The 132,326-nt window shown below is 46.1% G+C and overlaps 1 protein-coding gene across 1 annotated transcript; it reads right to left on the bottom strand.

Annotated features, from left to right (window-relative positions):
• Window positions 1-34,939: 34,939 nt before the first annotated feature.
• On the bottom strand, window positions 34,940-118,548 carry LOC137526011 (transmembrane protease serine 9-like). Its single transcript, XM_068247221.1, has 10 exons — window positions 118,493-118,548; window positions 116,635-116,871; window positions 93,820-94,030; window positions 87,657-87,928; window positions 79,434-79,603; window positions 75,139-75,349; window positions 50,821-51,010; window positions 48,707-48,978; window positions 38,195-38,364; window positions 34,940-35,158 (listed from the first exon to the last, which is right to left on the bottom strand). The coding sequence occupies exons 2-10, from the start codon at window positions 116,684-116,686 to the stop codon at window positions 34,940-34,942; spliced, it is 1,767 nt and encodes a 588-aa protein (XP_068103322.1). The 5' UTR covers window positions 116,687-116,871; window positions 118,493-118,548.
• Between the last annotated feature and the right edge of the window lie 13,778 nt (window positions 118,549-132,326).

The following is a 132,326-nucleotide window of genomic DNA, read 5'->3' as shown; positions in this document are numbered from 1 at the left end:
CATATTGGGGTCATATCTGCTAACGATTTGTGCATATTGGGGTCATATCTGCTAACGATTTGTGCATATTGGGGTCATATCTGCTAACGATTTGTGCATATTGGGGTCATATCTGCTAACGATTTGTGCATATTGGGGTCATATCTGTTTTATAATGGTTTTGCGGCTCCCAGTTTTTTTTCTCTTTTAGGAAATGGGCCCAAGTGGCTCTTTAATTCTTAAAGGTTGCAGACCCCTGGCATATAGCATCATGCCTGCTGCGTGTGGGTTTGGGCAGTCTCAGAGTCAGAGGGACTCAGCAGGGGCGCCGCGAGGCATAAAGCGAACCAAGCGGTCGCTTGGGGCCTCACAATCTTAGGGGCCTCGGCGGCTCCGTGACGTCGGCGTGACGTCACTTTTTCCCCGCAGCCCCGCCGGGCTGGCAGAGCAGAGCAGGGCTACAGGAAGATGGCCGCCGCCGAAGCCCTGCTCTGGAGACTATGTCTCCAGTACAGGGCTTCGGGTGGCCATCTTCCCGACCCGTAGCCCTGCATGAATCAGCGCGGGAGATTGGAGGAGGAAGCCAGGGAGGGAGCTCCGTGGGAACTGCGCGCCTGAGAAGCCGGCCGGGAGAGGAGACCAGGGAGAGAAGACTTCTGCCAGTGCCAGCCTGCCAGGTGAGTAAATTCTTTTCTTTTTGCAGCCGCAGCCCTAATTGCGAATTTGCGATTGATTTCTGCTGAACTGTGCCCTAATTGCATTTGATATCTGCTGAAAATGTGGCCCTAATTGCGATTGATTTCTGCTGAACTGTGCCCTAATTGCGTTTGATATCTGCTGAAAATGTGGCCCTAATTGCGATTGATTTCTGCTGAACTGTGCCCTAATTGCGTTTGATATCTGCTGAAAATGTGGCCCTAATTGCGATTGATTTCTGCTGAACTGTGCCCTAAATGCGTTTGATATCTGCTGAAAATGTGGCCCTAATTGCGATTGATTTCTGCTGAACTGTGCCCTAAATGCGTTTGATATCTGCTGAAAATGTGGCCCTAATTGCGATTGATTTCTGCTGAACTGTGCCCTAAATGCGTTTGATATCTGCTGAAAATGTGGCCCTAATTGCGATTGATTTCTGCTGAACTGTGCCCTAAATGCGTTTGATATCTGCTGAAAATGTGGCCCTAATTGCGATTGATTTCTGCTGAACTGTGCCCTAAATGCGTTTGATATCTGCTGAAAATGTGGCCCTAATTGCGATTGATTTCTGCTGAACTGTGCCCTAAATGCGTTTGATATCTGCTGAAAATGTGGCCCTAATTGCGATTGATTTCTGCTGAACTGTGCCCTAAATGCGTTTGATATCTGCTGAAAATGTGGCCCTAATTGCGATTGATTTCTGCTGAACTGTGCCCTAAATGCGTTTGATATCTGCTGAAAATGTGGCCCTAATTGCGATTGATTTCTGCTGAACTGTGCCCTAAATGCGTTTGATATCTGCTGAAAATGTGGCCCTAATTGCGATTGATTTCTGCTGAACTGTGCCCTAATTGCGTTTGATATCTGCTGAAAATGTGGCCCTAATTGCGATTGATTTCTGCTGAACTGTGCCCTAAATGCGTTTGATTTCTGCTGAAAATGTGCCCTAATTGCGTTTGATTTCTGCTGAAAATGTGCCCTAACTGCGTTTGATTTCTGCTGAAATGTGGCCCAAATTGCGTTTTTATTTTCTGGTGTCTGGGGTAACTGTTGCTGCATTTATTATTTAATGGTCATAGTTGGCTATATTTGCTTTGCTGTGCTACGGTTAAGCTTCGCCCATACAATGTCATGGCCGCGCCAATCTTTCGGCGCGCTACGCGCGCCTCAATCACCCCAACATCCATTTTTTCCCCGCAAACAGCCCCGCCCCAATCCGCCCTCCTGCTCCACCCACATGTCATGGCCACGCCCACTTATGCGGGATAGCCACACCCATTTTTCGCCGCGGCGCGCTTCGCGCGCCGCAGGATAGTGCCTCTTGCTACAGTCCGCTTGGGGCCACAAAAACCTTAGCTGCACCCCTGAGAGGGAGGGAGACATACATGCTGCACAGTGCACAGAGTGTGCGCACACAGTCTGCAGAGGGGAGACAGACCCTCATAGTGAGTGGCGAATGGCGTGCCCCCTCTTAATATTATATGCCCCCCTCTCCCCTGGCTGGCCCTGAGATTTCGGGGGGGGGGGGCGCCACAGGTTTTCTTGCCTGGAGTGACAAAGTGGCTAGAAACACCCCTGACATTACCCCCTGCTGGGCAGGAAGTACACCAGGGTGGCAAGAGGGGGCAGCGCCCACTAAAATAAATGTCTTGCCCCCTCAATCATCCGGGGGCACGCATGGCAAGATGCAGTGAATCTCGCTTAATTTATGTCTCCCAAGTCCCTCCACCCTGCTGGCGGTTTCGGTTTGGAACGCAATGGCGCATGGCAGGCACAGAGAGAGAGAGAGAGAGACGTCAGGCTGGGGTCAGCTGACTGCACACAGCAGTCACATGACTGCTAAGCTGTTTCCACCTCCTCCTTCATACTTAGGGGACACGAACAGAGAGGCTGAGCTCAGAGCACTGCCACTGCTGTGCTCATTGTGCATTTGTGTCAGTTTGGCCACAAATTCCGCTGCCCCCTCCTTTGACAACACTGCAGAGTGCAGACAAATACCACCGCCTCTGGTCTGCCACTCTGCCTGCCCTGATATAATATACTAGTGACTGGATAGTGTACTGGTTAAGGGCACTGCCTCTAATGCGGGCAACCAGGGTTCGAATCTTGGCTCCTCCTGTTCAGTATACCAGTACCTATTAAGTAGGAGACCTTGGGCAAGACTCCCTAACACTGCTACTGCCTATAGAGTGCACCCTAGTGGCTGCAGCTCTGGTGCTTTGAGTCTGCCAGGAGAAAAGTGTGATATGAATGTTCTGTGTTACTAGAGAGTACAGCACAACTTAGTCTCCATAAATCATCATGGAGTCTGTTCCCCGACCCCAGTGACACCCTGGCTGGTTTAAGTGGACCTGTTGTCCTGTCCTGAATCAGAACTTCCTCTGTGGCTCAGTGGCTCTGCTCTAAAAGATGAGCAACAGCATAATAACCTTTAAAGAAAACCATTTCTGCGTAACAGCTGATAGAAATCTTGCAAGAAATATGCAGTGTTTCTACTTCCTGCTTTCATGGAAGCAGACATATTGTTAATATCCTGTGCTTTCAAATGAGCTTATCTGTCATGGCAGTCAGCTGACAACGGGAGTGATCAAATTACAACTTGTGATTAGACACAGATGAGGGGGAATTAGACAGATTAAACTCTCTAAATAAATACAGGGTGCATTTGTAAACACCACGGCCTCTGCCCTTTGGTCTGCCACTCTGCATGAAATAGACAGGCTACACATATCAGTATTGGACCGGACAAAACTTACTCCATTCATCGCAGTGCTTGAACATGATGTGTACACAAGATGCCCCCGTCATACAGTATTTCTGACTGCCCCCTTTTATGTTCCTGTCTAGATCCGGCCTTGAAGTACACCACTAATTTTCGGCCAATCAGTGCACTGCTCCGCCACCGCAACAATGTAAAGAGGTTGTTGCGGGTGCCATTGACTCCAATGCACATGTGTGCCGCGCGATACCACTTAACAACACACTGCAGAGTTTGTGTCGCCTCTGCGTCCTCGGAAGCACTTCTGCCGCATTAGTCTCATCGTGGGTAGTGTGGCCAGTCTCATAGAAACTAATGGCCATGGCCACTGTGATGGGAGAAGGAGCAGCGACATAGAGCAATGCAACACCCTAGTGTGAAAGGAGCAGAGCCGTATAAACGCCAAATGGGGCCCTAAGCAAAGTAGCACATTCCCTGCCCCCATAGCCAAGTATAGTTGCCCCCAGTATAGATAGCCAGCTATAGGTGCTACCAGTATAGGTAACCAGCTATAGGTGCCCCAGTATAGGTAGCCAGGTAGAGGTGCCCCCAGTATAGGTAACAAGTTATAGGTGCCCCAGTATAGGTAGCCAGCTATAGGTCCCCCCCAGTTTAGTTAGCCAGCTATAGGTGCCCCCAGTATAGGTAGCCAGGTATAGGTTCCTCCAGTATAGGTAGCCAGGTATAGGTGCTCCCAGTATAGGTAGCCAGGTATAGGTGCCCCCAGTATAAGTAACAAGTTATAGGTGCCCCAGTATAGGTAGCCAGCTATCGGTCCCCCCAGTTTAGTTAGCCAGCTATAGGTGCCCCCAGTATAGGTAGCCAGGTATAGGTTCCTCCAGTATAGGTAGCCAGGTATAGGTACCCCCAGTATAGGTAGCCAGGTATAGGTGCTCCAAGTATAGCTAGCAAGTTAAAGGAGTGCCCCCCTCCCCACTTCTCTGTGTCCCCAAGTGTCCCCCCGCTTCCTGAGCTGTGCCCCCTCCTGTTCATGGCCCAAAGGCCAGTTCTGCAGTGCTGTTGGGGCCCCTCAAACTCCAAATGGGGCCACAAGCAACTGCTTTTGAGGCTTGGTGGATAATCCGTCCCTGGAAAGGGGCCTTACTAAATGACAGATAGTCTTTTATTGAATACATATTAGAACAAAACTTTGTTGTAGCAAGACAGTCTAATGCACACATGTCAAACTCCAGTCTGCGGGCGAAATCAGGCCCTCAGCCCCATTAAATTTGGTCCCCAAATGTTTTCCCCACTTTGCATTATGTTTGGCCCACTCTAGACCACCAGAGAAGTTATATTGGAGGTGAAGCCCTAGAACACCAGGGAAGCCATATGGGGGAGGTAGAGGGAAAGCACTAAACACTAGGGAAATCTATAGGGGAGGGTGGGGGGTAACTAGACACCAGGGAACTGTATAGGGGAGGGAGGGAGAACCACTTGACACCAGGGAACTGTATAGGCATTTAGGGGGAGCCATTAGACACCAGGCAACTTTATAAAGGAAGGAAGGTAGCTACTAGTCATTGAGATTTGCCCACGACTTGGTCTGAGTGTTCAATTTCGGCCCACTTTGTATTTGAGTTTGACACCCCTGGTCTAATGCCTAATACACATATTTTAACTAGGGACGGTCGGAAATGCCCATTTCCAATGCCACGGAATTTCCGCCAAGGCAATTTTGCGTTTTTCCAATTTTTGCTATCTGATTTTAATTTTTATTTAGATTACAGATTTTTGAGTATTCCACAAGTCATTTTTTTGTATCTGAGAATGCAAAAAATGAAAAAAACAAAACAAAACAAAAATACGAAAAACGGAAACTGGAAATACAGAAATTTAGACTTGTGAATGGTCTTAAATGGCCGCGGTGATTCGAGTTTTGCAGAAACATTCTGCTTTCTCTGATTGGCCCAATGCTTCCGAGTTTTGTGATTGGGCTAAAATTACCCAGTTGCGGCAAATTGGATTTCCGGGGAATTCCGGTTTCAGAGGTCCGATTGGAAATGTTGACATTTCAATTCCAGAGAATCCGAATGAGCACCCCTAAGTAATTTTAAAGAGACTCTGTAGCCTCGCTAAAATCATGTTTTTATTTTAAGAAACCTCTTAAGCATGTTTGCACCATCTACAACGCCACATCCCCGTGGCTGAAAACTAAATGAATCACCCCAAACTCCCTGGGGCTGATTGCGGTGATCCTTCTGTGAGTGGCAGAGCTTTAGGCTGTAGCTCTGCCTCTACAAGCTTCCATCTGGGGCGGATCTCCACCTCTCCCCGCCCCTCTCGTGATTGATGCGCATGGAGGCAGAGCTGCAGCAGAAAGCTCTGCCTCCCCGGGCAGCAAAATCCACGACCAAGAAAGTCACGGATTTTGCCTGGGGTGTTAGGGGTGATTCATTTCGTTTCCAGCCGTGGGGATGTGGCGTTCTAGGTTAGCCAAGCATGCTTAAGAGGTTTTTAAAATAAAAACATGATTTTAGCGGGGCTTCAGAGTCTCTTTAACATAACTGTAAAAAAATATAATTACATTTTGAAAACATATATCTATATTATACTATCTGACACTGTAGGCCACCCTGAGATCCTTTATTTGTGTTCATAATAGTAGGGGGAAAAGGGTAGCCAGAAAAAAGGACGCCAGCTGAGGGTGGATGAAAAGAGCGCTGCCATAGACTCTAATGCAATTATCATTAATACGGCGAAAAAAGCAGAAAAAAGGGCGCCCGATAAATATCGTTAACAACATTAGAACATTACAGTTTTTGAAGTATGTTATTGTTTTAGAAGCTTGCAACGTTATAGTTTTTGTCATATTATTTTGTTTGTATGTACAGATTTTACGTTATCAAAGATATTATCGTTTCTATGTGTAAAAGCGTGTTCCTACAGAGGGAGTGGTTGGGGTTAGGCACCACCAGGGGGAGTGGTTAGGCACCACCTGGGCAGCGGTTAGTTTTAGACAACACCAGGGGGGGTGGTTAGGGCTAGGCACGTACAGGGGGGTGGTTAGGCACCACTGGGGAGTGGTTAGGGTTAGGCACCAATGGGGGGGTTAGGGTTAGGCACCACCAGGGGAGTGGTTAGTTTTAGGCACCACCAGGGGAGGGTTCTGTGTGAGAGTAGGGTTGGGTTAAGCTGTATTGTTGAATTACATAACAATTTTTAATGTTAACCAAGCTCAACAACGATGTTCATCGTTATTAAGAGTTCGTCATCCACCGGCACCATTTCGTTATCCAGCCGGGCCCTTCTTTCCTGGCGCCCTTTTTTCATGCACGTGGAAAAAGGATATTCAGAGCCTCAGAGTGGCCAATAACACAAATCTTTTAAATTGTGTTTTTAAACATACATAAATATGATAACATTTTAAAAATGATGTGAAATCTATATAAAAATATATTTGTAAAACAAATATGACCTGTGGGAAGGAACACTTGAGCAAGGCCCAGAGCTCTGTGTGCAAACCACTGTCCAGTGCAGCCTCAGTGGCTTATATTTCAAAATAATTTTCAAAAATAAATACATGTACAATTGTGTTCAAAATTATTCAACCCCCAATGCTGTAAGGGGTTTTAGGGAATTTAGTGTACATTTGTAATTGTGTTCAGAATGAAATCTTACAAGGACTTTTTAAAGAACCAAATGCAACTAAAATGACATCAATTGATTTTGTAATACAATATTTTCTTGATTTCTTCATTGACACAATTATTCAACCCCTTAAAGAATACTACTCTTAAAGAGACTCCGTAACAAAAATTGCATCCTGTTTTTTATCATCCTACAAGTTCCAAAAGCTATTCTAATGTGTTCTGGCTTACTGCAGCACTTTGTACTATCACAGTCTCTGTAATAAATCAACTTATCTCTCACTTGTCAGACTTGTCAGCCTGTGTCTGGAAGGCTGCCAAGTTCTTCAGTGTTGTGGTTATGTGATGCATCTCCCCCCTCCAGGCCCCTCTCTGCACACTGCCTGTGTATTATTTAGATTAGTGCAGCTTCTCTCTGCTCTCTTATCTTTTACAAGCTGGATAAATCCTCCTCTGAGCTGGCTGGGCTTTCACATACTGAGGAATTACATACAGGCAGAGCTGTCTGCACTCTGCAGGAAGAAACAGCATAACACTTCAGTGGAAGATAGCTGCAGGGGGAAAGAAACACACAAATGATCTCTTGAGATTCAAAAGGAATGCTGTATACAGCCTGCTTGTGTATGAATGTATTTTCTATGTGTGGACATACTGTACATCAACCTACTTCCTGTTTTGGTGGCCATTTTGTTTGTTTATAAACAAACTTTTTAAAACTGTTTTTAACCACTTTTAATGCGGCGAGGAGCGGCGAAATTGTGACAGAGGGTAATAGGAGATGTCCCCTAACGCACTGGTATGTTTACTTTTGTGCAATTTTAACAATACAGATTCTCTTTAAGAACATAGGTTCATTCAAATGTTTTCGATCAGGTATTGAAAACACCTGTGGATGTTAATGAGCAGCAATCAAGCATAATAAGCACCAATTAGGCAGATTTAAAATGACTGTGATACTCAGCTCCTTCTAGACATTTACTGGTGTGTTTACAAACATGGTAAAGTCAAAAGAATGGTCCAGGAAGACAAGAGAAGAGGTGATTTCTCTTCACAGGAAGGGCAATGGCTATAAGAAGATTGCAAAGATGTTAATCATACGAAGAGAGACACTATAGGAAGCATCATTCACAAATTCATGGCAACGGGCACTGTTGAAACGCTTCCTGGTCGTGGCAGAAAGAAGATGCTGACTTTGACTGCCGTGCGCTACCTGAAGCGCAAAGTGGAGAAAAGTCCCCGTGTGACTGCTGAAGAACTGAAAAAAGATTTGTCAGATGCGGGTACTGAAGTTTCAGCTCAGACAATAAGGCGCACACTGCGTAATGAAGGCGTCCATGCCAGAACTCCCAGGCACACACTCTTGCTGTCTCCAAAGAATAAGAAGAGTTGACTGCAGTATGCCAAAAGTCATGTGGACAAACCACAAAAGTTTTGGGATAGTGTTCTGTGGACTGATGAAACAAAATTAGAACTGTTTGGGCCCATGGATCAACGCTATGTTTGGAGGAGGAAGAACAAGGCCTATGAAGAAAAGAACACCTTGCCTGCTGTGAAGGGGGGTCAATCATGCTTTGGCTCTGTTTTGCTCTGTTTTGCTTCTGCAGGCACAGGGAAGCTTCAGCGTGTGCAAGGTACCATGAATTCTCTTCAGTACCAGGAGATATTGGAAGAAAATGTGATGCAGTCCGTCACAAACCTGAGGCTTGGGAGACATTGGACCTTTTCAACAGGACAATGATCCCAAGCATAACTCCAAGTCCACTAGAGCATGGTTGCAGATAAAGGCTGGAACATTTTGGAGTGGCCATCTCACTCACCAGACTTAAAGAAAGCAGTTGCAGCATGAATGTGACAGAACTGGAGGCTTTTGCTCATGAAGAATGGGCCAAGATACCCGTAGATCGCTGCTAGACACTAGTGTCAAGCTATGCTTCACGTTTAAAATCTGTTATAACTGGAAAAGGATGTTGTACTAAGTACTAAGAATGAATGTCACTTGGGGGATGATTAAAACTGATAATGATGTGATAATGATGTGAGCACAGAAAATACATTTGTGGTTATTTCATTATAAATGTTACAGGAGACCAGGGTTCGAATCTCGGCTCTGCCTGTTCAGTAAGCCAGCACCTATTCAGTAGGAGACCTTGGGCCAGTCTCCCTAACACTGTTACTGCCTATAGAGCGCGCCCTAGTGGCTGCAGCTCTGGCGCTTTGAGTCCGCCAGGAGAAAAGCGCGATATAAGTGTTCTGTGTTTGTTTGTTTGTTTGGTATATTTGTCTGACTTACAAGTGCCTCTTTGATTTAATTGTAAACAAGATGACTGAAATGATCAAAATCAATGTGAAACTGGTCAAAACACTCAATTTCAGTGGAGGTTGAATAATTTTGAACACAACTGTATAAGAAAATTTTGGAAAACACAGCAGGCGCTCAACTGCAGAACATGGTAATGGTGTGGACTATATGTTGGAGTTTGCAGAACGTGGTAATGGTGTGGACTATATGTTGGAGTTTGCAGAACGTGGTAATGGTGTGGACTATATGTTGGAGTTTGCAGAACGTGGTAATGGTGTGGACTATATGTTGGAGTTTGCAGAACGTGGTAATGGTGTGGACTATATGTTGGAGTTTGCAGAACGTGGTAATGGTGTGGACTATATGTTGGAGTTGCACGCTTGGTTACATTGGCATATTGCACTCCAGGATGTGAAACCTGTGTTTTGAACAAGACAAATGGCATCACATTCTATCACTTGTAACGTATTTCCTAAACCCAACCAAGATGTGTGGGCCAGGTAGGGCTAGATTTACCATAAGGCACTGTAGGTACGTGCCTACAGGCGCCTGATGATTGAAAGGGGGCTCACTCCCCTCCCCAAGTGCCTCCCTCCCTTCTTCCCTATGCAGAGTACTGATGAGAGCGTAAATGAGAGGTTACTCACCCAGCTCTCAGCATTCCACTGACCAGATCTCACTTCAGTCAGCGGAACCTCTAGCTACGTGATACTGAGGTTCCTCTAGCTACCTAATACTTGTGGGAACCTCTAGCTACCTAATCTTGACATTATTCTAGCTGCTTAATAGTTGGGGGCACCTCTAGCTACTTAATACTGAGGATAGCTCTGGCTACTTAATACTAAGGAGCACCTGTAGCTACCTATGACGGGCAAGGAAACTAAGGGGAGAAGTGACAGTTGGGCCAATGATGTAAATCTGGACTTTGGACCAGGTGAACCACCTTGGGGCCCTCTGTTTCTACTATGTGGCCAGTGCATCTCTTGAAAAGGAGCTGTGAAACCTGGTGGCTAATTTCTAGATCAGAGGTATCTCCTCAGAGCCCTGTCTGCCTTTACTCAGAGGCCTGTATAAGATCTGGCATGTTCCCATGTTAACCACCCTATAACATGGCCTTGCCAGCTGTATAAAAAAGCTTCCCTTCCTTGTTCTTTATTGGGTAGTACAGTGTTGTCCAGAGCTGTGGGAGTCTAGAGGCTGAACAAGCTCTACAGACTCCAGATAACTAACCCAAATCCCGCCTCTCCCCCCATTGACTTCAATGGTGTTTGAATTTGATGCTCAATTGACTTGAAAATATCAGCCTGTTTGATCTCCAGCAACTTTGATCAACACTACACTCTATGTTATACTAAAACTTTCTTCCATTACAACATGCAGCAAGTTCTGTTGGGGACCTTCTGTAATGCAGGACCTTACAGGGTGATAATATTTCCCATCAGGCCCGTTTCTAGGGCCGTGCGGCCCGTGCAGGCGCACTGGGCGCTGAAGGAGTGTGGGCGCTGTAATCAGTGTCGGACTGGGCCACCGGGAGGGCAGGGTTTTCCCCAGGGGGCCACGCCCCCACCCCAAAGTCCCGACATGTGTGTGTGTGTGTGTGGTGCCAGGCTGCTCTCCGGCAAGGGAGGGTCTGGGAGGAGGAGCTGCAGGCAGCATGCGGAGGATGGAGGACCTCACTGACATGATGGGGTCCGCCCACCCAGCCCGATCTCAAGAAGAGAAGAAGGGTATCTGCTCTCAGGTGTTCCTGTGTGCAAGTTCGCCTGTGCAAGTACTTAGTACCGGTAAGTATGAAGGAGGGGGCACGGGGCTAGCCATCCCTTTTTTCTATTTTCAGTAACGATCCCCTACAGCCACGGGAAGAAGCTCCGCCCACCACTTGCGGGAAGCCCCGCCCACCACTCTCGGTAAGCTCCGCCCCCACCCACAATACTTTGGACTAAATCCTAGTCTCTTGTTCCCTAGCACCTGCACTGACCTCCCAGAACAGACACTGACCTGACCTCTCCCTATTCCCACACTGACCTCCCAGCACTCACACTGACCTCTCCCTATTCCCACACTGACCTCCCAGCACTGACCTGACCCCTCCCTATTCCCACACTGACCTCCCAGCACTGACACTGACCTCTCCCTATTCCCACACTGACCTCCCTGCACTCACACTGACCTCTCCCTATTCCCACACTGACCTCCCAGCACTCACACTGACCTCTCCCTATTCCCACACTGACCTCCCAGCACTGACACTGACCTCTCCCTATTCCCTGCAGTCACACTCGGAGGGGGGAGCACAGAGGGCGGCCCGCGGAGAGGAAGGGAGGGAGAGGTTGGGCTGCCCTCTCTGCGACTGACTTCCCCCTCCATACTGGGGGGCAGCTACCTATCTAACCTATACTGGGGGGCACCTACCTAATCTAACCACACTAGGGGGCACCTACCTAATCTAACCACACTGGGGGCACCCACCTAATCTAACCTATACTGGGGGCACCTACCTAATCTGACCACACTGGGGGGCACCTACCTAATCTAACCACACTGGGGATCACCTACCTAACCTATACTGGGGGGCCCCTACCTATCTAACCTGTATTGGGGGCACCTACCTACCTAGCCTATACAGGTGGCAACTATACTGGCTACCTATATTGGAGGCACCTACCTAACTAACCTATACTGGGGGCACCTACCTATCTAACCTATGCTGGGGGCAACTATTCTGATTCCTTATATTAGAGGCACCCGCCTAGCTAACCTGTACTGGGGGCACCCACCTATCTAACCTATACTGGGGGCACCTGCCTATCTAACCTATACTGGGGGCACCTGCCTATCTAACCTATGCTGGGGGCAACTATTCTGACTCCCTATATTAGAGGCACCCACCTAGCTAACCTGCACTGGGGGCACCTACCTATCTAACCTATACCGGGGGCACCTGCCTATCTAACCTATACTGGGGGCACCTACCTGGCTAACCTATACTGGGGCAACTATACTGGGGCACCTATGCCTGGCTACCTATACTATGCCTGGCTACCTATACTGAGTGCAACTAGACCTGGCTAACCTATACTTCGGGCATATATACCTGGCTCCACGGGGGGGGGGGCGCAATTTTAACACCCTCGCCCTGGGTGCATTTTAGCCTAGAAACTGCCCTGTTTCCCATCATGCAATGAGTTGAAGGGATTCTTATTTCCTCAACAAAGGTGTAAATTCCCTTTAAAGTGGACCTGAACTCTTGCACAGGACAGATGGAAAACAGAGAGAAATTTACCCTGTATGTACTTAGAGAGTTTAGCCTGTTTAATTCCCCCTCATTTGTGTCTAATCACAAGTTGTAATTTGATCCTCCCTTGTGTCACATGACTGCCTTTGGCAGATAAGCCCATTTGAAAGTGCAGGCTGTAAACAATATGTCTGCTTCCATGAATCAGGAAGTAGAAACTGTGCAGATTTATTTTAGAATTTGTATCAGCTGCAACAAAGAAATGTTTTTTGTTTAAAGGTTATTATGCTGTTGTGTATCGTTTAGAGCAGAGAGGACGTTCTGAGTTCAGGTCCACTTTAAACATGTTGTCTGGACACAGAATAACATATCATAGTTTTTCCTCCATGTATTATGGAACAAGGAAATTTCTGCATCGCTCTACTTTGAATATATGAAAACCGGAGGAGCTACGAGATCTCTCCTGATCAGAGTGTAATTTATATCCAGCAATAAAGAGCACACAGTGACATCACTGCACACATTCTGCTGGGCAAACACTGATCAAGATAACAAAGGTCACGGCCGGAATATCTGAGCTCTATTTCTGGAAATTGTAAAGAAAAGTATCACCTACCCATGGATGCCGAGAAAATCGCTTTTATTTTTGTCATGACTTTTGGGACAATTCTTGGCATGTTCAGCACTTTATTCATCATGTTTGTGATTTTTGTAAACAGTTATAAAAAACAGAACCTGAGCTCTGCAGATAAACTGATGTTTTCCTTGAGCTTCTCCAACTTGTGCTTCTGCATTTTTCGGTTCATCACGTACATTCTTCGTATTGTAACCTCACACCAAGTGCTGTCCAATGTTATGAAAGCATTGTTTTTATACGGAATGACCTCTTCTGTATGGCTGACCACCTGTCTCTGCCTCTTCCACCTCATTAAAATTGTGCAGTTCAGGTACAGGATTTTCTCCTGGCTGAAGATGAAGATTGATGCTTTGGTCCCATGGCTGATCATGGTGGTGGAGTTGGTGACCCTTGGCATTAGCCTGGTAAGAGGCATAGCGAGTAGCCAGCATTATTTAAGGTCCATCAGTATATCTTCATCAAATATTCCAGGAAACTACTCTCATTCAGAGCATTGGTCCTTTACACTGGTCAAAGTGATGGAACTCTCTTCCCGTGTTTCATTTGGGTTGGTGATTCTCATTACTGCCTGGACCTCAGTGTCCCTCACTCTGCACATTTGTAGGATGGAAAGAACCATCAGTTCTTCCAGCAATGCCAATGATAAGGCCAAGAGAGCTGTGCGCACTATGGTGTGTCTCCTGGTCTACTATATTTTTTATATCTCAGCATTAGCACTTGAAGATTTTTACGATGTTCGGTCATATTTTTTACATTTTTTCCCGTGGATAGTTGTCGTATTCTCCTTCAGCCCCGTTCAGTCCATTCTTCTGATTCTTGGCAATCCCACATATAAGAGGAGGCTTTGCTCCGTATGTTTGCCTAGTATGGTATGTGAAAACTGAAAAGTGAGGTCAGCCACACATGTTGTGAATAAGTTTGCAAATTTTGGTACAGAACATTGTGAGTGATACCAAAACCCTGGGCAGCTGGGAGTAATAAGCACTCTGTGTATATACAGTAAGTTGTTTATAATGTTTTTTAGCTTCTCTCCCCTACACTAACGGTACACTCACACTGTACTGTCACCAGGGCCGGTTCTAGACTTTTTGCCACCTGAAGCAAACTTGTGGGGATGCTGCCCCCCAGCCTGGAGAGGGTAGCAGCCAGGAAGGGGGAGCAGTGAGCACAGTAGTGAGGAGGGGGGTCAAACTCCCCCCTCACCTGGGGCTCCCCGTCCGTGCTCCCCTTCCAGCTATTAGTGCTAAATTTAGAGCTGACAGTGAACAGGGAAGCAATTACTCACTTACTTCCTTTTGTTCCACCACTCACCACCTCACTTCCTGCAATGCCGTCCACTGTACTTTAGCGGGCGGCATTGCAGGAAGTGACGCAGCGAGCGGTGGAACGCAAGGAAGTAAGTGAGTAATTGATTCCCCGCCCACTGCCGGCTCTAAATTTAGCTAAAATAGCTGTAGGGGGAGCACAGATGGGGAGCCACCACTGTGCCCACCTCACCCTGCCTCATGGGCGGCCCGGTACTGACTCTAACACTCTGCACACACACACACACACACACACACACACACACACACACACACACACGCACGCACACACACACTGTACACACACACACACACACACACACACTCACACACACACACACACACACCAAAAACTATTGCTGTGCATAATGGCCAGACATCCCCTTTGGTCTTGTCAAACCTATGCTCTTCTGCCAAGTTCTTTATGGAGTGGAGAAGCTTTCTCCTGGCAGCCCTTCCATACAAGCTGTACTTCCTTGTTTAGTCTTGTTCTAATTGCAATGGCATGAACCTTAATATTTCATATTTAACTAAGGTCTGAAATTGACATCTTGAGGTGTTTTTTTGCCATTTCTCTGAGCATTGCACAGGATGACCTTGGGGTGAATTGGCAAAGACAACCACTCCCGGAAAGACTGGCCAATGACTTAAATTTTTTCCACTTGTGAATTAATCCCTCTTTCTGTAGAATGATGGAATGCAAATTGTGAAATTGTGTGAATATAGCCTTATAACAGTTCCCAGATGGGAAATCATTGCTGATGTCTTTCCTCTTTGACATTGCGTTAATGCACTCCTAAATGTTCCAGAACAATCAACTGCCAAAACATCAGCTTTTATTGAGGTGCTCAGTGATCCACCAGGCTGATCAACTCAGCAGAACAATGGCCAATACCTTTGTTGGCGATGCTCCCCATGCACCGCGTGACGGCATATCAGCATCGATCTGTTGGGCATCCAAGGTATAGGTGCCTCAGTATAGGATTGCCAGATATAGTTGTCCCCAGTATAGGTAGCCAGGTGTCCCCAGTGTATAGGTAGCCTGGTATAGATGCCCCCAGTGTATAGGTAGCCAGATATTGGTTCCCCCAGTATAGGTAGCCAGGTGTCCCCAGTGTATAGGTAGCCTGGTATAGATGCCACCAGTGTATAGGTAGCCAGATATAGATGCACCCAGTTTAGGTAGCTCAGTATAGGTGCCCCCAGTGTATAGGTAACCAGGTATAGGTGCCCCCAGTATAGGAAGCCAGGTATAGGTGCCCCCAGTATAGTAAGCCAGGTATAGGTGCTCCCAGTATAGGTGATCACTTACCTCCCCACCATGGTGCATCCCGGATTGGTCTCCACTCCTTCAGCCACGGCTCCTCCTTCTTCATGACTGGTGGACGGGTGGATGAGTGAGTGGGCAGGTGGGTATTCAGATGAATGAGCATAAGAGCAGGCGAGCGGGCGCACAAGCGAGTGGGCAGGCATGTGGCCGAAGGAGCATTAGAGCAAGCAGGCGAGCGGTAGGTGGTGGCTTCACTTGTTTTGGCAGAAGTCACAGCTATCACACTGCCTGAATGACCAGTATTAGGCCGTGTCATGGCAGAACTGCCCCTGACCAACAGTTTAAAAAAAGACTTCCTTTTTTTTATTGAGTTGTACAGTGTTGTTCAGAGCTGTAGAAGTCTGTGCATGTCCTGAAAAAGTATTTGGAGGCTGAACAAGTTCTACACACTCCTGACAACTGATCCAAATGTTTCCCCAATTGACTGTTCGAAGTTCATTGGTGTTTGAATTTGACGGTGGATGGACGTGAAAATACCAGCCTGTTGGGGCGTGGCCACGACGGAGTCCAGGACGGCTGTGTGAAGCCTGAGCTCCAGGTCTCGGCACTAAATAAAGCAACCCAAAGCGAAGCTATCCACCCGATTACCCGGCCGGAATGCAGGAGGAGATGGACACCGAAGGGAGTTCCTCAAACAAGAGGAAACAACAAACATTGAAGCCGAAGAAACTCACAGATTTCTTCAGCGAGAAGGCACAGCGCAACACGAGGCGGAACCAAGATGGCGCTCCGGCGCCGGCACAGACTGCAGCCCGACAAGACCCTGAGGCAGACAGCAACTACGGGGCGACAGGAGGAGAGGATTCGGCCACACGCGCTCTCTCACCCCCGGGGCAGGACACAGACAGTTCGCCGCTGAACAGCCCAGCCAGATCGCGGCCTCGCTGGGATCACAGCAATAACAGCAGCTGCATTAAGGTAGGCCCAGACACACAGCCTAGCATCAGCGCATCCGCGTGCAGTGCGGACATAACAGAATTCCCGGCCACTGACCAAACAGTCTCCCAGGAATACCTCAAAGAAATGATACTATCATTCAGAACATCACTAGTGGCAGAATTTACAGCTATTAACACTACTGTACAGAGGGAGATGGCGGAATTGGGCCAGAGAGTGGACATGGCAGAGAACAAGATTGCAGACATAGTAAAGCAGCACAATTTAATGGTGGACACATCAGAGCAAAATACCAAAGATATAGCATGGCTTAAATCAAAAGCATCAGACATGGAGGATCGCTCCAGGAGAAATAATTTGAAACTAAGGGGCATACCAGAAACAGTCACTTCTGGAGAGCTAAGAGACTTTGTAACCTCACTCACTAAAGCGACGCTGCCTGCTGCAACATCAATAGAACTCACCATTGATAGAGTGCACCGTCTGCAAAAACCTGCTCACCTTCCAGATCACATTCCTAGAGACGTTATCGTCCGCTTCCTTTTTTATCAAATAAAGGAAAACCTTCTATTGGCAATAAGGAAAAATGGCACATTACCAGATCCCTTTGCTAAGATCTTACTATATTCAGATCTATCCCAAGCGACCCTACAGTCCAGAAAAGCCCTGCAACCTCTGGCCAAGGCATTAAGGAATGCACAAATTGTTTATAAATGGGGCTTCCCAACCAAGCTACTCTTCTCAATACACAACAAGCAATACGCAGTAGCATCATTAGACTCAGGAGTCAAGCTCCTTAAAGAGAATCTGTATTGTTAAAATCGCTCAAAAGTAAACATACCAGTGCGTTAGGGGGCATCTCCTATCCCCCTCTGTCACAATTTCGCCGCTCCTCGTCGCATTAAAAGTAGTTAAAAACAGTTTTTAAAAGTTTGTTTGTAAACAAACAAAATGGCCACCAAAACAGGAAGTAGGTTGATGTACAGTATGTCCACACATAGAAAATACATCCATACACAAGCAGGCTGTATACAGCCTTCCTTTTGAATCTCAAGAGATCATTTGTGTGTTTCTTTCCCCCTGCATCTCTCATGCACTGAAGTTTCAGGCTGCTCTTTTCTTCCTGCAAACAGCTTTGCCCTTGTTTGTAATTCCTCAGTATGTGAAAGCCCAGCCAGCTCAGAGGATGATTTATCCAGCTTGTAAAAGATAAGAGAGTAGAGAGAAGCTGCCCTAATCTGAATAATACACAGGCAGTGTGCATAGAGGGGCCTGGAAGGGGGAGTTCATAGCAGAACCACAACACTGAAGAACTTGGCAGCCTTCCAGACACAGGCTGACAAGTCTGACAAGGGAAAGATACATTGATTTATTACAGAGATGGTGATAGTAGAACGTGCTGCAGTAAGCCAGAACACATTAGAATAGCTTTTGGAACTTGTAGGATGATAAAAAAACAGGATGCAATTTTTGTTACGGCGTCTCTTTAAAGAGTAACTGTTAGCCCCCAAATTGAAATTTAAAACACTATTGCAATGTTTTATTTATTATATAAGTGAGCCAAAAAGCCAATGTACAAGTTAAAAATCAATCTAATTTTGTTACTATGTAACCTTTTCCCCCAGCTCCGGACGCAAGCCGCATATCAGATACTGTAGCATGCAGAGCATGCCTATGTCTGGCCGACCCCCCTCTCCCCCCCAGGACCAGGTGCCAATATATTCTCCCCACCGCAGCTGACCGCTCTGACACGGAGAGAGCGGCAGCACTTCCAGAGCAGCACCGCAGAGCAGCCGCCGCCGAGTCACATGTGAGAGAATCACATGTGAGAGAGATGCACGGCGCTGGCTGCTCGGCGGCGGCTGCTCTGGAAGTGCTGCCGCTCTCTCTCCGTGTCAGAGCGGTCAGCTGCGGTGGGGAGAATATATTGGCACCTGGTCCTGGGGGGGAGAGGGGGGTCGGCCAGACATAGGCATGCTCTGCATGCTACAGTATCTGATATGCGGCTTGCGTCAGGAGCTGGGGAAAAAGGTTACATAGTAACAAAATTAGATTGATTTTTAACTTGTACATTGGCTTTTTGGCTCACTTATATAATAAATAAAACATTGCAATAGTGTTTTAAATTTCAATTTGGGGGCTAACAGTTACTCTTTAAACAATTGAAAATCCAAATGCAAGAGGACTCCACTTCTAACACCAAGACCTAAGATGATCAGTGTAAGTTTCCCAACAACCTACAAGGATAGAGATAGCACAAGTTTAGAGGCAGCCGGACCAGGCCAAGTGTGTTTAAGATTGACAAGTGCATAAGCACGGAGCAATTGTTGGAATTGCTTTTCCCCACGTTACAGTGTAGAAGTTGAACTTGTTTCTACATTATTTAGTGTGAACCTATGTGTGAACTCTTGTTATATATGTTTTTTCTTTTGAGGTACCTTATCTACCAGTCTCCTCAGCTTCTGACATGTGTCAAACTTATGCTCCACCTGTTTAATCGGCTATACATACCACTAGATATGAACATCTACACCATACAAGCATACAAATGGCTTATGACTATAACTTAAAATTCCACTCAATTAACACCCGGGGCCTGAACTCTGCTTTTAAAAGAAGAATGCTATGGAAGGACGCCCAGGAACAAAAGGTTCATGTTCTCATGGCACAAGAAACACATCTGCTATCGAAAGACGTTAAACTATGCTCTTCTAGCAATTACCCGACTGTATATCACAGTGTTTTTTCTAAAAAGAAAAGAGGGGTACTCTTGGCGTTCCATAAGGACCTCAAGGTTAACCCTTTGTCAATAACTTTAGATGATGAAGGCAGATATGTAATTTATGTAGGTCAAATCAACGACCAATTATACACTATTGTTGCACTATATGCCCTCAACTCTTCACAAAAGCACTTCCTTCAGAAACTTCTCCGCAAAATTGATAAAATAAAACAGGGTCATCTTCTGATAGGAGGCGACTTTAATGCATGCCTAACAAAGGCTGACACCTCAACTAAACATACAGGCCATACCATACTGTTAGGAAAAGTAGCCAAATGGAATGATCTACCCTATCCATGGAGAATCCTCCATACAACCGAAAAAGATTTCTCCTACTACTCCTCGGTGCACCGCACATACTCACGCATAGATTATTTCCTAGTTGACAGAAATCTCCTACAATCAGTCACTGATACCTCCATTGGAAGTATTGTATGGTCAGACCACGCTCCGGTACAACTCACTATCAGAAATCCAGCCTATACCCAAAAACCTAAAATATGGAGAATGAACCACTCCATCCTGGCCAACCCAAGCCTTATCCCAACTTTTAAAAGCCACTTAGAAGAATATTTCTCCATTAATAATACCCCTGATGTTAACAAAACCACTGTATGGTCAGCCCATAAAGCGGTTATGAGAGGATTATACCTACAACAGAGTGCTAAATTAAATAGGGAAAGGAAACAAACCTACACAAATCTATTAGCTAAAATACAAGAACTAAAAAAGCCCACAAAGCAACTTTAGACCCCACCGTAAATAAACAATTACATTCCCTCAGGCAGGATTTAAGAAATTTTCTCTTATATAAGTACGAGGCTGATATGAAAAAAACAAATGCCACAAGGTATTCTAGTAATAACAAAGCAGGAAAATACTTAGCTAATCTCATCAGACATAGGACATCCAAATCAATGATTCACTCAATAATTCACCCAAACACAAAATATAAACTTATGCATCCCAAACAAATAGCTAATGCATTTGCAGATTACTATACTCAACTATATAATCTGCAAGAGGACTCTACCACTACACAACCCTCTCCTAATGTAATCAACGACTTTCTATCCTCAATTGATTTACCTATGATCAAACCAGACCAACTTGCAGATATAAATATCCCATTCTCCCAACCCGAAGTGCTTAAAACCATTAAATCCCTAAAGAAAAACAAAGCCCCAGGCCCTGACGGCTTCCTCAATGAATACTATATGACGTTCTCCCACACATTAACCCCGTTCTTAACAGACCTATTCAATACCTTTATGGCTGGAACACAAATACCCAAAGAATATTTACAAGCCACAATTACAGTTATCCCTAAACCTGGAAAGGACACACAACACACCAACAATTATAGACCTATCTCCCTGTTAAACTCGGACACAAAAATATATGCCAAACTAATCGCCAACAGATTAATGCATATAACACCGGAACTTCTTCTATCGGACCAAGTGGGGTTCACGAAAGGAAGACAGGCACCGGATGGTACAAGGCGCATGCTAAATATATTAAGACATTTGGAGCTCTGTCGGATGCCTTCTCTGCTCCTCACCTTGGATGCGGAGAAGGCATTCGACAGAGTACACTGGGGTTTCTTGCAAGCTACCCTTTCCAAATTTGGATTTAAGGGACCAATATTACATGCCATCATGTCACTGTACACTAAGCCGTCAGCTAAAGTCAATGCAGCTGGTTTCCTATCTGATGCCTTTCACATAACAAATGGCACCCGACAAGGGTGCCCGCTGTCTCCCATCATATTTTTCCTCTTGATGGAAACGCTAGCTCAAAAGATAAGATCAACACCTGAAATAAAGGGAATAAACATAGGAGGGAACTCCCATACTATCAGTCTCTTTGCAGATGACGTCGCCCTAGTGCTTTCAGATCCTTTAGAATCACTACACCATCTGATTAAAGTGATAACCTCTTTTTCAGAAGCTTCATATTATAAGCTTAATCAAACTAAATCATATATACTAGGACTAAATATACCTCTAGACCTTAAAATTTCTATTACTCAAAAATTCAATTTTCCTTGGGCAGACACAGGAGTGCAGTACTTGGGGGTACATTTGACAGCAAAGGCATCAGATATTTTTAAGTATAATTTTATCCCTCTCTTAGAAAGTCTCAAAACGGAATCGCAATCCCTCAACAAATTCTCACTTACATGGTCAGGAAGACTGGCTTCCTTTAAAATGTTCTTGCTACCGAAAATCCTCTATCTATTTCATACGTTACCAATCCCTATTAAAGCCTCTTACTTTCAAGAATTACGGAAAGTCATTAATACCCTTATATGGGCAGGGAAAAAAATCCAGAATAACGCATAACATAATGACATGGCCCAAAAAAAAGGGAGGTATAGGGTTCCCAAGCATGGAAACATATTACCATGCATGCAATTTAGACTTTGCCAAAGCTTGGTGGTCTCAAACAATGGTTAATTTGCATATATTCAGCAGTGGTGCCTGGGAGACATCTCGAGCTCACTCCAGCCTGAATTATCGCAAATTCTTTCTGTTTTAGGAAAGCAAACTTTTGTTTTTCCCAAAGATAAAAAATGGGTATTCTTAGAACAAGATGTTCTCAAAACAAACACAAGAGATCTCCTATCCAGCATGCTATTAGGACATAAACCGCCCAAACATTCCTTCCCGTCTATTACCACTACACTTTTGACATGGGAAGTGTTTTTAAACCCCCCCCCCCCCCCCTCACAAAGGCATTCTTATCCTTCCTAGAATCCCAATGACAGCAATACAAGTAATGATCCCAGATATAAATGTAATACCTATGATAACAATGGGACTTAGACACCTCAACGATATGTATGTTGGCAACACTATCAAAACATTCACGGAATTAATAAAAGAATTTGGAATCTCTGAAAACACGTTATTTACATATCAAAGAATTGCCAGTTTTCTAAGAACTAAGAAGATAACCATCCCTGAAATTCACAGCCAAACACTCACAATGCTTAATGCGCTCAAACCAATCCAGGGTGCAATATCAAGCTGTTATAATGAACTTCTAACATACAGGCAGGGCCGGCCCGCTCATGAGGCGGGGTGAAACTTTTGCCTCAGGCGGCAAATTTCTAGGGGCGGCATCCGCCCATCGGTGGGTGCGGGGAGCCGGCCTCCCAGCTGGAGGAGTAGCGGACAGGACGGGGGTATTGGGCCTAGCGGCGGGGAGGGGGGTCGAACCCCCCCTCCCTCGCCTGGGTCCCCCGTCCTCCGCTCCCCTCCAGCCTTAAATAGATAAGAAGCGCAACTCGTAAGAGGCAGTGGGCGGGGAGGACTCACCTCTTCCTCGTTCGATCCAGCGTGCGCTCCACTGATGTCACTTCCTGCAACGCCGCCCACTGTATTGTAAGTGGACGGTGCTGCAGGAAGGGACGTCAGTGGAGCGCATGCTGGATCGAGCGAGGAAGAGGTGAGTCCTCCCCGTCCACTGCCTCTTACGAGTTGCGCTTCTTATCTATTTAAGGCTGGAGGGGAGCGGAGGACGGGGGACCCAGGCGAGGGAGGGGGGGTCTGACCCCCCTCCCCGCCGCTAGGCCCAATACCCCCGCCCTGCCCGCTACCCCTCCAGCTCGGTGGCGGTGGTCCCCCCCCACGGGGGGGGGGGGGGGGGGGGGCGGGCGGTGGCGGCAGCAATCATTTTTTCCTCAGGCGGCAAAAAGTCTAGGGCCGGCCCTGCATACAGGGAGTCACCCATAGAAAAATACACCAAGATATGGTCATATGATCTAAAGACCGATATTTCAATTGACCAAATAATCTTAGCACAAAAAAAAATATCTCAATTATCTAAATGCATCTCCCACTGGGAACAGCATATAAAAATACTAACCAGATGGTACATCACTCCTAGAAAGCTGGCAACCTTTTCTACTAACTCTTCACCAACATGCTGGAAGTGCTCAGGTTCCATAGGTACTATGATACATATGCTATGGGAGTGTCCAATTGTTGCAGAACTCTGGAAGGCAGCAGAAGGTCACATACAAGACCAGGGCCGGGCCGAGGCATAGGCTGGAGAGGCTCCAGCCTCAGGGCGCAGTGTAGGAGGGGGAGCACAATTCATTCAGCTGTCATTCCTAATTGTGTTTGAAGCAGAAAGAAATAAGAAAAGGGGAAACATAGCAGTGACTGCAAGCCAGATAACTAGATTTTAAGGTGTTGGGGAGGTTGTGGGCCCTGTGGCGCCTCTTAGTCGCCTCTTAGTCTAATAGCAATCAGTGTGTGACGGCTGGGGTGGCAGGAATGGAGGGGCGCACTTTGGTGTCTCAGCCTTGGGTGCTGGAGGACCTTGTCCCGCCTCTGTACAAGACTACTTAGAACCAAACTTTCAGCTATCGCCACAAATGGCTCTCCTAGGTATTGGTCTAGATACAATAAACATAAAAAATCGTATACATATATGTCATATAATTCTAGCAGCACAAGGTATGATAACTAGTAGTTGGAAGTCCACAGAGAAACTAGACTTTGACTCTCTAATAGCAATATACAAGAAAAACATCACAATGGAAAATTACCTTAGACCCGGATGTCCTCTCTCCCAACAATAAGACATAAATAAACAGCAGAATTTTGAACAATAATACATAGTGGTATAATCTGTTACATCTTAGCTAATACATCTTATAAACCCAGCAAGTTTGTGGAACAGTAATACAAAAGCGACACCAAGCTCTGTAAACTTTGGAAAAGGCCAATACCATAAAACAAGACCCAGGATGGGCTTACCTAAACCAAAAGAATACAAAAGAATTTGATTGATAGGTCTAGACACCACTGCGTCAATCAAACACCACAGTCAGACCTGAGCCTACTTATCAGTCAGCCAAATATTGGTTAGAAATTGATTAGATAGGAGGCCATAGAATCTGACAAAAGCCAATCCAGGGCAACAAGAGTACGAAAAAATAAAACCTGTGTTCGCGAGTTCGGATTTCAATGTTTACCTGTACAAATGTATGATGTTCTGAGTACAATGTCTGTAGAAATTTCTCATATAACATGTTACAGTTCCTATGTTATCTGCTTACCATATCTTTCAATAAAAATTAGAATTGAAAAAAAAAAAAATACCAGCCTGTTAGTTCAAATGTCCAGCAAATTCGATCAACACTACACTCTACGTTATGATAAAACTATCTTCCATTATAACATACAGCAAGTTCTGCTGAAGACCTTCTGTAATGCTGGTCCCTACAGGGTGATAATATTTCCCATCATGCAATGAGTTTCTTTGAGGGATTCATATTTCCTCAACAAAGGTGGACTTTCCCAGCTGGGCGGTATGGACGAGCTCAGCTCGTCCATCACCGCCGGAGGCTGCCGCTCAGGCCCTGCTGGGCCGATTTGCACCAAATAAAGAGCAGCACACGCAGCCGGCACTTTGCCAGCCGCGTGTGCTGCCCGATCGCCGCCGCTCTGCGGCGATCCGCCGCGAGCAGCGGCGAAAGAGGGTCCCCCCAGCCACCTGAGCCCAGCGTAGCCGGAACGAAAAGTTCCGGCCAGCGCTAAGGGCTGGATCGGAGGCGTCTGACATCAGGACGTCGGCTGACGTCCATGACGTCACTCCGCTCGTCGCTATGGCGATGGTGTAAGCAAAACAAGGAAGGCCGCTCATTGCGGCCTTCCTTGTTTATTCTGGGCGCCGGAGGCGATCGGAAGAACGCCTCCGGAGCGCCCTCTAGTGGGCTTTCATGCAGCCAACTTTCAGTTGGCTGCATGAAATAGTTTTTTTTTAATTTAAAAAAAACCCTCCCGCAGCCTCCCTGGCGATCTTATCAGAACGCCAGGGTGGTTAAACATGTTGTCTGGACACAGAATAACATATCTTAGTTTTTCCTCCATGTATTATGGAACAAGCAAATCTCTGCATCTCTCTACTTTGAATATATGGAAACTGGAGAAGCTACGAGATCTCTCCTGATCAGAGTGTAATTTATATGCAGCAATAAAAAGCACACAGTGACATCACTGCACACAGTCTGCTGGGCAAACACTGATCAGGGCAACACAACTCACGACCAGAATATCTGAGCTCCATCTCTGGAAATTGTAAAGAAAAGTATCACCTACCCATGGATGCTGAGAAAATCGCTTTTATTTTTGTCACGACTTTTGGGACAATTCTTGGCATGTTCAGCACTTCATTCATCATGTTTGTGATTTTTGTAGACAGTTTTAAAAAACAGAACCTGAGCTCTGCAGATAAACTGATGTTTTCCTTGAGCTTCTCCAACTTGTGCTTCTGCATTTTTCGGTTCAACTCATACATTCTTTATAATGTAACGTCACAGGAAGTGCTGTCCAATGTTATGAAAGCATTGTATTTATATGGAATGACCTCTTCTGTATGGCTGACCACCTGTCTCTGCCTCTTCCACTTCATTAAAATTGTGCAGTTCAGATCCAGGATCCTCTCCTGGCTGAAGATGAAGATTGATGTTTTGGTCCCATGGCTGATCATGCTGGTGGAGTTGGTGACTCTTGGGATTAGCCTGATAAGAGGCATAGCGAGTACTAGTCAGCATTTTTTAAGGTCCATCAGTATATCTTCATCAAATATTACAGGAATTTCCCCACGTCCTAAGCATTGGTCCTATACACTGGTTGAATTTATGGAACGCTCTGCCCTTGTTTCATTTGGGTTGGTGATCCTTATTACTGCCTGGACCTCAGTGTCCCTTACTCTGCACATTTGTAAAATGGAAAGAACCATCGGTTCCTCTAGCACTGCCAATGATAGGGCTACAAGAGTTGTACAAACCATGGTTCGTCTCCTGGTCTGCTATATTTTTTATTTTTCAGCATTAGCACTTGAAGATTTTTACAATGTTCGGTCATATTTTTTACATTATTTCCTGTGGTTAGTTGTTGTATTCTCCTTCAGCCCTGTTCAGTTCATAATTCTGATTCTCGGCAATCCCACATATAAGAGGAGGCTTTGCTCCATGTGTTTGCTTAGTATGCTGTGTGAAAAGTGAGGTCAGCACCAGTGGCGTAGCTAAGGAGCTGTGGGCCCCGGTGCAAGTTTTACATAGGGCCCCCCCAACCACTCTATACATAACAATTGATATGGTGCACCAAAACCTACTAGGACAACCACAGTGTCAGAGGTGCAAGAAGGGGATAGGGAACAGTGTGTTAGTGATTACTACTATTCAAAGCATCTATAGAAGTGAATATTACCAGCACAGGACCAACAGAGAGCTAAACTGTGATGGAGGGTGGAGTCTTTGGGGCCCCTCTGGCCCAAGGGCCCCGATGCGGTCGCTACCTCTGCACCCCCTATTGCTACGCCCCTGGTCAGCACCACACGTTGTGGATAAGATCGATTTTACATATTTTGTGCAGAAAACTGTAGAGTGATACCAAACCCTGGGCAGCTGGGAGTAATAAGCACACCATGTACAATGAATCAGGAAAAAAGGGCGCAAGAGCCTAAAGGGCACCACAATGCCGCCTATGATAAAAGCCGCGATTAGCTGCAGAAAAGGGAATTTTGTGTAGATGGCTGCGGCGCCAAAATATACCCTTTGTGCCGCTAATCGCATCTTTTACTTTGCTACTAAAATGTTTCAGCACCCAATAAGTGGCAATCATTCAACATTTTTGCATCTGCAGGCCCCCAATAAAATTGCGGGCGCCGGGGGTTTTTGGAAATGCAAATTGCGGCATTGCATAGCGGGCGCGTAGAAAAGAAACTTTCTGATCCAACCACAAAAGTAGGCTTTAAACATATGCACATAGGTATCAAATATAGATCTGAAATATATTACATGTGGAGAGCATGTTTTAGGTACTCACTAGAGTTGGGCCGAACGGTTCGCCTGCGAACGGTTCCATGCAAACTTCCGTGGTTCGCGTCCCGCAGGCGAACCTTTGCGGAAGTTCGGTTCGCCCCATAATGCACCATGGAGGGTCAACTTTGACCCTCTACATCACAGTCAGCAGGCCCAGTGTAGCCAATTAGGCTACACTAGCCCCTGGAGCCACTCCCCCCTACTAAAAGGCAGGCAGCGGCGGCCATTACGGTCACTCGTGTGCCTGCATTAGTGAGAGTAGGGCGAGCTGCTACACACTCTCTCTCATAGGGAAAGATTAGTTAGGCTTAGCTTGTCCCTGACTGCATACCTGTTCTGGGAACCCACCACTGCATACCTGTTCTGTGAACCCACCACTGCATACCTGTTCTGTGAACCCACCACTGCATACCTGTTCTGTGAACCCACCACTGCATACCTGTACTGTGAACCCACCACTGCATACCTGTTCTGTGAACCCACCACTGCATACCTGTTCTGTGAACCCACCACTGCATACCTGTTCTGTGAACCCACCACTGCATACCTGTTCTGTTCTGTGAACCCACCACTGCATACCTGTTCTGTGAACCCACCACTGCATACCTGTACTGTGAACCCACCACTGCATACCTGTTCTGTGAACCCACCACTGCATACCTGTACTGTGAACCCACCACTGCATACCTGTACTGTGAACCCACCACTGCATACCTGTTCTGTGAACCCACCACTGCATACCTGTTCTGTGAACCCACCACTGCATACCTGTTCTGTGAACCCACCACTGCATACCTGTTCTGTGAACCCACCACTGCATACCTGTTCTGTGAACCCACCACTGCATACCTGTTCTGTGAACCCACCACTGCATACCTGTACTGTGAACTCACCACTGCATACCTGTTCAGTGAACCAACCACTGCATACCTGTTCAGTGAACCCACCACTGCATACCTGTTCTGTGAACCCACCACTGCATACCTGTTCTGTGAACCCACCACTGCATACCTGTTCTGTGAACCCACCACTGCATACCTGTTCTGTGAACCCACCACTGCATACCTGTTCTGTGAACCCACCACTGCATACCTGTTCTGTTCAGTGAACCCGGCACTGCATACCTGTTCTGTTCAGTGAACCCGCCACTGCATACCTGTTTTGTTCAGTGAACCCGCCACTGCATACCTGTTCTGTTCAGTGAACCCGCCACTGTATACCTGTTCTGTTCAGTGAACCCGCCACTGCATACCTGTTCTGTTCAGTGAACCCGCCACTGCATACCTGTTCTGTTCAGTGAACCCGGCACTGCATACCTGTTCTGTTCAGTGAACCCTGCACTGCATACCTGTTCTGTTCAGTGAACCCGCCACTGCATACCTGTTCTGTTTAGTGAACCCGCCACTGCATACCTGTTCTGTTCAGTGAACCCGGCACTGCATACCTGTTCTGTTCAGTGAACCTGCCACTGCATACCTGTTCTGTTCAGTGAACAGTTTGGTGTGTCAGTGTGAAGCAGTACCTTAATTACACTACCTGATTAATGTATACACATGCAAGATGTTTTAAAGCACTGTAGGCCTGTCATTTAGCATTCAATATGATTTCTGCCCTTAAAACGCTGCTTTGCGTCAAATCCAGATTTTTCCCGGGGACTTTTGGCGTGTATCCCACTCCGCCATGCCCCCCTCCAGGTGTTAGACCCCTTGAAACATCTTTTCCATCACTTTTGTGGCCAGCATAATTTTTTTTTTCTTCAAAGTTCGCATCCCCATTGAAGTCTATTGCGGTTCGCAAACTTTATTTACGGTTCGGCCCAACTCTAGTACTCACTGTAATGATCTGAAGGCGATTTCCACAGTCAGCACACACCAAGTGCGCTGAAGCAGATGGAAATCCCCACAATCACAGAAACCCAGTATGTATTTGTAGAGGAGAATTCCAACCAGCAGGTGGAGCTGTGGAGTACAGAGGAACAAGTCCTCTGCACATCCACAGATGCCAGATTGAAATTGCACGAAAAAGCAACACTGGGAAATAAACAAAGTAGCAACCCAATAGAGAGTAAGAACAGAGACAGACTGTATGAATGTCCACCAATCTAGTCGCCACCCGGCGACGATAGACATATCACAACTGAACAGACCAGAGTAAGAAAGCCAACTGCAAGAGAGGCGATTGCTGTCAGAAACATAAGATTGAACAAAGATAAAGCATGAAATGAGAAATGAAAGACACAGCAAACAACCACAATCCGAAAGCCAAGGAAAATAACAAATGAACTAACTAAACGCGGTCACCGCACGTTATGCGCAACAGCGACAAGCGCGTTAATAGCATGGTCACTGCACGTTAAGCGCAACAGTAACAAAAGCGTACCAACCCTAACTAACAAATGAACACGGAAAACAAAGACACACAGATAGCGAGAACGCTTGCTAATCGGTTGCCTAACACCAGACAACAGCACGCGTTTACTCTAGACAAAACAAACTAAACGATTCACTATCAGCCACCACTGGAGACAGTGTAATCGCAAGGACAGGACAAGACAGAACTAGACAGTACTAATAATACACAAATCTGACAGCACTAGTAGGAGTGCAAAGTGCGCTCCCCAATAATTAGCTACACTAGAATATTCCGCAATAAGATACAAAGAGGCTGAGGCTCTAAAGTCAGTCTTCACCAAACAGAACCTATGATGAGCAAGGAATTCTGGGAGGAAGTGACATTTATACTGAAAACCAAAGGAAGCAGACAAGCAGATTGCAAGATAAGTGAATGCAAATCAGTCAGCCTTTCAAACTGACAAAAAGGCCTCTTTTCCCTGGACTGAACTATGCAACCTGCATAGGAAACCAACAAACTGTCCAGGGAATCAAGGCCAGCAGAGCGGATTCTGACACTCACGTGGTACACATGTTTTGTATTGCAATCATCTTTCTTATTGTATTTTTTGGGGGAGTCTTTTGTATTTTATCTTGTGTATTTTATCAGTCATTAACATCATGTTGTTACATTTGTTTACTATGGATTTGTCCTCCTGTAGAAATTTTCTGAGCTGCTCTTAACATGTAATATGTTTCAGATCTATATGTGCAAACGTTAAAGGAAACATCCAAGCTGTACAAAAAAAAAACAACAACTCCACTTACCTTGGGCTTCCTCCAGCCCCTGGCAGTTGTTCTGTGCCCTCGCCGCAGCTGCTCTCACTCCCGGTGAAAAGGAGTTCTGCCAAATGCATTTCCAATCGACAATGCAACCAATATTCTGAAATTGGTCGCTTGAATCGGTCAGACATTCTACAAGATTTAGAGCCGACTTGCTTGATCCGGTGCATGGTTGTAATGGTGAGCGATTTTGGGACGATTAACAAATGTGATGAAAACCCTGATGCTGCTCTCCTAGAGTTCAATGTGCCCTTTCCCCACTGGTGCGCAGAGCACTATACATTACCTGTACCAGTGAGGTGACGGATACATTACATGGCCAATTCCGGACTGATTTCAGGATGAAATTGATCTGGAATCGGCCTGCCGTGTATGGGCAGCTGACAGATCTCTCTCTAATCAGATTGATTTAGAGAGAGATTTGCCTCTTGATTGAATCTGCCCATCATTACTAAATATATAGTTACCTTTACTGTATAATGATGGAATGCAAATTGTGAAATTGTGTGGACATAGCCTTATAACAGTTCCCAGGTGGGAGATCATTGCTGATGTCTTTCCTCTTTGGCATTGTGTTAATACACTCCTGAATGCTCCCGACCAACCAAGTGCTGAAACATCTGCTTTTATTGAGGCGCTCAGAAATCCACCAGGCGGATCAACTCAGCTGAGCAACGGCCCTCTAACCCTAACCCCACGCATAGCAACAGAATGTGTCATCAGCTGTACAGCTGACTCTGTATCTATATAGCCTCGGTCCAGTGGCATCGCCCAAGGGATCATGTCCCGATTACCATTGGGCGACATCAATCAAGCATGCATACCGGTCTTAAGATGCTCACACTATAATAATGATGATAATAATATTAATAGTAACGACATGGAAGGACCTCGGACAATAGCATATCTGCAGGTATAAGTAACCAGTTGGTTCTTGGATGTGATTCTCACATCCTAATTTGCCCTCCTAAAGATTCCAGGATGTGAGAGCCACGTCTTGCACTTAATGCCGCCGGGGCACAATCCCATCCGTAAACCTGCACGCCTCCGTTGTTCCTGCTTGTGCACGTGTGTGCACTGGTTTAAGAGTAAATGATTGCTCAATAGCAGCATTTATTAATTAAAAGTAAAAAAAAAAGTTTGAAGTAACAGTGTCAACTGTGGTGACAAGCTCTTATGTTGCTGTACAAGGCGACCTAAGAACATGTCATGGCGAAATGTCGGCTGTACAGTACAAAGAGGTGCTGTTAACAATGCAAATGGAATGGATTGGAGGAGGAAGAAGATATGCAGCGTGTTGATCTCAGAGAGGTGAGTTACTTCTGCAGAAAGGTGGAGGAAGAGAGAGGGCTACCTATACGGATAGAATATTGTGCAAAAGTCCATTTATTTCAGTAATTCAACTTAAAAGCATTGATGGGCAGATATTTTCCATGATCACTGATTATCCGTGATTCACAAGCAGTTTTTCACTATTCGGTTTCAGTATTCGACGTCGTGAATGATTTTAGATCACAGAAATCGGCCATGGGATTTCCGTGATTACAAATATTCGGAATGCAATCACGGTCGTGACCACGGGGATCACAGTAAAAATCTGTGACTATCTCCCGCGGACTTCAGCAGTTAATAGCAAAGCCCCTTACATGGTAGGAACACCAAATTTGCAGGATATGTTAAGAAGAACAGTGGGAACAAGAAGAAACAAAAAGACCTTCTAGTTTTTGAGAAAATTGATTTTAAATTTTCAAAGGAAAATAGTATACATTTAAATGCGGTAATGACAGTTCTTAGGGAAACAATTCCTACCGACTTTAGCAGTTAATAGCAAAGGCCCCTTACATCCTAGCAACACCAAATTTGCAGGATATGTTAAAAAGATAGTGGGAAACATATATATTTTTTATAATAATAATTTCTGATCCCCATTGGTCTGTTAATAGACCAATGGGGAGCCTCGGAGCCAAAATTCAAAGATTTTCTTTGGCTCTAGCTATACTAAGTATAGCTAGAGTTGTGCACGCGCTGGGACCGGCGGTGTGGAGGCAGTTGCGTGGATCATCGAAGATCTTCAATCAAGTTTGCAACTTAGAGGATATTGGCGTGGGAACATTTTCTTAAAGGTACAGGAAAGTATTTCTGAAGATCGCAAGATAGTACAAAAAAGTACCTGCGGGATACTCACCTTAATAGGGGGAAGCCTTTGAATCCTAATGAGGCTTCCCCTGTCCTCCTGTGTCCCACGGCGGTCTCGCTGCAGCCCACAGAACGCACAGCTGACAATTTTTCAGGCTGTGCAATATTTACACGCCCTGATGAAGCTTCATGTGATGCGAAACTGGTCGGTGGGAGGAGCCTGACCCCACACCACGCTGTACTAGCGTCCCCCGCCACCTTATGCTGACACAGCCAGCCGGCAGGAGTAAGCACTGATCGCAAGGTCTGACAGGGTGATGGCAGCCGAGTGCAAACAACCCATAAACAGGGAGATACTGCATGCAGTGGCACTGGGGTGAAATATTGGGAAGCACTAGGAGAAAATCGAGCTCCCATAGAAGGAATACATCTGATATGCGACTGCCTTTTAACAGTGACAGCTACAGACTATCTGATGAAAAGAGCGCTCTGGCATCCAATTGGGAGAAGCTATACCCTGTGGACTAACGCAAGTATGATGATTTATGATTAACGCTGGAGGAAAGATGTCTGGGCAGCATTGTCTCTACGTGGCTTGCTAAGTCTACTAACCTGCTTTTCTGTGCTTAAGCCGGCTAATACAATTTTGCTGCAGCATTGTGCTTCACATCCTGAAAGGACTTATCCCCATAAGGGGGAGGCAGCTGCTGTGTGCTTGGTGGTGCGCTGTTGGATGACAGTTAGGTGGTCTGGGCTTGAGTGCATGGAGCACAGAAGTCTGAGGACAGACTCCATGCACGCAAGCCTAGTATCTATTGAGGGGTAATGTGAGCAGGCTCTGGTGGTTTTTAATGTAAAAACTTTCTGCGCAGAAAAAAGTTTTTTAATTAACACAATATTGTGCATTGGTTCCTTAAAGGAGCCTTCTTGTGACTTGATCAATGTTTGTGCAATAAAGTTATCATTGTTTGAACCAAGATAAAATGGAGCTTGAGGCCATCTAATATTTGCTGTGCTACTGTGCAATATTTACCTTTTCTGGCTCCAGTAGGGGCGCTGTTGCGGCTCTCCGCTCGGGAATAGGTGGAAATAGCTGATCTCTGTCAAGCCCGCTCTACTACGCAGGCACAGGAGACTTGCATCTGCGCAGTAGAGCGGACCGACAGCGATCGACTATTTTCCCCCATCTCCGAGCAGAGAGCCGATACTGCCGAAACTGCGCCACCTACTGGAGCCAGGGAAGGTAAATATTTACATCCCCACTGTTCGGAGGGGCACAGTGAGACCACAGTGGGACACAAGAGGACGGGGGAAGCCTAGATAGGATCCGGAGGCTCTCCCACCTGAGGTGAGCACCCCCCAAGGGAACTTTTTTTTTGTTATAGAGTTTCTTTGAGCTTAATTACTGAAATAAATGGACATTTGTGCAATATTCTAACTTTTTCGAGTTTTACCTCTTCAGGGAGGAGGGGTAGTCACTGGCTACCTATAACTTTTAAATAGGGGTGTAGGGAGCTCAGTGGCTACCTATACTGTGGTGGTGGGGGGCTCCCTGGCTACCTATACAGAGGAGTGGGGTGGGGGGCTCACTGACTACCTGTACTGTGGGAGGGTAAGGAGTTCTCTGGCTGCCTATACAAATGGAGGGGGGCTTGCTGGTTACCTATGCAGAGGGGAGGGGGGCTCTCTGGCTATCTATACTGAAAGAGGGGTGAGCTCTCTGGCTACCTAAATGGGTGGGGCTATATATGGGGGGGCTATCTGGCTACCTATATGGGGGGGAGCTCTCTGGCTACCTTTATGCCGGATGGCATATGCATCTTGGTACCTAAAACTGTGGCTACCTATCCTGGGGGTTGCATCTACCACAGCACAGCAGTGTACTTGAGTCTACAGTGGGGAGGGGGTGGGGGGGCTACGTAGCCTAGGAACTGCCTTGCCAAGCTGCCATGGAGACAGCAAGCTTCCCGCCTCTGACAAAGTATCTTGTCTACAGGCTGCAGCAGTGCCCCAGTGGGAGGAGACAACCCGGGAGGAAAGGGACACATATCTTGGCAGCAGAAAGGGGGGTGCTTGAGCCTGGTTCTATCTTTTCTCCATTTTGCATTGTCTGTCCAGTTGAAAACATTTACCCACCCCCTCCTCAGACAAGAAATTAAGGAAATCCCCTCAGACTGGAAAACAAAGATCAATAAAACAAAATGTAGTTATTATTTCCACAAATTTGGGTTTTAATGATATCTGGGACAAATGTCTTCACAGGCCATGGTTGCATTATCATGAAACTAACAGCAAAAATAGTTTTGAGAGCAGAACCAAACCAAGGCTGGGCAGAAGAGCTGACACTCTGTTTTTGTCAATCCAGGCTTTGTGGAGAGGCACGTAGGTGTAGACGCCTGGCCGGTACGCCAGAGCGCAGCCACTTCCCCAGCTGACGATACCAGCCTGATACCAGGTCCCGTTTACATTACACACCAGAGGTCCTCCAGAGTCCCCCTGCAAAAACAGAAGCCAATGTGATGTAGGATTTTATGTATGAAAAGATATTACACTACTAAGAGAAGACAAATAACATTTATATTGCACTTTTCTCCTGGCGGACTCAAAGTGCTTAAAGGACCACTGTCGAGGAAATCTTAAAATGTAAAATATATGTAAACATATACAATTAAGAAGTACGTTTCTTACAGAGTAAAATGAGCCATAAATTACTTTTCTCTTATGTTGCTATCACTTACAGTAAGTAGTAGAAATCTGACAGAACCAACAGGTTTTGGACTAGCCCATCTCCTTATGGGGGGTTCACAGGGATTTCTTTATCTTCAAAATGCACTTAGAGTATGACAGTTGCACAGTCCAACAGCCAAAAAAGTGTACGGTGAACGGTGAGCAGGGAGCAGGGAGGCTGGCTAGCATCTTTGTATAAATGTTTTTCAGGGAGTGTCTTTATAAAGAATAAAAGCCTTGTTGAGAATGTCCTATGAAGAGATGGACTAGCCTAAAACTGTTAATGTCAGATTTCTACTACCTGCTGTAGGTGACAGCAACATAGGAGAAAAGTAAATTATGGCTCATTTTACTCAGGAAGAAACATACCTCTTATTTGTATGTATTTTAAATTTTTAAGATTTTCGCAACAGTTCCTCTTTAAGCTGCAGCCACAAGGGTGAACTGAGTAGGCAGTGGCAGTGTTAGGGAGACTAGCCCAAGGCCTCCTTACTGAATAGGTGCTGGCTTACTGAACAGGAAGAACAAATAACACTGAAATCAAACTGAAGAGGATGCAAATAAAACAATGAGATAATAAAAAGACCTGTTATTGCTACTGGCAACAAATCTTAATGGGGATCAGTAATGAAATTAATATTTCCCTCAGGTGTTTTTAGGGCTCTTTCAACTAGGAAACACAGTCAGATTTGTGCTGCGATCACATATCTTCCTATTTTGCAGTACTGCGATTAAGTGGTAGGATTACTATTGCAGTACGGAGAAAATCGCGTTGCAAAAAGAAATGGAAACAGTCACTGCTGTTTCCATCCGTTTAACTGTGTCCTGTATTTTGCGATCCGTTAGCGATCGGAATCAGATTGCAAATGACAACGTAGTGGAAAACAGTCCTAAGTGGTTGGCTGCAGTACACCTCACTACTGCTATGTCTACACTCTACTGTTAATTCTACACTAACTTCACAGCCGCTAAACCTGCTAATGGAAGGAATCACACTAATGTCCAAAGAAAATGTCTGCTGTTTTCTTTGGATGATTTTTCCATTTCAATTTGCATTTTCCACGCACGTCAGCAGATAGTCAGTTGACTGTTGGCAATGGGATTCACATGAGTTGTGTGGTAAAGTAGTGCAAGCAACAAGTTTTTTTTCGGCCAGCACTAAATGTAACCCAGCAGACGCAACACTGGGCCCCCCTGTGAAACTTTGGATGCCCACCCTCTCCCTCTCTGGTAGCCAGCCATATGTCCCCCAGTATAGGTAGCCAGGCATAGGTGCACCCAGTATAGGTAGCCAGGCATAGGTGCCCCCAGTATAGGTAGCCACATATAGGTGCCCTAGTATAGGTTAGCCAGCTATAGGTGCTCCAGTATAAGTTAGCCAGCTATAGGTGCCCCTAGCATTGGTTAGTCAGGTCTATAGGTGCCCCAATATAGGTAGCCTAGAGGGGGAGCAGCGGGCACACAGTGGCAGCAACTCCCACCCCCTCACCTCGTGCCTCAGGCACTCCCGGCTCCCGCCTCCAGAAATACTAGCAGTGGCAGCGGGCGAGGAACACACCTCTTTCTGGTTCCAGGTGGCAAGAGAAGCTCTGCATGCCGCCGTCTTGTACATCTCCAACGCCACTGACAGGAAGTGAAGTCAGCGGAATTGCAGACATAGAAGACGGTGACACGCAGAGCTCAGTCGCTGCCTGGAACGCAGAAAAGGTGAGTTCCCCACCCATTGCCACTGCTTACATTTCTGGAGGGGAGAGCCAGCAGCACTGAAGGGGAGGCCCGAGGGGAGGGAGAGGGGAGTTGGGCCCCCCTCGCTGCTGTGTACCCACTACCCCCCTTCCTGAGATGCACCCCCTCCCTCCCTTAATATGGCACTGGACAGGCCCCTTACGAGTTTTCGCCCACATGGGATCCCCTGCGCCTGCATCCCATGCAGTTGTGATTGTTACGCCCCTGAGCCCATTGATTGACATGGCCTGTCAAATCTTGTGCAATTCTGCATGTGGGCATGTGATTCCATCAAGTGTCTGGCATAGACTACCTTTTCTGCTCATCCATCTAACACAAACCTCACTTACCGGTGTCTTCTGTATGCTTGCTGATCATCATACCCTCACCTGGCTCTTCCCATTCGTAATATTGATGTGCCGCCGGTTGCTGAGTCACAACAAATGTATTGCTAACTGGTGCCAAATCTAACCAACCCAATGCACAACAGTGAACTAACATTGCAGGCTATGATACAGGCAAGGACGCCGCTTGCCGACTGCGCCAAATGTAATTGCTTTGTTTGCTGTTTTCCCAATTTATAAATAGAATCCTTAGTAATCATATTTTATTGCCTTTTATCAGTCACCAATAGTGATGAGATAAAGTGGCAATAACCTTTTAGCATTAATTTTCACAAAAATAATGTTAAATTCGATTTTGCGAGTGAAAATGCCATCAGAAATAGCTTTTGTTGTTTTTTTGTGATAAAAAAAATATAGGGGTTATCTTTTGTGTTTTTGCTGTAATATCTTTCACATAACAATATAGTTTTTCTGTATTTTGCGCTTTTCACGGTAAAATAAAGATTTTTTGGGGGGGGGGGGCGAAAACGTGAAAATACAAATCATTTTCGCAAAATTTTTCTCGAAATTGGAAAAAGTATTTTTGATGTGAAAATGTTTTTGGCAAACATTTACAAGCAGCACTGGCCACCAGTATGAACTGCTGTGTTAAACCTGTTCTAATGATCACCCACCACCCTAAACAAAGGTGAGAAAGGCAGGACATTATCTGTGACATCATATTGTGGAGACCCACCTGGCAGGAGTCTTTCTGTCCAGTCTTGTACCCCGCACAGATCTGGTCCTGGGCGATGATGGATACATTGTTGCTGGTTCCTGAGCCATAATGGTACCATAGATCACATGTGCTTCTGTCAATGATTGGGGTCATCACTTGCTGGAGGGTCATTGGGTACGGTAAGTCCACTGTGGAGCGATTAGAGAAAGCTCACTTTATTACTTTTTTTGGGGCACTTCCACTTACAACTCATGTTGGCACCATGGAGGGGTTGAAGTGACCCTGACGTGGTACTGTCCTAATCCTACACAACACACACAAAGGGGTAAGAGGCGCCCAAGAGTTAAAAACAAATAGGTGGCTTACCTCGATAACAAAAAATTCATATACATAAATATATTTAATTTTCAATAAACACAGGCAACATGTTTTGTGGGTCTCTGCCCACTTTCTCAGGCCAAATAAAGTGCCAACAGGTTTCAAAAGCCAGGTGAGGGCTTAGTCTGGTTACCACATGGCTGATACCACATGTCCGGACCTTACTGCTGCTTTTCAGTAGTGCACCCATCACTACCCTCTCTGGGTAACTGAGCGGAGTCAGGGTTGTGCATCTCAACCTGCTTCCAGTGGTTGGTTGCTTCCTATGCAACCTCCCCATTCGAATATTCATGTTGCCTACTTTTGCCTATATCCTTTGTGACATACTGCACCATTTGGGCTTCCGTTTTTCTTTGTGTTTTCTTCTTAGGGTACTTTGCTCATCCTTCCACACAGTACATAGCACACATCTTTGTTCATTTTTTTTCTTTTTCTCACTCTAAAGCCACATACACACGCAAAACAAAAGACTTTTACTATAAACAACTTTACAAACAACTACAATTAAAAAAGTTGGAAAGATATGTCTTGGCGTGCAAACAACTATTATACACACAGAACAACTTGAAGGACAACTTGACGAACAACTACAAATGTACATATTGTTACTAGTGTTGGGCGAACAGTGTTCGCCACTGTTCGGGTTCTGCAGAACATCACCCTGTTCGGGTGATGTTCGAGTTCGGCCGAACACCTGACGGTGCTCGGCCAAACCGTTCGGCCATATGGCCGAACTAAGAGCGCATGGCCGAACGTTCCCCGAACGTTCGGCTAGCGCTGTGATTGGCCGAACGGGTCACGTGGTTCGGACCCGAACGCGCTCTGATTGGCCGAACTGTCACGTGGTTCGGGTAAATAAATACCCGAACCACGTCATATCTCCGCCATTTGTCTGTGGGTTTAGCTTTGGGTAGGCAGGCAGGGTAGTTCGCGCTCCAGCCACGCTAGCCAGGGTCCCCCCCAGTCATTGTGTGTCACTGCTGGGAACAGTAGTACACCGCTCGTTCAGCCACACTATATAGCATTCTGTGTACTGTTCTGTGTCTGCTGGGAACAGTAGTACACCGCTCGTTCAGCCACACTATATAGCATTCTGTGTACTGTTCTGTGTCTGCTGGGAACAGTAGTACACCGCTCGTTCAGCCACACTATATAGCATTCTGTGTACTGTTCTGTGTCTGCTGGGAACAGTAGTACACCGCTCGTTCAGCCACACTATATAGCATTCTGTGTACTGTTCTGTGTCTGCTGGGAACAGTAGTACACCGCTCGTTCAGCCACACTATATAGCATTCTGTGTACTGTTCTGTGTCTGCTGGGAACAGTGGTACACCGCTCGTTCAGCCACACTATATAGCATTCTGTGTACTGTTCTGTGTCTGCTGGGAACAGTAGTACACCGCTCGTTCAGCCACACTATATAGCATTCTGTGTACTGTTCTGTGTCTGCTGGGAACAGTAGTACACCGCTCGTTCAGCCACACTATATAGCATTCTGTGTACTGTTCTGTGTCTGCTGGGAACAGTAGTACACCGCTCGTTCAGCCACACTATATAGCATTCTGTGTACTGTTCTGTGTCTGCTGGGAACAGTAGTACACCGCTCGTTCAGCCACACTATATAGCATTCTGTGTACTGTTCTGTGTCTGCTGGGAACAGTAGTACACCGCTCGTTCAGCCACACTATATAGCATTCTGTGTACTGTTCTGTGTCTGCTGGGAATAGTGGTACACCGCTCGTTCAGCCACACTATATAGCATTCTGTGTACTGTTCTGTGTCTGCTGGGAACAGTAGTACACCGCTCGTTCAGCCACACTATATAGCATTCTGTGTACTGTTCTGTGTCTGCTGGGAATAGTGGTACACCGCTCGTTCAGCCACACTATATAGCATTCTGTGTACTGTTCTGTGTCTGCTGGGAACAGTGGTACACCGCTCGTTCAGCCACACTATATAGCATTCTGTGTACTGTTCTGTGTCTGCTGGGAACAGTAGTACACCGCTCGTTCAGCCACACTATATAGCATTCTGTGTACTGTTCTGTGTCTGCTGGGAACAGTAGTACACCGCTCGTTCAGCCACACTATATAGCATTCTGTGTACTGTTCTGTGTCTGCTGGGAATAGTGGTACACCGCTCGTTCAGCCACACTATATAGCATTCTGTGTACTGTTCTGTGTCTGCTGGGAACAGTAGTACACCGCTCGTTCAGCCACACTATATAGCATTCTGTGTACTGTTCTGTGTCTGCTGGGAACAGTAGTACACCGCTCGTTCAGCCACACTATATAGCATTCTGTGTACTGTTCTGTGTCTGCTGGGAACAGTAGTACACCGCTCGTTCAGCCACACTATATAGCATTCTGTGTACTGTTCTGTGTCTGCTGGGAACAGTAGTACACCGCTCGTTCAGCCACACTATATAGCATTCTGTGTACTGTTCTGTGTCTGCTGGGAATAGTGGTACACCGCTCGTTCAGCCACACTATATAGCATTCTGTGTACTGTTCTGTGTCTGCTGGGAACAGTAGTACACCGCTCGTTCAGCCACACTATATAGCATTCTGTGTACTGTTCTGTGTCTGCTGGGAACAGTAGTACACCGCTCGTTCAGCCACACTATATAGCATTCTGTGTACTGTTCTGTGTCTGCTGGGAATAGTGGTACACCGCTCGTTCAGCCACACTATATAGCATTCTGTGTACTGTTCTGTGTCTGCTGGGAACAGTGGTACACCGCTCGTTCAGCCACACTATATAGCATTCTGTGTACTGTTCTGTGTCTGCTGGGAACAGTAGTACACCGCTCGTTCAGCCACACTATATAGCATTCTGTGTACTGTTCTGTGTCTGCTGGGAACAGTAGTACACCGCTCGTTCAGCCACACTATATAGCATTCTGTGTACTGTTCTGTGTCTGCTGGGAACAGTAGTACACCGCTCGTTCAGCCACACTATATAGCATTCTGTGTACTGTTCTGTGTCTGCTGGGAATAGTGGTACACCGCTCGTTCAGCCACACTATATAGCATTCTGTGTACTGTTCTGTGTCTGCTGGGAATAGTGGTACACCGCTCGTTCGCCACTGTATAGCATTGTGCTCTGTGTCGCTGCTGGGAATAGTGGTACACCGCTCACCCGTCACTGTATAGCATTGTGCTCTGTGTCGCTGCTGGGAATAGTGGTACACCGCTCACCCGTCACTGTATAGCATTGTGCTCTGTGTCGCTGCTGGGAATAGTGGTACACCGCTCACCCGTCACTGTATAGCATTGTGCTCTGTGTCGCTGCTGGGAATAGTGGTACTGTATAGCATTTCTGTACTGCCACTGTACTGCTGCCAGTCAGCGTGTACTGTAAGGATAAGTGAAATGAGGAAGAAATCCGGTGAAAGAGGGAGGGGCAAGGGAAGAGGTGTTTCCCCTGACGGTTCACGTACAGGCCACAGGGGAGCACCCAAGAAAACCCACTCAATACCGCCCATGTTGTCCAGGACAACAACCCTCACAAATCCAAAAGAACAGGACCAGATAATTACTTGGATGACCTCTCAAGCGTCCAGCAGTGGGTTAAGCAGCACCAGCACATCACGCACGAGGTCCGAGTCCTCAGCCAGTTACAAGGAGCCAGTGGGCACAAAGCTGACACAACCGGCAGCGACACCACGCACACAACTGCCAGATAACCAGTCCGATGAATTACCTCAGGACACAATGGGGTATTCGCAGGAGCTATTCCCAGCCCAACAAACTTCCACCTTTCAAAGGTCAATGGAGGAACAGCCAGAAATGTTGTGCCTGGATTCACAACCGTTAACTGTGGGAAATGCACCGCGCACTGAAATACAAGGCGAGTCCGAAGAGGACTCGGAAACCCAAATCCCAGAGCAATTTGGGCAGGAGGGGTTGCAATTGCAGGAGGTCGGCCGACAAGATCTGGAAGACGACGTTGGAGTGTGCTGCGCAGAGGTTGTTGTGGGGAGCTCTACTCCACGGCGGTGGCCCACAATGACATATGACGAGTTTGAGGAGATGGAAGAGGAGGGTATGGACAATGTGGACAGAGACCCAGATTTTGTTTGTGAACGAGAACATCGCCGTCGTAGCAGCAGCACAGATGAGTCTGTTGAATAACACACTGCTGCACGAGTTCGCCTTGTGCCACAAGGTAGGCGGCGCGCAATTTCAGGCACCACAAGCATGGAAGTTCAAGTGAGAGGCAAAAGAGGAGCAAACAGAAATCGCCAGCAAGGAGGCAGGTGCTCCAAAGTCTGGGCTTTCTTTGAAGACTGCACTGAGGATGTTACCATGGCGATTTGCAAGGTGTGCAAGACCCGCCTGAGCAGGGGGAAAAATATTAACAACCTCTCCACCACCAGCATGAGCCGTCACATGCTATCCAAACATCCCACTCTTTGGGCAAACGCGTCAGGACAGGGTACCAGAAACAACACTGCCTCCCTTGGGTTCACCAGACTCACCACCAGACCCGCCTCAGCAGCAGCAGTAGCCCAGCCATTGCGTGGTTCACAACATTCACAAACATCAGACGACGCTGACACTGTCACTTTCCGGAGTAGTGCTCTTGAGGTCTCCCAGTGTTCATCAAACACAACAACCAACAGCCCTTCCGTGTGCAGCGCTACGGTTCAGTTGTCTGTGTCGGAGATGTTTGAGCGCAAGAGGAAATTGCCAGCAAATGACCCCCGGGCCGTGGCAGTAACAGCCAGCATAGCCAAGCTTCTGGCCTGCGAAATGCTGCCATATCGATTGGTGGAGACAAACAGCTTCAAGGGCATGATGTCAGTGGCCATCCCACGTTACGTGGTTCCCAGCCGCTACCACTTTGCACGCTCTGCAGTGCCTGAGTTGCATGAGCACGTGGTCAGCAAAATAACCCGAAGCTTGAAGAATGCCGTTGCCTGCAAGGTTCACCTCACCACTGACACCTGGACGAGTGCGTTCGGCCAGGGTCGATACATCTCCCTTACCGCGCACTGGGTGAACCTTGTGGAGCCTGGCAGCGATTCCTCACCTGCTACGGCACGGGTGTTGCCCACGCCACAAACAGCTGCACCGCCGTCCCTCCCACTGGATAACAGCAGCACCTACCTCTCTGACTCCTTCTCCTCCAACGCATCTCAAAGCTGTACCTCATCCGGAAACGCTAACCCAGCAGCAGTAGGATCGTGGAAGCAGTGCAGCACAGCTGTTGGCATGCGTCAGCAAGCGTTGCTGAAGCTAATCTGCCTTGGGGATAAGCAGCACACAGGGGAGGAAATTTGGAGGGGAATAAAGGAACAGACGGATTTGTGGCTGGCACCGCTGGACCTGAAACCGGGCATGGTTGTGTGTGATAATGGGAGTAATCTCATTCGCGCTTTAAGGTTGGCTAAGCTGACACACATCCCTTGCCTGGCGCACGTGATGAACCTAGTAGTTCAGCGGTTCCTGAGGACATACCCAGGCGTGCCCGATCTGCTGTTGAAGGTGCGTCGAGTGTCCAAACATTGTAGAAATTCCAGTACTGCTTCGGGGGCACTCGCCAAGATGCAGGAGCGCTTCAATCTCCCCCACCATCGCTTGCTGTGTGATGTCCCTACGCGCTGGAATTCTACGCTGCACATGCTAGCCCGCTTTTGCGAGCAGAAGAGTGCAGTGGTCCAGTACATGACGGCGCAGTACCGAGGCGCATCCGGCCAGCTGCCAAGCTTCTGTGGATCCGATTGGGCCAACATGTTGGACCTCTGCCAAGTCCTCCAAAATTTTGAGCAATCCACGTTGCTTGTGAGCAGTGACAACTCTTCAGTCAGCATTACCATACCACTGCTGTGTTTACTGAAGAGGTCGATGTTAAAAATCAAGGAAACAGCTGTCATGATGCAACTGGGGGAATCTGAAGGAGAAAACGATCAGCGTGATGGTACCAACATCAGGCCATCCGCCTCAGGGAACGCTGGCCCCAGCAGCTATGACGAAGAAGAGGAGGAGGAACAGCTGGAGTTGGAGCAGGAATTTCATGCCACCACTGACGAGGGCCAGAGCGGTGCACGTTGGACTTCCACAATTCAACGCGAATGGTCAGCAGAAGCAGACCAGGAGGAAGGTGACGACTATGATGCATCACAACAACTATCACAACGCTCACAAGAGGATGATGAGGATTCTGGTAGGACTCTGGCACACATGGCTCAATTCATGCTAGACTGCATTGAACGTGACCCACGCATTGTGCGCATTCTGGACAACACCAATTACTGGGTTTATACCCTTCTGGATCCACGGTACAAACACAATGTTCCAAAACTGCTTGAAGAAAGAGTCAGACAGGTCAAAATGGAAGAATACCAGCAGGCCCTTGTGGAGACTTTAGAGAGGAGATTGACATCCTCCCCCTCCTCTAGCCAGTTGTACGCAGACAGACTGACTTCCGCAAACCCAGGACGACCAGGAGGGCAGCAAACAACGCAAGCCGCAGCTAGTACCCAAAAGGGAATGGTATCGGCAGTGTCCTTGGAGTGGGAAAATTTTCTGACACCCATGCAGCCGCAGCCCACTGAACAGCAAGCGTGCAGATCCACCTCCAACACCGATCGCCTGGAGAAGATGGTCAAGGACTACATGTCAGATGGCGTAGCTGTGTATAACCATCCATCTGCACCCTTCAACTATTGGGTATCGAAGCTAGACACCTGGCACGAACTGGCAATGTACGCAATAGAGGTGCTGGCTTGCCCGGCAGCCAGCGTTATGTCGGAACGCTGTTTCAGTGCTGCCGGAGGCATCGTCACAGATCGGCGTATCCGCCTCTCTACAGAAAATGCAGACCGTCTGACTCAAATTAAAATGAATCAATCCTGGATTGGAAATGACTACGCAACACTCCAGGACCCCAACCAAGTAACATGACCAATGAACATCTGGGATGGTGTTGCGTTTCCGGGCCCTGTTTATTGAACCTCTCATCTGTATTACATTTATGACTGCATGGCGGCAAAAAGCATTGCTGCTATATCCGCACGCTTTTTGTCCACATGCAAGGCCTGGGTTGTTGTGTCTCACAAAGCGTGGCCTTCTCCTCCTGCACCTGCTCCTGTTCCATCACGTCTGCTGCTGCTGGGTTAGTGTTGCCGCGTGGTCCCTGTTTATTGAACCACTTATCTTTATTACATTTATGACTGCATGGCAGTACAAAGCATGCTATCCGCACACTTCTTGCCCTCATGCAAGGCCTGGGTTGTTGTGTCTCACAAAGCGTGGCCTTCTCCTCCTGCGCCTGCTCCTGTTCCATCACGTCTGCTGCTGCTGGGTTAGCGTTGCCGCGTGGTCCCTGTTTATTGAACCACTTATCTTTATTACATTTATGACTGCATGGCGGTACAAAGCATGCTATCCGCACGCTTCTTGCCCTCATGCAAGGCCTGGGTTGTTGTGTCTCACAAAGCGTGGCCTTCTCCTCCTGCGCCTCCTCCTGTTCCATCACGTCTGCTGCTGCTGGGTTAGCGTTGCCGCGTGGTCCCTGTTTATTGAACCACTTATCTTTATTACATTTATGACTGCATGGCGGTACAAAGCATGCTATCCGCACGCTTCTTGCCCTCATGCAAGGCCTGGGTTGTTGTGTCTCACAAAGCGTGGCCTTCTCCTCCTGCGCCTGCTCCTGTTCCATCACGTCTGCTGCTGCTGGGTTAGCGTTGCCGCGTGGTCCCTGTTTATTGAACCACTTATCTTTATTACATTTATGACTGCATGGCGGTACAAAGCATGCTATCCGCACGCTTCTTGCCCTCATGCAAGGCCTGGGTTGTTGTGTCTCACAAAGCGTGGCCTTCTCCTCCTGCGCCTCCTCCTGTTCCATCACGTCTGCTGCTGCTGGGTTAGCGTTGCCGCGTGGTCCCTGTTTATTGAACCACTTATCTTTATTACATTTATGACTGCATGGCGGTACAAAGCCTGCTATCCGCACGCTTCTTGCCCTCATGCAAGGCCGGGGTTGTTGTGTCTCACAAAGCGTGGCCTTCTTCTCCTCCTGCGCCACCCTCCTCCTGTTCCATCACGTGTGCTGCTGCTGGGTTAGCGTTACCGGTCCCTTTTCCTGGAACCTCTTATATGTATTACATTTATGACTGCATGCCGACAAAAAACATGTTACCTGTGCAAAGAAAACAGACATTTCCCGCATTTAAAAGACAGTTTTCCCTTTGAAACTTTAAAATCGATTTTCTCAAAAACTATAAGCTCTTTTTGCTAATTTTTTTTCCTCTTGTACCCACTCCCAAGGTGCACATACCCTGTAAATTTGGGGTATGTAGCATGTAAGGAGGCTTTACAAACCACAAAAGTTCGGGTCCCCATTGACTTCCATTATGTTCGGAGTTTGGGTCGAACACCCGAACATCGCGGCCATGTTCGGCCTGTTCGGCCCGAACCCGAACATCTAGATGTTCGCCCAACACTAATTGTTACTCAACTGGTGAACGACTTATGTGTTCTAGTTAGTAAAGGAAGTCATTGAAAAGTCATAGCAGACTTCTGTACACATTGTCATGTTGGACACAACTTCTCTCAGTTGTTTGTCAAGTCAATCCAACAGTTGCATTGACTTGACTTGAGCTGCATCTTATCAGTTCTTGGTCGCCTCTTATCAGTGATAACGCCTTGACAAAAGTTGTCCAACTACTTAAAGTTATTTGATAAATGTGCATTTAAAAGAATTTTGTTGAGCGTGTATATGGGCCTTAAGAGATGTAGTTCCTGCATAGCATAAAACTCACTGATAACTAATCAGAGGTCATAAAATCCCTTTCTCTTTAAGAAAAACACTTTTAAGTGGAGGGAATAGCGATGCAAAGTTCAGTAGGTCATGATTTGTATGAGAGCTGAATAACGCAGGGAAGGGGGCTTGTTCGGGGGTTGTCTGGTGGTACTTACCTCAGGAGGGGTCCTCCTCCATCCCTCCGTACCAGCACTGTCAGCCGCCAAAGATCCTGCCGGGCTCTGGGATCAAAGCATTCCTGTGTGCAGGCACAGTAGAAAGGAACAGATCCAATCAGGGGAAGCCTCATTAGGATCCAGAGGCTTCCCCTCCTGAGACAAGTACATCCAGTACCCCCAGGGTTTTTTTTTCTTCCTACAGATCCTCTTTATGGAAAACCTGAGACATAAAAATGAACAGAAATATTTATACTTACCTGGGGTGTCCTCCAGCCCCCTGTAGGTTGTGGTCTCCCTCGGTGTCTGTCTGGTCCTCTGCTGTGCATAGCCCTGGCCGAGCATTTTCGTGGTCCCAGTACCATGGTCAGGAGCATTTTGTGCCTGCATAGATAGTTAAGGTGTGTAACTGCGCGGGCACAGAACTCTCCCGGCCACAGGTGCGCGACCAAGGAGGCGTGACCATGCGTAGTAGTCCCTAACTCAATTAGGGCTCAGACACACTATAAGCACTTTTCTAAACGCTTTTTGGCCATCAGAGCTTTCTGAGAGCTTTTTAAAAAATGCTCCCATTGAATTACATTAAATTGCGGTAAAATCACAATCAATACCTAATTTTTACCTTGATTTTACAGCAATTTTAATGTAAATCAATGGGAACATTTGTAAACAGCTCTCAGAAAGCTCTGATGGTCAAAAAGTACTCAGAGAAGCTGCGCTTATTTTCTACTACAATGGTGCGATTTCCCTGAAGTAGTTTTGTCTGGGGGGGAGTCCCTGTCACTAAACATGGGGGAGTCCCTGTCACTACCTAAAACATGGGGCACCTGTCACCACCTAAACTAGGGGGGGGGTCCCTGTCACTAAACATGGGGGGGTCACTGTCACTACCTAAAACATGGGGCACCTGTCACCACCTAAACTAGGGGGGTCCCTGTCACTAAACACGGGGGGGTCCCTGTCACTTCCTAAACTGGGGGGCACCTGTGTCGGAGGCGCTCACAATCCAATACCTACCGTATTCCTAGTCTAATGTCCCACCACTGCTAAGTTCATGTACATTTGGTTCCACCCATGGCCACAACAACATCATGGTCCATGGCCACTGCCATTTTTCTCCCCCTCCTCCCATTTTTATCTGCGCTGGACATCTTGTCCCCCATTTTTCGGCGGACTTGCCAGCCCCCCAGGAAAAAATTTTGTGGACGCCGATGCTCACCTCCAGAGGCGATGGTTCCCCATCCGGTTACCCAACAATCCATGCCAGAGGAGATGTTGATGCTTGTAGACGGCACACAGATTGGCCGGATGAAGCTGGTGAAGGTGATGGGACTGGCGAGTTTCAGAATGGCAATATCACCAGGAGATCCTACAGTTGTGTACGTGGAATTAATGATGATCGTCTGCACTGGAGACACAACCTCATCAGGATTGTATACGGAGAAGCTGTAGGAGCCCAGAGCCACTTGATAATCGGATGGGCTCTTTGAGCTGTGAAGGAATCACAAAAATTACCATTATCCCCATACAAGTAATGGAACACTGAACTATCCTGCCCAAGATATCCCCTTAAAGCGAACCAGAGACGAAGAAACCTCATGTATTTTACCATATATATCAGTGTCCCCCCCCCCCCCCACCATTAGAGAAAACTTACCCTGCTCTCTGTTTCATTTTTAACTGTTCAGCTTGCTTCTTATCGGGCATGATAAAATCCCAACTGAGCATTCAGTCTGGCTTTGCTCAGGAATTATTATAGTTGAGTCTGTCTGCTCTGGTTTCTTTTTAAGTCCAAGCCTGCCCCCTTTTGTCTCTGCTCAGGAATCATTATAGCTCAGTCATTATTCAAAGCCAGGCTGAACGCTCAGTCGGGGATTTTTTATCAGGGCTGATAGAAGCAAGCTGAACAGTTAAAAATGAAAAAGACAGCAGGGTAGGTGTTTTCTCTAATGTTCCCACTGATATATATGGTAAAATACATGAGGGTGCATCGTCTCTGGTTCACTTTAAATGTTCAAGCTCATAAGCAAATATTAGTGTTGAGTTAAATTTACAAATAATTGTAATTGTAAGTTCATATTATCCACAATTACGATAATCATAATGCAAACATTTTTTACAAACTTATAATCAATTTCACGTGTAACCGTAATTACGATCCAAAAACATTTCTCAAAAAGACCTTGTAGTTTTTGAGAAATAAGATTTTGATAAATAAAAAAAAAATAAAAAAAATAAAAAAAAAAGTTTTTAACCCATTAGTAGCTTCAATAAAGCTATCTGGTTTGAGATAAGTGCGCTGCTTTTGACCTCAGTCGGCAGAACTCGTTGTGCTGTAAATTCTTGGAATGCTTGGATCTCTCTCCCCTAGATGAAAATATAGAAATTGAAAGCAGAAGTCCTCTGTTATTGTACCACACTGCCTCCTAGTGACAAGTGGCCATAAATATATATTACCGATCCTTGATTGGGTCAATCACCCAGAGTCAGAAACTCATCATTCATGACAATTAGTTCTAATTAGAAGGATGAAAATGTAACGAATAAAGAAATAAAAAAAAGTACAAAAATATAGTGCCACGTGACACGTGCTAAGTGCCAATTGCAACGTGCCACGTCTGGCATGCTCCTGGCACACATTACACCTGCTGCTGCTGCATTGCCCTGCTCCTGCTGCCTGTGCAGCTCCCACCGCCAGGACAGGGTGCCACAGGCCACTGATACCACCTATATTTAACCCAAAACACAATTGCTGCGTAATTTTTTGGAGGTGTCTTGGCTGAAAACTGTCATGTCCCAGTTGTGCGGTTGGACTCTGGACCCAATGTGGGCTGCACGACTGCTGTCTGGAACCTAGGCCTTTTTTGGGGATTTTAAGTCCCCACATCATCAATTAGTGTTCCCCTTTACAAAATAGTGATGCTATATGCCTCATATACCCTAAAAAACGGTTTAAAAGCAATTTAAAGGCCACTTCCGGTTTTTCTATCCGGATATCCGAATTTGCCCGGATATCCCGAATCCTGGTGTCGGATATCCGATTTGGATTCTGATTGGAAAATTTTGAAATCGGATATCATACCCGGATCAGATATCTGGGTATCCGGATCCGAATCGGATCCGGATTTTGAAAAGGGGTATCCGAGCAGCACTGCTCCTATCTAATGATTCCAGTTTGTATCCACATATAATGTATATGTTATTAGTATGTAATAGAATGTGGCTTGGAACTGGGCCAATGAAATACTCCTGGTGCCAGTTTTGATAAGCCCAGTTCTCTAATCTATGTACAATTTGCAGAGCTGATGAGAGTGATGTAAAGTCGGGACATACTTTATGAAGCAGTGTGCCGCCGTGAGGACTGACATGTTGCTGATCAGGGATCCTCCGCATATATGACTCCCTTGGTACCGTAGACTGGCTTGCCATGGCCACGCCCCTTGCACCGAATTTGTGCCGCCTACTATACGAACCGACACCAGTGGAGACCCGCACTGTAGCGACCAGGAAGAGTGCTGCAGAGCTGTGGATGGGAACACAAGAAATATCACATTCACAGGAACATATCAACAAAATGAGTGGAGTCTGATGTAGGCACAGACTCATCTATCATTACTGGGACCCCTGTCCTGGGTTCTGCTAGGGATGGGAGAAGTGCAATTGGGGAGGGAGAGGTCCCTGTGGGTGCTGGGGGAGGTAGAGGTCCCTGTGGGTGCTGGGGGAGGTAGAGGTCCCTGTGGGTGCTGGGGGAGGTAGAGGTCCCTGTGAGTGCTGGGGTAGGGAGAAGTCACTGTGGATGCTGGGTGCTGGAAGAGGTCATTGTGGGTGCAGGCAATGGGAGAGGTCATTAGAGGTACTGCTGGGGGTGGTAGGTCCCTGTGGGTGTTGCTGGGGACAGGAGGGATGCTGCTGGGTGAAGAGAAAAGTCCCAGTGGGTGCTGAGGGAGGGAGAAGTCAGTGTGGGTGCTGGGGGCGGTCACTGTGGCTGCTGAGGGAGGGAGAAGTCAGTGTGGGTGCTGGGGGCGGTCACTGTGGCTGCTGGGGGGGGGGATAGGTCAGTGTGGGTGCTGGTGGTGGTCGATGTGGCTGCTGGGGGAAGGAGAGGTCAGTGTGGGTACTGGGGGCGGTCACTGTGGCTGCTGAGGGAGGGAGAAGTCAGTGTGGGTGCTGGGGGCGGTCACTGTGGCTGCTGGGGGGGGGGGGATAGGTCAGTGTGGGTGCTGGTGGTGGTCGATGTGGCTGCTGGGGGAAGGAGAGGTCAGTGTGGGTACTGGGGGCGGTCACTGTGGCTGCTGAGGGAGGGAGAAGTCAGTGTGGGTGCTGGGGGCGGTCACTGTGGCTGCTGGGGGAGGAATAGGTCAGTGTGGGTGCTGGTGGTGGTGGATGTGGCTGCTGGGGGAGGGAGAGGTCAGTGTGGGTGCTGGGGGAGGCAGGATCACAGCTAGTGCTGGGAAAGGAGAGGTCACTGTGCATGCTTGGTGGAGGGAGAAGTCATTGTGGGTGCCAGCGGAGGGAAAGGTCACTGTGGGTGTTAGGTAGAGTTTGAGGTCACTGTGGGTGCTATGGGAAGTAAGAGGTCTTTGTGGGTGCTGGGGGAGGCAGAGGTCACAGTTGCAGCTGTCAGGAAGACACCATCTTACTTGCTCCCACACAGCTGATGGAATGACCGCCGCCACACTAGGATTCCTATCCAGAGCCTTTTCACTCCAAAAGTGTCCCGGCTGGGGGCAAAGCTTCCCAGGGAGTAAGTGGAGCTTCTCGCATGCTGCAGGCAGAGATTCTTGTGGCCTGGGGTGGAGCTTCCTTTGCGTGGCCAAAGAATACCCTTTATTAAAAATTAAAAGAGAGGTGCCTGGGTACTTAGAGCCCATGCCCCATTTGCCCCCAGCATGTGCCTGATGTTTTCCTTCTGTCCTGTGCAAGAGTTCAGGCTTACTTTAAATATAAGTAGCTCCTTGCCTGAGCACTTAGGTACTCTTGCTAGAAAATGACAACTTCTAGGCAGCTGGTACTGTGAAATTAAAAAATGTTAGGCTTGGCAAAAAAAATACAGTAAGAATTTTTGTTTAGCTCTTTTAATTCATAACTGGCTGCAAATTGAACTGAAAATATAATTTTTAACATGATGAAATGTGTGTGCAGTGCTGATCTATGTTTATAGCAATGTTTATAATAACATAGCAAAGAAATGAACAGCGCTACTTAAAAACAGATGAGTGCTTACCTGCAAAAAAGTGCACACCCCACTCATGGGATTCAAATACACAATGAGCATACACATGACCTGTCTACCACTTGGAGGATGTCAGTTTCCACTAACACTTTGCAATTTGTTAGGTACTCGTCCCTCCCACTGTCGAAGAAGTCTTTCCTCCGTGGGAGGGGACCTAACACTAACTAAATTCTACCTATGCATATGCATAGCCTGGGCGCGCTACCAGTAAAATACGAGAGATGCGCTGAGCCCCCCCAGAGGCGGCCTGGTGATGCGCTGATCCCACTTTTTTTGCGCAATTCTCAATTTTACTGGTAGCGCGCCCAGGCTATGCATATGCATAGGTAGAATTTAGTTAGTGTTAGGTCCCCTCCCATGGAGGAAAGACTTCTTCAACAGTGGGAGGGACAAGTACCTAACAAATTGCAAAGTGTTAGTGGAAACTAACATCCTCCAAGTGGTAGACAGGTCATGTGTATGCTTATTGTGTATTTGAATCCCATGAGTGGGGTGTGCACTTTTTTGCAGGTAAGCACTCATCTGTTTTTAAGTAGCGCTGTTCATTTCTTTGCTATGTTTGATTGATTTATTTCTGGTCAGCTGCTCCCACTTAATAGTTTTCCTTGGTGTATATGCAGAGCCTCTGTTTGGGTTCAAGGTGCGTTTGCAGTTTCTGGGGGGGCTCAGCGCATCTCTGAGCTAAGGCCATTCAGAGGCGGCCTGGTGATGCGCTGATCCCACTTTTTTTTTCTGCGCAATGTTTATAATAAAAGTGGACTTAGTTTAACTGCTTTGCTGCTTACTCATATTTGACCACAAGATGTCACTAGATGTTATGGCATGCTATGTTCTGTAAAATGTATCTGTAATGTTCTGCATAGAGATGCTCAATGACACACATCCAATTTTTATTGGCCAATTTTACCATCTTCCATGTAGTATTAGGGCTTGCCTACACAATCTGTTCAATGATTGGACAATCATAATTGAAAGTGTGTATCAGGTGAAAATATGAGAGCTTACCTACACAATCAGATCATAGTATTCAAAATCTGTTAGCCCTCATACAAAAATGAAAGTGATAAAATTGGCCAATTGTTTGTCAATCACAACTGGACGTGTGTGCCAGGCTTCTAACTTGCATGCAAATTTAAAGGACAACTGAAGTGAGAGATGTATGGAGGCTGCCATAATTATTTCCTTTTAAGCAATACCAGTTGCCTGGCAGCCCTGCTATCTTTAATACTTTCATATGTATTCCCTGAACAAGCATGCAGCAAATCAGGTGTTTATGACATTATTGTCAGATCTGACGAGATTAGCTGCATGCTTGTTTCTGGTGTTATTCAGACACTACTGCAGCCAAATAGATCAGCAGGGCTGCCAGGAAACTGGTATTGTTTAAAAGGGAATACATATGTCAGTCTTCATATTATTCTCACTTCAGTTGCCCATTAAAGGGAACCAGTCGCCCACCACTGCGCCTCCGCGGCCCTGGATGCACGCGTCCTCATTCGTGCACCCATTGCCGGGAGTATCCTGCACTGGCGGAGAAGAGGTTTCTTTTACTGTGATGGAATGCGAGGATGCGCACAGGATGCTATTGCGAACGGGAACACGTGCAAAGATATGCGTGGCAAGGGCTGCGCAGGCGCAGTGGCCCGGCGACTCTGAGACGGTGAAAATTACACAAACCAACGGCGGGGGACCGCAGCATCGGTGAGTGGCTTTGTGGGCACAGGGCACCTGCAGGGGGCTGGGAGAAGTCCCAGGTAAGTCCCACTCAGACATTTCCGGTTGCAGAGGCCGGCCCGGGGTCCCCGCATGAGGTTGACCTCGAGGTTGTCCTTGCTGCACCTGCGTGAAACGCCTCTGTCAATCAAGCCCACGTTGTACGCGGCATACTGCGTGGGTACAATTGTTCTGCGCCTGCGCACTACACCATGGATAACGTGGCCTTGATTGACAGCAGCGCTCATGCAGGCGCAGTAGAGGATGACCTCAAGGTCGTTCTCTGCACCGTGCGGGGACCCCTGGGCCGGCGGGTGAGAGCGGAGCTGTCTGCGTGGGACAGTCGGGTGCAAGGGGCTGGAGAAAGCCCCAGGTAAGTAAATTGGCTTTCATCTTGTTTGGCTGATGATTCTTTTAAGTATCCCTTTAAGTAGTATTAATATCTTAAAGGGAAACACTATGCAATTCTGTATAGCACTGAAAAAAAAATACAACCTGCACTACTTTTCTGCATAACCCATGTGTTTTCTCTTTGAAATGAATGAATGTGTTAAAACGCACCCCAAAATGTACAATTATGCAACAAAACGCTTGTGGGGAATCGTCTGCGATTCTTGCAGATGCAAGAGTGATCCCTCCCCAATACAATATGAAAACATCTGCCTGTTAAAGAAAATCTGTAAGGAAAAAAAAATGTCTCCTGGGGGGTACTCACCTTGGGAGGGGGAAGCCTCTGGATCCTATAGAGGCTTCCCCTGTCCTCCTCCATCCCACGGCGGTCTCACTCTAGCCCACTGAATGCTCAGCCAACAAGTTGTCAGGCTGTGCAATATTTACCTTTCCCTGTTCCAGCGGGGGCGCTGTTGCGGCTCTCGGCTCAGAAATAGGCGGAATTAGCCGATCTCAGGCGGGTCCGCTCTACTGTGCAGGAGCAGGAGACTTGCGCCTACGCAGTAGAGCGCACCCGACTGGGATCGGCTATTTCTTCCTATTTCCGAGCCGAGAGCCGCTACTGTGCCTGCGCTGGAGCCGAGAAGGTAAATATTTACATACCCACTGCAACGAGACCACCGCGGGACGCAGGAGGACGGGGGAAGCCTCAATAGGATCCGGAGGCTTCCCCCACCCGAGGTGAGTACCCCCAGGGGAAGTTTTAACGTTACAGATCCTCTTTAAAGTGGACCTGAACTGTTGCACAGGACACAGGGAAAACTCTGTCTGTTTTTAGAGAGAAGTTCCTGTCTAATTCCCCTGTAAGTAATCACAAGTGTAATTTGATCCATCAGCTACCTCAGCACAGAAATTTGGCAGTCCTTGGCAGACACAGCTAATATGTAAACACGGGATGTTAACCCTTTGTCTACTTCCATGAAAGCAGGAAGTAGACACACTGCATGTTTATAGCAGGATTTGTATCAGCTGCAACAAAAAATGTTTTTCTTTAAAGGTGATTATGCTGTTGTGTATCTTTTAGAGCAGAGATGAAGTTCTGAGTTCAGGTCCACTTTAAATATTCTGTAAGTAGATAACAAATATATAAAAGGCTAATCTGTGTGTTAAAGAAAAAGAATAATGAAAAGCAAAATTGACTAAAAACGTAAATGTGCCGTTTTCTGTCTCAGAATGATGCTGAATCTCTCTGTGGGTGCGGCCGAGCTGAATATTTATCGACAGCATTCAGAACTCCGCCCCAATCAGCGTCAGAGATATAAATAGCTAGAACCATAGATTGATTTTTCTCCATAGCCTGATTACTGCATAATGTGGACAATGGTGGTGACATAACACAAATGCAGATGGGATTTCTACATGGTTTCTATCACATTTTGATTTGTATCTGGCAGATAACCTTTAAGCAATATTCATTAAAATGTACTATTATCTGGAAATAATTAATAATTTATGAGTTATGACTGACTCAGGGTGAAAAAGATTTTGTTCAATATAACAATTCATTTTTTTTCTTTTAAACTATACATGGGAATGGCTATGGGGTATTTGTGTAGTTGTGTACTATACGCTGTATCTGTGGCTGCTTTTGGCTGGCTCTCTGATTCTACCTGCAGATACTGTTACTTAACCACTTAAAGGGAACCTAAACTGAGAAGAATATGTTGTTTTCCTTTTAAAATTATACCAGTTGCCCGACTCTCCTGCTGATCCTGTGTCTCTAATCTTTTAGCCACAGCCCCTGAACAAGCATGCAGATCAGGTGCTCTGACTGAAGTCAGACTGGATTAGCTGCATGCTTGTTTTTAGGTGTGTGATCAGGGCCGGATTTGTGGGAAGGCTCCCAAAGCCAAGGACTAGGGCGACGCAATTTGTTACAGTTTTTGGGGCGGGTGACAGGTTCACTGCACCTGTCACCCTCCTCCATGTGTCAGGCTGTCAGCTGAGCCGCCCACCACAGTCCGCTGTCACCCGCCCCGCTGGCTGCTTTGCTCTGTGCCTGCGTCTGATGTGAGCACTGAGCAGAGCAGGTCAGGTGGAGGCGGCTGCGGTTACTTGGCTACGAGGAGGAGGGAGCCTGGAGGACAGAGGAGGAGATTGGAGGCGTGCGCGGCGGCAGCAGCAATGGAGTGAAGCTTCTAGGACTCGAGTGAGCCTGGCTGCACCAGTGGCAGCCAGCAGGCAGTTCAGGCTCCAGGCTTCCACTTTAGTTTCAGCAGGGACAGCGTGCATAACGTGACTACGACCCACAGCGCAGGCCAGGAGACTGTAGTGAATGAGGAGGTCTCGCGCTGCGCTGGGGCTGATGGATGCATGGGAGCCCCAGTGCACAGGCGTCAAGGAGAACGAGACCCAATTCCATATTTATCTGCTGCTGCTGCACAAATCCCTGGCTCCAGCTATCAGTGACTGCACCCAGCCAGCACCTGTAGAGTTAATTGTAAGTGACCATCACAAGCTGTGCCTGTATATAGTGCCGATGCGATGCTGCCCAGCTTCCTTTCCTCCACAAGACACAGTACAGTGGGCACTATTCTACTTACATCTCCTGTGACTTCAGCCTGAGCTAAAGACCTCTGTCCCCTTTGCTATTTAGCACTCCGCAGCCTATGCGAATGCGACTCTGGCAGCTATCCTCTGCCAGGTCAGATGTCTTGCAGCTGCCGTGCTGCTGGAGCTGACATTCCTGATCAAAGGCAGCGTGAAGGAAAGAGAGATCCCCTCCCCCTCTCGTACCTATATCCATGGGCGTCCGCAGAAAAGTTTCCAGGGGGGGGGGGGGGGAGGAAAAAGTGGGGCGGCGCGCGCAGCTGAAAATATGGGGCGGTGTAAATGGGGCTACGTCATGAACCAGAATGTGGGTGTGGTCGTGGGTGGAGACAAGTTTACATGAACTAAGCAATGGTGGGACATTACATTAGGACAGTGGTGGCGAACCTTTTGGAGGTCGAGTGTCCAAACTGCAAAGTCACTTTACTATCACAAAGTGCCAACAGCAATTTAAACTAAATACAAACGTTTAAACATTATGGAAAATCCAAGTTGAAAATAAACTGTGAAGATAAACAATTTCATCCATCCTACTCCTGAAAAATGTATTCATTTTTTTAGAACCTCCCATTTTCATTTTCTGTTTTAAAAAGCGGAAAAAGTAGGTTTAATGCTATGGTCTCATATGATGATGATTCAGCTTTTCCATAGTCTCACAGTTAGCAATCATGTGACCCTCAACAAGACAAATTCAGCAATCATGAGGCCCCCATCAAGACAAATTCAGCAATCATGAGGCCCTCAACATGACCAACTCAGCAATCATGAGGCCCCCAACAAGACAAATTCAGCAATTATGAGGCCCCCAACAAGACAAATTCAGCAATCATGAGGCAACCAACAAATCATGAGGCCCCCAACAAGACAAAGTCAGTAACCATGAGGCCCCCAACAAGACAAATTCAGCAGTCATGAGGCACATACATAGACAGCATTTCACATAAATAGGCAGACTGCCCCCTTAATATGTAGACACCTCTCACCTGGCAGCAATTCCCCAAAATACACTCAATCTGACAGCAGTGGTTCCCCAAAAATAGGTAGCCCCAGGTCTATAGGTGTCCCCAGAATAGGTGGCCAGCGGTATAGATGTCCCCAGAACTGGTAGCCAGGGGTAGAGATGTCCCCAGAACAGGTAGCCAGGGGTATATGTGCCCAGTATATGTAGTCAGGGGTATATGTGCCCAGTATATGTAGTCAGGGGTATATGTGCCCAGTATATGTAGGCAGGGATATATGTGCCCAGTATATATAGCCAGGGGTATATGTGCCCAATACATGTAGTCAGGGGTATATGTGTCCAGTATATGTAGGCAGCGGTATATGTGCCCAGTATATGTAGGCAGGGGTATATGTGCCCAGCATATGTAGCCAGGGCTATATGTGCCCAGCATATGTAGGCAGGAATATATGTGCCCAGTATATGTAGGCAGGGGTATATGTGCCCAGTATATGTAGGCAGGGGTATATGTGCCCAGTATATGTAGGCAGGGGTATATGTGCCCAGTATATGTAGGCAGGGGTATATGTGCCCAGTATATGTAGCCAGAGGTATATGTCCCCAGTATATGTAGGCAGGGGTATATGTGCCCAGTATATGTAGCCAGGGGTATATGTGCCCAGCATATGTAGGCAGGGCTATATGTGCCCAGTATATGTAGGCAGGGGTATATGTGCCCAGTATACGTAGGCAGGGGTATATGTGCCCAGTATATGTAGGCAGGGGTATATGTGCCCAGTATATGTAGCCAGAGGTATATGTCCCCAGTATATGTAGGCAGGGGTATATGTGCCCAGTATATGTAGCCAGGGGTATATGTGCCCAGCATATGTAGGCAGGGGTATATATCCCCCAAAAAAGTAGCCAGGTGTGCCCCAGCAGGAGGGGAGCAGCACAGAGAAGAGGGAGAGCTATAGGCACTCACCTCAGGGGGCTCTCCCTCCCTCCCTCGCTGTCCCCTCCGGAACGAAGTGTGCAGCGGCTGGGCAGCGGGCGGAACTTACCTCGTCTCGTCGCACGCGCCGGATGGATTAGCCGCTACTCTGGTCTGGTCCAGACCAGAGTGCGGCACAAGAACTTCCGGCGCAGGAGCGAGACGAGGTAAGTTCCGCCCGCTGCCCAGTCGCTGCACACTTCGTTCCGGAGGGGACAGCGAGGGAGAGAGAGCCCCCTAAGGTAAGGGAAGGGGGGGGGAGACGTACGCCCTTCTCCACTGTGCCCATAGCTCTCTCTCTTCTCTGCGCTGCTCCTCTCCTGCTGGCTGCACGGGAACGCGGCCAGGGGGGGGCAGTGGGCGGCCAGGGTCGGGCAGATGCCCGGTTTTGCCGTATGTGTGGACGCCCATGCCTATATCTCTTATCAATCCAATGGCGGACACAGCCAGCAGTGGGCCCCTGTGCAAAATTGAAATTATGAGCCCCTACGATCGCGCGTCGCGTGTGGCTACAACGGCAAAAAATAGGTTTGGATAGAACCTGCGGCGCGGCAAAAAATGGGCGTGGCAATGACCGGATGAGGGCGGAGCTAACTGTAATTTAAAGCGAACCAGGGGTGAGGGTTTATTTCCTTTTAAACAATACTAGTTGCCTGGTGGCCCTGCTGATCTATTTGGCTGCAGTAATAAACTGAATTACACCAGCAACAAGCATGCAGCTAATCTTCTCAGTTCTGGCAATATTGTCAGAAACCCCTGACTTGCTGCATGCTTGTTCAGGGTCTATGGTTGAAAGAATTAGAGGCAGAGGACCAGCACGGCAGCCAGGCAACTGGTATTGCTTAAAAGGAGAGAAATATGGCAGCCTCAAGATTATTCTCACCTCAGGTTCCCTTGAAAAGTGTAACGCAAAGATAGTGGGCCCAAGTATTGGTGACCCTTTCCCCAGAAAATTCACATAATTGTGCAGGTTTTCTCAAGAAAATACACATCATGTCGGCAGATATGCCCAGAAAATACGAGCTATCATGTCGGCAGATATGCCCAGAAAATACGTGCAATCATGTCGGCAGATATGCCCAGAAAATACGTGCAATCATGTCGGCAGATATGCCCAGAAAATACGTGCAATCATGTCGGCAGATATGCCCAGAAAATACGTGCAATCATGTCGGCAGATATGCCCAGAAAATACGTGCAATCATGTCGGCAGATATGCCCAGAAAATACGTGCAATCATGTCGGCAGATATGCCCAGAAAATACGTGCAATCAAGTCGGCAGATATGCCCAGAAAATACGTGCAATCATGTCGGCAGATATGCCCAGAAAATACGTGCAGTCATGTCGGCAGATATGCCCAGAAAATATGTGCAATCATGTCGGCAGATATGCCCAGAAAATACGTGCAATCATGTCGGCAGATATGCCCAGAAAATACGTGCAATAATGTCGGCAGATATGCCCAGAAAATACGTGCAATAATGTCGGCAGATATGCCCAGAAAATACGTGCAATCATGTCGGCAGATATGCCCAGAAAATACGTGCAATCATGTCGGCAGATTTGCCCAGAAAATACGTGCAATCATGTCGGCAGATTTGCGCAGAAAATACATGCAATCATGTGGCAGACCTGCCCAGAAAATACACCTCCTAACATAAATAAAAAAAACAAAAACATTTACTCACCTGCAGCAGCAAACCTCCTGTCGCAGCCTCCATCCGGCGCGCAGCTCCCATGGGTGGTTGGGTGGTAGCATAGGTAGGTAAGCAGCCTGATGGGTGGGTAGGTAGGTAGCCCTTAGCCGGGTGGGTAGGTAGCCTGGTGGGTGGAAGCAACGGAACTTCAGGGGCCCTCGTGCGGCGGCACGGCCGGCACAGCCGTATGTCCGCCACTGTATCAATCACTCTCTCCCCTTTCCCTCTCTCTGCCCACTCTCTCTCTTCCTCCCCATCTCTCTCTGCCCCCTCCCTGTCTCTCTCTCCCCTCTCTTTCACCCCATCTCTCTCTCTCTCTCTCTGCACCCCTCTTTCTCCCCATCTAAATCTGCCCACTCTCTCTTCCCCTCTGCCTCTCTCTTTGCAACCCCCCCCCCCCCTCTCCCCCCCTCTCTTTCTCCCCATCTCTCTCTGCTCCCTCTCACAACACACACATACATTTGTACACATAATACACACATATTCAACACATTTCTAACCACATCCCACAAATACACTCAATGCATATATACAAACGTCACACATATACTGCATATATTTATATGCACACATCAGACACATACCATACATAAACACACATCACTTACACGCACACAATCTTATTTACTGACACACTTTTGGGAGAGTGAATTCTCCTGAGTAAAACAGAATGCCCCCAGGAGACAACATTGAATCATTTTAACAATTTCCAAATCTCACACTGGAGCACTAGAGCTTAATGTGTATGTGCCAATTTTTGACATGTGCTATATGTCTCGCTGGTTGCAGTGGTTCCTGTAAGCCTTTAAAGAAAACCTGTACTGAAAAAAGGTCCCCTGGGGGGTACTCACCTCAGTAGGGGGAAGCCTCTGGACCCTATTGAGGCTTCCCCCATCCTCCTGTGTCCCACGGCGGTCTCGCTGTAGCCTCCGGAACGCACAGGCGACAAATCCGACAGCCTGTGCAATATTTACCTTTCCAGGCTCCAGCGGGGGCGCTGTTGCGGCTCTTCTGACTGAGATAGGCAGAAATAGCCGATCTCCGTCAGGTCTGCTCTACTGCGCAGGTGCAGGAGATTTCCGCCTGCGCAGTAGAGCGGCCCGACGGAGATCGGCTATTTTTGCCTGTCTCCGTGGGAAGGAGCAGATACTGCGCCTGCGCTGGAGCCCGAGAGGTAAATATTTACATCGCTGCCGCTCCGGGAGGATTTTAGCCGCCGCCGTGGGACACAGGAGGATGGGGGAAGCCTCAATAGGATCCGGAGGCTTCCCCCACCCGAGGTGAGTACACCCCAGGGGAAGTTTTTTCATTACAGATTTTCTGTACCTCTATGTACCTCTGGGGTACATAGAGATCTATGCTGCTGTACAGGCAACATAGCTTATAGTAAAGGGTGCTCTGGTGCTCCTGTTAGAAATATACTTTCACAGTCTCCCAGGGGGCATTATATTTTGCTTTTATTGTAGAAAATGTTTCTGTTTGGCAGCTATAGTTGGTGAGGATGTTAATAGTTGGTGAGGGCGGTTGATGACACTGGGCCTTGGGCGGTAACAAGTACAAATCCGGCCCTGGAGATCAGCAGGACTGCCAAGCAACTGGTATAGTTTAAAAGGAAACATCCATATCCCTCTCAGTTAAGGTTCCCTTTAAGTACCAGCGGACATGCCCCCCAACTGTCCCAAATCCTCCTGGACTGTCCCGATTTGGGGGGGCTCTCCCGCTATCCCGGTATGACCCCCCCAATGTCCTGGCTGGCAGTGGGCAGAGAGGGTGAAAAAATTATCCAGGTGCCAGCCGCGCCGATGTGGGATGCGGGATGCCTGCCATCACATTTCAACCTCCCTCGCTCCCTCTGAATCTGCCCCCCTGTTTCCCCCCTGCTAGCAGAGTGCGCAGCAGAGTGGAGCGGGCTGTCAACTTACCTGCGTCCATCCATGCGTACCCGCATCCTACTTCTGATTCGGAGGGATGGAGGAAGCTAGAAATGTGATGCCAGGCATCCTGCATCACACATCGGCGTGGTTGGTGCCTTGATAATTTTTTTTTGCCTCTTACAGTGGCACCCTCCTCCCCACTCACGGCCATCCTCACCCTCCTCGACACCCACGGGCACCCTCACCCTCCTCCCCACCCATGGGCAGTGTATATGAGGGAAATATTTATTAAAAAACATGAGGGGATATGATAATAATTGGATGAGTGGTGGTAGCCGTTTCTCATGCTCCCACTCCGGACCGAAATAGAACCCCGATTCCCCTGCCATTACCCGTGGTCACCATGGTGCAGAAAGTACCAAAAAGAGTTGATCACACAGTTGAATGAATGACAGACTTGCCCTCCATAACAGATTCCCGTTAAAGGATTTCAAGTGTACAATCATTATACAGGGCCTCGAAAGAGTCCTGTATTGTTATTTTTCGTCACTACCTCCCCGAGTCGGGACTTGCGTGCCATGCCTGCTGCCTTCCTTGGATGTGTGGTGGTAGCCATTTCTCAGGCTCCCACTCTGGACCGGAATCGAAACCCTGATTCCCCGGCCGTACCGAATCAGTCAGTCCCCGCACAGCATCTCTGCCTGCTTGCCGGCTGCTGCTGCCTGCCACAAGATTAAGTCAGTCCCCACACAGCATCTTTGCCTGCAGGCCGCTTGACTGCCTCCTCCGCCACCACCAACAGGGTCCAGGACTCCAGGTGGATTCCTGAACAAAAAGAATAATCATTTTTCTGGTGCGTGTACATGCCTGCCTAATGTTTCTGGATGCACTGGGGCTGCAACAACAAAACAAAAGGCATATACATGTATCAATTCCCCTTTGTGATCGTTACCTTGCCACAGTGAAGGGGCTTGTGTATCACAATGAAGCAATGATCGGCTATATGAGTGTGTTGAGGGGCACACCTGACCCAAGATAATAAGGTCATTGCTTCATTGTGGACATACCAAATTCGGTCAGCTGGACACTCAGTCACTGTTGTTCTGTCATTGAGCTACCTCAGCCCGGCAACCATATGCTTGAAAACGGCCATCGCCTGCACTCTCGCCATGGTGCGCACCAGTCCAGAACGACCATCACTACACAAACAGCTGTTTGCGGTGCATTACACAGTGAGTGTGGTCTTTCAGTGTGAAGCAGTACACTAATTACACTACCTGATTGATGTACACACGCAATATGTTTTAAAGCACTTTATGCCTCCAATTTAGCAATGCAATGTGATTTCTGCCCTTAAAACCCCTCAAATCCGTAATCTTCCCTGGGACATTTGGTGCGTATCCAACTCCGCCATGCCCCCCTCCAGGTGTTAGACCCCTTGAAACATCTTTTCCATCACTTTTGTGGCCAGAATGAGTGTTTGTAGCTTTGAAAGTTCACCTGCCCATTGAAGTCTATTGCGGTTTGCGAAGTTCGCATGTTCGCAAACTTTTGCGGAAGTTCGCGTTCGAGGTTCATGAACCTAAAATCAGAGCTTCGAGCCATCTCTACCTCTAACACAGGGGTGTCAAACTCAAATACAAAGTGGGCCAAAATTGTACACTGGGAGCTAGTCGCGGGCCAAGCTTAATGTCACTGGTCACCTTCCTCCCTTATAAAGTTCCCAGGGGTCTAATGGCCCCCCTGCAGCTCCTATACAGTTCCCTGGTGTTTAGCGTTTCCCTCCCTCCCCTATACAGTTCCCTGGTGTCTAGAGGCCCCTACCCTCCCCCTAACAGTCTTATAAGTCTGCCGACAGCCTTTATTCACGTGCAACTGTCGGCAGAACGACCACCCCGTGGGAGGGTCTGACGGGCCCGTCGTTTGTAAAGATACGGTGTGTGTACACATCATTAGGGTGTAAACACATTCGATTCTGATTGACCTATGATTGACCAATCTTACCAGGGTCAAGTAGATTTTAAATACTATGAACAGAATGTGTAAGTAAGGTACTAGTGTTGGGCGAACACCTGGATGTTCGGGTTCGCGAACGTTCGATGAACATGGCCGCGATGTTCGGGTGTTCGCGCCGAACTCCGAACATAATGGAAGTCAATGGGGACCCGAACTTTCGTGCTTTGTAAAGCCTCCTTACATGCTACATACCGCAAATTTACAGGGTATGTGCACCTTGGGAGTGGGTACAAGAGGAAAAAAAAAATTAGCAAAAAGAGCTTATAGTTTTTGAGAAAATCGATTTTAAAGTTTCAAAGGAAAAACTGTCTTTTAAATGCGGGAAATGTCTGTTTTCTTTGCACAGGTAGCATGCATTTTGCCGCCATGCAGTCATAAATGTAATAAAGATAAGAGGTTCCATAAACAGGGACCGGCAACGCTAACCCAGCAGCAGCACACGTGATGGAACAGGAGGAGGCGCAGGAGGAGAAGGCCACGCTTTCAGACACAACAACCCAGGCCTTGCATGAGGACAAGAAGCGTGCGGATAGCATGCATTTTGCCGCCATGCAGTCATAAATGTAATACAGATAAGAGGTTCCATAAACAGGGACCGGCAACGCTAACCCAGCAGCAGCACACGTGATGGAACAGGAGGAGGCGCAGGAGGAGAAGGCCACGCTTTCAGACACAACAACCCAGGCCTTGCATGAGGACAAGAAGCGTGCGGATATATAGTGTGGGTGAGCGGTGTACTACTGTTCCCAGCAGCGACACAGAGCACAATGCTATACAGTGGTGGGTGAGCGGTGTACTACTGTTCCCAGCAGAGACACAGAGTGGCAGTAAACACAATGCTATACAGTGGTGGCTGAGCGGTGTACTACTGTTCCCAGCAGCGACACAGAGCACAATGCTATACAGTGGTGGGTGGGTGAGCGGTGTACTACTGTTCCCAGCAGCGACACAGAGCACAATGCTATACAGTGGTGGGTGAGCGGTGTACTACTGTTCCCAGCAGAGACACAGAGTGGCAGTAAACACAATGCTATACAGTGGTGGCTGAGTGGTGTACTACTGTTCCCAGCAGCGACACAGAGCACAATGCTATACAGTGGTGGGTGGGTGAGCGGTGTACTACTGTTCCCAGCAGCGGCACAGAGCACAATGCTATACAGTGGTGGGTGAGCGGTGTACTACTGTTCCCAGCAGAGACACAGAGTGGCAGTAAACACAATGCTATACAGTGGTGGCTGAGCGGTGTACTACTGTTCCCAGCAGCGACACAGAGCACAATGGTATACAGTGGTGGGTGAGTGGTGTACTACTGTTCCCAGCAGCGATACAGAGCACAATGCTATACAGTGGTGGGTGAGCGGTGTACTACTGTTCCCAGCAGAGACACAGAGTGGCAGTAAACACAATGCTATATAGTGTGGTGAGCGGTGTACTACTGTTCCCAGCAGCGACACAATGACTGGGGGGACCCTGGCTAGCCTGGCTGGAGAGAGAACTACCCTGCCTGCCTACCCAAAGCTAAACCCACAGACAAATGGCGGAGAAATGACGTGGATCGGGTATTTATTTACCCGAGCCACGTGACCCGTTCGGCCAATCAGAGCGCGTTCGGGTCCGAACCACGTGACCCATTCGGCCAATCACAGCGCTAGCCGAACGTTCGGGTAACGTTCGGCCATATGGCCGAACAGTTTGGCCGAACACCATCAGGTGTTCGGCCGAACTCGAACATCACCCGAACAGGGTGATGTTCTGCAGAACCCGAACAGTGGCGAACACTGTTCGCCCAACACTATAAGGTACATACTACATGGAAGCAGTAACATTGGCCAATCAGTGGCCAGTCAAAATGAATGTATGTACTAGTCTTTAAAGGACAACAGTAGTAAGAAGTATTTATTGCAAAGAAGATGTGTTGTGGCGAGTGCACTCAGTGAAAAAAGCCGTGAACCATGTACAACAAAGATGGTGCAACATCCAGAATAAGTTAGAAATTCCATTCAATTGTATCAAAAAGAAGCAAAGCATTCCAGGAGCAACCCATCCAACTGTAAAACTTGAACTTTTAATATACTTCTTTGTAAAAAAAACCACACTGGTAATCAACGACTAAAAATTCAAAAAGATACAAAAATAGTGATACTTAGCAGGTCACTGCAGGTGTAGAGGCACCTCTACACCTGCAGTGACCTGCTAAGTATCACTATTTTTGTATCTTTTTGAATTTTTAGTCGTTGATTACCAGTGTGGTTTTTTTTTTACAAAGAAGTATATTAAAAGTTCAAGTTTTACAGTTGGATGGGTTGCTCCTGGAATGCTTTGCTTCTTTTTGATACAAAAGTAGTGAGAGGTATACGGAGGCTGCCATACTTACTTCCTTTTTAGCAATATTAGTTGCCTGACTGTCCTGCAGATCCTCTGTCTCTAATAGTTTTAGCCATAGACCCGGAACAAGCATGCAGCAGATCAGGTGTTTCTGACATTATTGTCTTGTTTCTGGTGTTATTCAGACACTACTGCTGCCAAATAGATCAGCAGGATTGCCTGGTAACTGTTATTATTTAGTAGGAAATAATTATGGCAGCCTCCATATACCTCTTACTTGAGCCCCAGAGGTTTATACTCCCCTAGTGAGAAGGTCATTTTTTTACAGTTCAGCACTTCACAATTTGAATGGTTCATTGCTCGGTCATACAACTTAGCACCCAAATTAATCTTACCTCCTTTTCTTCTCACTTAGGCCTTGTTCACATTATAAATCATAAGCACTATCACAAGAGCTGAGCGATTTATGGAGCGATTTTTAAAGCGCTTTCAGAGCGATTTGTGCTTAAAGCATTTTTCTAAGCGATGTATAGCAATGTTTTTTTAACTTCCTGACGTTCTATTGAATCACAAATGCTCAGAAATGATGCAGGACTCGCATTTTGCAATTGGATAGAAAGCTCATCGCTCATGTGAGAACATTCACATACAGAAACATTGCAGAAGCACTTCATGGCAATTTATTAAAATCGCCCGCGCTTAAAAAAAACAAAAACGAAATCGCTCCAAGTGTGAACAAGCCCTAATAGAGTATCCTTTTGGTGGTATTTGATTGCTGCTGCTATTATTATTATTATTATTTTTTTTTAAATAAAAAAACAAACATACTAAGAGCTACATTTTTTTTTTTACAGCTATGGGTGCGAGCTCCCGTCTAATCTCATTCCTTGCGAGATGACACCATATGGCATCGTTAAGGAACAACAGATCCACCCTGCGGACACCAATCTGCGTTAAGTGATCGCAGAGTGGTTAAAGCAAGTCTGAAGTCAAAATAAAAAAAGATGCTCATCTAAGGAGAGGAAAGGCTCTGGGTCCTAAAGAGCCTTCCCGTTTTCTTCACACTCCCCATGTATCAGCGCTGGATCCCCAATTCAAATCTTCCACCACAGGAGGCTTCAGAAGTCTTCGGGAGCCGAGTCCTCCTGAAGACAGGCGGCTCCATACTGCTCACGTGCGAGAGAGGGTGCTCTAGCATGCACAATTCGGAGCGGCCTGTGCTTCCAAAAAACCCCAAAGCCCACCCAACGCGGAAGAGAGCAGTCTACAACCCATAGGTTGTAGAATGCTAATGAGGGAGCCTGTGGGGTAATGCGGGGACTGTGAGGAGACTGAGAAGGCTCTATAAGGCCCAGTGCCTTCCCTCTGCTTAGGGGGGGTATCTGTGTTTTTTTAATTATTTATTTTCACTTCAGACTGCCTTTAAGGTTTATCATGAGTGTAGTGAGGCAGGGAAGGATTGAGATAGTAGCCACTTACCTGTCAACACCAGCAAAGTTGGGAGGAGATTCATGATGCCTCAGATGTCCCTACGTCTGTACTCAAAGGTCGTCTTCCACAAGTAAGTCCATACTTTATCTGAGTGGCATGGTGCCGTTACTAGCGGAAGATTATTTCTCAGACTGGTATGAATTCCCTCAGTAACAAAAGACGATTTACGAGAAGTTTGAAGCAGGGTAGACTCGTCTGGTGAGCGGTGCTTCAAGCGTGACAGTTTATAAATGTTTTTGTGTAACATAAATATGGGCAGCTCTGCTAATGTCAGAGGGGCAAAAGTCACCTTGTGAATACTTTCGAGCAGGTAGTAGAGAGTGTCACCTGCTGAGCAATCAATACAGCAGATGTAATAATAATGGGATATTGATTAATAACACCATTATTGGCCACATGACTGCGTTGGGCTGAGGTCTGCTGAGCATACAGTGTAGGTCAGGTTTACATACACTTAAAGTAAAATCTTACACTCACTAACTTACTGTACAACCCCTGCACAGATTTTATACTATAAAATATGTCCCCATTGGGCACACTACAGGTCACATTAAAGGGACCCTGAGCAGAGCATAAATATGGAAATCTGACCGTACCTGGGGCTTCCTCCAGTCTGCAAGGTCCCTTCTGCATCCTCTGGGTCCTCTCAGTGCTCCCACTGCCGGCTCAGCTAGGTGCACCACTTCACACGGAACTTGCGCTACCCATCTGCGCACCTTGCTCGATCATTCCCCCTGTCACATGAGCATTCTGCACAAGCGAAGTTCTCAAAAGACAATCACGCTTGCGCAAAACACTCACGGCAGGCATGCACAGTTGCGCACGACTTTGGGCAAAGTCACACACCTAATGGAGCCACCAGTGGGAGCATGTAGGAGACCCAGAGGATGGCGAGGGATCTCGTGGGCTCTGGGGCTGAAGGAGGCCCTATGTAAGTTCTGATTTACATTTTTATGCTCTGGCCAGGGGCCCTTTAAAGGATACCAGACACAAAACAAAGATAGATTTTCATGATGGGTTTACATAGCTCTGTGCCTCCATTCCGTTCTTTGTTAAAAAAGTCATATTTTTTCTAGCGTTCAAGTCAAATCTTCAGGCAGGCTTGCTGTGATGTTCTCTCCTCTCACTTCCATTTCCTCCTCTTGAAGGAAGCGAATGACTGGGGCAGAGCAGAGGAGGGACTAGGACGGGGATAGGAACAGGTTTTGCCTGTATAATATAATAAGCACATGTTCAGCACTGCACTTCATTTGTTTTCCCTGATGAAGTCTAATTACATAGACGAAACATGTTGGCATTTATGTTTATTACATTATTGGAGTTAAAGGGAAAGACTGTCTTCCCTTGGCTCTTACGGGTCACGAGTCGACAACACTTTTTCAGCCTGAAGGCTTTTTGCTAGCATCTTATGTCCAGTCCGCCCCTCCCTCAGCACTTTCTATTGGCTTGTAACTCCTCTCTTGTGCTCCTCCCACTATCTTCCTAGTTCCAGCACTAAGCTATGTAGGCTTAGTGCTCAGGGACTTGCGGGCCAAACATAATGCATAAGTGGGGAAACAACTTGCGGGCCAAATTTGATGGCGCTGCAGGCCAGAGTTTGACATGTATGGTTTAGCATGAATGACTCATTTTCAACATAGTGATTGCAGTTCCAGTGAACCAGACCTCTGGTGTTGCCCCCCCAAAAATGTCAGGGAGTGCATTCTATTGGCCCAGTTCCAATCTGCATACAATTTTCATGGAAGCTGGAATTATTAACCGCTCATTGGCCATCTCTACGCATAAAATACATTCAAATCAAAAAAAGACAACAATGCAGAACAAAACAATTAAAACTTCGAAAAAAAGAGGAAGTTTATTGAGCAGACACAAAACCTGGCAAATTTAAGACTCCATGTAAAAGATAACAATCCATATAAATTAATTCTAGGCTGTAGATTATGGATTGCACAAGATTCCATACACAGCTTAATCACATAAAAACCTAAAACAAGACATACAATATTTATTTCATAAATTAAGAACAGCAGGTGTATAAAAAAAACAAAAACAAAAAAAAATTCTTGCACATTGCACTTCAAGTCCAGTGATCCCATAAATCCGTAGAAATAAAACTTCATCCCATAGATTTGCGAAAATAGAACTTCAGCCACATAATTTTTTGGATAGCGTTAGAAATGGTGCATACACACATCCAATTTTGATTGGCCAATTTTACTTCTTCCATATAGTATGAGGGATAACAGGTTTTGAAAATCCATGAATTTTGTGTAGGTTCTGGTGGGCTTTCGTACTACATGACGGTGATAAAATTGGCCATCATTCAGATAAAGATCGCCAATGTTTTAAGAGCACAAGAGTCCTTTCTGAAAATGGGTACGAAAATCAGCGTGGTCAGAGTGCCGCAACTCACACTCACAATGCATGTTGCTGTAGCAAGTGCTATGCGCCCCATCCCCACTGGGCCACGGTGGTACTATATCATCATCATCATCATCATCATCATCATCAGTTGCCTTCAGAAAAGATAATAAAAAACTTTGGAAACTCAATTTGAATGATTAATAGTCCTCACAGGAACTTGTTATGCTTGTATCTGGCATGGAGGCCCCTCTACCCAACAGTTAAAGTGTACCCGAGACAAACCTAATGCAAAAAATGGACTTGCTTAGCTAAGAGGGATGCCACTGGATCCTGCAGAGACTCCCCATGTCCTCCTGGCCTGCATAGTCTCCAAGCTCTTCTTTATGCACGAGCATGGCCGTAATGCAATTGCACAAGTATGGTCATACCTGCACAGTAAACCTGAGCAGCCTAGTGCTACTGTGCAGGTATGGCTGCACCATAGCTCCCAACTGTCCCTATTTCGGAGGGACAGTCCCTTTTTGGGAGCCCTGCCCCTCTTTCACACCCATTTGTCCCTCTTTCTATGTAAATATATATATTTCTCTACTAAAAAAATGTGTTTGACTCTAAACATTATTCCCAACCTTTAAATTGATATATTACTCATTTTAAACTGTTACTATGAAGGAAAATGAACCAGGATAGAAAGGACCGGTGTGGTTTGAATTATAAAACAACATATGTTTCTTATGAAATCTTTATGGTATGCGTAACTAGAGGCATGGTGAGGGCTTGGCCAGGGGTGTGGCAGGGGCGTGGCTTAAGTGTCCCTTTTTCTCATCTCAAAAAGTTGAGAGGTATGCTGCACTTGTGCATGAAGGAGGGTGGAAGCAAACTTCTGGAAGGCCCTGGAAAGCTGTGGTGGTCTGGAGGAAGACAGGAGAAGCCTGAGGATTCAGGGGCTTCCTTTTTTTTCTGGCAAGTATCACATTTCTTTGCTTTAGGTTCACTGTACAGGGCCAGCGCTACCATGAGGGCAAAAGGCCCCAGCATCCACATGGTCCCCCAAGTATCTGCCACCACCTCAGTAAATTATCTCCATCATTCTACCCCCTTTCCCCCGCAGCATTATGGAGGCAGAGGTGACAGGCCCACACTCACCTCCTCTGAGTTCCAGGTGTTGCAGATTTACCGGTCTTCTCTTTAGTGTTGGTTCTCTGCACTTCCCCATTTGGGCTCTAGTGCCCGGATCAGTGAAAAACGGTGCCTAGCGCCAGGGGTACAAAAACGGAGCCTCGTAGACTTTTATTATAAAACGATATTTATCGTTTTTATGGTGAAATAATGGCACAGGATGTAATCTTCGTTTGCCATTGTAAAAGTTTTTTTCTATTTAATAACATTGTTATTCCTAATAGCCCTAACTAAACCGCCGCATTCCCGACGCACTAATCTAACTAATTGCCCCCAAACTCCCCGGGGGCAATCCGGGCTTTGTTTCCCAGTGAGGCAGGGCTATGAGCAGCAGCCCTGCCTCACGCGTGTCTGTCAGCGGCGGATCTCCACCTCTCCCCGCCCCTCTCAGTGAAGGAAGACTGAGAGGGGCGGGGAGAGGCAGAGATCCGCCGCTGACAGACACGCGTGAGGCAGAGCTGCTGCTCATAGCCCTGCCTCACTGGGAAACGTAGCTCGGATTGCCCTCGGGGAGTTTGGGGGCAATTAGTTAGATTAGTGCGTCGGGAATGCGGCGGTTTAGCTAGGGCTATTAGGAATAACAAGGCTATTAAATAAAAAAAAAATTTACAATGGCAAACGAAGATGACCATTGCAACTATAAATACGATAAATATCGTTTTACAAAAAATATTGTTCAAAAAATGTCGCCATTATTCGGCCGGCGCCATTTTTAACTGTGCCCCTAGTGCCTGTGAGGAGCAGGAAGTGCAGCATAGCTCCCAACTGATGTACAGATTTGTGTAAATATATGTACTTGTCTACTAAAAAATGTGGGATCAGTGAATAATGGCGCACAGCGCCTATGCATAAAAATGGCGCCGCATTAAAAAGATACGCTTATCGCTATTTATCGTTAGTACTGCATAATAATGGCGCACAGGGAAAAAAGAAGAAAAACGGCACACACTAACGTTATTTATCAATAGTGGCACACACTAACGTTATTTATCAATAGTGGCACACACTAACGTTATTTATCAATAGCGCCCTACGTAAGCCAAACTGCAGACGTTATTTAACTGCAAAACGGGGAATGGATTTAATGTAACACTGTCAAGGTTAGGGTTAGGCACCACTGGGGGGGGGGGGGTCTTTAGGTTAGGCACCACCAGGGGGGGTCTTAGGGTTAGGTACCAATCAGGGGGGGTCTTAGGGTTGGGCACCAATCAGGGGGATCTTAGGGTTAGGCACCAATCGGGGATCTTAGGGTTAGGCACCACCAGGGGGGTCTTAGGGTTAGGCACCACCAGGGGGGGTCTTAGGGTTAGGCACCACCAGGGGGGGTCTTAGGGTTAGGCACCACCAGGGGGGGTCTTAGGGTTAGGCACCACCAGGGGGGGTCTTAGGGTTAGGCAACACCAGGGGGGGTCTTAGGGTTAGGCAACACCAGGGGGGGTCTTAGGGTTAGGCAACACCAGGGGGGTCTTAGGGTTAGGCACCACCAGGGGGGGGTCTAAGGGTTAGGCACCACCAGGGGGGGTCTTAGGGTTAGGCACCACCAGGGGGGTTTAGGGGTTAGGGATAGGTACAGAGAGGGTTCTGTGTGTTAACGGTAAACAACAATAAGGCTTTAACGTTAAATAACAATAAGGCTTTAACGTTAAATAGCGATAAGCGGCAAACGGATTAGCGGCAACACCGTGCGCCATTATTCACAGGCGCCATTTTCAGATGGATGCAAAAAATGTGTTTAATTGATTCTAAACTTTATTCCCATCTTTAAATTGATATATTTCTTATATACAAATGTTAAGAAAAAGTAAAAATGAACAAGGATAGAAAGGACCAGTGTGGTTTAAATTATAAAAACGACAATTTTTTCCTAGGAAGTCTTTATTGTATGCATGATGAGGAGTGTGGTTAGAGGTGTGGCAGGGGTGTGGCTTAAGTGTCCCTCTTTCTTATATCAAAAAGTTGGGAGGTATTAGTGCAGAGCAGCAACACTACAGAGAAGACAGATGGGACTTCCAGCACCTGGAACTCTGAGAAGGGAAGTGTCTGCCTGTCTTCTCTGCCTCCGTAATGCTCTGGGGGGACGGAGTTGTTAGGTGCCTGACTATTATAATACAGGGAGGGGGGTGAGTGTCGGGGGGCCCCAGGTTATGTTTTTCTTGGGGCCCCCATTGTAGCTAGAACCAGCCCCGGCTAACATACCATACCTTTCCATTTACAACCCATGGACCAGATGTCCCAAATTTACTGATCGCATGAAGTTAGAGAATCTGATACACAAGCAGTAGGTGACACTGTGGGGGTCCTATTGTAGAGTGTATGAAACCCCATCAGGTTTTTTTCATCATTCTCCTCTATCATCAACAATGTTGCCTCCAAAAAATGGGCAGAAGCTCTCCCATATATACTCTTTTCTATCCAAAACTGAGAATAGGCTGGAGTCCCACCTCAATCCATGTACAAACATGTGTTCACAGGGTTGGAAACCTGCTTTGCATTCTGAATCTCCATAGGTAAGGTCATTGTAGGTACTCATTTGAAAAGGTTATGCCAACCTTTGGTCCCAAGTCATTGATTTTTGAAGCAACTCTCATTCAGAGGCAAAAATAGAGTTTGGATTTCTTCCTTTTTAGTTCTAAATCCAGCTTCTTTAAGATAGTGAAGACTGACATGGTCGTAGAACTTGATGTGTTCTTAATTCAAGGTTGGCTTCAGTTATTTGAGTTATTACTCTTTAATTAATTACCTCAAACTACTGGGACATTAGCAGCAAAATACACTTGTAAACCATCATGCATGTATATGGACCAGCGTCTGGCCAGAATCAGCTGCACAGGACTAGAGAGACCACCAGGAGCAGCAGTGAGACGCTCATACTTTGAGAAGAGCCTGAAGAGTTATAGCGGATGAAGGCTTCATACGCAGAAACACGTGTGTACACCCCTGGCCTGTTTGGGAGGGCACAGTCATCTCCCCAACTCACAATGCCAACCTGGTACCACAATCCATTTTTGTTACAAACAAGGGGTCCGCCAGAGTCTCCCTGAAAGAAAAGAAAAAGAAAAGAGAAAATGGTTAATTCACTGATGCAACTAAAGCTTATTGCTAAAGTTAAGGCAGTAAAAATAACTTCAAATTTGGTTCTCCAAGAAAAGTGGAGTAAGGGATAAGTGGAGTTGACCTTCCACAAAGAAACCCACAATCCTCTATATGTTGCAAAATCTTTTAGCAAACTTTGCAAAGATTGCAAAGCTTACATGCCAATGTCAGCAGATGATATCTGAGCGTTATGTGCTGTGAAAAGCACAAGCTGTGGGCACATCTCTGCCCGACCCCTAAAGCACAGACTATATATAGGTAGGTCTCCCTTCCCCACAAAGCACAAGCTATAGGCGGCATGCTCCCCCCCCCAGCACAGGCTTTTGGCCTAGAGGCACACCTTTGCCTGACCCCTAAAGGATTACCCCCCCCCCCCTTCCCAGCACAGGTTGGAGATTGGGGCTCTGGGAAGCCTCTTAGTCCAATAGTAATCAGTGTGTGACAGCTGGGGTGGGAGAGCTGAAGGGGCGCACTTTGGTGTCTCAGTCTTGGATCCTGGAGGACCTTGTTCCGGCTCTGGCACAGGGTAAAGCCAAAAAACAGCTCACCCTGCTCATGCAAAAGTCCCGGCGGTGATAACTACTATTCCCCCTCCAGGTCCCCATGGACTGTGGGGTAAGATGTAATTCAGCTGCCAGCTATTGCTGTTTTTATTGTAATTTGCCCATCGTGTCTTGACAGCACCCAAATTACTACCTAAGCCAGTGCTGGTCGTAATGGAAAAAGCTACGCTTACGGATCATTACGCGTAATTTTACGCTATTACGCAATACGAAATTACGCTTACGGCTTAGACATTCAATTTCGGTACTTATCTGTAATTACGCATTGCCCTTACGCAATTACGCGTAAGAATACCGTAATTCAGGCTGTTACGTTATAGGCTTATGCGTAAATTCCTACTTGCAATTAATGCGTAAGGTCATGCTGCCAAGCGGAAAAGTTGACGCATGGATCAATGTTAGGTAGCCGCCGACTTTAAGGGTTAATAGCAAAGCCCCCTTAAGTGCTAAGAGCCTCAAATTTGGAGAATATATTAAGGAGATCAGAAGGAATAAGAGGAAAATTTTTTTTTCAAAAAGACCTTATAGTTTTTGAGAAAATCGATGTTAAAGTTTCAAAGGAAAAATAGATACATTTAAAAACCCGCCGACTTTAACGGTTAATAGAAAAGCCTGCTTAAAATTTAGAAACACCAAATTCACAGGGTATATTAAGGGGATCAGTGGGAATAAGAGGAAAAATTTTTTTTTCAAAAAGACCTTATAGTTTTTGAGAAAATCGATTTTTAAGTTTCAAGGGCAAAAATGTCTTTTAAATGCGGAAAATGTCCGTTTTTTTTGCACAGGTAACAATAGTGTTTTATTTTCATAGATTCCCCCAAGTGGGAAGAGTTTTACTTACTTCGTTCTGAGTGTGGGAAATATTAAAAAAAAAACCGACGTGGGGTCCCCCCTCCCAGACCTCTTTAACCCCTTGTCCCCCATGCAGACTGGGATAGCCAGAATGCGGAGCACCGGCCGCGTGGGGCTCCGCACCCTGACTATACCAGCCCGCATGGTCCATGGATTGGGGGGTCTCGGAAGGGGAGGGGCAGCCAAGCTTTCCCCTCCCCCTCCGAGCCTTTGTCCAATCCAAGGACAAGGGGCTCTTCTCCACCTCCGATGGGCGGTGGAGGTGGAGGCCGCGATTTCCTGGGGGGGAGGTTCATGGTGGCATCTGGGAGTCCCCTTTAAAAAGGGGTCCCCCAGATGCCCACCCCCCCTCCCAGGAGAAATGAGTTTAGAGGTACTTGTACCCCTTACCCATTTCCTTTAAGAGTTAAAAGTAAATAAACACACAGACACTTTGAAAAAGTATTTTAATTGAACAAAAAACATAACCACGAAAAAAGTCCTTTAATATTCTTAATTAACCATTAATACTTACCTGTCCCTTTAAAAGCCAGTTCCCACGCAATATCCTCGGAAATATACTAATCAGTTACAATGTAACAAAGTTATTACAATGTAACAACTTTGTTACTTTGTAACACCACCGCACCCGACGTCACTCGCCGCCACCGCCGCACCCGCACGCACCCGACAGAGCTCTGAGCTATATAGCTCAGAGCTCTCTTAGCATCTTTGTATTTGGGCTCCAAGGAGCCCCATTGGTCCTTAGCAGACCAATGGGGTTCCTTCTGATTTAAAGGAACCCCATTGGTCTGCTAAGGACCAATGGGGCTCCTTGGAGCCCAAATACAAAGATGCTAAGAGAGCTCTGAGCTATATAGCTCAGAGCTCTGTCGGGTGCGTGCGGGTGCGGCGGTGGCGGCGAGTGACGTCGGGTGCGGTGGTGTTACAAAGTAACAAAGTTGTTACATTGTAATAACTTTGTTACATTGTAACTGATTAGTATATTTCCGAGGATATTGCGTGGGAACTGGCTTTTAAAGGGACAGGTAAGTATTAATGGTTAATTAAGAATATTAAAGGACTTTTTTCGTGGTTATGTTTTTTGTTCAATTAAAATACTTTTTCAAAGTGTCTGTGTGTTTATTTACTTTTAACTCTTAAAGGAAATGGGTAAGGGGTACAAGTACCTCTATACTCATTTCTCCTGGGAGGGGGGGGTGGGCATCTGGGGGACCCCTTTTTAAAGGGGACTCCCAGATGCCACCATGAACCTCCCCCCCAGGAAATCGCGGCCTCCACCTCCACCGCCCATCGGAGGTGGAGAAGAGCCCCTTGTCCTTGGATTGGACAAGGGCTCGGAGGGGGAGGGGAAAGCTTGGCTGCCCCTCCCCTTCCGAGACCCCCCAATCCATGGACCATGCGGGCTGGTATAGTCAGGGTGCGGAGCCCCACGCGGCCGGTGCTCCGCATTCTGGCTATCCCAGTCTGCATGGGGGACAAGGGGTTAAAGAGGTCTGGGAGGGGGGACCCCACGTCGTTTTTTTTTTAATATTTCCCACACTCAGAACGAAGTAAGTAAAACTCTTCCCACTTGGGGGAATCTATGAAAATAAAACACTATTGTTACCTGTGCAAAAAAAACGGACATTTTCCGCATTTAAAAGACATTTTTGCCCTTGAAACTTAAAAATCGATTTTCTCAAAAACTATAAGGTCTTTTGAAAAAAAAAATTTTCCTCTTATTCCCACTGATCCCCTTAATATACCCTGGGAATTTGGTGTTCCTAAATTTTAAGCAGGCTTTGCTATTAACCGTTAAAGTCGGCGGGTTTTTAAATGTATCTATTTTTCCTTTGAAACTTTAACATCGATTTTCTCAAAAACTATAAGGTCTTTTTGAAAAAATTTTTTTCCTCTTATTCCTTCTGATCTCCTTAATATATTCTCCAAATTTGAGGCTCTTAGCACTTAAGGAGGCTTTGCTATTAACCCTTAAAGTCGGCGGCTTTTTTATATTATACGGGAGCGTAATATTACGCAATTACGGCAGACTGTGTAATTTCAATGGGAGTTTACTGTCTTACGCGTAATTTGTTACGCGTAAAACGTAACCCACGGTCTACGCGTAATTAATTACGCGTAATACCGTAACCTTACACGTAACGCTTACGGTGCATTTGTAGTGAATTACGATGCGTAATTACGCTAATGCGTAATTTCGGCCCAGCACTGACCTAAGCACCGCTATAGCCATATTTTCCATTATGGCCAATTTTTGGGCCTGGTGCGCCCACATTTTCATTGCTGTTTTTGCCTGACTCGCCCACACTACCGTCTTTGAGCTTCCAAAACAAATATGCCAAGCCACCATGTTCAAAAACTTTTCACCATTTTCATAAACTCCCCAGTCATCAGACACATTTGTACAGCTCTCTTCCCAAGTTCTGGCATAATGCAACCTGTGCTGTCCCTGATAAGAATATCAGTGTGTGACTGTGATGGTAACAGTGTAAGCTCTTATGCTGCAGAGCCTGATACGAATGAAGCACTGATCTATGCACAAAAGTGTGGAATGTAAAAGATACGGCTGTCAATGTGGTTGAGATGTGACCAGTCTTGTTAGACACCCACCTGACAGGCATCTTTCTGGCCCGCTTGGTACCCGGCACAGATCTGGTCTTTCTGGACGATAGTTTCGGAGGCACTGACGTCAGAGCCAATATGGTACATCTGGTCACATGCCTCCCGGCTGATCAGTGGTAGCATCACTTGTTGGAGGGTCTTGGGGTAGGTAAGGCTCACTGGGGACAAAGGAGAGTAGACGATAATTAGTGTATTATCAGTTTAAGCAGCTAATGTCTTAAAGAGATACTGAAACAAAATAAAAAATATGATATAATGAATTGGTTGTGTAGTACGGATAATTATAAGAACATTAGTATCAAAGAAAATATTCTCATATTTTTAATTTTTACTTATATAGTTTTTTTTTTATAACTTTGCATCATTCTCTAATATTTGCAGTTTACACACCACTCAGCATTCTAAATGATTTTACAGAGCAGGCCAGTGAACTTTTGAACTGTTCTCTAGAGAGAAAAAGAAAATACTGTGACTGACATGACAAACAAGCTACTTTTAAAGTTGTGGCGCTCAATGGCTCTTTTGCATAGATAACAACTGGAGTTTCTTAACTCTTCCTGTACTGGAAACAATATTGGATTTAGGTCTCTGCTCCTAATGTTTTATTTCTTAGCTGTACTACACATGCAAAAAAAATGTTCCGCTTCAGTGTCTCTTTAAGGTGGCCATTTGATTTGATTATTATAATCAAATGAAAATTGGTGCCTCCAAGTGCATGCCCAATCGACAATGCAACCAATTTTGGGGTGAGCCTGTTGATTGGACATGCTGCAAGGTGCATGGCGGTAAAGGTGAGCCACAAATGCGACAAAACCCCTGGCGCTGTTCACCTAGTGTATACATATGCATGTATGTGTGCATTTATACATTACCTGTCCTGTGACGCGGTGTCGATCTGCCTTCCGAATCTGACACTCTTCCATTAGCGGTATGAATGCCCCCGGGGCATAGCAAGTGGCGCGTGCATGACATCACACATGCGCCACGCCAGAGGTGTGTATAGCTGATGGCTAATGGAAGAGCGGCGGATTCAGAAGATGGACGAGCAACACAGGACAGTATAAATGCACACATGTACATGCATGCACAGTTATACGCTAGGACTTGTAGTTCCTTAAGGGCCCATTTCCACTATCGTGAATTCGCATGCGATTTTTGCATGCAAATTCGCATAGCAATACAAGTGAATGGGACTGTTTCCACTTGTCAGGATTCCTTTGCGTTTTTTTGTGCAGAAAAAATTCGCATGAAAGAGCCATCAGAATTCGCATACCGCATACCGCTATGCGAATCGGATACAATGTATTTAATAGGAAATTCACATGCAGTTTGGGTATGCGAATTTGAATGCGAATTCGCATAGAAACAATGGTAAATTACACCAGCACTGCCAAGGTTAATTTCGCATACATCGTCATCCATGCGAATTTGCATGAAAATTTGCATAAACCCGCATGCGAAATTTGCATCCACATGCGAATTTTTACCGCGGCGATTCGCACCGCACAAGTGGAAATGCAGCCTAACAGCTGGAGAGCCAAGTTTGCAGATTACTGCGCTAGGGGAACAGTGGTGAGGCGGCCAAATCCTGAGAGATTTCATGATGCGGTGTATGGGCAGCTGACAGCCCTCTCTCCAATCGGAGAAAGATTTGTCTCTTGGTCGAATCTGCCCATCATCGCTAGATGTACGGCCACCTTTAAATGTTTTTCACATCTAATGCTTACGGCTAAGCTACAAACAGTGGAACCTGCACAGCACGACAGGAAAGAATGACATAATTGGGTGCACCCTCTGTTTACTGACAAGGGTGATGACTAATGCTTGTCTAGGTTTCAGGAGATTTATCTGAACAATAAAAAACATGATAGCACAACACAGATTTGTCAGGGCTCTGGCTACAGTTCATTTCACAAATGGAAACCTTGCCAGGACACAGTCACACACGCCAGGACAGTCACACACGAAAACAAGTGCGCGCACGCTCACACACGCACGCTCACACACAGAGTTACAACCTGGCTCAATGCCTGGAAAAAAATTCTCTGAACAGATGCCACCTGAGTCTATATACCCAATGCCATCCTCAGACCAGGCACAGGTAATTAAACGGATTAAGACATATCCAGTACAAAACACAACAGGGGATTAGCCTAAGAGAAAGGATTAGAAGGATTACCTTTAATGGAGTGCTTAAATATTTAGAAAGCGTAATTAAACAGCAGAGTGCACAATCAGTATTATTATCAGTGTAATCAGGGCGTCTGTCACCAAGCAATCCACTGCTTGAATCAATACAGGAGAAAGATACTCAAGACTGGGAAGAGTTCAAGATCTGACCAACCGTGCTTTGGTGGAATTTCAGATGATAAAAATGAGAATCAGCTAGAAGAGTACAGTACAGTAAAGGTGGCCATACACTGGTCGATGTGCCATTAGATCGACCAGCTGACAGATCCCTATCTGATCGAATCTGATCAGATAGGGATCGTATGGCTGCCTTTACTGCAAACAGATTGTGAATCGATTTCAGCCTGAAACCGATCACAATCTGTTCAGCTGCTCCTGCCGCCTGTCCCCCCCCCCCCCCGTATACATTACCTGAGGCTGGCTCCCGGGCGTCTTCTCCGCACTGCACCGCACCGCTGTTCTTGCTCCATCCCGGCGCTTCCTGTGTTACTCCGTGACCAGGAAGTTCAAATAGAGCGCCCTCTATTTCAACTTCCTGGTCACCGGAGTGACACAGGAAGTATAAGCGTACACTGGGACATGCGGAAATGCGGTGCAGCGAGGAGAAGAGGACCCCGGAGCCAGCTTCAGGTAATGTATACATGCTCGGATCGGGCCCGAATCGTACGCCGCAAGCGACGCGCTCCTACCGCCGGGCGATCGAGGGTAATTTCCCGCACGGCGCGATCGACGGACCGATCCGATTTCGGGAGGGAATCGGATCGGCGGGTGCGTTTAGCGCAAGCGATTGGCAGCAGATTCGATCCCAGGATCGGATCTGCTGTCGAAACGGCCGTGAATCGAGCCAGTGTATGGCCTGCTTAACCATCATTGCTGAATCTGGGAAAAAAAGGGCACAGGAGCCCTTACCGGAGCCCATAGGCGCTTACAGGAAACTTGGGTGCATGGCAGACACTGAAATTTACCTTCTAGCCTGCAAATTCCGACTTTTATAATGGACACGATTTGCAGTAAAGAAGTGAAATTTCGGCGCCTGATACAACCGGCACTGGCGATTGTGTCGGACTGTCTCTGGATGCCAAAATTTACTTTCTTCGTCACAAATTACAGTTTTGCAGCATTGCCTTCTGGCCCCCAATTTACATTCTTTGTCACAAATCACGTGTGTATGTGTGTGTGTGTCATTTTTCTGCACACAACAAGCATTGCAACAAATGTAAAAGGACCCTCAAAGGCAATTCCTACTAATATTATAAATGGGAAAGTTCGGATGTTTAGATGTTTGTTACTCGATCACGCTAAAATGACTGAACGAATTTGAATGAAATTTGGCGCACACATTAGTACATTACCTGGAATAACATATAGGATCATTTTTATTCCCTTAACCAAAAAGGGGGCAAAGACAAATACAAATTTTACTTAAACTGCAGCCATTCTTACACTGTTAATGACAGGGTTCTCAAACTTTGCACAGTTGGTCACTGGGTGACTGAGATTAATATTGAGAAAAGTGGGTGGAGCCTACAAAAGCCAATCAAAATTCACCTATTGAGGGGAATATTTCATTGCTGCCATTCTTGCATTGTTAATAGCACAAGCCCCAAACCAGGTACAGTTGGTCATTGGGTAATTGGGTTTCAAATTCAGAAAAGGGGGTGGGGCCACAAACAGCCAATCAGATTTGTTTCATTTTAATGCAAATTATTGATGCCAAAGACCGCAAAGCTCACAAACTTGGTCATTGAGTAATTAAATAATTGTCTGTTACTGTTAGAAAAAGTGGGTACAGCCAACACCAGCCAAATACATACCCGGGCAATGCCGGTTCATCAGTGGGCTGAGACAAATACAATTTCACTGGGAAAATATAAACTGGAGCCATTCTTACACTGTTAATTGCAGGGTTCTCAAACTTCACACAGTTGGTCACTGGGTGACTGGGATTAATATCCATAAAAGAGGGTGGAGCCTACAAAAGCCAATACAAATTCATTTATTGCTTTTCAGGGGGAATATTCAATTGCAGCCATTCTTCAACAAGCTTCAAACCTGGTACAGTTGGTCATTGGGTGACTGGGTTTTAAAATTCAGAAAAGAGGGTGGAGCCACAAACAGCCAATCAGATTTGTTTCATTTCAATGCAAATTATTGATGCCAAACACTGCAAAGCTCACAAACTAGATCATTGAATAATTAAGTAATTGTGTGTTAGGGTTAGAAAAGTGGGCGGAGCCGGAGCCAACACCAGCCAAATACATATCCTGGCAACGCCGGGGCATCTGACTGCTAGTATATACTACATACCAGCCTCCATATTCTTTACACTTCAGGTGTCCTTTAACCCCCTTGCCGTTACAATTCTGTCGGCAAGAGGGCGGCGCAGCACTTTTTTTTTATTTTTATTAAATTTATGTAGCTAGCCTAGTGCTAGCTACATGATAGCCGCTGACAAGCGACATCTTCCTATATACTTCGATCGCCGTCGGCGATCTTTGCAAGCAGGAAATCCCATTCAGAATGGGATTTCCTGCAGGGCTTCCCCCGTCGCCATGGCGATGGGGCGGGATGAGGAATCCCGATCCACCCCTTAGCGCTGCCTGGCACTGATTGGCCAGGCTGCGCAATGGGTCTGGAGGGGGAGGGGCGGTGCGGCAGGGCAGGTAGCGGCGCATCGGGATATGCACGCAGCTAGCAAAGTGCTAGCTGCGTGCAATAAAAAAAAAAATTGTGAAAATCGGCCCTGCGGGGCCGGAGAAATCCTACTGCGCAGGTTACCCTGAGCTGAGCTCGGGATAACCGGCAAGGAGGTTAAAGCCCATTTTGTCTAGCAGCTTAGTAATCAGAGTGGTCAGCTGTTTTAGCTGCAGAAGCCTCATTTCACACAGCAAAAATGCATTCACTTATAAATTTAAAGAAGTTTTTACATTTTTTATGTAGAATAATGATAATAAAAAGGAAAAATCCTGCATCAATTCATCTTGTAGCCAGTGAGCTACAGCTGCCTGCTCTATGACACTCCATTAGAGAACCTTCCTGCTTAGGGTACATACACACATCAGACTAAAATGAAAGATCACAGACCAATCTTACCACCCTTCATGTAGTATGAGAGCCATACTCTACACAGTCTTTTCTATGGAGCTGCACTCCACATCAGAAAAAAATCTTTGCAAGATGCTGCACACACAGATGCTGTACAGACACAAAAGATCAGTATCTGCAAAAGATCTGTTCCTGCCAAAAATCCATTCCTGCAAATTGCAATGATAGTCTATGAGATCTGCAGATCATCATACACACATGATTTAACTGACATTCATCTGCAGATCAGATCCACCAGGATGCATTTTCAGATTGCTTGATCTGCAGATGAATGTCAGTTAAATCATGTGTGTATGATGATCTGCAGATCTCATAGACTATCATTGCAATTTGCAGGAATGGATTTTTGGCAGGAACAGATCTTTTGCAGATACTGATCTTTTGTGTCTGTACAGCATCTGTGTGTGCAGCATCTTGCAAAGATTTTTCTCTGATGTTGAGTTCAGCTCCATAGAAAAGACTGAGTAGAGTATGGCTCTCATACTACATGAAGGGTGGTAAGATTGGTCTGTGATCTTTCATTTTAGTCTGATGTGTGTATGTACCCTAAGTCACATGGACATGCACACAGTGGAGACTCTCAGCTGAAACCACACCTTCTTCTTACAGGGAAGGTCTGAGCAAATTAAAAATAAATAAATAGATCTACTTACCTGCGGCTTCCTCCAGCCCCTGGCAGCCGTCCTGTGCCTTCACTGCAGCTCCAGTGTCCCGGGATCCCCTCTGGTGCAGATGCCAACCTCGCTAGTTTGGCATCTACTGCGCCTGCACGAGAGCTGCTTTCAGTTGTGCTCACGTGGACTGGAGGGTACTGCGCAGGCGCTATAGTTCTGTGCCTGCTCTGAACAGTCCAGACCACATGCATGCGACCACGAGCGGCTCTTGCGCAGTAGACGCCAACCTGACAAGGTCGGCATCTGCAACAGAGGGGACTCGGGCTACAGACAAAGCAGAGCCTTGGCGAGGGCACAGGACGGCTGCCAGGGGCTGGAGGATGCCCCGGGTAGGTAGATCCTTTAATTGTCAGATTGCATCTTTCCTTTAATAAAGACCATCAGGTACATGGCTTTAACATGGCCGGTGAAGGGTAGGAGCAGGTATTTCTAGATCTATTAAAGCAATAGAGCTAGCTTTTTATTGAGGGCTCGTTTACACTAGAGGCATTTTTGGATTTCTTCAAGCGCCTGCGATTTTTTAAAATTGCCCTGAAAGCGCTTACACCATGCTATCCTATACGCTAGTTCAGATTAGAGTGATCTGTCTGCTTTCTGGTCCCATGGCGGTCATTTTGGCACAGCAGGAGGTGTCGCTTATGCCATGGGACCTAGCGGTGGTCCCATGGCGGTCATTTTGGCGCTCCAGGAGGTGTCGCTTACACCATGGGACCTAGCGGTGGTATCATGGCAGTCATTTTGGAGCTGCAAAAGGTGTCGCTTACACCATGGGACCTAGCGGTGGTCCCATGGCGGTCATTTTGGCACAGCAGGAGGTGTCACTTATGCCATGGGACCTAGCGGTGGTCCCATGGCAGTCATTTTGGTGCTGCAAGAGGTGTCGCTTACACCATGGGACCTAGCGGTGGTCCCATGGCGGTCATTTTGGCGCTGCAAGAGGTGTCGCTTACACCATGGGACCTAGCGGTGGTCCCATAGCGGTCATTTTGGCACAGCAGGAGGTGTCGCGTACACCATGAGACCTAGCGGTGGTTCCACACCGGTCATTTTGGCACAGCAGGAGGTGTCGCTTAAGCCATGGGACCTAGCGGTTGTCCCATGGCGGTCGGGTAAGCTTTGGGGCCTGGCAGTGGTCCCATGGTGGTCGTTTTAGCACAGCAGGAGGTGTTGCTTACGCCATGGGACCTAGCGGTGGTCCCATGGCGGTCATTTTGGCGCCGCAGGAGGTGTCACGTAAGCTTTGGGACCTGGCAGTGGTTCCATGGCGGTGGTTTTGGCGCCGCAGGAGGTATCGCGTAAGCTATGGGACCTGGCAGTGGTTCCATGGCGGTCATTTTGGCGCCGCAGGAGGTATCACGTAAGCTTTGGGACCTGGCAGTGGTTCCATGGCGGTGGTTTTGGCACTGCAGGAGGTGTTGCGTAAGCTATGGGACCTGGAGGTAGTTCCATGGCGGTGGTTTTGGCGCCGCAGGAGGTGTCGCATAAGCTATGGGACCTGGCGGTGGTTCCATGGCGGTGGTTTTGGCACCGCAGGATGTGTCACTTAAGCCATGGGACCTAGTGGTGGTCACATGGCGGTCATTTTGGCACCGCAGGAGGTGTCGCTCAAGCCATGGGACCTAGCGGTGGTCCCATGGCGGTCGTTTTGGCACCGCAGGAGGTGTTGCGTAAGCTTTGGGACCTGGCGGTGGTTCCATGGCGGTGGTTTTGGCACCGCAGAAAGTGTCGCGTAAGCTATGGGACCTGGTGGTGGTTCCATGGCGGTGGTTTGGGCTGCGCAGGAGGTGTTGCGGAAGCTTTGGGACCTATACAAAATAATTGGGATAGGTGAGATAGCTAGGGAGCTGATTGCTAACATAGGATTGATTGTTTTTTGTTAACACTGTAATTGCTGCTGAAATAATTCCAATTTTCATGCAGAAATCCGTTTGGCTGGTTTTTGTAAGCCTCCGATTGGTGCCGCAATTTTTATTTTCATGAAGAAATCCTGTTTTCACTTTAAAAACTTCTTCTAGGGGCTTCCTTGTGATTGGCTTACAAAATTCCGCATTCCGCATCGTTCCGCGGAATTTCCGCTATATCGCTATGGCAATTCCGTTACGATGCGATGGAACAGAACCACCATCGCGGAAAAATGAATTCCGCGGAATGCGGTGAGTATCCCTAATCCTGATCAAGGAACATTTTGGTCTGGGTAGAAGCATCAGTATCCTTACAGAGAATAGTCATGTTCACAATTTACCTCCATACTGCACATGGCCCCATCCGGTTACCCAACATTCCGTGCCTGGAGGGAAGTCCATGGATTCAGGAGGGGTACAGACGGGGAGAATGAAGTTTGTGAAGGTGACGGGGCTGGTCAGCCTCAGCAGACCGATATCTCCACTGCTTCCTGGACCACTGAACAGCGGATTAGTCACAATCTTGCTTACACGTGCTGAAACCACATTGGGGCCGGAGAGATCCAGTTTGTATGCACCTAGGTACACTGTGTACAGTGTGACATCAGAGGATCTGCAATGTAGACAAAAACAGGAGATTACTATCTTCTCTATTCAAACATGCATATAGAAACTTAGAATGTAATGCTGGGAATACACGTTTTGCCTTCGTTTTAGCCTTCGATTCATTTGGTAAACGAATCGAGTGTTGAAAACGTATGTAAAAATAGTCATAATCTCATTATAGTTTCGATTAATAGACCCCAAAAACGAACGACTAGTGATCGAACATGTTTGATATTATCTCTCTTTATCCATCTAATCGAACCATTGGTAGGCTTGATGGCTGTTCAGATCGATTATATATTCGTTTATGCCGTCCGTCCCTGTACTACGTTTCGTTTCTTTGCAGCCTTCGATCATTGGAAAAACGAAACCATCAGAATCGAAAAAAAAAAACCAAACCGTGGGTGGTGATATTAACCGTACGATCGATTATTTCGGGATCGAAAAGGACAAAAGGCACAATCGAAACGAAGGCTAAAACGAAGGCAAAAACGAAACGTGTATTCCCAGCATAACACCTACAGTGGGGGTGATAGTAAATCATACCTCCCAACCTTTCGAGACAAGAGGGACGCCTCAAAGACACGCCCATGCCACACCTGCAGTCATGCATCCCACAAAGAATTTATAAGTAGTAAAGCTATAGTTTTTATCATTCAAACCACATGACTGTTTAATCACTCAAACTAACACGCTGGCACCACTCCAATCTGTACTGAACTCGGCTGCTCAATTCATTTACCTTTCTTCTAGCACTTCCTCTGCGGCTCCCCTCTGTCATTGGCTACCAATTAACCAGAGGATCCAGTTCAAACTCTTAACCCTAACCGACAAAGCTCTCCACGATCTCTCCCCCCGGTACATAGCCTCACCATTTTCCAGATACCAACCCAATCACAATGTTAAAAAAAAAACATATATATCCAGGCACATCGCCTCTAGTTAGGACATTAAATACGTTATCAAGGAAAGGGAGGTGCTGAAGGGGGTGTGGCCAGAAAATTAGCAAAAATCAGTAACCCTTCGCACACTCGCATGCAAATGTTCAAAAATGCATTCACAGATTCAGGGCTCGTTTCCACTATAGCGAATCCGCATGCGGGCACTGCATGCGGATTCGCATAGTCAATGTAAGTGGATGGGGCTGTTTCCACTTGTGCGGCGGCGGGAGAGTTTTTCGGTGCGGCAGAAATCTGCACGGCAGAGTCGTCAGATTTCGCGTGCGGGAGGAATGCGGGCAAATCGCCGCTAATGCATTTAATAGGGAAATCGCATGCGGCTTTGTCATGCGGATTTCCCCGCGATTTCGCGTGCGATTTCGCATGGTTTGCTATGGAGCTTTACTCAGGCAGTGACATGGTTAAATTCGCCTGGCTCCTTGCCATGCGAAATCGCATGCGAAATCGCGGCTAAATCCGCATGCGGAAACGCAGCCGCATGCGATTTCTTCTGCGGTGGAATCCAGGCGATTCCGCACCGCAACAGTGGAAACGAGCCCTCACTCATCCAGGCACCACTGTTATCCCTACAGCTGAGTTAAAAGCCGGGGTTTTAGTTCACAGAAGAATGCATTCTTATGCTTAGTCACCTATACTGCGTAGAAGTACCCAGGTAAACATAGGTGTCCTAACTCTGGCCCTGTAACATGCATAGTGCAGACATGCAAACACATTCATTGCATCAAACCTATCAATGGATTAGGAGCACGCATCCTGACGTCCTCTCCTGGGACAGACAGTGCATCTTACCAATCGCACAAGGGAGCTAACGTAATGTATCCATGTGCACCATGTGCATACACCAGCATAAGCTGTGTGCATGCTGACAAACACATACAGGGGATGGAGGGAGTGCACTGAATTAGACCCTAGCCACAGGGGTCAGTAACAAGAAAAAAATACATATATCCAGGCACATCGCCTCTAGTTAGGACATTAAATAAGTTATTAAGGAAAGGGAGGTGCTGAAGGGGGTGTGGCTAGAAAACAGCAAAAATCTATTAACCCTTCGCACTCTCGCATGCAAATGTTCAAACAAATGCATTCACAAATTCACTCATCCAGGCACCACTTTTATCTCTTACTGATTTTTGCCAATCACAATCTTACATCTGTACATTACCTTCTTTTGCCCTCCTCTAGAATTACCTCCTCACATTCACATATACAAGACTTCTCATGTGCTTCACCATCCCCTGCCACATCACATTTGTCACTCTCCAACCTTTGACATCTTTAACCTCTTGAGGACCATGGTGTTAAACCCCCCTAGTGACCAGGCTAATTTATGCTTAATAGGCCACTGCAGCTTTAAGGCTTCTGCCTATGAGAGCCGATCGCTCTCTTGTCCCCCAGGGGGACAGCCGTGTCACACGGCTGTCCCCAGTACAGCGCTGCTGCTGATCGCAGCGCTGTACATGTAAATACACGTGGTTTCGCCGTGTAACAGTCTTCGCCGCTCGGAGACTGAAGCGGGAGATGGGCGCGCAACCTGCGCAGCCTGCGCCCGATCTCCTGCAAACTGCGGCCCCAGGACTTTACGCTAATCGGCGTTAGCTGGTCACGGGGCTGCCGCCACGGCCACGCCCAACGGCATGACGCGGTCGGCCAGCAGTTAAACATGCCCTTTAAACTCACTTTTTCAGTCAACCTAAAGGTCCGTACGGATCGCTCAGAAGCAGCCGTATCAGTCCGCCGACAGTGCATACACACGCCGGACTGTTGTTGGAACGCCCACCCAGCGGGAGGTGACGACGGACCCGTCGTTGCCTCCAGTCCGGCGTGTGTACGCACCTATAGACTCTTACCTTACGCCACTTCCTCTTTGACCTCTGGCCAAGTTGTACTCCTACTAGATAACCTAAAACACACTGCATCTAGGTATAAATATTGTATACTACCCCACCTCTTGTTCCCCCCCCCTATTCCTTTAAATTGTAAGCTTGAAAGGGCCGGGCTCTCTCATCCTTTTGTGTCTTTGAATTTGTTACACATTTTCTTCATATTACTTTTGTCACCAATTACCAAATTGGTACTTGTTCCAACTTGCCGGCGCGAGTCCCTGGGTCCGTGCTGTCCCTTTCTCTGGCTGGCCTTCTTCTCAGTCTCCTCTTCACTTCCTGTCCCATCCTGTGACAAGCGGATGTTCAAACAGTAGAGGACACTCTACTGTATAAACTTCACCTTCTCACGGGACAGGATAGGAAGTGAAGGGGAGAAAAAGAAGAAGGCCAGCCAGAGAAAGGGACAGTATGGACTTGCACCGGCGGACAAGTGAGATTATCGCTACTTCGGTCGTCGTCAAATCGAATGCCGCTAACAACAAGCTCCCAACCTGCCGGCGATCACGCAAAATTTTCCGCCTGGACAGATCAACTGAATCAATTTCGGATGGAAATCGGTCAATGTTGGCGTTAACGATTTCACAGCAGATTCGGTCACAGTGATTGAATATGCTGTATATCCACGGGAAATCGATGTAGTGTATGGGTACCTTTAATCAAGGTTTTCTTCCCTCAAAGCATGTAGCAGCCAGAAGGTGTCACAAGCTGTAGCCAGAGCCAGAAGTGTAACATCACAAACAGGAGTGGTGTATAATTGTTTATATATACCGTAGATCCCGCGTATAAGACGACTGGGTGTACAGGTTGTCTCCGACTTACGAACGCCCGACTTACGAATGACCCGCCGGTACGAACGGCATATATTCTGTGTATCCATGGGAACAAGCCAAAAAATATTTTTTTTCAAATTGGACTTGTAGTTTTTGAGAAAATCGATTTTGAAAAATTCAAAGAAAAATGGCATTTAAACTTGTAGAAGCAGGTACAGAGGGCAGAGGTGACACAGAGGAGGACATTGGAGGCACAGGGGGGTACAGGGGACGGAGATGGCGCAGTGTTCCGACTTAACAGATTCCGTGTTAAGAATGAACCTACAAGTCCCTATCTCATTCGTTAACCGGGACTACCTGTATAAGACGACCTCCCCAAACTTTTCCAGTTAAAATATAGAGTTTGGGATATACTCGCCATATAATACTACCCCTCTTCCAACGCATACCAAATAAAAATTAAAAAAAAAAATCATATACTGGTACTATGTATGAACATTTACTGGTGCTGTACTGTATGTGGTACCCAGTATATAGGTGATTGACTGGTTGGATTGGTCAGCTCTCTGTTTATCAGAGTGGTATGGAAGAATAGATTGCGATGTGCCCATAAAACACGCCTCTTTCACCCTTCTGGCCCACTCTTGTATCATATTTACCTCCTTCTCTGCCTCTCAGTGCCTGCGCCGCTTCACTACAGTCCTCAGCAGCGAGATCTGAGAGGCGGTAACAGGATAGGGCATATCACCCGGCATCAATGACACCCGGCGTACAAGACGACCCCTAACTTTTCCGAAGATTTTCAAGGGTTAAAACTTAGTCTTATACACCAGAATATACAGTATTTATTTTATATAACAAGGTGAAACATTTGCGTCAGGCACAGAGATTTCAGGGGCAGCACTTTTGTACTGTGTGTACCGTCCTGAGGAGAAATGGAGTGGCTGAGGATGAGCAGTTAGTTTATCACAGTCTAACAGCCAGCCAGTGTGCTATTGTGCTGAGCTGCAGCATGTCATGTGAGAACATTCAATAAAGCTGACAGAGTAAATGGTCAGGTGCTGTGCGATCATTCCAACTCAGGGAGTAGGGGCACATCCTCACAAGTTTGCCTCAGGCAGCAAAAAGTCTATAACCAGCCTTGTATATATCTATCGCTGACTGCTAGTAATATTCTATCAATATTACAGCACATCTAGCCCTGTTGCCCCCTCTGATCAGCTTTTCTTCTCAGCCTCTGTGCATGCTGTGAGGAGGACACAGTGCAATATTTGTGAGCTGTGTCAGGAGGTGACGGTGATTTTAAAGCAGACTGTAAACTGAGGTCTTTAAGCCACACCTGAGGAAGCAGTCTAGTTTGCCTTTGCCCAAAAACAGCCTCAAATTTAGGAGCAGTTTTGGGGCAGACTCTGCATATTAGGCATATCATGAGGACATGAGCAGTAGAAGTCTTAAAGTAAACCTCCGGACTAAAAATCGACTCAGCAGCACTGGAAAGGCTTGGTGTTTCTTTAATAGTTTCACAGCATCAGAACTTTGTTTCTCTTATACAAGCCTTATTTTTAGCTGCACAGAAGAAAACTGCCCGGGCTTTTTTCCCCTGATGCTGTGCAAAGCATGATGGGATTTCTGATGTTGTTGTTCTCGTTCTGCTCTTTTGGTTCCATTTTTTTTTTGACATTTTGAATTTGATATTTGAAGCCTAGCGTGTGCAGCTGGGAGGGGTAATCAGGACACAGGACAGTTGGAACTGTGTCTCCTGCTCCTTGTCACCTCCTTTCAACCAAAAAGATGGCTGCCCCCATGACAAAGATGGAAGCCCCCATGTATCACAAACATTTGCCTTTTCTTTTAAAAAACAGGGTGGGTAAGAGATTATATTACCTATCTATTCTAATTAACATAACTTATGTAACTTAATAACAGCATGTTTGTTTAGGCTGAAGTTCCCCTTTAATATGCCCATACACGATACAATAAAAATGTTCAACTTTCCTTTTTATTCGACCAAAACAATCAAATCGAAAGTTTAAAAGAATCTTTTTTCGATCAAGAAAAAAAGAATCAATTATCCTGTTTTTTTCAATAAAAATCCGATCGGACATGTAGGAAAAATCTTTATATTCAACGGAATAATCAAACAAAATTATCTAATCGAAAAAAATTGTACCATGTATGGGCACCATTACAGTGCACATCATAGGATTCCTTTCTTTTAACCCCAGAAATTGAAACCTTTAAAATCATCAGGACGTGCTGTAAAGGAAAGAAAATGCAGCAACTTACAACTGAAGGCAATGTGCAGCTGTCAGCACCCACTGACTGGAGATGAGGGATCCGCCACAAATTGCACGCCCATTATACCACAGACTGGCCTGCCATGGCCATGCCCCTTCCGCTGCATCTGTGCCGCCTACTATACGATTGGAGACCAATGGAGAGCCACACCTCGAGGAAGATGATGCTGGCTGAGCAGCAAGAGCAGGAAGGTGTAAAACTAAAAATATATAATCAAAAGGAAATATTTTATTGAAAATACATTAAATGTTTTGTTTTCACTAAGTATTTATGAAAAATAGGCATTTTTATGAAGATTGACCTATTGCCCAAAAATTCCTCTTTGCAAATATATGCCAAAAATGGCAGTACTTGCTATGGGTGTGAAATGGGGGCCCATATTACATGAGGGTGTGGCCTAAAAGGGAAACACTAGAACAATTTCCACTAGATGCTACGCGGAAACCAACAGGAAATAGTGATGAGCACAAATGTCGCATAATCATAATTTCGCACCATAATTTGCAATTACGATGAAAAAAAACATAATTAAAAATTTGCAGTAAATTGGTAATTAATTTTGTTTGAAAACCTAATCAGAAACCATAATTTTGCAATTTCATGTAATTTTCACATAGTTTTGTGCCGACTTTAGTGGTTAATAGCAAAGCCGTCATGCAATCATCTCCAAAATTGCTATGTAAATTAGGGGAAAAGTGGGAACAAGGCACACTTTTTATTTTGTTATTTTTACAAAGACACCTTGTAGTTTTTGAGCAAACTAAACGGTGTTTAAACTGTGATTTTTCTGAGATTAAAAATACATTTTTTTCTTTGTAATTTTTGAGAAAATGTTAAAAATGCAAATGTCTTTTTGAAAAATGATTTGTTCCCACTCTTTTTCTTAACATTTCTAGTAATTTTGGTGACAACAGCATGTACGGGAGCTTTGCTATTAACAGCTAAATTTGGTGTGAAAATAATGCAAAAATCATGAATGGATTACATGAAATCAGTTGAATGTCCAAGTCGTAATTACATACGATCAGCAGTAATTATAAATCTGTCTGCAGTGTCTGGGCAGGCAATAGATCCCCCTCTGATCAGATAGAGATCTATCAGATAGTTGATCTGGTGGCAGATTGAGAGGTGTATGGGCTCTTTAATGGATCTGCTGTATCTGTCTTTAGGTCTGTAAAACTCTTTACACTCCTATGCTACGTACACACATGCGACAACGATCGTTCGTTAAGAACGACGAACGAACTTTTAATTGATGAAAGAACGACCTAAGTAAAGGTAGTTTTAAAATGTGTGTAACGATCTGATCGTTAGAACGAACGTTACATCACAGAAAGCAACTATTGCGCCTGCGCATAAAAATGAGAAGTTCCATGGAGAAATAGTGAAATGCGCATGTCAAGCCTAGTACGAACGATCGTTTCCAATGATGTACTACTTTTGCAAACGATCGTCGTTGGTTAAAATCCGCCGAGACAGAACTTTCTTTTGTAGCGATTTGGCTCGTTTGTCGTTTGCCTTAATAGTCGGTGGTTCGTTTTTTGTAACGATCGTCGTTGGTAAAGATCGGGGAACGATCGTTACAAACGACTATAGTCGCATGTGTGTACGCACCTTTAGAGTGTCAGGATAAGGGACTTTTTCAGCTACTGACACCAAGGTGGACCGGGTTATGTGTCTCCAGCATGCCAGGTGCAGGAGCTACAGGATGAACTGGTTTGTGTTTCCTGAAAATCATATTAGAGGTGTGAAGCAAATGACAGAATTCTAGACATGTGAAGGTCTTTTGATGCAGACGTGAAGCTGACAATTTGATCCTCGCCCCTTTATAGATCGGGGTGTTGGCTTTTGCCGCAATAGTTAAGCATCTGATGTGGATCAGGAGCATGGTCATGGCTAGTGATCGTAATTTCAAAAATTCCGGCCATACGTAATTATAATTTGATCAGACAGAGGGGCTATACCCATCCTGACACTCATTCAGCTGCTCCTTGTTGTACTTTGCCCAAAGAAGCGGGCGACAGACCCACGAAAAGCATTGCAGAGGTTATTGGTGTAAGAAATAAATGTTGAATACGTTTTAAAGATACATTATTGCTGTGTCATCTATGGGGAGGCAAGTCCACCAGTACCCCCCATTTTAAACTGTTTTTAAAATATTTTATACTTTCTGGCGCCTCTATATACACAAATTATTGAATTTCCACCTGGTGGATGGGTGTTTCTGCCCTTTTTCTGCCTATCTACGGAGAGCGACTTCTTAGCCTGAGGGCTGTGATCCACTAGAGCGATTTTTTGAGCGTTTAGGAAGAAATTCAAAACTCTAGCAATTTCCCTAAATGCTCAGCTAATGTTAAGGGATGGGCCAAAATCCACTGGAGCAATTGCGACTAGCAAAATCGCAATCGCAGGACATGCAGAATTTTGGGAGCGTTTACGTTTTAATGTAAAGTACGGTATATAACTGCTGGCATAATCACTCATGAATCGCTAAACATAGCGATTTGAGATTTTAAATTACTGTAAACTGTAAAAAAATGATGATGATACATTGAAAGGACCAACCAGAATTAACACAATCGCTGGCGAAAACCTTACACTTTTTAAAAACGCTCCCAAAATCCCGTAAAATGCTCATGAAATAGCTTACAAAACGCTCATTAAAAACGCTAGCAATTGTACTAGCAATTTGCGATTTGTAGCAGGTTCCAGGCCTTAGTGGGGACAGGTTAATCTCTCCATCTGAGCATATAGTGGTTGCCTGGGGTGGCGAAATGTAAACACGCGGGGGAGAAATCCCCGCTGTTTACATCATACGGCGCTGCTGCGCAGCAGCGGCGTGACATAGATCGGCGATCCCCGGCCTCTGATTGGCCAGGGATCGCTGGCATATGATAGGCTGAAGATAGGCGGATATCCGTCCTGCGCCGCTCAGATGCTAAGGGAGAGGTAGGGAAAGCCGGGGAGGGCGGAAAGCGCTGCGGAGGGGGTTTTTGAAGAGCCCCCCCCCCCGGAAAGCGCGGGTAGCCGGCGGCGATCAGACCCCCCCAGCAGGACATCCCCCTAGTGGGGAAAAAAGGGGGGCGAAGTCTGATCGCCAAGGCTCACTGCTGATCGGTGTTGCGGGCTGGAGAGCCCACGCAGCACAGATCACTGAAAAAAGCCCTGGTCCTTAAGTGGTTAATTACGTGCCAAATTTAGAGGTTAATAGCTAAGCCCCCCATAAAATTGCCATCGTCCCCACAATTGCTACGATGTTAAGACAAAGGGTGGGAACAAGGCAAAAAAAAAAAATGTTTTTAAAAAGACCTTGCAGTCTTTGAGAAAATCAAAATATGCAGAGGAAAAATGTTTTTTAAACTCGAAAAAATTATAGTTTAAAAACCATGTTACGTTTGCATTTTTTAAATGGATTTTCTAAAAAAACTACAAGGACTTTTTGTAATTGCTACAAAGCAATTTTGCTGATGATTGCATGTATGGGGGTTCTTATTAACCTCTAAATTCAGCGCATAACTACTCAAAAGTTACATAAAATTGCATTTACAAACAAAACTCCGATTTTGCCTGAAATATTTCATTACATTTTTGCATCTAATTGCTAATGGTGATGCAAAATTACAATTATGAGAAATTTGAACTCATCATTAGTCATGGCATCACATTAGGGCTGGGGTTTGGAAACACAGTATTGACCTACTAAGAAATGTTATACTAATGCTGGCTCCACACGGTACGTTCGCGCACTCGATTTCCCGCTCGATTCCCGTCGATTCCTTTTTTTTCCAACATGTCCGATTTGGATTTCGATGGATCGTTAGGTCGATTCGCATGCAAAGTATGCCAAATCGACCTAACGATCCATCGAAATCCAAATCGGACATGTTGGAAATAAACGAATCGACGGGAATCGAGCGGGAAATCGAGTGCGCGAACGCACCGTGTGGATCCAGCATAAGATTAGAGTTAAATGGTCGGTGTTGCCATAGGGTCAAACTAGGCATTTGCCCAGAGCCTTAAACTCCTTAGGAACCCTACAAGTCAGGCACTGTAAAAGTGACAAGTTTACAGTTAATACAGTCATTCACATTCAAGGGCCACATTTTACCTAAAATAACTTAAAAAAAAAATCCCTGTAAGCATACAGTAAAGCCTAGTACACACTAGCAATTTTGATAGGCCAATCATTGGTCAATTTTACCACCTCCATGTAGTATGACCATTTACCTATATAATCTGCATAGAATAGAAAATCTGTTTGGCCCTCATACTACATGGAGGTGGTAAAATTGACCAATCATTGGCCAATCAAAATTGCTAGTGTGTACTAGCCTTAAGGGCTTCAAGGAAACCAGAGGTGAACGTGATATGGAGGCTGCCAATGCTATATTTATTTTCTTGTAAACAATGCCAGTTGCCTGGCAGTCCTGTTGATCTTCTGGCATACATAGTGTTGGAGTCAAAACCCTGGAACAAGCATATGGATAATCCAGTAAAACCTGAGTCAGCTGAGTCAGAGTACCTGATCTGCTGCATGCTTGTTCACTATCTATAGTTAAAAGTATTAGAGGCAGAGGATCAGGAGGACTGCCAGGCAACCAGTATGGTTCAAAAATAAATAAATATGGCTGCCTCCATATACCTCTCACTTCGGGTTGACCATCCATGCTACTGCACTTGCACGAGCCATCTTCGTGAGTCTCAGCACTGGAACAGCCTGGTGGAGGGGGACAGGAGAAGCCTCTGAATGATGCAGAGGATTCCCTCTTCCAAGGTAGGGGCCCATTTCCACGGGCAGTTGAACTGTGTGCTCAGCAAGTAGTTGCCAGGCTGCAGTGAGCAGTTACCGGGCAGAAGTAAGCAGTTATCATGCAACAACAAGCAGTTACCAGGCAGCAGCAAGCAGTTTTGAGAGTTTAAGGTTCATTTCACTGCCTATCAACTGTCCGTGGAAAAAATAGGCCTTAAACAAACCTGTGAGGTTTAAAAAGAAAGAAGAAAAAACATATGGCAACTTACATATATCCCTCTCCCTTCAGGTATCCTCTAAGAATACAAGCAAAGCAATTCTTTAACAGTGGCGTAGCTAAGAAGCTGTGGGCCCCAGTGCAAGTTTTACATGGGGCCCCCCAAGCATGTTGTATAGAGCAATTGATATTGTGCACCAAAGCCTAACAAGGACAGCTACAGTGTCAGAGGTGCAAGAAGGGGATGGGGGACAGTTTGTTAATGATCACTACTATTTAAAGTATCTATAGAAGTGATTTTTACCACCACAGGACCAATAAAGTGCTAATACTGTGGTTGAGTGATGGCCCTAAGGGGCCCCAATGCGGTCGCAACCTCTGCACCCCCTATTGCTACGCCACTGTTTTTTAGACTTGGTCTGAAAGAACAAAATGCTGCTGCCTTCATGAAACTGCTGTAGTTCAGCTACCAAACCTATATAAGTTTTTGTTTTATTTATTTATTTTTACAGCCCTCATTATGTCCCAAAGATTAAGGTAAGCGTTGTAAACTGTTGTCACCTAAAGCAAGATATTGCAAGACAATTCTAGTACTCCAACTGCACAGAAAATAATTCCATTCATTTGTTATTGTGGTTGGGGGCCGGTGTTGGTAGATGGGTTGTGTGAATGTTGGCTGTGGCCACGTTGACTGGCAGCTCGTGGTCATGTGAGGTCACGATTGGTCAGCTGTCACTCAGAGTAATTCTCAGCAGACGCAGTGGATCAGGGAACAGAATGGGGCTCCCCACCCCTTGTAAGAAGGTAGCTTACAGTGAACAATCATCCAATGTATATTCCTGACGGTGCATGTTGGAGTCCCCCTCCCTCCGCCCTGCAGGAATGCATGTTAGATACACACACAAAGCTTCTAGCCTGTCCGATCATGTATAGAATCTATACATCTATCCCTCCATGCTCCTACCCCTCAGTATCAGAAGATAGCATTGTCACACAGGCTGGCCAGGAACAAACACACACACGACTAAAATGAGAGGAATATGGAAAGGTCAGCAGGACGTTATGCCCACGCTAAATATGGCTCAGTTCTGTGCAACGTTTTCTGCAATTTAGGGCAATCAAAAACGACGTTTTTATTTCAAATTTGTAGCCATCTAGGAATGACTAGAGTAGATTATGACCACAAGCTGCACTTATTTTCTAACCTGGAATCTGTTCTCTATGTTCTGATACAGATGGCCCAGGCATTTCCTTTTCCTGTATGTACAAGTAATCTTCACATCTTATTTGTTATTTTCCACACCTGTACTACTTGCTTGTCTGGCAGCAGCTTGGACTCTCCCAAACTGGACAGGCTGTTAGTACCTCGTGGAGTTGGCTGAGTGAATTTATGCTCAGAATTAAGGCAAGCAATAATCTTAATGTGTAGGGATTGCACATTTACATAAATGGATACAATTAATATGGAATTATACCTTGAATAAAATGATCCTCTCATATAGTGTCCCCCAGGTACTGTTCTCCCTCATATAGTGCCCCTGTTAAGTGTCCCCTCTCTCCAATGTACAGATGGCGGCAGAGTATCCTCTATAATAAAACCTGTGTCCCTGCGTATACGCTATAGCAGCATAGAGGGTGATATGGCGGCTGGGAACGCAGAGATTCAGCCACGTTCCCAGCCTGTCGGCGGCTGTTGCCAAACCCGGAAGTAGCAGTCGGCGGGGACAGGAGCGGGGCTGCGAGGGCACCATCCAGCTTCAGGGGGCTGAGGGATGCCCCGGGCGAGTAAAGATTTTTTTTTTTTTTTTTTTTTTTTAGCTTAAGTATTCCTTTAAAGGGGCACTGTGGCTAAATTCTGTTTATATTATCATTTAATATAAAATATGTGCAATCATAGCAATGTGTAAGACTTGTATTATGGCTGAATAAAACTCTGTTTCAATATTGCTTTATGGCCCGTACTCACGGGCTGCAGAAGTGGCCTGTCGCCAGCACACGTGAGCGTGCTAGCGACAGGCCGGCGACAGCTCCTCGCTAGGTCCCTCCGCGTACACACGCGGAAGAGGGACCAGCGGCGAGACGGAAGCTGTCGCCGACGTTCCTCCTCCCCCCGCCGGAAGCTCCATTTACCTCTATGGAGGTTGCTGTCGCTAGTCCGCGTACTCACGCGGACTAGCGACAGTTGCGGCGGAGGTGCGGCGGCGACTGTTGCCATGCGATTGAAACTTTCAATCGCATGGCGACAAGAGCGACGGGCGACAGTTCGGGGTGCGCGCGCGTGCAACGGCCCATACTCACGGGCGACCTGTCGCCGCAACACGCGCGCGCCGCGTGTTGAGGCGACAAAAGTCCCTCGTGAGTATGGGCCATAACCCTAAATCAGTGCTGGAGTCCCGTCGCCAGAGAAAGCTAAGCGACGCTGAACCAGCACATTCCATTCTGCAGGAGGAGGCTGCCTTATCAGTCGTTTCATCTGAAGTTGTAATCTCCCCCTTTGATGTATGGGAGAGGTTTCATCCAACGTCTAACTGCACATTAGTGCTGTTACAGCTCCTCTGATCTGCCGTACGTCTCAGGACAATGACGTATGGCTCTAATGAAAAACATTAGAGCCATACGTCATTGTCCTGAGACGTACGGCAGATCAGAGGAGCTGTAACAGCACTTATGTGCAGTTAGACACTGAGGGGCACCTACCTAACCTATACTGGGGGGCACCTACCTAACCTATACTGGGGGGCAGCTACCTAATCTAACTTATACTGGGGGGCACCTACCTATCTAATCTATACTGGGGGGGGCACCTACTTAATCTAACCTATACTGGGGGTCACCTGTCTAATCTAGCCTATACTGGGGGGCAGCTACCTAATCTAACCTATACTGGGGGGCACCTACCTATCTAACCTATACTGAGGGGCACCTACCTATCTAACCTATACTGAGGGGCACCTACCTATCTAACCTATACTGGGGGGGCAGCTACCTATCTAACCTATACTGGGGGGGCAGCTACCTATCTAACCTATACTGGGGGCACTTATCTAACCTGTATTGGGGGCACCTACCTACCTAGCTAGCCTATACAGGTGGCAACTATACTGGCTACCTATATTGCAGGCGCCTACCTAAATAACCTATACTGGGGGCACATACCTATCTAACCTATGCTGGGGACAACTATTCTGGCTACCTATATTAGAGGCACCCACCTAGCTAACCTGTACTACTGGGGCACCTACCTATCTAACTTATACCGGGGGTGCCTGCCTATCTAACCTATACTGGGGGTGTGACGAATATTACGAAAGTCGTGCGCGTAAGCGCCATCGACTTTCGCATGGTCGTGCACAGTTCCTGTCAGTCTTGGGTAAATGCACAATAGATGTCAATTTCCCTCTCTCTTACTGAGAACAGTAACCTCCCCCACATCCTGTTCAGGTCAGGACAGAATTCACACGTGGCTAGCTTCCCTGCCGAGAAGCCATTTGGTACATAGCTCATCTTTCCCCAAAAGGAAAACCTCCTCAAACTGGTTGAGATTCAAATTTCCCTCCAAAAACTCATAGCTTCACACAATGGGAACATTTACTTTATTAATAATTCAAAATAGGTTTGGCACAGCAAGACCAAAATTACATTTTCTGATACCTAGGAAACAGTTCTATCGTTCACCTAAAGTGCACGTTTCTAGCTATCAGGGATCCATATAGAAACCACTTTATCCGGCCTGCGTAGAGCAAATTCGACAGACTAGGCGCGTATAGACTCATTTAATACAGAGTCGCATGCTGCTTATGAATATGGTCGCGCATTTGCGATGCACCCATCTGGGGCGGAATTACACAAAGTATTAATAATTGGTACATTCCTTGCTCCAAGTCTGGGGGTAGTAACCTGACTGCCAGGAGGTAACCCTGCCTCAAACACACCTACTTTCCAGGTAGTGACCGCCCCAAAACTCTGGTCAGTAAAAAGCGTTTGCAAGGAACTCCACCCAGTTCTTCAATTTCCATCTACCAGGAAGGTCTAGACATGTGCTCAAGGAGAACCGGGCGCATGTTGTGTACAAAGACTTTAACCTGAATGCCTACGTTTAAACTGGACTATTTTCTTCATGCTTCAAATGGACTGCTCAGCTAGCTAAGTAAGAACTTTCTGATTTTATTCCTTTTATTTTTAAGCTCTGTGTTTTATATGTTAATAGGTGTATATAACTGTATGTAATGCATTTGTGTTATTAAACGTTTAAAAATCGTTTAGCGGTTATGACCTGTTGCTGAACATACACAATCGTACCTATTCTCCTGAACTCGCTACCCTGTGTTTAATAGAAGTATACACCTCTACAACCCGTATGCGAGAACCCGGCCCAGATATAACGATCTGACCCAGGTTCCTGCATATTGCTAGGAGTTACTAAAGTGTTCTCCAAGTCCTAGTAAAATTACAGTAGCGGGCTGTGTAACTCGCTTGGTGGCAGATCTTTGAATTGTATGTGTGTGGAGTGATTCGGTTGGTATCAGAACGCTCCCTTCGCGAGTCAGTTCAACAAATTGCGAATGCGGGTTACCCTTCGTGATGAACAAATGACCGTGTAAGAGGATTTCTGACGCTGATCGATTTACCCCATCCGCAGACCGGCCTAGCGGTCTGTGACAGGGGGCAACTATACTGGCTACCTATACTGGAGGCACCTACCTGGCTAACCTATAGCGGGGGCAACTATACTGGCTCACCTATGCCTGGCTACCTTTACTGGGGTACCTATTCTTGGCGACCTATACTAAGTGCAACTAGACCTGGCTAACCTATACTGCGGGCACCCATACCTCGCTCGGGGGGGGGGGCACAATTTTTACAATTTTTACACCCTCGCCTTGGGTGCATTTTAGCCTAGAAAGAGCGGATAATGGTGTAACGCTCGCATGCCAAACCTAAAAACCATGGAATAGGAGAGAGTGTGAATCAGCTTATACTGGATTAGCATTCTAGTTCTGTATAAACCATGACTAACGCTTTCAAAAGTTCATTCCAGTGTGAAAGCTCAAAAAATAGTTAATTACTAATTAAATTTACAGGTATGTAAAACTCCCATGCCTCAGGAAAAATGCAAATACATAACAATAGTCAGGGCTAAGCACTAGAGAAAGAGAAATAATAATAATGAATTGTTCTGCCCTCAGTGGCATAGCAATAGGGGATGCAGAAGTTCTGACCGCACCAGGGCCCCTGGACCAGAGGGGGCCTCCTTCAGTCATCTCTCTCTATGTGCATTGCATAGTTGTGATCCTTAAAGGACACCCGAGGTGAAAAACTGATGGGAAAAAAACAATTGTAGCTACCCTTCTCCTAAAAATGACTTGTTAGATATTCTACTGTTTTATTTTATATTTAAATCTAGTTTTTAAGTATTTTACTATTTTATTTTCTCTGCTCAATGACACCTTCATAAATTACTAACTGACTATCTTTTTCCTGCTCTTAGAAGCCGTTTATTGACAGGAAAGTGTTTTATGGCTGTAATTACTGATCAGTGAGGGTTATGCTATTGTCCCACCCAGTCCGACTCAGGCCAGACAGAAACTGCCACTTGCATACCTGATTAACTCTTTCAGGCAAAGAAAAAAAAAAAGGAACACAGTTCCTAGCATTTCACTTAAGTTTAAAGTAAAGTCAGATGCACAGACAGTTTATTGTGGACTGTCCCTTTTATTTAACCTCTTGCCGACTGCTCCACTCAGATTGTCGTGAGCAGTGGGGCAGCCCCAGGACCGCTCTACGCAGCGCGAACGGCTGGGAAATGGGCTTTCTAGGAGAGCACACACACATCTCCGCTTGGTAGGTGGAGCTCTGTTCCGCCATCAGTCTCCCATCAGCGATCGCCACTCGGAGACTGTTAGACGGCGAAACCGCGTCTCATAACTGTGTACAGCGCTGCGATGTAAGGCAGCGCTGTACTGGGGACACCAGAGCAAACGGCTGTGATAGGCTGATGAGGGGGGGGGGGGGGGAGGTTAAATATAAAAAAAAAAAAGAGAGAAATGTAATAAAAAAAAATTTATGAAAAATAAATGAACATTCCTGAGGGCGATCTGACCCCACCAACAGAAAGCTCTGTTGGTGGGGAGAGAGAAGCACTTGTGTGCTGTGTTGTGCGGCCCTGCAGCCAGCCCTGAAAGCTGCAGGGGCCCAATTTGTGAAAAAAGGCCTGGCCACTAGGGGAGTTTAACACCGCGGTCCTTAAGTGGTTAAACATACATGAAATCACATAAATAAAAAGTACATTTCTCCCAGAGTAAAATCTGCTGTCTGACAGGTTTTGGACTTGCTTATCTTCTCATAAGGGATTCTCAGGTTTTTCTTAATTTTCAAAGGCAATTAATGAATGGCAGTTGCTTAGTCCAACAGCCAGACTAGTTTGTAAACAGGTAAGGGGAGGGGGGCGTCCTGCATCTTTATATAGATCCTTTCCAGGGAGTGCTTTTGTAAAGAATAAATTCAATACTGAGAATCCCCATGACGAGTTGGACTAGTCAAAAACCTCTCAATTCCGTCAGATTTTATCTAACTACCGTAAAGGTAGCCATACATCTAGCGATTCTGATTCAACCGACAAAGTGAGCAACTTTATTAAGGAATCTGCTTCGGTATGGTTGAGAAAAAGTCTATCGACTAGTAACCCCCCGCCCCACACACAATAGATATCCTATGCGATTCACCTTCACATTCTATCAGGCCGGTGTTGTGTCTCCATATTCTCAATGCAAAAATCGGTTCAGAGTCCATCAACTGACATGAGAACAGTAGCCTATTCCTGTGCAATCGACCAATCTCTTCCATCCTGCTCGACTAAGCTGGTCAATTCAACATGAAATCAGCCACTTTTCATCTATTATCTCTCGACTCTATAAAGTGATCAAATTGAATAGTCGATCGTAAAGCCAAATCGCTAGATGTATGGCTACCTTAACCATTTACCGCCATCCTAACGTATTAAAACGTCATGCTTACCTCTATTAACAGCAACATGACGTTTTAATACGTCGCGCATTCCCGCCGCTGCTACCGCCGTGTGTCCGCCGCTACCGCCGCCATTACCGTCGGGATCCCGTGCTGGGCGATTGGGGAAGAGGACTGAACAGTCCTCTACCCAATCGCAGTGCCTGGAGTGAATGGACGTGACCGCGAACAGCGGCTACGTCCATTCACATAAACAGGAAATGTAACAGTTTAATAAAGTGTGTAAAAAAAAAAAAAAAAAAAGTGAACACGTCCTATGAGTGTTCACCAGCGCCATCTTGTGGCCAAAAAGTATATTACACTTACAAAATACATACATTTTCAAGTATATACACATCATTAATAAAATTACACTTCCAACCCTCCCCCCCAAAAAAAACACTTGTAAAAAAAAAATCAGCTTAAAAAAAATAAATAAATAGTTGCCTTAGGGACTCAGCTTTTTTTATTCTATATTTTATGGGGGGAAATTAATTTTAATTTATTACATAGGGGCTTGTAATTATGGCCAGAACAAACAGAAAAATAACCACTTATATTTCAAAATAATATACTGTCGCCATACATTGTGGTAGGGACATAATCTAAACGGTTTAATTATCGGGACCACTGGGCAAATAAAACGTGTTTGTTTTATCCACAGGAGAATGTTTAATTTTAAAACTATAAAGGCTGAACACTGAGAAATAATGATTTTTTTTTCTTTTTTTTTCTGTTTTTCTCATTAAAATGCATTTAGAATAAAAAAATTCTTAGAAAAATGTACTATCCACAGAAAGCCTAATTGGTGGCGAAAAAAACGAGGTATAGATCATTTTCTTGTGATAAGTAGTAATAAAGTTATTAGGGAATAAAAGGGAGGAGCGCTGACAACTGAAAATTGCTCTGGTCCGTTAGGATAAAAACCCTTGGGGGTGAACTGGTTAAAGGAGAACTGTAGTGAGGTATATAGAGGCTGCCATATTTATTTCCATTTAAGCACATTTAATACAGTTGCCTGGCTATTCAGCTAATCCTCTGCCTCGAATACTTTCAGCCATAGCCCCTGAACAAGCATGCAGGAGATCAGGTGTTTCTGACAAATTAGACAGACAGATATGACAAGATTAGCTGCATGCTTGTTTCTGGTGTGATTCAGACACTTCTTCAGCCAAATAGACCAGCAAGGCTGCCAGGCAACTGGTATTGCTTAAAAGGAAATAAATATGGCAGCCTCCATATACCTCTCACTACAGTTCTCCTTTAAGTGACAGCAACATAGGAGTAAAGTAATTTATAGCTCATTTTACTCAGGAAGAAACAGACTTCTTATCTGTATGTGCTTACATATATTTTAAATTGTACAATTTTTGTGATCGTGGTCTTTAAGAAAAATCTATTGCCTCCAATATATCTGATAAATTCACTTAAAAACGTTTTTGGACACTTTATCAGATATAGATATTTCTGTGCAGGCAGGTGGGGGATTAGTGGAGGGGGTGGGGAACTGATAGCGGTACTTATCCGTTAGTCGGGCGCATCCTCTAGGTGGCGACAAAACTCCACCAGAGTTACATCTTTCCCTACTATCCATGTCGGCCTGGAGGGGGAATAGTAATTAGCGCCACCTGCCGGATGCGCCCAGCTAACGGATAAGTACCCTGATAGCTGCATAGCATTGAAGTGCATTATAGCAGTATAGAGCAGTATAACAGGTTTCTGCGGATACTGAGTGTGCATTGTGGTGTGGGAATTCATGACTATTCAATTGAATAAGGCCCCTTTTCCATGGACTGTTGATAGGCACTGGCGTGAAATGCCTCTCAAACTCTCACAACTGCTCACTGCTGCCTGGTAACTGCTTGCTGAGTGACTACACAATTCAACAGTCCGTGGAAAAGAGGCCTAACTATTGCAGAGGGATAGATCGGATTGCTATAGTGTACTACAGTGTGATCCATGGGATACTCAGTCTTTTGAATTCGGGAAACAAAAACTGCTTCATGGATGGCCATCATTAACCATTTCAGCCAGCGGGGATTTTTCACCTTAAAGGGGAACTGAAGAGAGAGGTATATGGAGGCTGTCATGTTTATTTCCTTTTAAGCAATACCAGTTGCCTGGCAGCCCTGCTGATCCTCTGCCTCTAATACTATTAGCCATAGCCCCTGAACAAGCTTGCAGCAGATCAGGTGTTTCAATGGTTTAGACTTTAAAGTCAGATCTGACAAGACTAGCTGCATGCTTGCTTCTGGTGTTATTCAGATACTACTGCATTGAAATAGACCAGCAGGGCTGCCAGGCAACTGGTATTGATTAAAAGGAAATAAATATGGCAGTCTCTGTATACCTCTAACTTCAGTTCCCCTTTAAGGCTCATACACCCATCAGACCATAGTCTTTTGAAAATGAAAGATCACAGACCAATTTTACCCTCTTCCATGTAGTATGAGAGACATACCTACACAGTCTATTCTATGGGGCTCGTTTCCACTGTAGCGAATCCGCATGCGGGCACTGCATGCGGATTCGCATACTTAATGTTACTGTATGGGGTTGTTTCCACGTGTGCGGCGGCGGCGGCGTTTTTCTGTGCGGGGAAAATCTGCACGACAGGGTCGTGCAGATTCGCGTGCCTCAGGAATGCGGGCGAATCGCCGCTAATGTATTTAATAGTAAAAACGCATGCGTTTTTACATGCGTTTTTACCCGCGAATTCGCGGGCGATTTCGCACCTTTTCAATGTTATTTTGCCCTGGCAGTGTCATGGTTAATTTCGCATGGCACCCTGCCATGCGAAATCGCACGCGAAATCGCGGGTAAAAACGCATGCGGAAACGCATCCGCATGCGTTTTTACAAGCGTCGGAATGCGGCCGAAATCGCGTCGCAACAGTGGAAACGAGCCCATAGAGCTGAACTCCCCATCAGACAGAAAACTTTGCAAGATGCTGCACACAAAGACGCTGTACACATTCAAAAGATCAGTATCTGCAAAAGATCTGTTTCTGCAAAATGCATTCATAGTCTATGATATCTGCAGATCATCATACACACCTTGTTTAACAGACATTCATCTGCAGATCCGATCCACCAGGATGGATTTTCAGATCTGCAGATGAATGTCAGTTAAACAAAGTGTGTATGATGATCTGCAGATCTCATAGACTATGAATGCAATTTGCAGGAACGGATCTTTGGCAGGAACAGATCTTTTGCAGATACTGATCTTTTGTGTCTGTACAGCATCTGTGTGTGCAGAATCTTGCAAATATTTTTTTCTGATGGGGAGTTCAGCTCCATAGAATCAGGGTCGGATTTCTGGGAAGGCCGGAAAGGCACGTTCCTAGGGTGAAGCCTCGCAAGCAGGGGCGTAGCAATAGGGGTTGCAGAGGTAGCGACCGCATCAGGGCCCTTGGGCCAGAGGGGCCCCATGGGGCCCTTCCTCAATGAAAGCATTAGCTGTTTATTGGTCCTGTGGTGGTAATAATCACTTCTATAGATGCTTTGAATAGTAGTAATCATTAACAAACTGTTTCCCATGCCTTCTTGCACCTGTAATACTGTGGATGACCTTGGCAGGTTTTGTTGCGCCATATATATAGAGTGCTGGGGGGCCCAATGTAAAACTCGCATCGGGGCCCATAGCTCCATAGCTACGCCACTGCTCGCAATGGGCGGGTGGCCGGAGAGCTGTCTTTAGCATCCCTAACATGGCTGCACAGGTCTCCCCAGTCTGTTCCCTCCACAGTCACACACACTCAACATAATCATTATGCCCCCATCTGCAGCCGCATCGCCCTGCACCCTGCTGTGTTGTGTCTGTGTGGAGCGGGCGGACGGTTACAGAGTCTGTTACAAGTTCAAGGATTAGTAGCGTCAAATCCCTTGCACTGTACATCATGCTGAAGGACAGCCATGTGGCTGTTCCTGTGTGCAGTGATCGAGTTTCACTTGTGCAATCAAGTGAAAACGGACGTCCTGCAGGAGAAGATGAGTCTTCAGGAGAAGCAGCACATTGTATAATAGAATGCTGCTAGGAGAGAGAGGGGCAGCCACAGCCAGGAAAGTAAACAGCTAGCTGGAAGGGAAAGAGGGAGACGAGCTTCAGATGGGAGGGGGGAGAGGTGAAGAGTCTGAAGACGAGCCTTGGAGGTGAGGAGAAAGGTCAGAGGAGAGATACGCAACATCATAAACTTGCGTCCCAGCATGATGTGCGTTTCACTTCTTTCCTTGTATGTTGTCACCAGGGATGCTTAAATTCGGCTTCGGGAGATACTAGGATTTTTGCTATCCGGATATCTCCCAGTAATGCTGTGCGGGCTGGGCGGGGGGGTCAAGCTTACCTCTCTGACGTCTTCTTCGGTCGTCCCTCAGCGCCTCCCACGATGCGCTCCAAGCGGCGGTCACCTGATTACAAACACTTCCTCCTTCCGGGTTGAAGGAGAAAGTGTTTGTAATCACGTGACGCGCACGGAGCGCATCGTGGGAGGCGTCAGAGAGGTAAGCTTGACCCCCCCCCCCCCCCCCCCCCCCCCGCCCCGCCCCCGCCCAGCCCGCACAGCATTACTGGGAGATATCCGGATAGCAAAAATCCGGATATCTCCCGAAGCCGAATTTGAGCATCCCTAGTTGTCACTACTGTGAGTGTATTGTCACTCCTGTCCTGTCTGTGTGTTGTCACTCCTGTCCTGTCTGTGTGTTGTCACTCCTGTCCTGTCTGTGTGTTGTCACTCCTGTCCTGTCTGTGTGTTGTCACTCCTGTCCTGTCTGTGTGTTGTCACTCCTGTCCTGTCTGTGTGTTGTCACTCCTGTCCTGTCTGTGTGTTGTCACTCCTGTCCTGTCTGTGTGTTGTCACTCCTGTCCTGTCTGTGTGTTGTCACTCCTGTCCTGTCTGTGTGTTGTCACTCCTGTCCTGTGTGTGTGTTGTCACTCCTGTCCTGTGTGTGTGTTGTCACTCCTGTCCTGTGTGTCTGTGTGTTGTCACTCCTGTCCTGTGTGTCTGTGTGTTGTCACTCCTGTCCTGTGTGTCTGTGTGTTGTCACTCCTGTCCTGTGTGTCTGTGTGTTGTCACTCCTGTCCTGTGTGTCTGTGTGTTGTCACTCCTGTCCTGTGTGTCTGTGTGTTGTCACTCCTGTCCTGTGTGTCTGTGTGTTGTCACTCCTGTCCTGTGTGTCTGTGTGTTGTCACTCCTGTCCTGTGTGTCTGTGTGTTGTCACTCCTGTCCTGTGTGTCTGTGTGTTGTCACTCCTGTCCTGTGTGTCTGTGTGTTGTCACTCCTGTCCTGTGTGTCTGTGTGTTGTCACTCCTGTCCTGTGTGTCTGTGTGTTGTCACTCCTGTCCTGTGTGTCTGTGTGTTGTCACTCCTTTCCTGTGTGGTGTGTGTTGTCACTCCTGTCCTGTGTGTCTGTGTGTTGTCACTCCTGTCCTGTGTGTCTGTGTGTTGTCACTCGTGTCCTGTCTGTGTGTTGTCACTAGTGTCCTGTCTGTGTGTTGTCACTCCTGTCCTGTGTGTGTGTTGTCACTCCTGTCCTGTGTGTGTGTGTTGTCACTCCTGTCCTGTGTGTGTGTGTGTTGTCACTCCTGTCCTGTGTGTGTGTTTGTTGTCACTCCTGTCCTGTGTGTGTGTTTGTTGTCACTCCTGTCCTGTGTGTGTGTTGTCACTCCTGTCCTGTGTGTGTGTGTTGTCACTCCTGTCCTGTGTGTGTGTGTGTTGTCACTCCTGTCCTGTGTGTCTGTGTGTTGTCCCTCTTGTCCTGTGTGTGTGTTGTCACTAGTGTCCTGTCTGTGTGTTGTCACTCCTTTCCTGTGTGTGTGTGTGTTGTCACTCCTTTCCTGTGTGTGTGTGTGTGTTGTCACTCCTGTCCTGTGTGTGTGTTGTCACTCTTCAGAGGAGCCTACATTCTAATCTCTGCCATCATGTCACTAACTCCCCAGAGGAGCATAGAATCTAATACCTGCTGTCATATCACTACCTGCTTTTAGAGGTGGTTACAATCTAATCCCTGCCTAAATGTCCTCAGAGCATTTTCTAATCTAAATCCTGCTGTTATGTCGCTAACTACACTGCTGTATTTTAGGTGGCACTTACTGTATGGGGGCACTGTTGGTTTTAGCGGGGGGGGGGGGGGGGCGGTATGGAGATAGTCGGGCCTTGGGCGGTAAAAAGTATTAATCCGGCCCTGCATAGAATAGACTGTGTAGGTATGGCTCTCATACTACGTGGAAGAGGGTAAAATTGGTCTGTGATTTTTCATTTTCAAAAGACTATGGTCTGATGTGTGTATGTGGCCTTATGCATCAGAGCAATTTTCACCTCCCATTCATTTGCTTATAACTTTATCACTAATTATCACAATGAATTGATCTATATCTTGTTTTTTTCTGCCACCCTTTAGGCTTTCTTTGGGTGGTACATTTTGCTAAGAATTACTTTTTTCTAAATGCATTTTCACAGAAATATAAAAAAAAATAAAAATAGAAAAATGCATTATTTCTCAGTTTTCACCCATTATAGCTTTTAAATAATACAAGCTGCCATGATTAAAACCTATGTATTTTATTTGCCCATTTGTCTCGGTTATTACACCATTTAAATTATGTCCCTATCACAATGTATGGCGCCAATATTGTATTTGGAAATAAAGGAGCATTTTTTCAGTTTTGCGTCCATCACTATTTACAAGCTTATAATTAAAAAAAAAATGTGTAATATACCTTCTTCACATGCATATTTTAAAAGTTCAGACCCTTAGGTAACTATTTTTTTTATTTTAATTTTTTTTTTCCATTAAAAATTTTATTGGGGTAATTTTTGGTGTGGGAAATAAACAGTTAATTTCAAATGTAATAATGTGTTTTATGTATTGAAAAATGTATGTAGATGTAGTTTTACCATTTGGCCACAAGATGGCCACATTGAGATTTTTTTGGGGGTCTCTCTCGCTTCCAGAAAGCGAGAAGAGGACAGGAAATGTTTTTTTGTTTTTGTTTTTTTTTTCAGAAAGACCACAGCCTCTGATAAGAGGCCATCAGTTTCTCTGCCGGGGACATAGATTAATGAACTGGAACCATGTTCCCATTCATTGATCTCCGGGCTACGGGGGTCGGCACAGGGGTGCGCGGGCACGACTGCAATCGCCCGCGGGAGTGCACCAAAGAGCGCAACACCAGCACAGCAGCCGCCTGGACGTAAGGATCATGTCCAGGCGGCATAAATGGTTAAAGGACAACTGAAGTGAGAGGTATATGGAGGCTGCCATATTTATTTCCTTTTAAACAATACCAGTTACCTGGCTATCCTGCTGATCTATTTGACTGCAGTCGTGTCTGAATCACACCAGAAACAAGCATGGTGCTAATCTCATCAGATCTGACAATGTCAGAAACACCTGATCTGCTGCATGCTTGTTCCGGGTCTATGGCTAAAAGTTTTAGAGGCAGAGGATCAGCAGGATGAGCAGGCAAATGGTAATGCTTAAATGGAAATGAATATGACAGCCTCCATATCACTTTCACCTTGGGGTCACTTTAAAATGTTAATGGGATCCTTTTTTTCCCCTTTAAATCTAGGTGTGTATGGAACAAACATGTTGCAACTTAACTCCAGTAAAGGTTTTAAAGTTTTTATAGCCGCCTGTGCCCTCCCAAGAGCGATTGCCCCTCACTTCCTGGGACCTCTATGGAGTTTTGTAAATTTAAAGCATCTTGAGAACTAATTGCAAGCTTAAAAAAAAAATCAGACTACTTTGCAACCATGGCAACGGTACTCTGCTTAGAGTACAAAATGATTGGAAATCCTTCATACAGTGCTTGCTACATGAGTTATCAGCTGCACAGCATAAGGTTTTTTTTAAGGTGGACACACACACACTTTTTAAAATGTCTTTGTAATTCAAGATTTACAATCAATTTTTCTGATTGATTGTACCATTTGAAAAATCTGACCAATGTACTACTCGTGTGTTCAATTTATCCCCCAATTCTGGAAAAATGATTGAAAACGCCCCAAAAATTGCTTTTGTCTCTACATTAAAGAACAGGCAACACCCATGCTAGCCTAGAAATAAAAAACACATATACAAGTAGATTAATACTACTTCTACTTGCATAACAGATGTATTGTGCTATCCACATAATGATTCCTGTGAATTTTATAAAGGAAAAGCAGAATTTTGCCAAGCTAATGCTGACATCATATCCTCCCTGACTCTTGTCCCCCCCCCCTCCTCTTGCTCATTGTGTATTCATTAGCTGCCCTCCTCCCAAAGTCTTCAGACACTCCCACTGAGGTGTATACTGGAAACCGCACTGTTTTTTTTTTCTCCTTCAATCGCTCAGTCACCTCAGCCTCAAGCAGAGGGGTTTTAGATAAGAAGCTAGGCAGGGAAATACATGGAAGAGGAGGAATATATTATAGATAAAAAGAACCCCCAACATTCAACTGTTTGGCACTGACTACTAAAGGGCCAATGTTCCTAAGGTATGTGATAACTCCGAACCATAACAGCAGAAAAAGTTTTGCAAGTTTTTAATGCAGGATTAGCCTCTTTATCACTTAATACACTCCGACCAGTTGCTGTTGAAATTTGTTTTTTATGGTGACGATACCGCTTTAAGAAATTGTTAATCTAACACACACCATACAATCTTGAAAAAGAAAGGATACAAAAAAAAAAAAAAATTCTCACCACTTCCGATTGAGGGAAAAAAAAAACCAAAAAAAAAAATCCTCTTGATTTTTCTGTATAAACGATCATTTTCTATCAAATTGCTGTAAAACAGATCATTCTATTGTATCATGTGTGACTCAAGAGCTAGATGTAAAGGTGGCCACACACCATCCATACTATTACTATTACTATTCAAGGATATACATTTTCTGATTGACCAACATTTGAAAAATCTGACCAATGCACAATACACACGCACACCCGCCCCCCCCAATCCCTAAACACACACATTATAAACATAACAAAACATTGAAAACTGAAAAAAAAGTGTCTTGGGAGTACAGTGTATTAAACTAAACAAAAGTATACCCTAATAGAAAAGTATATAAAACTTAGCTTTTATTAAGATCGCATTAAAACGTTATCATATTAACATATTTGCTAGCTATACTGTTAACTGTGAATAAAGTGGACTGGAGGAAACAGGGTTCTGGGTCAGAAGACCATCCTCCTAGTTCACACTAGTAATCATTATGAACCCTACACCAAAACTCGACATGTTTCATTTCCTAAATTGGAAACTTCGTCAGGAGTGCATATACCCTAGTGATAGAGTGATAAAGTGCTACACACAATAAATACAATATACATTTCACATATTTACAAAAGTTAGCAAAGTAGCAGAGTAACGGCCACCTAAACCGGCAGCCTGCCGGTTTAGGTGGCCGTTACTCTGCTACTTTGCTAACTTTTGTAAATATGTGAAATGTATATTGTATTTATTGTGTGTAGCACTTTATCACTCTATCACTAGGGTATATGCACTCCTGACGAAGTTTCCAATTTAGGAAATGAAACATGTCGAGTTTTGGTGTAGGGTTCATAATGATTACTAGTGTGAACTAGGAGGATGGTCTTCTGACCCAGAACCCTGTTTCCTCCAGTCCACTTTATTCACAGTTAACAGTATAGCTAGCAAATATGTTAATATGATAACGTTTTAATGCGATCTTAATAAAAGCTAAGTTTTATATACTTTTCTATTAGGGTATACTTTTGTTTAGTATCTTTAATCAGGTTTGTTTCTTTGTATACGAGTACAGTGTATATTAGAAAATTGTTAATCTACCCTACACCGTTCAATTTCTATAAAATTGATCAGAAAACTCCACCACTCCCAATCCACTTCTATCGGCGAAAAAAATGTGAAATCTGATTGGATTTTTAATATATATATATATATATATATATATATATATATATATATATATATATATATATATATAATATATTTGAAATAAAAAAATATATGTAATTTTTCTACAAAACAATGTGTAGAGCTGGCTTACATAAGCCTGGGAACAAATTATTATTCAAGAAATACAATATTTTTTATCAAATAGCAGCAAAAATCAGATCACTTTATTGTATTGTGTGTGACCGCCTTAACCAGAAACATCATGGAATGGTTGTTTTAACAGCACATAAAACTGAAGGTAAGCAAGCTGAAAAAAAAAAAAAAAAAGTTTTTAATTAATCTTTGCAATGTATAGAGTGCTGAACTGAACACTTTTTTCCTTCTCATTCACAAATCTAGACGTACCCATCAAAGTTTTAAAACAATTTTAAGATAATTACATTAAGAGCAAAAAGTTTCTGCACATAGAATTTTGTAGGTAGAAACTTTAAAAAAACAAAAACAAAAAATTAAGCCCTTTATTTATTTATTTATTTTTTTAATTCACCTACATAACAGAGTTACATAAAATGAGCTCATGACAACTCATCATTGTGTAATTATATGGCTGCAAAAAAGATGATCTTAAAAAAACAAACCAACCAACTTGTTTCCTTTTAATCAACACCAGTTGCCTGGCTTTCCTACTAATCTTTCTGGTCAGTAGGGTCTAAATCACCCCCCCCCCCCCCCCCGAAAAAAAAAAAAAAAAACAACAAGCATACAGCTAATCCTGTTAGATTCGTCATAGACATCTGATCTGCTTGCTTGCTCAGGGTCTATGGCTTAAGAGGCAGAGGATCAGGAGGACTGCCAGGCAATGTGCATTATTTAAAAGGAAATCAACAACAACAAAAAAACATGTCAGCCTCCATATCTGTCTCACCTTGGGTTCCCTTTAAGTATGAAAGCTTTATTGACTCACCAGAAAGAAGCAGCAGTAGATAGTGATCCATGATGGTTCTAATTCCCAGCATCTTGCGTGGTTCCTCAATATTGGATGTGGATGGAGAAGACTTCTCGATAGGTGGAAGGTTAAGCTCAGTCTGCTTCTGGCTGCCCTCTCTCCACGCTTTTGCCAGATGTTTGCCTGACACACTGACCTGGCGAACGTCTGGAACAGCCCCAATCCTGGGAATGTAGCTTGACAGGTTTTCAGGTCCTGCAGGGATAGAGGTTTAGACTGGATGATCAGGTACCCATTACTAACTCCAGATATTTACAAACAATAGGCAACACGTGGACACAGAAGAGGAAGAGTGCTGTAGATTCTCCTTACAGAGGATGAGGTGGATGGAGACACCCACTATTGTCTAGGACGAGGCTGCATGACTGGGGATGAAAGGAATCCACTTCTTTCTGAGAAGTGATGGAAACTTAGCAAAGAAAAACAAGACCTAGGTGGAGGATGAATAGGGCTTGCTTAACTTCGAGGATATGACTATGCTCAGAATATGAAGGTGTCTCTGGCTTTATTCCGCAAGATAGGAAATACCTCCCACTGTGATGGTGGAGGACAGGACACTCTAGGAATTGTCCAACTTTGAAATAACCATTTTGGTAGACCATTGCCCACCTCCAGTCAGTGACAAGGGCCAGTGTGAGGGGCAGGGTGTCTGTATAAAAGTTCTGTGCAGTAATTTGGGTGCTGGGTGTTGTTGACTTGCCGTAGAGAATATTGTGAATTATATTCAAATAACGGCTTAGTGTTGGGAATTTGCATGCCACTATTGCCATTGCTTAATTACAGTAACCTAAACTCTAATACTAGCCCTCCCTACCAATGTCTAACCCTAACCTCTCCCTAAGCGCCTAACACTAACTCCCTCCCATATCTACAGCTTACACTACCTTCCCTACATATGCCTAACACTAACACCCCCCCCCAAGCTATGCCTAACGCAAACCTCCTCCTTACATATACCTAACACTAACTTCCCCCTACCTACACCCAACACTAACCTCCCTCCTACCTATGCCTTAGGCCCGGTTCACATTAGCTTTAAGCTGCGGATACAGCCGTATGGTTCTGTTTTTCCTGACAGTTTCGCTCAGTGGAACGGAAACAGAAAGTTTTGCAGCAAAATAGGAATCAATGAAAACGGACTTTTACAGAACACTGGCTATAAAAACGGACCGTTTATCCGGAACCAGATGGCCGGATCCATACTGCCCGATCTGCAAAAAAAATGCAGATGTGAACCGGGTCTAACACTAATATCCCCCCACCTATGCCTAAACTGTTCCCATTAATGGTAGAATCTTCCAAACGATCAACAGAACAGTTGATCAGATTGGGTGCTGTTAATGCCGACTAATGATGAACAATCGTTTTACCAAACGTTCCATTGATCCAAATTTCAGAATGATTATTTTGATCTGATCAGATTGTTTATTATTTTTCCCTCTGTTGATGGGCCTGAATGATTGTTTCAGAAAATTGGCTCATTAATAGGCATCTTAACACTAACCTCCCCCTACTTCTGCCAAATACTACCTGCACCTAACACAAACAACCCCCTACCTACACCTCACACTAACCTCCCTTCACATATACCTCACACTAAACCCCCCCCCCCCCCGCTACTTACACATAACACTAACTCAGCCCACCTACATCTAACACTAACCCTCCAACTACACATAACACTAACCCCACTATGCCTAACACCCCACCTACGTCTAACATGTCCCGTCCCCCCGCCAATACCTACACCTAACACTGTACCCAAGTACTGCAGCTGATACCACTCTATCAAAGAAGTTACACAGCAATACTGTACATTCGCCGCAACTGTCCTGAGGTTTGGATTTATAATGCCCATACCCTGGCACCAACTGTCACCCTGTCCACAGTTATACATAGTAACTGACATTTGTCACCCTTGCCACATGATAGCTGCAACTTTGGCTATATGAAGGCCCCAGAGCCAAATTTACACACCAGAGCCATGGAAGCTTCTCTATTTTGCAGTCTATGGTGGTGCCTATCTCGTTTGATCCATAGATTCAAGTGATAGTTGCTGAAATCTACCTACGAACTAGATAGTAAACATATGTCTGTAAGAAGCCTAAAGTGTGACACCTGACCAATTTTGGACCCAATATGGAAGGGCCATTGCTACATTTGTTCGTTCAATGGTATGATTTCCAGGTCATGATATGTGTATGTGTGCCATAATTCTAGGTAGTCCATTTAAGTGATTAGCTCTAGACTCCTAGGTGTGTCTGTAGACAATCAACTAAATGGATTCAGAAGACACTGCAAAAAAGCAAGCGCAGTGAGCGCAACATCCGGGAGGCCTTGTCATCAAGAAAGACACACACAGAAGGGAAAAAAAAAAAAAAAAAGGATGCTGCGAATGACTGAGTGGAGGACTCCTTCATGGAAATTCCCCTTACTTCCTTACTTACTGTCATAGTCACTGGATTGACTGGTTAATAAGAGGAAGTGACTAAAAATTTCTCAGAAGAGTTAGCACTTTTCTGCAGTGGGGAGAAACAACTAATAAAGGCAGTCATAATGTGAGATGGTTAGACATCTAGAAGATGTTTTTTGACTTGTGTGTCCCTGCTATGAAGGTTCTCCTCAACGTCTCCGTGGTGGGGCCACAGAGAGGAATTGGGCAGAGGCATAGTTAGCATCACCTTAACACGGTGTGTGTGTGTAGGGGGGTAGGGGGGGGGACAGATTCCTCAGCACCATAAACCAGGCCAGGATTTACCTCACAGGAGCCTATAGGCATAGATGTCCTTGCATCTTAGACTTTACCCTCCATGAACTTACAAACCCCTGCTGAACCGCACCACAAGTGTGGTAGCTGGCCCAGCTGTCACTTCTCCCTTGCACATCATAGCTACAGGTGCCCCTTAGTATTAGGTAGCCAGAAGTACCCTCAATATTAAGTAGCTAGAGGTGCCCTCAAGTATAAGGTAGCCAGAGGAACCTCAGTATTCAGCAGCTAGAGGCGTCCCTGACTGAAGGTAGATCTCGTCAGTGGGATGCCAAGAGCAGGGTGAGTAACCTCATTTACACACTCATCAGGATTCTGCATAGGGAAGGAGGGAGGGGGGCACTTAAAGAGGGAATTAAGACGCCTTTCCATCATCAGGCGCCTGTAGGCACATGCCTACAGTGCCTCATGGTAAATCTAGCTCTGCCATAAACTGAGATCGATACCCAGCAGTGTGGCCGGCTTCATAATCCTAGAACCAATTAACTGGTCCATAGCCGGGTCTTCTCTTCAGCCTGTCAGCATGTGGCAGCATCTCTCCGTTGGTTCTCAAGGTCACATGACAACCATAGCTCGTTACTCACTTCGCCTCATTCCTGCTCTGGCTCTCCTGCAAGGGTGGCAGAGTTTACACTTGTTACACTCCAGGCACCGAGTCCCACGCAGCTCTTCTCCTTGCTTCTTCCCCGCATGGCAGAGGACGCCTCAGTGTGCCAGTTCTCTCCTGGAACTCTCCTGTCACCCACAGCCTCTTGGAGTTTCCCTCAGCCTGCCAGTTCCCCTTCGGGAACTCTCCACCCACCTGCAGTCTCCCAGGGATTCCCTAAGCCTGCTACTTCCCCTGGAACTCTTCAGCAGGGATGCGCTCCGGATAAAAACTCTAATTACTGCACCTGGACGGGTGTGGGCGGGAGGTTAAACCTACCCAGCAGGCGTCTTTTTTAATCCGACCCATGGTGCTTCCCACATTGCGTTCCAAGCCGTGGTCATGTGACTACAAACATAGTTACATAGTTATTTGGGTTGAAAAAAGACATACGTCCATCGAGTTCAACCAGAGAACAAAGTACAACACCAACACCAGCCTACTCCCTCTCATATCCCTATTGATCCAGAGGAAGGCGAAAAACCCTTACAAGGCATGGTTCTATTAGCCCCAAAAGGGAAAAATTCCTTCCTGACTCCAGATGGCAATCAGATAAAATCCCTGGATCAACATCATTAAGCATTACCTAGTAATTGGAGCCATGGATGTCCAGGATGAAGGAGGAAGCGTAGTAGTCACGTGACACGGCTTGGAACGCAGCGTGGGACGGATTAAAGAAGAAGTCTGCTGGTTAAGTTTACCCCTCCCCCCGCACACACCCACTCAGGTGCAGCAAATAGAGGATGCAATCCGAATGAAACGCATTCTGATTTCATCCCAATTTTATCCGGAGCTCATTTCTGCTCTCCAGTCACCTGCAGCCTCTTGGGCTTTCCTTCAGTCTGCCTGTGAGGTCCCCTCCTGGGAACTCTCCAGTAGTCAGTCAGCAGCATCCCGGGGATTCCATCAAACTGCCAGTTCCTCTCTGGGAACTCTCCAGACATCTGCAGCATCCCAGGGATTACCCTTGCTGCTAGTACCCCTGTGGGAACACTCTAGTCACCTGCAGCTTCCTAGGGTTTCCTCCAGCTGCCTGCTTCCCTCCAGATAGTTACCCTCCTGGGTACCTAGCCTGTCATTTCCCTTCCCAGATGTACCTCTGACTGTCAGTATCTCAGGGACTTACCCTGTCAGTCAGTACCCACTACCCAGTGTCCTTCTTGGGATCCCTATTGGTTAGGCCTTCCTGTCCTGCCAGTCCTGTCCAGCTAGCCTGTTCTGGCCCAATTGCCCAGTGGTCGTCTCTGCTTGAGACTGCTCCTATCCAGTCAGGTGCCCCTCTGTTCTTTCCGTCATTGGTGCGGTAGTCCCACCCACTAGGGTTGACGGCCCATCCCTTGTGGGGAGCACTGGTGAAATCCCATGCTTGCTCAGAACCCACGCCCTGGGGCTGCTCACCCCTTGATACTAGTGACGGGATCAACAGAACTGTCTGAAGAGGAGAGAACCTGGCAATGGACCAGGTAATTGTCCCTCTGATCCCCCTTCACTAGCATTTAGGCTAGAAGTGACATACGTACAGCCTTGAACATGAACTATCATCTGAGGGATAGAGTCCAGATCCCTGCATAGTGACAGTAATCTAAAGTGTGTACAAGGCTTTAAAGGAGTCGACAAGCAACTCATGCTACCCATAGTACTACTCACCCGGGGCTTCCTCCAGCCCCTGACAACCTCCACTGCGCGAGCGCTGCTGTCAATCACCTCCACGTGATCTGGAATGTACTGTGCAGGCGCAGAAGTTCCAGCATGAGTTGCTTGACGACTCCTTTAAAGAAACTCCATGCAACTATATTGAGTGTATCCATATGAAACATGTGGCATATTGGCTCCACGGCAAGGGCATAGCAATAGCCATAGCAACTGCATTTTTCACATAGTTTTGAGGAAACTCTAGAAATGGCTCCATGAGAAAATCCTAGGAAAATCCCAGGTCTAAAAGCACGAGTCCAAAGATGAAATCTTCCACACACCACTACCTTTCCATTTCTGGTGTTTGTCATCACCTGTAGGCTGCTAACATTTACATTGGCTGCTTAAATGACTGCATGAATGAACAGGTATAAAGGAATTATTTTTATGTTATCGGTATGTGTGTATATTTTTCTTTTACTTAAAGGAGAACTGTAGTGAGAGGTATATGGAGGCTGCCATATTTATTTTACTTTTAAGCAATACCAGTTGCCTGGCAGCCCTGATGAGCTATTTGGCTGAAGTAGTGGCTGAATCACACCAGAAACAAGCATGCAGCTAATCTTGTCATATCTGTCAAAATTGTCAGAAAAACCTGATCTGCTGCATGCTTGTTCAGGGGCTATGGCTGAAAGTATTAGAGGCAGAGGATCAGCAGGATAGCCAGGTAACTGGTATTGCTTAAATGGAAATAAATATGGCAGCCTCCATACACTTCTCTCTACAGTTCTCCTTTACGGCTACTTTCCCACCAGGACGTTGCGTTTTAGGGGACATTATGGTCGCATAACGTGCCCCTAACGCAATGCCTGGTGGTGTTGGATGTGGACGTCAGAGCGAGCCGTGTTGTGCAGCTCACTCTGGCGTCGGTGATGCGTACTCTTGGCCGCATGCGGCATCACGTGGTCCCGCCAGCCAATCGCCGCACAGAGCGTCCGCTCCAGGAAGTAAACACTGCACACGTCACAAAATGCAGTGAATATGAATTAGCCATGTGCCTGGCCGCTCTCCCCTCCTCCCCAACATTACTGAGAGTGTGCAAGCAGGCTAAAGCGTATAAAGTACTGCATGCAGCACGTTGTCTTGACGTGCAGCGTTACTAAGTAACGCAACGTGGGTACTGTGAACAGCCCATTGATTTTTCATTGCTGTGCGGTGGGCTGCGTTACAGGCTGCTCTAACGTGCGTCTGTAACGTCCCACTGTAAAAGCAGCCTAAATCCTACAGATGTATTTTATAGGCAAGCAATGAAAATACCAGTCTTGCAATCATAGCAAAGCAAGGTTTGTCGTGCCACCTGCAACAGACCTCTGCATTTACCACACACAACCGGGGAGGAGAGGGGAATATTGATGGAGAAGTTTAAGGATTCCATAGCGCTGCCATCTTCACCTATATATTCTTTGTGTTTTATTAGTCATGCAAGTTATCAGATAAGAAGCATTCCACATGGTGCAGAGTAAAGGGTGGTGCAGCCTATCAGCGATGGTATCGTGACAGATAACCTGAGCATCTGTTTAGATAACCTCATAAATCAGGTGACAAAACAGCTATCGTACACCGTGTCTATATAATTATTATACAAATGACGTTCGTGACAACAGACAAGTTACTACAGCGCCAAATTTGTGCTGCATTCCAACCTCGTGTGAAGGATGTTCTGTGCATCGCCGCAACTGAAGTTATCTTCCTGTACATTTCCCAGGACTGACATTGCGGTGATCTAGCTGAAGTCCGATCACTCAGAGATCTCCGCTAACTTCTCTCCATATAGGTCTCATGCTACCGACACACCTTAGATTTTCCTCAGCTAAATTATAGTTTAAAAAAAAAAAAAAAATCACTGCCAGGGGCGTAACTAGAGGAGAACAGCAACTGCAACGCAGAGGGTCAGAGCTGTGGGGGGCCTCAACTACTAACCTTCCCTTCCTTTGATACAGGGCACTACACCTCAGATCAGGTGTTTTTGTGGCTAAACTTGTTATGGGCGTGAAGATCATGATGGCTTTACCGGTTTTATAACCCTTGTTAGATGGGCTTCAAGATTGTGGAGGGCAAGGGAAGGAGTCCCCATCACAGATTTGCTTCCAATTGATCACACAGTCAATCATTCAAGCTATATAACTGAAAATAAAAATGAGACTCTTCTGTGCTACTAATGTTCTAATCATTATCCGTACTACAAATACAACTGATACGTTTTTTGTTTTTTTTTTTCGCTTCAGGCTTCCTTTAAGAACAAGTTCATGCTTATTCCAGGATGTTCAAGCAGCATATTGCAACAGGTTTCAATATGAGCGTCCTCTGCTAATGCGCACAACGCGCGATACCTCATTGCCAGACATACATAACACAGATGTAATGTTTATGTTTGTTAGTGCACAGCTTGGCTCTTGCTATTATGATGAAACCTGACAGTGCAGAGCCAACCCAACAATGTGAATGGGCTTATTATGGGCCCATCGCTGTGCCGTAGCTTAAAAAAAGTTATTTTAAAGAGAAGATAAAAAAAAAAATCCTCGAAGAAAACCTAGGAAAAAAAAAATTTAAAAATTTTTTTGGGGATTGGGCCAATGTGGACCCAATTGTGTTGGCTCCAACCTAAGGGCTGGGACACACTAGGGTGTTTTTGGCAGCATTTTGGAATCGCTGACAAACGCCGATGATTCCAAAAATGCTTTGCCAATGAAAGTGAGTGGTGTGGAACCCACTAGTGCAATTGCAATTAGGCTAGTTACACACCGGGGACGTTGCGTTATAGTGGACGTTATGGTCGCATAACGTCCCCTAACGCAACGCCTGCCGGTGTTGGTAGAGGACGTTGAGCGAGCTGCGTTAAGCGGCTCCTTCCGCATTAGGGCAGTGAGAGTGGCGCTGATTGGCCAGAGCGGGACCACGTGATGCGAGTGAAACACTCCGCATCACATGGTACCGCCAGCCAATCAGCGGCCACCAGTGCAGTGCATATTGAGTAGCCATGTGCGCGGCTACGTAGCGGCCTCTCCCCGCCCCAACACTGAGCATGTGCAAACAGTCTAACGCGGCTTAAGCCGCTGGAACGCTATAGTATGCTGCACATTCTGAAGAACGTGCAGCGTTACATGTAACGCAACGTGGGCAGTGTGAACAGCCCCATTGACTTTGTATTGCTGTGAGTTGGGGAGCGTTACAGGCTGCACTAACATGGGCCTGTAACGTCCCTGTGTGGAAGCAGCCTTAGGGTAAAGTGCAATCACAGGACATGCAGCATTTTGAATACTGTGAATAATAAAGCTGCAAAAATTGTGAATTTGCAGCGATTTGTGGGGGGGTGGGGGGGGGGGGGGAGAGGATTGCAGCATATACAAGTTTAAATAAAGTTATTTATACTTACTGGGTGTCCGGATTCCATCCGTAGCACCGCCCTCTAGCACAAGAGGTCTCGAGCTCATCTCTGATTGGTCCTAGAGAAGCACCTATGACCTCTTCCTTTAGGCTTCTTGCACACCAAGACGTTGTGTTAGGTGCCACGTTAAGGTCGTATAACGTGCACCTAACACAACGTATGGTGCTGCAAGAGCCGACGGTAGAGTGAGCCGCGTTAGGCGGCTCGATTCCTATAATGTCTCCCAGAGTGGCGCTGATTGGCCAGCGGGACCACGTGATGCGGAGCGAGACACTCCGCATCACGTGGTCCCGCCGGCCAATCAGCTGCCGCCAGTGCAGTGAATATTAAGTAGCCATGTGCGCGGCTACTGTAGCTGGCTCTCCCCGCCTCCTCTCCGCCCCCCACTGCGCATGTGCAAACAGTCTAACGCGGCTATAGCCGCTCCAACGCCGTAGCATGCTGCACTTTGCGGAGAACGTGCAGCATTACATGTAACGCAACGTGGGCTGTGTGAACAGCCCACTTGTGTTACATTGCTGTGCGTTGGGGGAGCGTTACAGGCGCACTAACGTGTGCCTGTAACGTCTTGGTGTGTAAGCAGCCTTACAGATGGAAGCCGGACATCCGGACACACTAAGTATACTAAAGTATTTTTTATTTAATTTTTTTTAAAGGTAAATCGCCAATCGGAAGTGCTGTACAGTTTTCTGTAGAGTGCTTCTACGTGACGGGTACGCAACCGCAAGGAATCGCTGCACGGTAACAGTAAAAAAGGGCGCAGGAGGCTAGTGGACAAATCGGGCACCGCCATTCACTCCTATAATAATTATCGTTTACTGGGCGCCGAACAGGAAAAAAGGGCGCCCGAGAATAATAACGTTTTCCAACGGCGCCCGAAGATTTTTCATGTTTTATAACTGCTTGTGATGATTTACGTTTCTTATTTCAATAAAACATTATTTAAATGTTATCCCTTACTGTTTGTAAAACATTATTATTCACGAAACAAAGCGATCAGTACGTAATGTAAATTGTAATATATTTTATCCCTTACTGTTTTTAAAACATTATTCTACACACAATACAGTGAGCACTAAGGAGGGTCCTAGGTTTAGGCACCAACAGCGGGGTCTTAGGTTTAGGCACCAACAGGGGGGTCTTAGGTTTAGGCACCAACAGGGGGGTCTTAGCTTTAGGCACCAACAGGGGGGTCTTAGCTTTAGGCACCAACAGGGGGGTCTAGGGGTTAGGGGTAGGTACAGGGAGGGTTACTTAGTAATTTTTTTTTAAACATTATTATACGTTTCACTATTTAAACGAAAGATTAACGTTTTTACAATTGCCGATTTAATGCACATTATTTAATGATTTATAACTTTATAAAACATTAATTTTAAACGAAATACAGTACAATACATTTTTAAACGTTATCCATGCTTATCGTTTAAAACCCCGCGCCCTTTTTTCCCAGCGCCCCTTTTTAACGTACGCTCGCTGCACACTGTGATGCAGCAATTCCTTGCGCTGCAGTGATTCCTAGTGGGTTCCAGGCCTTACTTCTGTTGGTTTTACAAATAACAGTCAGGATCTAAAGGGGAATGTTTCAATATGGAGACAATAATTATGAAAAAACTACAGAAAATAAAAAAATAAATAAATAAAACAAATTAATAAAAAAGGACCCTTTCAGCTGCTGAGTGATTTTGATGATCTCCATAAACAGCCATGCAGCTGATCAGGAGACAATAGGCAGCTGAGCAGTGAGTAAACAATAGAATATATACGGTTTATGAAGCAGGGAGCCGGGCCTCCCACGTGTGCTCACCTCCCGCACCTCCGGAACAATGCAGCACATGGACACATTGTCCTCTCCATCCTCACCTGTGCAATTAGCTTATGCAATATTCCCAATATTAACATCTCATTCAGGCTTCCTAATTAAATGATTTAGTGCCGTCTGTAATTGTCCCATTGTGCTGAGGACTTTAATTGCTTGATCATGGAATAATTCCTATTAAACAATGGAAATAAAAAAGGGACGTCTCCATCTCAGGGCGCAATGACTAAGGCAGAAGCAGCATTGTCACTCACCAGATGAGGCTGAGGTCACGGTATCTGCCCCTCGGCGGCTTCTGTACAACGTGCACGATAAGGCAGGAATCTAAATGTATACATACATAAAATCATTTATGTATATGGGCAAGATGATCAAGCATGAGTGTGCAACCAATTGGGCCTTTCTCGCTTCGGGCCAGTGAGTCAACACCAGAGGCGTAGCTATGGGTGGGCAAGGAGGAACATATGTCCCCGGGTGCAGCACTGCAGCCCCACTGGCTGCCCATAGTGCCCCTGATTTTCTCTCTCCCTCTGCAGAGGAGTGCAGAAATGTTACAGCAGCAGAAAAACCGTGCAAATCTGTCTATATAAACAGGAGGAAGGGGAGCACATCTGGCTATCAAAAGTGGGCACATCTGGCTATCTAACCAGCATTTGTCCAACTGTCTCCACCCATGACCATGCCCACATTCTGATGTGTGTCCACACTCACTTTGTCCGGGTGGGGGGGGGGGGGCTGGGGTACGGTAAAATTGTCACCACAGCTACTCCTCTGGTCACCATGCGGTCCGTTTCCGATGATTGCAGGCAAACGTGGGGGTGGTAACAGCACCAAATTTTGTCCAGAAGCATGAATGGGTGTGTGTGTGTGTAAGTGATTAATTTGCTCCCAGGATACACAGCAAACCCCAGCAGCCAATCACAAGAGATCCCGCCACAGATACATGGAGGGGTGAGTCACTGCCTTTCGATTCCTGTGCGTAGGTGGCAGGGACACGGACAGAGCATTGTTTTATTACAGGGGAAAGGCCCAGAACATATATATTGTGCTTTTTACCTGGTGGACTCAAAGTGCCAGAGCTGCAGCCACTAGGGGGCGAAGTAGGCAGTGGCAATGTTAGGGAGTCTTGCCCAAGGTCTCCTAATGAATAGGTGCTGGCTTACTGAACAGGAAGAGTCAAGATTCGAGCCCTCACCTCCTGTGAGGGCTCGAGCCCTTAAAAAGACTCTAAAGCCTCTTTAAAAATCAGTTCTTATTTATGTTAAGGATCTATGCCTGACCTAAAACGCCGCTATCCCGCGGCTGAACAAAGATTTTATAACCCTCAAATACCCAGGGCAAAAACAGGGGAAGCATTTCCTGGAGGAGGCAGAGCTTTCTGCAGTAGCTCTGCCTCTCCTCGCATCAATCCCCGCCTTCTTTCACTGAGAGAGGTGGGGGAGAGGCAGAGATCCGCGGTGTATTGATGCGAATGGAGGCAGAGCTACAGCGGTAAGCTCTGCCTCCCTGGTCAGCAAAATCCACTAGTCCATGGACCACAACCAAGAAAGTCGTGGATTTTTGCCCTAGGATTTGAGGGTGATAAACACTCGTTCATAGCGGCGTTTTAGATCGGGCATAGATCCTTAACATACAGTAAATAAGAGCAAAAAAACGGATTTTTAACCTCCTTGGTGGTAATCCCGAGCTAGGGTCTGGGCGGAAAACTGCAGCTCAGAGCGGTAATCCCGACCTCTGCTCGGGGTAGCCGCCGGAGGCTGTATGCAGAGCAATGCGCGCAGCAGGAGCGTGTCTACATACTTCCCGGGGATCCCGACGTCAGCTGGCATTCTTCTTCACTCCTCCGGGGCTCTGCTTCCTGCTGGTGAGATCGCTGGATATCGTCATGATGACAGCCGGCAATTTCATTTTAGAGTTGCAGCGCTACCCGGAGGATGGAGGCCTAACTGCAGCGCTGGAGCCAGGGAGGTGAGTGATTGAAAAACTGCTACAGATCTCCCTGGTAGCATGATTTTTTCCAGGTTTTAGGGTCTGAAAGGGTGCAAAAAAAAATGCACCGCTTTTAGACCCTAAAATCCAGAAAGAATCATAACGCCAAGGGGGTTAAAGAGGCTTCCGAGTATCTTTAAATTGTAACTGTCAGGCATAAAATCAATTCTTTATTTTTATCTGGTAAACAAGTAATAAGGATGCTAATCCAAAAGTTATTGAAAAAAAAAAAATCACTTATTTTTCTTCTCCATAAAACATCATTCCCCAGTTTCCCTGGCACTTATTTGGTACATCTGCTGCACAAAGGAAGTTGCAGGGCATGCTGAGATTTCTTTTTTCTTCTTTACTTTCACCTCAGACATAACTAATGCAGTCTGATTGGCTGAAGCCTCTTTCCCTCCCACACCTCTGTTTTTCTCTGATTGGCCAATATTTCTCATAATGAGACAATGCACTTTCTACTGCAGAGCTAGGTCTGAAGACTGGGAGGATGGCAGGCAATGCATACACAGAGTCAGGGCTGGTGCACACCGACCGGCTTTTTCAGCGTTTCTGCAGCCGCTTGTGGCTGCGGATACGCTTGGTCAATGTATCTCAATGGGGTGGTTCACACCAGAGCGGGAGGCGTTTTGCAGAAACGCATAATCCCGAGGTGAGGCATTTTTTTGGATTGCGGATGCATTTCTGCCTCAATGTTAAGTATAGGAAAAACGCAAACCGCTCTGAAAAACGCCTGTTCAGAGCGGTTTTGCCGGCGTTTTTGTTACAGAAGCTGTTCAGTAACAGCTTTACTGTAACAATATATGAAATTACTACACCAAAACCGCAAAACGCTACAGAAAAATAAGAAAAAAAAGAGTTTCAAAATCTGCTAGCATTTTACGGATCTGCTAGCGGGTTTTGGAGTGCACCAGGCCTAAGGGAGGAAATTATGTCAGGATTGGTTTCAAGACAGACCGTCAAAATGGAAATCTTTTTTACTATATAAAAAAAAAAATATCACTAAAATCAAAATGTAGACAGTGAAATACATATGTTATGTAAGTACTGTAGAGCACTTGTGTGTATGACTGTTCAGTGTAGGATTTTGTGTATGCAGTATAGGGTAGGCAGACATTGCTGTTACAGCAGGTAAGCAGGCCTGCCAGCTAAGCTATGGAAAACTGTTTTTTTTTGAGCTTTGATAAGAACACTGTCAGCATAGCTTCCAACTGTCCTTTTTTTCAGAGGGACAGTCCCTCTTTTGGAATCAAATCCCCCTGTCCCTCTTCCTCCCTCCCTAAAGGTGCTTATTAACAGTATAATTTTTTTTTCACCAAATGTGATCTTTTGATACGATTTTTACAATCAAATTGTATTGAAAATTTGCTGTTTATGAAGGATAAAGAAGAATTCTTTGGTCGACTGCTAAATAGGATAAAAATCGATCCGAAAGTTGGATTTTGTGATCAAATTTAAAGAAAGAATCATTTATTAAATGTGAGCAATCGATAATTACCTTCCTGTAGGCATGCATGGGAGTGAGAAATGCAAGGGGCGGACAGGCGGAGATCATCGGAGGACCGGAGGGGGCGGGCAGATGTATATCTGTGGACGAGCTCGGAGATCTAGGCTGGTCAGGTCTTGTACACAGATTCTTAAATCTGATCCTGAAGCAGATAGGGAGCCAGTGTATGGCTTTACAGGGGGGAGAAGTGAAAGCAGAGCGGTGGGAAGAATGGAGTCTAGCTGCTGCATATATGACTGATTGAAGGGGTGCAATCAGGGCCGGGCAGAGGCAAGAGAGGCTCCAGCCTCAGGGCACACAGTTCATTCAGCTGTCATTCCTAATTGTGTTTGAAGCAGAGAGAAATAAGGAAAGAGGATACATGGCAGTGACTGTAAACCAGATTACTAGAAATTAAGGTGATTTGGAGGTTTGGGGCCCTGGGGAGCATCTTAGTGTAATAGCAATCAGCGTGTGACGGCTGGGGTGGGAGGGATGGAGGGGCGCACTTTGAGGTCTCAGCCTTGAGTGCTGGAGGACCTTGTCCCAACTGGGTGCAGTGCCTTTCAAGGGAAGGCCAGACAGTAAAGCATTGCAATAGTCAAGGCAGGAGATGATGAGGACATGGATGACAAACTAAGGGCCCATTCACACTAGAAGCGCTCTTCTGAGCGTTTCGCGATTGATTAGCGTTTTTAAAATTGCTCCCATTCACTTTCATTAAAATCACGGGGGGGGGGGGGGGGGAAATCGCTGTGATTTTTCGTGTATGCGATCGAGAAATTGTGGCACTTTTTCTGCAATTGTAATGAAAGTGAATGGAAGTGATTTTAGGAAACGCGAATCAATTGCAAAATGCTCAGAAACACACTTCTAGTGTGAATCTGCCCTAAGGGCCCTTTTCCACCAGCGCGTTTGCGCTGGCTGAATCGCAAAGTCGCAAACCGCTAGCGATTTTACAATCGCTACGGTTTGCTTTTTAACATATGAATCGCGGTAGGTCATTTCCACTACCGCGATTCGTTTTTGACGGGAACGCGAACGCGCGGCGGAGTGATATTTGCCGCGATTTTGCTATGCAGTGCATAGCATAGCAAAATCGCGGCCGCGAACGTCGGGGAATCGCCGGTTATTGCGATTCAGCAGTCGCTAGCGTTCAGCGCTGGTGGAAAAGGGCCCTAAGAGATTTCTCTCTCTATTTGTTTACTCTTATGTTAAATAGAGTGTTACTTTTTTCATGTTCTTTACTGTGTATTTGGATACGAGTGAAGCTTTATATACATAGTGGTCTAACGTTTTATTTCATGCAAACCCCTTTTTTTTTTTTTTGCATTTCTTTGGCGATGTATGTATTGTATATTACTGTGTATTGTACACACATAAAAACCCTTTGAAACAAAAATAAAATAAATTTTCATCATCTTATAATTGAAAAAGTATCCAAAAGTTGGGGGAAAATACTGGCAAAATTATTTTGAGTATTTTCCAGCTTGCTGGGGGTTTAAAATGTGAAAATTTCACCAAGGAGAAACCGCAGGAGAAAGTCAATATGGGCAATTGTGTTACAAATGTTGCCATTTGCACCTAAAATGCGCATGAAAGAGGCCTTTGCATGGGAGGAGGTAGTGAGAGACTATACTGCATGCAAAGTACAACATTCAAACATTTGTTTTAAAAGAACTGAAACTGATATGCAACAAGGTTTACAGCAGTGTCAGACTGGGAGGTGGGAAAGCTGAGGAAATCCACCTGCTGGCCAAGCAGCAGTAATCAGGTGTTGCTGCTCACAGTGAAGACTTGCTGCAGATTTCCATTGGGAGGGATAACACAGGGTTACTGCTGCCTGGCCAGTAGGTGGATTTC

This window comes from Hyperolius riggenbachi, chromosome 7 (genome assembly GCF_040937935.1).
Source record: "Hyperolius riggenbachi isolate aHypRig1 chromosome 7, aHypRig1.pri, whole genome shotgun sequence".
Lineage (NCBI taxonomy): Eukaryota > Metazoa > Chordata > Amphibia > Anura > Hyperoliidae > Hyperolius > Hyperolius riggenbachi.
Note: the sequence above shows the minus strand (reverse complement) of the source record. Positions and strands in the feature narration are given on the sequence as shown.

Coding starts and splice junctions, on each gene's coding strand:
- LOC137526011 (XM_068247221.1), bottom strand. CDS start 116,686: ATGCTGGGAATTAGAACCATCATGGATCACTATCTACTGCTGCTTCTT. Junction 94,031..116,634: donor TCTACTGCTGCTTCTTTCTG/GTGAGTCAATAA, acceptor ATATATTTTTAG/TTTTACACCTTCCTGCTCTT. Junction 79,604..87,656: donor GGGCCATGTGCAGTATGGAG/GTAAATTGTGAA, acceptor CTTTGTCCCCAG/TGAGCCTTACCTACCCCAAG.